Source organism: Dromaius novaehollandiae, chromosome 1, assembly GCF_036370855.1.
Source record: "Dromaius novaehollandiae isolate bDroNov1 chromosome 1, bDroNov1.hap1, whole genome shotgun sequence".
Lineage (NCBI taxonomy): Eukaryota > Metazoa > Chordata > Aves > Casuariiformes > Dromaiidae > Dromaius > Dromaius novaehollandiae.
In genome coordinates, this window is record NC_088098.1 from 118,726,618 (window position 1) to 118,861,255 (window position 134,638).

The window sequence follows — 134,638 nt, forward strand, 5'->3', positions numbered from 1 at the left end:
AAATCTGTGTAGGCCTACTTCTGCATGGGATTTCTGACTGTGTTGGAGGACAAGTTAAATTGGTTGTAGTCCTGCACCATTTTAAGAGCTTGCTGACCCATCCAGCCAGTGACAAGCTGTAGCAGAGCAGAGCTCAAAACTATAATGTCCTGGCCTATGGTGTCACCAACCCCAGGGCTGCAGATCACAAGCCCAGCAAGTGCAAGGAAGGTGGTTTAAAAGTTTTGAGGGCGCTTTGTTGTTCCTTCCCATCACTGGAACTGGCTGTGCCTTACTTTCAGATTTTCATCTGCAAACATGGGGCTTGGAGAGAAAGCCTTACTGTTTTTTGTCTCCCTTTTCATCAAAACTCATATTATATGCAAGCATAAGGCAGGGGATCCAGCTGAAAGCTCTGGAGGCAGAGCTATGGTGCAGGGTGGCCAGAGAGTCCCCACAGTGTGGGACGCTGCTGCTGGGAGCAGGAGCCAGGCAGGCTTCAGCCACTGCCAGGCTATAACCAGCTCTTTCTCCACGGCAACCCATCAGCCAGCAGGAAAGCAGTGGTGGGAGCTCTGCTGCAATGTCCCACCCTCCTTGTCAGGGCGAGGTTCCCACAGGGCTGCCCTATACAAGGGGAGACTGTTACCCTCTTCCTTGTGCTAGGAGATGGTGAAGGGGCAGGAAACAACTGCATATAAATCTGTCATTTCGGTAAAAGGCCTGTTAATTCTTAACCAAGAGTCAACAGATGATGCCAGAGTGGTTTGGTCAACTGGGTTTTTCATTGGTTTCCCCTGGTACAGTTTGTGTTCAGGGAAGCCTTAGATCAAAAGGCGTTGTACATAGTAATGTGTTTTTTTAGTAATCAGTTATCAGCACAGAACAAAGGTGTGATTATTAGCTGGTCTTTTAAGGATACAGTAGCTATTGTTTTTATTAAGATGGAAGAATTGCCGTGTGCGTCCTGCCCCACAGCTAGTCAGAGAGGAAGATGAGCGCTGCCCTGGAGCTCTCATGTTAATCTTTTTTTTGTGAAGAAAGAAATCTCTTATCGAGGCCTGAGGTTTAAGGGCAACAGATCAATTATAAAATCCCTGTGTAAAGCTTTTTATGCATTTTATGTACTACAGGCAGACTGCCTACAGTGTCATATCTCCAAAAGCAAACCGGTTGATAGAGAAACTTGACTATTGTTCTGATGTACAACAGAAAGGAGTATGGTTTTGCTATGCTCTTTTATTTGTAGTAACTGATATCTTGGCAAAATAAAACATGGCTGTTCTGATTTAGTAGTGGTTTATATGCAGTTTAAAAGATGTAATCCAACAGTGGAAGATCAAATCTAGTTCTTCATATTTGAAGCACTGTTTGAATCATTAAGTTCTGAAAGCTGTTTGCCCTTCTAATCGGGATGTACAAACTTTTGAACCGAACCCCAGTCCAGACTTTCACAGGGGCACAGATCAGATGATCAAAGTCCTCAGGCAAATTTAATGTTTCTAGATAGTATCCACCATCAAATACAAATCAGTTTCAAAGTATCCCCTATGTTCTATAAAGCTCTTTCTTAAGTCTAACTCAAGAACTGTTTTTTGCATTCAAGCCAAGCAAATTACATGTTTGAAAGTTTTACAAAACATATTTTTCAAATTCTTGTATTGAGCCTTTTCACAGTGCTTGTTCTCTGTTAAATCTTAAGCTGTTTATGGAAAGGGAGAGAAGTGGAAAAGATGATGGCTAAGCAGTTGCCATCAGATTCAGAGGTGTCATATCTCATGGTGCAGTTGACGATAATAGAGACATTTCTTTCTGATATGGACAGAAAGAGGAACAGGGGACAGATCCTTTACACAACCTTTGCAGTTGAATGATGCAGTACTAGAGGAAGGAGAAGCAGCTGTGTGGACGTAACCTCAGCAGCAGGAGATGAGAATAGATGTGTCATAGACTTGAGAAGACACAGAAAATAGTGGCTGTTCACAGGACCAGCCAGGATCAGGAGGGAGCTTATGTGAGAGAAGCAAATCCCCCTGTGATGGTGGTAAGAGGGCTGCGTCCCGGGAACGACACTGGGACTGCACGTGGCACACTTCCAGGGGACGGCTGTTTGCTGAGAGCAGAAGGTAGAGAACAGGCTGTACAGAGTGCATGGCAGGAAGGCTGGATCTCTGGACAGGGCTCGCATTGTTCAGCCATATGGTTTGTTCTGTTTTGTTTTGTTTTTAAAGCTGCCTCCTTGCTCCTCTCCCATGTCCTTTATGTCTGAAGTGTTTCGTTGCTTTCAGATTCTGGCACACTTGCAGAATGGGTATTGTATAAAGTTTAAGGGTTAGAAAAGAGATGAAGTAATAACACTCTGTTCTACTCTGTAAAACCTTTACCACATGATTTAGTGCTTTTCTTTATAGGCAGTGTCACTACCATTTTTACTTTGGAATTTATTAGCCAAAGAAAATGCCTGGCAATGCAGTAACTGTGGTGACATGAGACAATAGAGTAATTGGATTCACAATTGTGAGAACTCAGTGGAGGCCATTTCTCTGGGATGCCATAGCTTGTGCAGGATGTGGTCAGGCATTAGCAGCAAAACTTTGGGAACGGAAGCTGTACCTGCTTCTGCATCATTTGGGTGTAAACAGTGTGCAAGGCCGCTGGGGCTTTTTGTAGGAAAAGTACAGAGGTCTGAGTGTGCTGTTACACAGAGCTTTGCTTTGGAAAGCCAGTGATCAAAAGGTATGAGAGCAAGCAGTAAGGCAACTGGTCTGCTCTAAAACTTCCTTCATTTAAAGTGGATTGGAGCCAGATGATTTCTATCTGGATCCCCTGCTATGCTGACAACCATAGTGCGGATCACGCTTTTGTAGCCATATGATTCCAGCGGATAAGAGTACAGCACACTGTGCAGTGCATTCATTTTTTAAAACTGCACTGCACAAATGCCTACAGGGTCTGAGGTCAACTTAACTAAAATATAAAGAAAATATAGATAAACTGACAACTTTTTTCCTTAAATTTTTTATTTCATTGCTTTCCTACATAAATAATGAAGATGACAAGAACCTTGAGAATTTATTTACATCATAGATAATTTTAACTGAACCCAACACTTACAGTAGTATGACCCAACATACAGGCAGTGTCCTGACTTAATGCTGTGGAGTTCCTCTCACTTTAAAAATGTGTCAAGAAAATTAGATAATATGTGCCACTCAGTATTACTTGAAATATTTAAATGCAGAGTATAATTGAAACTCCAATCTCACATCAGCATAATTTTTTTTTTAGCTTTTATTCTCAAACAATGAAAAAAGAGTAGGAGAAATAATGGTATTTTACAATGGAATTTTTTCAATTTTCCTTTTTATTCTGGAAAGACTTTACTTCATCTTGGAGCTGACAGTAAATGAAACTGCCAGCTGGACAAAATTCTAGTCTTGGAGGCCAATTTTTGTTGTCTACAAATGACTTCACAAGGTTAGCTATTCATAGCACATATATCTGAATGAATAGTACCCAAATGAAACTTCACATTTCCCACTTTAGAATTTTGTTATCTTTTGTCTGGACCCCGGCTCACTGGTCTTGATTAGAGTAGTGGTTACTCAGCACTCTTAAAATCTTATCCTGGCTATTTTCAGGTAGGTACCTACATATGCAGACACCCTGAACCAAGTGGTGGGCATCATCTGTTTTGTTTTCATGGAGTTATACAGGATTTAGGGGATGTATAGCAGTAGTGGCTTTGGTTTTATTTATATATGCATTGGTTTAGACTCTTGATGGAGATAAAATACAGAAAGCAAGCAACTTGTTAAACATCCCTCAGTAAATAATATCAATGCTGTACAGTTTCATGGTAGAAATTTAACATTGGAAATCAGAAGGGATATTTCTAAAAAAATCTGACAAGTGATATACCATTGTAGTACATAAAATAGACTTTTCCAGTATGAAACAAACACATTTATATCAACATCACATGACAGGTGATGTGAACGTTCATTAGACTGTAATGTAGCCAGGCCATCTCCGGAGGTAACTGTGTAAATAAATCTACTACCTGATCCAGTTCCAAGGGCCAGGACGCCCTTGTAATCCTGGCAGTGCTGCAATGGTGCATGTAACAAACACGGTTACTTTCCTGATACGAAGTCCTGAATGTTTAGTATGATACCTATGCTTTGAATTAGCCAAAAAAACCCAACATTCTGAGTTATTTTTTAAATGATTTATCAAGCAGCAGGTTCATGAGCACCAGAGCTAAGCAAGTTGATTGGTCTGGAGGTTGACTGGTTTGGGTGCATGTTTTGAACAGCACTTACCAACAGTTTGAGCACTTCTGTGGTCTCTCCCAGCAGGAGAGTCTCCAGTGCTAACGTGATGCTGCCACTGTTCCCTCAGTGGGATACTAGTAGCATCTGTCTCTTCTACCTGACTACCTATTTCTTTGAAATTCTAGAAGACCTCCATCACGTTGTAAAATTGGCAAATGGGTTGAAAAGTCAGGTGGAAATCATAACGAGATGAATATAGTTATGCATCCATATACAACTGGTGCAGTCAAATAATAAAAACTTTGCAAGAGAAAAAGAACTTTTAAAAAGAGAGCAAACCCTCAGAAGTTAACTACAAAATATCTTAAGCAACATGCTATATTTTAGGACATGCACATCATTTGTTAAAGACACTATCAAGAATCTGAGTTCTTTGCTCTTTTTGGAAGTTACACATAACTAAAATTAGAAATTGAAACTTAAATTGATGACATTGCAGTTTAAAAATATAAGCTAAGGTCATGCCCATGGTACCGAATATATTTACTTTCATGTCTAAACAAGGGGAAACACTATACTTAAGTGTTCAGCATGTGTTGCATTAGAACGGAGCCCCAGCTGAAACTTAAGACCCTAATTGCATCTATGCTCTAATTCCACCCCATTTATGAAGATGCAGCTTTGACTTTTAAGACTAAGACAGATATTTAAATAATGTTGTAAACCACTGCAATATGTTTTCATATATTGTCACACAAATTCCACACATCACACACATTTCTCTGGGGTTATGCAATGTTTCATGTGTGCATGCTGACCTCAGGCAGACACTGACTTCCCAAATGGATGGAACGTGCAATAGCCACACGGGCTATATAAAATTTTGTGAATAATTGCTAGGATTTTATAGTAAGGTAACATTTGGTGAAGCTAGGCCAGTACAGGGGTTTTTTTGATACCTGTTCCAGCTCTGGAGTGACAGGGATATACACAACTGGAGGGTGAAAGGACATGTGGAAGCCTTCTTGGCTTCACATCTTGTTTCCATTTTTCTGAGGTGTCCATGAGGCAGCCTGACTAACTGTCATTAACAGTAGCTTTTATTTGCTAGAAGAACAACATGACAAATGATACTACTAAAATCTGGCTAGGAAGGAAAAAGACAGGTGATCTCAAGAAAATAAGAGAGTATATTAACATAAAATTTATCAGAGATCATTGCTGAAACAGTATCCATTGTAACTTCAAAAGCCACATTCTATGCTCTCATCTTGACTAACCAGACAGGTGGATTTTCTTTGACTTTTTCAGCCACCTTGAACTACCAGAGCCGCCTATGAGCAACAAAAAAAGGAAATTAAAAAGCTGAGGTTATGTAAATTAATAGGCCTCTGTACTTCAAGACATACTTTGTGTTTCCACAGTATAGAAATTCTTGTCTGGCAAGATAAGATATTTTACTTTTTCATGGGTATTTTGCTAGTTTCTTTTCCCCCATGAGAGTACTAAAAGTTTAACATATCGTTAACTTTCTTTTAAGCCTTTACAAAAGAAAATTGAGGGCTTCTTATGTTTGATTTGAGCATTTTTTAAATTTGACAAGTGAAACTATGCGAAAGGTGTGTCTACACAATTTTTAGACTAATTTGTCAGTCACAAAATTCGTCAATTGCAAAGTACTTCTTGCCTAAAACCAACTGGAATGAAAGGAAAATAGTTAAATATGCCTTCACCAACTTCAGTATAATGGAAATACAAAAATAGGCTTTGCCAGGATGAGCAGAAAAGAACGGCCTTGTTTCCCACTTAGGCACAAGGATGCACAGAAATGCGGTTGTGGTAGAAACAGGAGGTCTCGGAAGCATTAGTGCTATCAGGAATGGCAATAGCACTTAGGGGGTCATGACAGAGCAGGCTCATCGCCAAACCCTGCCAACGTTAATCCACATATTGCTGCTGATTCCTCCTGGCAGTGTGTCGTTTTCAAACTGGCTTTATCATAGCAACTTCGGAAACTCTACGGAGGTGCTACTGAGGTGCGAGCTAAGACCGAGGTTCCCCACAGGAGCAGTAAGGAGCGAAGCGGCTTCCCCAGCACGTGGTTGGGATGCTGTGAAGTGTCGCCTGGCGCAAGGCGGGGCCCGCGAGGGTCCAGATGCCCCAGTCACCCCCCGGCCCATGGCGGAGGCCGCCCGGGCTGGCTGGGCCGGGGCGGAGCGCGGTGCCACCACGGGTCTCTGCGGCCGGGGGCTCCCGCACTGACACCCCGCAGCGCCGAGACAAGACAGCCTGCGCGGGCCTGGGCTTCGCATCGCCTCGGCGGGCGGCACAAGCACCGGGAGGGCGGAAGGCGGAAGCCCGGTCCCCGCGCGCCGCCGCCGCCAGGGAGCGCTCCGCGCCTGGCCAAGCCGTTGGGCTGTACCATCGCCTCGCGGGGCGTCGGGGATAACCCCCTGCGGGCTGCAGCGCTCACCGGCGCGGGCAGCTCTCCTCCGCGCCTCGGCAGCGGAGGAAGACGGCAGGGGCCGCCGTAGCGCGGGAACGCCCGCCGCCATCCTCCGTTGTGGGCTAGGCTCTCCCCCCCCCGCCCGTCCTATGCCAATGGTATCGCCCGGCCGCCGACTGCGGCGCGGCGCTGGCGGAGCGGGAGGGGCGTCCTGCGCCCTCCTGTTGCCATAGCGACTGCGGGGAGCCGTCCACCCCGCCCCGCCCGGCGCCGGGACACGTCGCCGCGGAGCCGCCGCCGGTGCCGCGCCCGCACCGCTGAGGAGCTGCCGCGGGAGGTCGGCGGGGCCCTTCCCAGGTATGCGGGTGGCGGGGAGGGGACTGTGCTGCCGGGCGCGGGCGGCGAGGGCACGCGCAGACATCTGGGGCGTCACCCGCCTGCGGTCGTTACCCGCCTGCGGCCGTTGGGGGCCCCCCGCGAAGGGCGGGGGGGGGGGATTGCAGGGGCCGCGCCGGCGCCGCTGGGGAGACCCGTGTTGTCGCCGCCGCCCCGTGCTGCAGGTGAGCCTGGAGGGGGGCTGTGACAGAGCCGTGGCGGGGCCTCGGCGTGAGGCGGCTAGTGCGGGGCAGCTCCCGGGGCGGGGGGCATACGCGCAGCCGTCGCCTGTCTGCGGGCTCCGGCGAGAGCAGCAGCAACCGGCGGCAGGGACCCGGGGTTACCTGCGAAAGGCGTAGCGGCAGAGGACGGCGACATCTCTCCTGATCGGCAGCCAGACATCCGTCCCTCGCTAACACGGCCTCAGGCACTGCTGAAAGTTGATGTGTGACTATTAATGTCTGCATTTACTAACGAAGTTTGTGACCTAGGTGTTGGAAGAGGCTTCTGAAGGTCACTGGCAAATGCCTATTTTTTTTTAACCCTGCCTTTGTGTATAGGCACAAATATGATCTGTTAACTGTATTTTAATTACTAGATTTTTTTTGAAACTTGCTGACATCTAGCCGCATAACGTTTATTGATGTTCATGTACCTAAACCATTAAAATCCATCACAGCTCTTCTGGATGAGAAACCACTCTTCACCCATCTTTTCACAGCAAAGTCTAAAGGAAGTGTCTTAAGCATCTTAAGAACTGAATCAACCAAACTGTTTTCTTTCAATTGAAATTTTGTTAGATTTTGTTTTCTTGAATGGTACATTCTTCTTTTGTTTTGTTTTCTTGCAACAGCAAAAAAAAAAAAAAAACCAGGGGATGTATTTCTCAGATAAAGAAAATTTATCCTCAGGAATCTAATTAGATTTTACTTAAGCAGATCAGGTTTTAATGCCACAAGAATGCTTTAGGATATAATTTTCAAACAATATTTAAAGCATCTAGCTGCTGTTGGTAGTTTGATTGTTTCCTGTTTAAGTGGATTCACACAGATATACTTCATTTACAAATTGAAAAGTTTGTTGTGCTCTGTTAGCAAAGCACCTAACTGAGTGTAAATGATCTAGACAAATCTCTTAAGAAAGTGATAACACTCCTGACCTGGCAGAGAGCTATTAGGATACTTCCTAGCTCATGCATTCATCTAAGGCAAATAAATACAATCAAATAGTCCAATGACTGAGGTCCTGATGTGAGAGGAGGGAAATAGAGTTCAGTTTCTTGTTCTGCCTGCTTCAGGGCAATATTTATGTTGGATTGCTAGTTATTTTGCTGACAGTGTATTGCAAGTTTGCCGCTTCATTAAGCAAACAGGAGGGTTGGCTTTTTTAAGTTTACTGGACCAAGCATATATATATCTCAGATGAATGGTCTATTCTGCAAGCTAGTGGCTTTTTTTTTTTTTTTTTAATCTTTCTGCTTTGAGGTACTGCATACATCTTGCTGAGAACAGAAGGTTTTGAAATATTTACTGTGGCACCAAAAAAAAAAAAAAAAAAACCCTCAATACATACAATGCCATCAGGGCTAGGCTGCTTTTTTTAATCAATGCGCTTTTCATCATAGAGTAGATATAGGCTGGACAACATTCAGTGGTTATATCAGTAATGACTGAATCCTGCAATCAGGGAATGCAGAAATGGCTTAAAGCTGCCTTTAAATTTGTTCCCCTTTTTTGGCTGCATCCAGCATTTTTCTGTCTCTGATAATTTTCTACTAAAATCTTGTCTTGATGTAATTATTGTTGTTTATTAAAGTTGATGGAGGATATACAATTATTCAGTTGATTTTTTTTTTTTAGTAACTATGAGTGATGAGCTCCTTTTAAAAATACTTCTTTATATGAATATAAGGAAGAATGCTTAGACTGATTTTTGTGTCCTAACGGTAGGAAACAAAATGCAAAAACAGATCTCTTCTAGAAACATTATAAAATGTTAATGTTATAGGAGAACTGGAGTTCATAAACCTGTGCATCTGTCTAGAAGAATATTCTGATATTAACTCAAGGGATAACTAGTGTCATAGTTAGCACAGGAGTGCAAGCATGATTTCCAGTACTTAAAACACAACCAGGCCTGTTTCCTATTGCTCTGAAACAATTTCAACGCTAGGTGTTCTTTTTTTATTCAAATGCGTTGCAGACTATGGGAAAATCAGGTCTGTAAAACTTGGGTTTGCCTATGTACTGTACTTTTGGTGAAATAAAGGAAGAAAACAATTCAAGCATCTGCTTGATAAGTAGAGATGCTGACTTCTGAGAGCTCCTTCTGCTATGGGCTGAGAGGCCCTTTAATGGGATTTCTCTGTAAAGTCATGCTTTGATATGAAATGTTTCAAATTCTACTGTTATAGATAAGTTTTCATCTGTACAGTGTTTTGAAAGGTTATGAAAAGTATTTGCTTCTCCTCCTTAAGTCCTTGTCAGCCTTTGACTGTTGATGAGACCTTACAGTTTCCTTTCCCCTGTCACTGTGTGTGAGATCCACATGCATGGAAGAAAAAGCATGTTTCATAAATAGGAGAATGTGACTACCAAACCACAAAAACAGGCAGTATGGAGTCGGAGTCATGCCTGTAAAACTATTTTTAACTTCAGTTTTGAAATTCGATCAAATGACTTGTTTATTGTGATCCCTTAGTGTTTCTTCACGTATCTCGCAATCTTATTATAATTTAGGTATGTCAGAACTTAAATATACATTATCTCTTCATAACTGTGTGCGTGTCTTAGTTTACCAGGAAATTTCACCTTTCTATGAGAACCTAAGATGGATCCAGAAGAGCAGGAGTTATCTGGTGATTACAGATACAGAAATTATTCTTCAGCAATTGAGAAAGCTTTGAGAAACTTCGAATCATCAAGTGAATGGGCAGATCTTATATCTTCCCTTGGCAAACTCAATAAGGTACTGTATCAAAGAAATATATTTTCATTTGTTTATTTTTGTGTTTTTATTAACTTTTCTGTAAATTGAAGTACTTGGCACAGGTGAAAAATCACCCCAGTAGTATAGAAGAGAAAAATACCAGCTAGCAAAGGAAGTCTAAGGAAGTAGCTAAATCAGTGCCTTTTATATGAATGTGACAAATTCTGGTAAAACCAATAGAACTTTTCTTCAGATGGTGTTTTTTTCCTTTATACAGGCTAAATCTGACTTTTATTTTTTTAAGAAACAAAAACATCAGGTTGCTAGTTAAACTCAGTCTAAAGCAGCTAAATAAGTCTTTATAAAGAAAAAAAAGTCACAAGTTTTAATACAGTATCCGAGTCAAAATTTGTATTAAAAGCCTACGTTTACTTGACCGTGCCCTTGTATTTGGGGAAATAAGTGATTTGCTGATGGCAGTGTATTTTGTATTCCACGGCAGCTCTTGCCCATACAGAATACAGATGATTACACCTACGTTATAAATGTGTGCATTATGGTTCCATCAGCCAGGGCTGCGATAGGCGTTTTCCTGGATAAGTCTTTTTCTTTCTAGTAAGTGTGTCCTTTCCTCTTGCTCAAGAAACAGGGTGTACATTGTTTGTCTCCCATTCAGTCTCTTTTAATTTAAAGCTCTTTCTGAGTGTATACGGGGCAAGAGTAGTTACAGTCATCTGGGAAATAGGATGGGAGGAAAGAACTCTTAGAGGATTCATAAGAAAATACCTGTTGTCACCGAATAGACATCTTGCATGCCTTTGGTGTGGTTGCTAAACCTTAATTCTTCAGAGTTTTCCATGGGAAGGAGAATGCAAACTGAGGTTTTTTTCTAAGGACTGCCATGTTTTGTCCTCTTCAAAGGAGAGAAGCTGGATATTGCTCTGGCAGTAGGATTTAACAAGTTTCTGTCTTCATTGTTTCTCCCTGGTTCCTGCTGATAGGCACATATTGAGGGCCATAAGGATAATTTGAGGCCTTCAGAATGCTGCTTTAATTATTTTTTATTTTTCCATTGGAGAGTGAGATGATACTCTCCTATGGCAAGTAGGCTTTTATTTTATTAATTTTTTTTAATCTTGACCTAGATGTATGCACTGTGACTGATTAATGTCTATCTGAAACTCTCATTCAGATATGGAACTGCCAAAATATGTAACAGCATAGTAGAAACAAAGCAAGAAAGCTTTTAGCTGTTACATCAGTCCATCTGTTGTGGTATTTTATGGACTTAATCTTCTTAGAAGCATAAGAATTGGTAGAACAAATCATCCCCTGTGTTCATCAGCTTCTGTCTGTTATCTGAAAATAAGGGCAATACCACATAATTCAGAGGAATATTCCACGAACAAGAAGATTGTGAATTAAGTTGGCAATAGCTAGACTCTTAACTCCTCTGATTACCTGGTCTCTTACACCCTAAAATATAAAATTGTTGTTGAGTTCTGTTTGTTTCTAGTATTTTGCTAACATGAGCCTAATTTCTGCTACAGTAAGTTTTTGTAATCTGAGGATAGATGAAAGAGCGGGGAGAGAATGGGTAGGAGGGAGGAGATCAACAATATCTCAGTGATAAAATATGTTGTTTAGGACGTATTTTTAACATCACACACAATTATATTCAGAAAGGTGAGTGTCAGTAACTGGTGTGTAATGATGCCTGTTACTAAGCAAGTGTGAAAATAATGAAAAAGGAAGAGAGAGAAGAGGAAGAGAAAGCCGAGGAGTTTGGGATGGACTTTTCATGTTTCTGGAGTAGCAGCAAAGAAGCCTAGAAGATATCTCTAAAGCATATGCCTCTTCAGGATTTATGTACTGTTCTGTTTAATTGTGGGTGTTCTTGCTTATATATTTGTAGCACTTTCTCAGGCTTTTGCTCTTACAGGCAGGCTTCGCCAATACTTTGCAATACTGAGTCTCACAAGTTAACACATGCATATAAACCTATTTCCATAGAAATTTACTGGACCCTTTCAATACAAGGACTGGAAGAAACAGTATGGGTGCTCCCTGTTTATAGGTATGGGGAAAAAGAATATAGGGAGCCAATCTCGATCCAGGCTTCAGGTTTTTGGCTACTGTGAGGCAACACAACCCTTTAGCCTTAGCTGATACAAGTGGTTTTAGATCTCTTACAGCTCTTACTTCTGGGGAAAAGAGACAGCTCTGCTGTGTCTTTCCATTACTACTCAGCCAGAAAGGTTAAACTGAAGGATCTGTTTTCCTAGTTCCTCTGTTGCTTCCATAGTTCTAAAAGCCACGGTAAAACAAAGTAAACATCTGTTTCATTGTGACTTTTAGAACCACACAAGCAGCAGAGAAACTGTTTAATTTTATTCTGAATGATTAGACAAACTGTGGTCAGTTTGTAGATCTAAAAAGATTGCTTCGTCACTTAAGCGAGATGAGTCTTACCTAACTTCAGATGTCTTCAGTGTAGGCAGCTTCAACTTCAATCCCTTCTAGGCAGAGAAAGAGACAAGAAGAGTTTTTTTTGTGACTCCCCTTATCCTAGAGCAGGCGTTTAAAGTGGATCAGATGAATCCTGTCCAAAGTTGCGTATGTCCCTCACTGACTTCATAGGGAGCCTGAGGTGAGACAGTACAGTTGGCCCATGTTTTCAGCTGAGCTAGACCTCTAAGATTAGGTGAGATGACTCTCCTTTGTAGTATCCTGAATAGACTTGTTAGAAAAAGCAGCATCTCTCTGTTCTTCACTCATGCTCACACTTGGTTCCTGCAAAAGCTAAAGTCAACAAAAGTTGCTAACTTATGCTACAATATGCTAATTTGTGTTGTGTGTGTGTGTTATGCATCATCACAGTGATGGAGAAACAGTAGAAAGCAATGTTTATAAATGGTTTTAGGTGAGAGAAGGATATAAATGGACATATGGGAACAAGTGGCCTTAAAAAGAAGATAAATATGGATATTAATGTTTAAAGAGGAGTTTCAGCTTTGCTATGAAACTTACTCATATTCCAGTTGTGAATCTCTTTCTTTCCTTGGCTTCTGTTGAGTCTTAGTGCTAGTTAGTGTAAACTATTCATTTGGTAGCTGCAGCCTGCTTAGGCTGCTCTATGCTTCAAGAAATAGGATTATTCACTTCTTAATACTGTCTAGATACAGCTTTAAAGTGTTTTTTTTTTGTTTTTTTGTTTTTTTCTCCCCCACAAACCTGCATTTATTCACTGTTTGGAGAATACTGTGTTGTGCCTAAGGTTTTCAGATGTTCAGTACAGATTGCTGCATCCAAAATTCGGTAATCCTTTTCAGTAGTCTTTGTGCCCAAATGTGATTGTGCTATTGCAGATTTTGCTGCCTTGTTTTAATGTTGGAATAGAATACAACTCTGCAGTCACTTGTGATAAAAGAAATAGCTGATTTTTTTTTCCTACTTTTTAAACTGAGAAATAGGTGGTGATTCAGCATATGTGGGCTTGTCAGTGAAATAGATGCTTTCAACATAGCTTTCGCATCCAAAAGCTTCTAGCTCTTTTATTCAGAGTACAAATTCAGACTACGTAAAATGCGTCTAAAAGCATTCATGGGGGGGGGGAACTTAAGAATATTTTGCAAGCCTCTTAATTGCTTGAAGTTATAAAAATCCAATTGCATGGTTTGTCTGTGTTCTTTTAATCCAAATCGTAGGCATATATTTTTCTAGGCATTTTAAATGTCCGGGTACAAGCGAACAATAGGTAAATGCCACTGTTCGCCAAAGGGCGTGCTGAGCAGTAGTAAACACTGGATTCGAGAGCCTCCTTTTGTAAGGAAGCTACCAAAGGAGATTTTCAAAACAGTCTCTAAAACTTACTAATTTACATAAGAGCACAAAATCTTACTGGGTTTTGGAGAGTGAGTGTTTAAATTCTCCTGTTTGCACAATTAATCCACGTATATCAAGAAAACTGCATCTGTTTGACAAGAATAAGACAGAATTTTGTCATGAATATTGACAGAAATACCTACATAAACTATTTTTAACAGTTGTCACGTATCATTGGCATGGAGCTTCCACAGAAGCTTCAGTAATGACTATTACCTTGAGATCTGCTGGCAAAGCAGACCAATGCTTCTTTTCCAAGCAGGATGTTCACTTATCATTACTGTTCACTGTGAAAACAAAATCTTATGAGCTTTGAAAATTAGTTACTGAGCTTTGAAAATTAGTTACTATAGAAGGATTTGTTTCATGCTTACAGCATAGCTGACTGTTGCTCAACAATGGTAGCAACATTTGCTCTAAAAAAGCACATTTACATTGCTTTTGGTCCTTGGATAAAACACAAGCATGTAAATGGACAATATCTCATTCCTTGCAATACTGATTTTTAGTCTTCAGTCTGCAATTTCAAGGCATTTTTTTTTATTTGACTTTCAGTAGAAAATAAGAATGTTACTTTTTTATTTCCATAGGCTTTTCTTCCATCAAAAGCTTGAAGTTTAATATAATGTCAACCAAACACTTAGCCTGTTTGGAGGGGAAGGGTTAAGAAACCAAAAAAACTGTTGCAGCTATGTTATTTCAATAGTAACACTTAATATTACAATGTGTCTGTTCTTCAGGGGAGAGAAGAGGAGGAGTCTTCCTAAAATATGGATTTTTATGAGCATAGCTATTAATTACACCAGTTATTTCATATGAGCTACTGACTGCCATGTCTTTGTGAAGACTGATTGCTGAGTTACAAACAAAAGCACCACTTGCCATCTGTTGGAGACAAGCTTTATATCTTTGAGAAGGGCAGCTTTGCCTTCTAATTGCTTTATGGAACATCACCACACCCAATGCATGAATGCAGTGTGCGGAACTGGAGACATGTTACAATGATAAAACCAGGAGTGGCTCTGTTTCTATACATAACTCATGCTTCAGTAGTTTCAGCTGTTAGCTTTAATATAACTCCAGCTCCAGTTTAGTTTCCTCACCACCATATTTGAACTTCATGCTGCTGGTTTTATGGAAGCTGAAGATTTCTTTCATACTTGTTCCTCAGAGGAAAATGAGTTGTAGGCTCTCCTTCTCCCCTCTCTTGTTTTAGACAACAGTGGTTGTGGGGTGAATTACAGTAATTCCTAATTGAAAGTAATTTTATAAATCAATGGAGACACTGCATTTTTTCTGGAATTCTGATTATGTAAATACAACTATTTACTTGATTTGCCTTTTTTTAATCTTTGCAAATTGATCAAACTGATTTCTGATGACACTATAAAGCAGTGTAGACTTTCTTAAAGTTTAATTCAGTACTTGTTCAGAATGTTGTTTTCAAGCATGAAGGAAGAGGTATGCCTTGCCTATACACTATTCTTCTATTATTTGTAAAAGAAAAATGTTTATTTTACAGACAATGCCTTGTGTTTGAGAAGCAGAACAATGTATTCCTTAATTTTCTTTTTTTTAAAGCAAGCTGATCACTAAATATAACTATCTAAACTTACACATAAGTGTGTCTAACTTTGCCCACTAAATATAGGAGGTTCTACTAGTTCTCAGGATTAAGTAAGTCTAGGCTGTTTGTAGACTTGTGGCTGTAGTGGTAAAGCATGCGTTTTCTGTGTGTGTTGCCCTACCGACAGAGTTAGGTGAAAAGGGCTTCTGGTCAGTGAAGTTGAGAAGAATGAGCTTCTCATTAGCTAGGTATGATTTTCAAACCTGCTACATTGTAAAATCATTCAGTATCTGTCCCTCTCTTAAAGTTTAACGGTAAGTAACTTTTAAGCTATTGTTGCAGGGAGGGAAAATTTCTTAGGAAAGTCAGCAATGGATAAATTGTAATAGAAAACAAATATTTGGATATCTCCTTGAAGAACATGAAGGAAACTCTTTCTGGTGAAACTTAATTGAAATCTTTGGGTAAAGACCATAATACTATTTTTCTTCAGTTTGTTTCAGGTGTTTTCATTTGCATTTTTGTGTATATAGCTTTTATGTATGCAATCCCTTTTGTTGTTTGGATTTACTGTTAGCATTTTGCTACAGTTAATCATACTGTGTGTATTTAGTCTTTTGAGAAATCTATGCAAAAAGTTCAGATTATAAACTGCTAGCTGTGGAAACACAAATATTCCTTTGTGTATGCATGCTTGCTTGTTTTTTGGTTTGAGCCACATGTATATATTGCCATACACAGTCTTCCCTTTCTACCATTTATAAGTTATGCTCAAAGAAACTGTGAGCATGCTTGTACATCAGAGAATGTTTAGCATGTATAATGTATTCTGTAGTCAGCAATGAAGAAAAAACACTTACTAAAAAGTTGGTAACTGGATATGCATGTGGACACGAGGCATTATTTTGCATGTCTCTCTTTTTTTCCTAACTTAATGATTAAAGTCTTCATTGTAAAAGCCAATAATACTTTTTGGCTCTGTAGGATTGTTGGTCTTTCACTGATCTGAGAACTAGATGCTGTGGTGATACCTTAAGCATAGAGCACTTACTGGCAGTTCAGACTTCTCAAGCCAACTCTTACTAGCTGTTCCTGTGTCATTTAACATTTCTGTCATCATAACTGTTCATGTGGAAAACAGCTGGGGGGGAGGAGAAAAAGTAGATCATGGGTGGGCTTTCAGCCCATATGTAACTGAAAACAGAGTCAAAGTAAGCTCCCCCAAATCAAAAGAACAGGTGAATAATACAGATTCCTAAACCTGTGAGGAGAAGTGTTCATCTGCTCCCATTAGCACTGGATTCTGAGTGGGGAAGCAATTGTTTGGGATGAGGTCTTTGTCTTCGTACAGCACCAAAGATACCAGGCTTGCTATCACAAAATTTGACTGCCTACAACAGTTAAAATTATAATGGCATTTCGGCAATCCTAGATGTCACAGACAGAATTAATTGTGTTTTGAGTTGTAGGAGCTCAAAATGTGTAAAAATCAAGTTTTTAAGTTTTCCTGTCTGCTCACGGAAGTTGATTAACATGTTGAAGTATGTATATTATCATATGTCACTCTTATTTTAATAAACAGTTCTAGATCTATGAAATAATTAATGTCTTTTGCTTTCAGTTTTTAAAGAATTAAATCTGAGCCCAGCAGTTCTGGGGAAGCTATTAAGAATCTGAACCTTTCAGTGAAGTGCAAGTCACATCCCTTCTTTGATGGAATGGCTATTGGTGCAACCACGTTATTCTAGTATTTTGCAGTGTGTTTTGAAATCTTTTGCATCTGCCAGAAGATCAGAGAAAGTTGTTAAGCAGGAATCTGCTCCTGAGAAGAGTTATAGCTTCTGTCTGTCTGGGCCTTTCCTCAACCCAAGTCAAAGATCATGTGATAGGTGCTTTTGGAAAGGTAGTTTCATTTCAGAATCCTTCTGATGGATGAGCTGGAACAGGTGAAACTATCCTTATTTTATGTATGAGAATCACGATAAATCTCTTCAAATCTTACTTATTGTACAGAGATGTCTTCTGATTCTTTAGGAGAAGTAGTGTAGTTGGCATATACATGTAAATGTGGTCTTTTTCTAGTTTATTTTTATTCTCTGACATTCGGACATGTGCAGCTTTCAGTGTTACCCAGGAGAAATACTTAACACTGAGTTATCCCTGAATATCCACTATTCAACTCTTGAAGCAGCTGTTGGGGGGGGGGGGGGGGGTTTGCTTCCTGCCCTGCCCCCTTCTTCTGACTAGATGTTTCGCATATCTATCCCTGATGTTTGGGGAAGGAGAGTTCTCATTTGCTGGTCAAAATTTGCATTACATCCTTAGGAAGTGAAATAGGTCAAGTGAGACACTTCATATGAGATGATGTTATTTCTGTAATAGACCAGATTGTTCTTTGTGTAATAAACAGTGAATGTTTTTGTTTTCCAGCTAGTTGATATTTAAAGTTTAACTGATAGAATATTAAGATGATATTTGCTTGATCTTAAGATCCAGGAAAAAATATTTACAGCTGGCATGTTTTTGTATATATACCAAGGGTGTAGATAAATATATACCAACCAACATAAACAGAATGTTTCAAAGTCCAGCTTTCAAGCAGTCTTCAAAGTACTGTAGACTTTGTAAATCTCTCAAAGATAACTCCATAAATGTAACCTGCTTTAGTTTCATATGTGGAATGCCGTGTTCTTGGATTCAATTATTTTAACACCTTTTAAAATACAGATCTCATGCTTGTAGTGAGAATGCGGGGAAGGAAGGGAAATTCATTGGTTCTAAATGGCATCTCTGCTTCTATAGTATTTCAGAATGGTGTGACATTTCTATTCACTGTTGTTATGAACTTGCAGACTTTTTCTTCTTGAGTGAAGTTTATTTACTAAAACTTCTTTACTAAAAGCTGGTCACTGAGCTTAAACAGAGCAGCAAATAGGAGTAGCATGCAATGGTAGTCTCCCAGATTCAAGCTTCTCATGCCCACAGACTGAAAAGACGAGCTGCACACACCTTTGAATTGTGATGATTCTTATCTCTTGACAAGAGTATTTAGGATTCAGTATCTAACTGAATGCTATGATCATTGCTGTGGTTGTTTTATCTTTTTTATTGGAACAGAGCAGTGATGGGCTTAGTTAACTTTTTCGCTGCTTTTCCATGTTGTGCCCTTGTGAAGGCATAGTAGTTTCTTGATTTTTACAGATGATTGAGAGCTTAAACCTTTTTCAGGCATAAGAGAAGAAACTTCCAGTTCAGAAGTATTATGTAGAATAAAAACATTTTTTTATTCTACATATTTACAGAACATATTTAATCTTTGAGGGAGGCAAGAATTTGCCTAATCCTGAAAACATCCCAGATGTGAATCTACTGTGAAACACTTGTTTGCAGTGATTAAAGCAGACAGTGATTAAAGAATGAAGTGGCATTTACTTGCAACCTCTTTCTTTAATAGTCTGTTTCTGAACTGAAGAGAAATATTTAACTGCCCTGCTGAACTGCATGAGTAGTTCTAAGGAAAAGGCTGTACAATTTGTTTTTCCAGGGAGTTGGCCTACCTGCAATACTTAATTACTTCCTGTTCTAAAGATCTTATACATCAATACAGTGGCCATAGTTAATAAGGCTTATTGAATGTAGCCACACAGAATTACAAATAACTTCTAAGATATCATTGTCCTATCTAATCACGTCTGCTTTGGAGGAGAAAGTTATTTGTTTACTTCAGCTGTATGTAAAATAAAAATTTACAGGGAAAGTGAGTGATTAAATTCTTTCTTTATTTCTAGTCCTTAAAAGCAAAGACATTCTTCTTGTCCCTTCCTGGCTTCCCTTATAAATAGGATAGAGATATCTTGTACTTGTCCTATGCACCCTCCTTTGACTTTCATTTCCAGCCCCTAAGGAAAGTAAAACTTGACTCTTCCAAGTTGTTCATGAATGATTTGATATGAAAACTCAAATGCAGATCTGTGCTCTGTTAATATAACAAAATGCACTTATGAGAGAAAATTATTGAATGCATTATTTAGTTCCTCTCAGTTTGCTAGTAGGAAACTTTTGAAATGCAGGCATATTTTACATCATTTCTTATGTTGCAGCTGTTCAGTCTAACTTCCTTTCTTTGCTTAGGCTCTTCAGAGTAACCTGAAGTATTCGCTATTGCCAAGACGTCTGATCATCAGTAAAAGATTATCTCAGTGTTTGCATCCAGCGCTGCCTAGTGGAGTACATTTAAAGGCACTAGAAACCTACGAAATAATCTTTAAAATTATTGGGACAAAATGGCTTGCCAAGGACTTATTCTTGTACAGGTAAACTTCTCTTTAAAAGCTTATTGAGTTTCACAATGTATTTTAATTAGCTAAATGATTTCTTTTTCTTTTTTTATTAAAAAAAAAAAAAAAAAAAAGCTCTGGTTTATTTCCTCTGCTGGCAAATGCAGCCATGTCAGTGAGGCCTGTTCTCCTTGGTCTGTATGAGAAATACTTTCTTCCTCTCCAAAAGTCTCTCCTACCTGGTCTTCAAGCCTTTGTAATTGGGCTGCTGCCTGGATTGGAAGAAGGATCAGAAATTTATGACAGGTGAGAACTAATGTTAATTTAAAAGCAGTATACAATGTATCTTTCTTTTACTCTTCCAGGAAATTCTCAAGAAATTTCTGTTGGCCGTCTGTGTAAAGAGAGGGATTCATAAAGGGCTTCTATGGGTGGAAGGATGATGAATTCCTGAAAGGTGCAAGGAATAATGTTAAAGTAGAAAACCCCCCTTCCCCGTTCTGTCTTCATTTCCAAAGGAGAAGAGGGGAGAAGAGGAAAAAGTTTAAAAATAAATGTGTTGAGAGAAGAGAGTGAAAAAATATGTTTAGAAGCTCCTCTATACTCCCAAATGACTACCCTTACTCCTCAAACCACTGCTCTGTTGACAAATTATTTAAATATTATAATACAAAAGAGAACAGCTGAATTCTATCATCTTTCTAGTCATTCCATAACAGCTGATTACCCTCAGGTTCTGGAAACTGGCAAGAGGCAACCCTTCCAACATCTTTGTGGAAAAAGTATCTTGCTTTTGGGTGCACATGACAGTGATGAGAATGGTATTCAGTATGATATAGTTGTGATCAGGAAGTGTGCTGGGAAGAGCAGCTCAGCACCCAGTTGTGTAATGATTTTTACTTCGTTAACCAGGACTGTTTTGTAAGATCTTGTAAAACTAAACCACTGTAGGTTTGACCAAGATATTTCTTTGCTTAAAACAGTTGCTGAACGCTACATTCATAATGCGCTTACTTCTCTGTTTCCAGTCTGGATGTGTTGGCTCTTCTCTGCATTTATTGAGTCTTGTTTGTACTCTTTAAAAAAAAAAAAAAAAAGGACACTAAGCTACATAGATCACTGTAAATAAACAGAATAGTTTTACATATAGTGCTTCCTTAAAAAAGGAGGGGAGGGCATTAAATTTAAGACTTGTATCAGTTGCTGGAGTGGCTAGGAATAGACTGTAGATGTTCTCAGATTGATGAATTGCTTTCAGTTGCTGATTCCAAGACACTGGATCTATGGACAAGTGTGCACCTCTTATACATCTGCAGTAGAAAGATGAATTTTAGTGTGTGCTTTCTGTCAGGCAGACTTGTTTTTAAAAATAAAAACTGCTTGTGTATAGTTTTTTCTTTTTACTGTTTGTTTGTCTGTTTTTTCTTTGGATCTAAAAGGCTTCAGTGAGATGGGAAATTTAAGGCAATCCGGCTTATTTTGAAAACAGCTAAATTTGAAGTAATGAATTAATGGTAACTGCAGATTGTGGCCAACCAAAATCCTCTACCTATTTTTGGCTTTGTGACTTTTTTTTTTTTTCTCTCTACTTCCCCTTTAACAAATAGGATCTCAGACAGGAACTGACCGTATAAAAATCTTTCATGATGGAATACTAAAATCGTTTGAATGTTGTTTTGTGAAATACACATAAAATGAGAAAGTCTTTCCTTAGTTTCTTCATTGCAATTCTTTGATTCAAGAAAGGTGGACCAATATGTTGTCAGAAGATGTTTTAGACTGTTTTATTTCACTCTGCTCCATAGAAGACTCTCAAAGGAGAGCTTTCAGAATCTCTGATGTTTTGGACTAGCCCTGATGCATCCCCACTGTCCCTAGAAATAGCAGAAGTACTAGTTCAGATCATGCTCCAGCCTAGACACTCTTTCCTTCTAATGCTTAAACACATATATGCACAAAAAATTGAAGCAGAAAAAAGGGCTTGATGGCTACTTTATAAGGAGATGGGAAAAGAACATCAGTCTTGTTTTCCTCCCACCCTTTACTGAACTTCCCCAGTCTTCTCCTACTTCTCCATTCCTCATATGAGGTTTCAATTACTATGCATAGTGAAATACCAGAGTACTGACAGAACTGCCAAAGCAGAGAATGTGCCCCCATTCCTCTAATGTGATTGCCTTTAAACCAATTTCAGTGTACCAGTCCCATGTGCAAGAACTCTGACAAAGTGTCATTTTTATCTCATGTTTTTATTCACTCAGTGACTTAAAAATTGAACCTATTAGTTTGTAAATTTGAATATGTAGAGTATCTTCCAGTTTTCAGACTGTAAATTGGCTTTAAAAGTCTGCAGTCAGCTTAAATTATTTCCAATTCAGGAACACGCTGTATCTCAACTTTATTTTAGTGAGTGTGCACAATGACAAAGAATTGAGGGGGCTTTGTACAATCAAGTGCTAGCCATCTTCATGTGACAAGGGCAATACTGATCATGTAAAGAGGAGGAAATTAACTAATTCTGTGACTTACAATACTAATTTTCTCTATAATGGCCATTTTATAATAAAAAATTGAATTAACAAAAATGCATTTTCTCATGTTAAATGTATTTCCATACAGAACAGATGCTTTGCTTGTGAAGCTCTCCTTATTAATGGGCAAGGAAGTGTTCTATGGAGCACTTTGGGGCAGTGTTCTGGTCAGCCCATCCATCAGGCTGCCTGCTTCTCTCTTTGTTGTTGGTCATATCAACAGAGAGCTGTCTGGAAAACAACAGAAGTACATGCTCGGCACTGATTATAAGCTCACAGTAAGTTCATTACGCTTCTAGTGGGATAGTCTTACCTAGCATAATGCCAGCATGCTAGCAAGTTGTGCCTTCTCTCTATTAAATTAGAATGACATGCTTTTACACTTACTTCAGAGTAAGAGTAAGAGAGGCTGTGAAATGTCCACACTTCAGAACAGCTTAATATGGCTACTTCGTGGGAGCATTTTACCTGAAGTATAGCAGCAGGTCTCCCGTATGGATTTTGATCAGCCTGCAGAATGTCAATCTTCTGAAATGTCTGTAGTTTTTGGTAGTCAGTACTGTGCAAACCCTTAAAGGACTGGCTGGCTCTGTTGTAAATCAGAGAATAAACCTAACTTCTTTACCTATTCTGTTTTTGCATTTAAGATATTTCTTGAAATGTTTTTTTCCCCACTACAGGCGCCTTCTGACATTATTTCAAAACAATATTTGGAGGCTTTGTTTACTATGATTTTAGCATATTTTTGTAATCCTACATGAGAATCCTGAAACTTAGTATCTTTTCCCCCCTACCTGATCTTCCCCCCCACCCCCCACCCCCACCCCAGTCAAATGGAAAACTTCAGTAGGTAGTAGTTTATGTTTAATTCCAGTGATGGAATAACTGTAATGCTGGTATACATATTTAATATCTGCATTTCACAAGACTTCACATTCTGTCTGATAGCTAGTGATATAACATTGTGACATTCTGTATTGTTACAAAACCAAGTGTTTTGTAAGTATGAACGAAACTTTAACAGTATTCCACACAAACAATTTTTTAAAATTTGTTTTTAAGGGGAGAGGTAAGTGTGTGAGTGATTATACTCTTTTCTTAACAAAAAAGATATTATTCACATGTAATCAAGTTTGTTTTCTCTCCTGCTCCTCATGGTTATTTACAATGATCATATGTTAATATTAAGTAAGACACCATTGTGCTTTCTACTCCTTTTACAGATAAAGTCTTTGTGTGTATCAGTATTGGATTCAAATGTCCTTGTGCAAAGAAACACTCTGGAAGTGATTCTGTTCTTCTTCCCATTTTATACAGCCATGGTAAGAGGACTATTTTAGTATTGTCACAAGTGTACTTTGTGTGGAAAGGTGTCTTTTGTGAACCCAGTCCAGCTCCCACTTCTATTATTGCCAAATATCAGAATCTTGTATCTCCAAAACCAATAAATGGGTTTGGGGGTTTTTTGTTCCCCGTCAGTTTTAGTAGCAGCAGAGACTGTTTCTGAAACTCTTTACAGCTAACCTGGTTACATCCTCAGAATATATCCTCAGAATGTTTCAAATGCAGCTGTGCTTTGACAGTGCATGTTTCATGATATCTGGAATGTGCTTGTATTCAGGCCTGAGAAACTGCACATGGAAAAAATACTTTTTTTTTTTTTTTTAAGTAGGATGTGAGCATTTGGTGATGTCTGCACTGAACTACAGTATTTTCATAAAAAGCTAGGAAAACTAATACTGCTTGAAACATGAGCTCTTCCCCATAGTTTCCAAATTACCTTGTAGTATAGTTGATATTTTGAAGGTACCAAGTAATTTTTAAGTCTTCAGGTATAGCATAATGAAGTCGTCAGTTTTTTTAGCTTAATTGTGGCTCTGCACTGTGAATGTGAATATAATCGCATAGCTGTATCAGATTCCCTTTCTTGAGATTTTAGTATACAAAAGTTTGTTGTTGGTGGTTTCCTGCCTTTTTTTCTTTCAAAACACTAATAATCCAGTTTTATAAGCTCCTCATCAATTTGACTTGTTTCACTGCTTGTAAAACAGCTAAGTTATCTTTGATCTTCATCCTAGGACTGCAACGAAAGCACTATCCTATTGCACAGGACTGATTTAGTCTATATTCTCTCATCAGCTACACAGACACTGTTGAGGAGAGACATGTCACTCAACAGAAGATTGTATGCATGGTTGCTAGGTACTGTACAGTTTACAGTGACATTCAATGTACTAAATAGCTTAGAAAAACTCAGTGCTCAAAAATGCAATGTGCTTTTTCAGTAGTTGATGAATGATGATAAAATAGAAAGCTTTGTTTAGTTGCCATTTATGAAGTACGGGTTTAATAAAATTACACATTCATTTGGCAAACAGGTCTCCTCTTCAGAGGTTAAATTCATTCCACTGTCCTGAATCACAGGGTGTCTGATGATTTCTTGTCTCCGCTGTGCTTCATTCTGAAGTGGTTCACTGGTCTAATGGAGTGGGCAGCTATTTTATCCTAACTCTTCAAAAAGTAGTAGTCTATTAAAGATTCCCAGGTGGGTTTAATTGTCAAGGAGGGGCTATGAGGGAGCTATAGCTTCTCTCTATCTGCCTTCCTTTAGGAGTACCAGAAGAGATGATAAGTGACATGACGAGTTGCAGCCATGTAGTTGCATGAAGGCTGCCTTTGTCACTTTTAACCTTTGGAATTTTAACCTATATGGATTTAAAATATTTTGTTTTAATGCTTTCCTTGAAACTAACTCACATACTGCCCAGACAGAGCCTACATAGAACAGTTTGAGACATCTAGATATACTATCCTGAAGATAAATTGAAACCAAGCTCAGATCCAGCCATAGTGTGAGCCATGTGCAGTGTGACTTCAATATTTGTATAATTGATATTGTATTGTGCTCTATAAATGTGGTGTTTCTCTGCAGTCATGATGCCTTTATTTAATTTGTAGGCTCTGATATTAAAGGGGGTACTTTTGCTCCAGACGCTACAACTTCTGAAGACCATGCTATTTATTTTTTTGGAAAATACTCCAAAGATCTTTTAGTTGAGGTCAGTGTTCATTTTTTATGGTTATAGTTATGATCCTTTTAAACTTTGGAGCAGACTGTGCCTGATTGTTCACTGTACACTGTGCTTGGTTTGTCCTTCAGAGCTTTCTTTCCCTAAAGATATCACTGTTTTGCTGGTTATATTTTTATCTATCCAAATGCATTCTGTGCTGCATCTGTCCCATTATTATATGTGCTTTCAATATAAATGGAATCTAATGAAACTAAAGAGTAGCATCTTTGAGGGACAACCTGAATTATTTAAAAATGTTTTTCTGAATAAGATCCACTCTTGCATGTATCATAGGAGAGGTCATTGATTTGTCTGACAAGTATGGATAATTGAAGTTTCCTTGTAGCTGGTACTAAGCAAAAGAATCAAGCTCAGAAGCACTTCAGCTGTTAACAAAATGGCAGTATTTCTTCTTCGTGTAACATTTAGATGTTTTCTTTTTAACAGAGTTTGATTGAAATATTACATCAGAAATTCTCAGAGTCTGATATGGAGGAACAGCATCAAGCTTATCTGAAACCTTTCCGCATCCTGATCAGTCTCCTTGACAAACCTGAAATAGGTAACATTATTTGTCACTTCTGTTGTGACTACTAAAGACTGTTATAATGATGACTTGGTGTTCATGACCTTTGGAAGCAGCCCTCGGACAACTCCATGCAGAGTTCTTCCTAATTCTGAATGTGTGTGTGTGGTATATCACTGTGCGGGGGGGCTGTTTGCCTTCCTGTCAGTCCAAAAGAAGTGACACCAGTTCAGAGCAGCGTCCCGCCTGAGCTGTGCAGATGAGTTGACTCTGTAGCTAGCATCCTGCAGGTTAGCTCTGGCTTTTCTGCAGAGCACTGCACTGTGTAGCATGGACATATCCCAGTGTGGATGACTCTTCTGTGCCCAGAACTGCAGCTGGGGGGTCCAGTTAGAACCACTTCTGCTCTAGCCTCAATATTCTGCTCAATTCATTCTTTGGAGCGGAGCCTGATCTCTAATATCCTGTCAGGCTTCCCCACCCCCCCCCACCCCCACCCCCCTTGTCTTGAAAGGAGGCTTCTATCAGGAAAACTACCTGTGCTTTCTTGGGTTTGTTTCCAGCTCTTGGCTGTGCTTGCAAGCATTCCTCTGCACTTGCATAAGACTCTCACAACCATGTTGCTTTTCCAGACACTGTAGTCACACAGGCAGCTTATGGTGTTACTGCTGCCAAAATGGGCAGAGCCATTTACCTGCAGTTGCTCCAGCAGGAAATAACCTGTTATGATTGTGAGGAGGTGGGAGCACTTCTGTCAGTGGCACTGCAGGCCTGTGCTGTCCTGATGCTGCTATGGGAGCTATAGTTTGAGACTCCATGACTGAGCAGTGAAGAATTTCCTCCTCTTTCCCTGGCTGTCACATGTCTGTCCTGTTGTGTACATGAAGTCCTTAGCTCCACAAGGGTGAAGTCCTGCCAGCTGTTCTTTTAAAGGGCAAGTTCTCCTTTTTATGTTATGTTTTAAAAACAACAACAACAAAAGGCCAAAGTGACTTGACAAATTTTCAGGATTTAACGGTATTCTGTAAGAACCTTATACAGATAGGGGTCTTTTAAAACTGTTTTATATGACCCTGACAAGTATGAGAAGCATGTTAACTGGTAGTTGTTAGAAGCTAATACAGTCTGACTGACTGTACCCCAAGGCTTAGCTCAAGTTATTATCCTTAGTCAATTTACCATTGACTAAGCCAGTAGTCTATAGCATGAATAAAAATCATGTAATTGATACTAAATGCTCTAGTGGCAGCTGGTTTTGCAGGCTCCATGTCTGACAAGACTATTTTCTTTCATGGATCAGGAAAGTCCTTCTAAGTACATCTCCTGTTAAAGGATTATCAAAGCACTGCCAGGAAGAATGAGGATTCAATTTTACTTATCTAACAAATGAATGCTACCTTGGCAGAAGCAGTCAAAGCAGTTGTTAGTCTGTTTCTAAGACAGTGGTACTAATGTCTCCTTCAGCTGTTAGATCTAGCATGAAAGGACACACATAGTAGCAAGACTCTAGAGACAAGAAGTCAGCTTCAAGAACGCTACTTGTTTTTTAGAAACATCTAAAAATAGTCACAATTAAAGCTTTTTTATTTCCTGACAAAAATGCTGGAGGAACAGTTGACAAAGGTTGTTAGATTAATCAAATAATTTATAGCCTAATTTACAAAGTAGATGGCAGATACTATCTTTGTTTTATTTTGCTAATAATCAGTGTTAATCTGAACTACAAACAAGGAGTATTTAGCTGAATTACACCATAAAGCTTATTTCTTCTGTTCCATCTAGCACAAAAAATGCAAATTCTTTATCCCTAAGCCAATATGACTTTCACTTCCTTTTAAAATGAGTTTAGCAAAAGGTCTCTCTCTCTCTCTCTCTCTCTCTCTCTCTCTCTCTCTCTCTCTCTCTTCCTCTCTTTCTCTCTCCTTTGTTTTTTTTTTCTTTTATTGCAAACTAGAACATAAACAAGAATTTCTGACCTTTACTGCTACTTTTAGTTACTTCTATTTTTAGAAGCAGAATGCTTCATACACTTTTAATGGTTCCATGTTTGGGGTATTTTACACATTCATTGCTCACCTTCTTTATACACAATTGCAGATAAAAACAAGTAGTGCTGACGCTTGAAAATTAATTGTACATTAATATGTATTTATAATATATTTAGACACCCAAACTTCCTTAATCACTGACTGTTCCAGCTTCTGTCTCTCAAAAAATTTCATCAGGCTAGTATGTTAAATGCATATTGTGAAATCTTCTGCTTGTTTTCTTCCTGGATCCAGACATGGTGATTATTTTTGGCATGTCAGCTGCAGGTTTACCACGTGATTATGCCCATTTATAAATGACTGCAGTGACTAAGAACAATGTAGGTCTTAAGTGTAACGCAGAATCACTGCTGTTGCTCTCCAAATAATGCCTTAGAGTTATAAAATGAACAATTACAAACTTTAAAGTTGTAAAGTTTTATTTAACTAAGTATTTAACTAGGATGTCTTTAAAAATCTGGCATTAAAAAAAATGTAAACATTCTCTCCATACTTGAGTATTCATGGGATTTCATTTTAGTTATCCCTAATTTAAATCTATATAAAGTTATCACTGAACAGCCTTGCAATCACTTTGGTGTAATTACTGGTTTTTTTTCCTTCAACTGTAGGGCCACAGGTTGTTGGGGATTTGTTCCTTGAAGTGATTAGAGCCTTTTATTCCTACTGCAAAGAGGCACTTGGTTCTGATCTCAAACTTAGCCACAATCAAAGTGGCAACATCCTTACAAGGTATAACTACAAGTTTTCAACTGCTAACTGAAACTGTATCATTTTTAATAAAGCATAACTTAATAAAATCTAACCAGTTTAAGGGAAGTCAAGCTTTTTTAGCAAGCTTGACTTCTTTCTGTATAGAATTCTGTTTCCTATGACTTTCCTAGCATCTTTCCTCGCACACACTTGATATCTGCCTTTGTTTGGCAGAGAAGAGCATGAAGTATGCTGCATATCATTGATGCTGATAAATCCAATCATATTGGCAAAGAATCAGTCCAGTAGCAGAACTCTTAGCTTTCTGATGTTAAAGCTTATGCTTCTTTTGTCTTGGAGAAAGACGCTCAAAATTTAGCAACTCCAAATGGTTTAGTCCTTGAATTAAAACAATTCTATGTCCTTTATCCTGTAGAGAGAGAGTAAAAAAGTTTTTAAAGTGGGACAGATAATACTGTAATGTCCATACTTTTGGAATCTTTGTTGACTTGTGTTTTCTCCTCTCACAGTGCAATTAAAGAGAATAAAAATGCTTCAGAAATTGTGAAAACAGTCAATTTGTTGATCACCTCCTTGAGCACAGATTTTCTTTGGGATTACATGACCAGATGTTTTGAAGATTGTTTCAGGTGACTGTGTTATCAAATGATAGTGCACAAAAAAGTGTTGCCTAAGAGCTATCTGTGTAAGATAATAGAGAAACTTTTCTGAGGGATTTAAATACTAGTAGGGCCGTGATATGTGTTAGATATGTATGTTGCATCCTAAAATAATTCAAGAATGCAAACAAGTAAACAATTGCGTAAGAACTAGCAAACCGAGGAAAAAATTACTTTCAGAATGGTGGTTGAAGGGGAGAAGGGTTTAGGAGGGGAGGTGGAAAAGGAAGGCATTTTTTTTTCTTCCTCGGAAAAACAAATGTTTTTGAGGAAAAGTAAAAAGATGTCTCTTTGTCTCTTTTTAAATATCAGAGAGAAGATTATACTTCTAAGTAGTAAGATTGTCTATAGAAAATCAAGTGGAAAATGACAAGCCCTTTAGCATCCCACATACAAGCTGTAATTTAGGTGGTTTTGACAGAATGTTTTACCCCACTGTATTAGGAACCCATTTTACTTTGCTTCAGAGGTCCTAGCTGTTCAGTGTTCTGTGCTGATTTGGCTGAAGTTGTTTCATTGTAACAACAATTTGACAGGAAAAAAGCTTACAAAATGTTTCTCTCAATGCCAGAAACAAATCTGCGAAGATGAGATATCCTCTTGAAAACCTTAGCACTCCTCCTACAGTTTCAGAGCTCTGCACACTGTTGATGTTTCTGCTTGATGTGATTCCTTTGGTAAGACAACCTGAAGTTAACTGCTTCAAAGTTATTAGATACTTAAAAACAAATAATTCGTATCATGACTACCTAAAATGGAAATAAGTAAACTGTCATAAATGCACATGTGCATGGTATGTTCTGCAGACTTCATGTGCTTACTTGTATATGGCTACCCTTGCGGTTGCCTAGCAAAATAAAAATTGTTTGTCTTTTAAAATATGGTGATTTTATAAAGGAACCTTAGGTTTGCCTCCTTAGGTAAATAATTTCCTGGGAGTATTTTGTCTTTTAGTAGCTGGCTGACTATTGCAGGATTTTTACAATGTTCTTCAGGTAGAATGAAGAAAGAAGGAATAATGTTGAAGCAAGTTTGTATAATTTAACCATTGACAAACTGGTTTTTCACTCCTTAATCAATATCGCTAGGCAGCTGAATAATAATGAAATTTCTGATAAGCTACTTAACTATTTTTTAAAATGCTTATTTATTTTAGGAACTCTACTCTGAAGTGCAGACTCAGTATCTTCCACAGATGCTCAGTTATATGGTACAGTCTCTCCTGGAAAACACGGAAATACTAGGTTTACCAGAACTCACTCATGCCTTAAAGACTTGCTTTAAGGTGCTGAGCAAAGTGCAAATGCCACCTTCCTATTTGGACATTGAGACAGGCAGTGGAAATGGGGTAGGTGTTTCTCATATACTTACAGATGTTTAAAATTGTTAGTGACATATTTTATTTTAAATTGCCAAGTCTCCTGTTCTAGATTACACCTAGGTGACAACTGCAACAATAAACAGTTTTTCAAAACTTATCTTTTGTAGCCCCTTCCAGAGCTCTTTTGCACCTTGTAAATCTTACTGTATCCAATTCTATACTCCTTCACTGTCACAACAATTCAAGTAAGTTAGTCTCGTCCAAAACTAGGACTATAATCCTACCTCTTGGAAAGAGTGTGATCTTTTTGGTGTTGAAAAGGCACTCTGCAGCAGGTAGTTGCAAAAGATTCAAGTACCCAGATCAAGCCCAGCTTTACAGCTATTGAGGTCTATGAGGCTTCCAGTCATATGAACATTTAATACAGTGTGGTGTTATTTGGGTGCAGAAGACCATGATAGGGAATGAGAAATAGATGGCATAAAGGTGTTACACAAACACAGCCTTCCCAAAGCTTTCAGTAGAATAAATGAATGCATCTGATTAGAAATAATCAAACATAAACAATATTGTCCTAGCGATGGACTGGTTTTAAGGAAGCGCATTCATTTGCTACATATCTGTTGATACAGGTCTATTGGTGTTTGAGTCAAGGTGCGAGGACTATACAAACATATATTAGTTTTAAATACAATTGTACTGCTTATCAATAACCATATGTCATTTTGTAAAAGTAATCTGGATCCAGAAATTACCAATATTGCAGGGTTTTCTTTCATTGTTGTTCCCCTCTGCCTGCTACAGTTTTACGTACTTTAAAATGACCTTTGCAGTGCCATATTAACTAAAAGTTAACGTTTCTGTTCCAGAGCCCTGTGAAAAAGGAAAATGGGGACATAACCTTGGAGACTAAGTCTGTATTGCAGGAAGAGGATGAGACTCTGTTCCCTCCCTTGAAGTCAGAAGACAGTGGCATTGGTCTAAGTGCCTCTTCCCCAGAGCTCTCTCAGCACTTGGGGCTGCCAACTGTGACACTTGAGAGAGATGATGTCTGGAAAAAAGAGGGGAGCATTCAGAAGACTTTGCATTGTGTCCAAGAGCTGGTTGCCAAGTTTTCCAGTAAATACATTTTTGGGGTGCAGTTGCAAGAAGCAAGTACTGAAAGCATCTCTGCAATGCATCTGGGTGGAAGAGAGAAAAAAGAGAATGGCTACAGATTACCTGAAAGTGCTAGCAAGAAAAAGAGCCCATGGGAAGCCAGGCAAATCGCTGTACCTCAGTTTAAACAAATGCTTTCAGACTTGTTCTCAGTTCGAGGATCACCGTTCAGGCACAAGAGTTCAAATCCCATTTCTTCCAATCGCAACCCTGCAAGTCAAAAGGGAAAGGAGGAAGAAGAATGGGACATGGAGCAAGCGATGCTTGTTCTGGGGCCCCTTAGAGGAGACTGCAAGGAAGCTTTTGCTGCGGCTTGTCACCTTTTGCTGGATTGTACCACATTCCCGGTCTATCTTTCAGAAGAGGAGATGGAACAGTTGTATATCTCTCTATTTCAGATTCCTGGTAAGAAAAGATTCCTTCACTGGACAACTTGAGGATGCAAATAGCAATATGAGCTCAGTCACTTACAAGACGTGTGGCTAGCGCCAACAGTAGTGCCTTTAGGGCTGCAGGCAAGCTGCATGTGAATTCAAAACTTACCTGCATCAGCATATGTGGGTTGTTTGTTTTTTGTCCTTGCGCTGATGGAAGATTTTTCACAAGACTAAATTCACTTTCTTTTGAAAGCTTTTACTACAAAACTTGTAGCTGAAGGGGTGAAAAGGCTTTCTGGCCTTTCTTTCCTCCTTTCTCGCCTGCAGAGGAGCTTGTGGTAAGGTTCAGGAGTTTCGGGAAATATAAGAAAAAAGGGGATGTGACAGAGGGAGAAGGGTGGTAGATGGAGAGCTGGAGCGCTAAACAATAACAGAAGCAAAACAACTCTTTCAACTCTGAGGGTTAGGAAAGGAATTTGGTGTAAGTTGACATACAAGAATAATCTGTATAATTGGAGGGCCCATTTGTTCTGGGAATTCAAGTTCATTAGCTTTAGCAGGAGCAGTTATTGGCCTTGAAGGCTGGTTGACAGGATAGGTTTGCAGTGAATGGAGAAGTGGGAAACTAGAAACTTGGACTCTCCTTCTGACCTCCCTATGGATTTCTGCTGTCTTCATTAGTGAAGTAATGATATGCTTATCAGCTGCATAGGTGAGTGGTCTGCTTGATATTGATACTTTCTGCGTATTTGCAGTGCCTTCTGTGTGGTCAGTAATGGAGCTATATTTGCTTTCATAATTTTGTGAGTTTTTGGAATATCATCTTAAGATCTATAGAAGTTTATTTTCAGAATTATTTTCTACTGCACAGCCCCCAAAGGGTGGTAAGGTTTGAAGCCAAAGGAGAGAACCTCTGATAATGAAGGACTGGTTTGAATATGTTTGAACAATACAGAAGGTGTCTGCTGTGGAGAATGAAGAGTGCTCAGTCTGTTGCAGTAGTAAAGCAGTTAAAACATTTGGCTTTGAAGCCAGAGGTATGAACTCATACTTGGGAATGTCTCCAGTCAGGCATTAATAAAACTGTATCCAGTTATTCAGTCGGGAAAGGCAGCAGTGGCTTGACTTGATGCTAGCCATATCAGTTCCTCAAGTGCTTCTTGGTTATTGAAATGGTATGCCTCAGTGCTACCCCAAAGAGCCTCTTTAGCTCAGCAGACCTTTCTCATTTTTTTTGATAATGACAGCTGAAGAATAGCAGCTGTAAAAACTAGTTGTGAATAAACAAACTTAAAGTAGGAATCCAGTAATTATTGTAATACTGAGGTCCTGCAAGAGCTTTCTGCTAGGAGTAATAGGGTAAAAAGTATAACTCGCTTTGAAGAGAGTCCTTCTGAAGTAAGGGATTTTTATGATAAAATCATAGTGGGATTCAGGCACTTCATTCTGTCTTTTGGTCCTGTGAGATTGCTTGAAGAAATTTTGGAAATATGACCATAACCTTTAGATTATTCCAAAATGTTTTTTCTCACTTATCTTCTGAGGTGGTGATGCCAGCTTCCCTCTTTGGCTGAAGTCCTTAATGACAATTTGCTGCTGTGTAAATGACTGCTATGTTCAAAATGTGTCCATCTCCACACTGTTGGAGGTGATCAACCATTCCCAGTCCCTGGCGCTTGTGATAGAAGACAGAATGAAGAGGTACAAAGTCTCTGGCCACAACCCCTTCTTTGGAAAGCTGCAGATGGTCACCATTCCTCCTATTGCTCCTGGAGTTCTAAAGCTCATCTCGGAGAAAACAGATTTCTACCAGGTGTCAAGTCTTTTTTGTTGTTGTTTTGTTTTTACTGTCCATGTACATTTTATTTTTGGGGGGAGGGGGGAGGGAAGCAAACATTACTAGCATAAATGTTTGGGGAGTGTCTATTTTACAATGATGTTCTGCCTTTGCTGTTTTTTCTTCCACAAACACTAAAGAGCAGTTGTATTCTTATTCATTGTGCTTTACAGTAGGATGTTCAAAAGTGACTAGTAGTTTTCAAACTGCTAGTTGGTTTTGTGCTCAAATTCTTGGCGGGAGGGAGTTGATTCCTGACATGAAGGGTTAGGTTTCATCAGCTTGAAAGCTTCACTTTGGAAAACTTTGATACCCCTTTAAGGTTTCAGATGAGAGAAATCATTAATGGGTGAAAGATCCTGAAAGCATTCCCTCCTTCTTGTTTTAATTTTATCTACTTCAAAGATGCTTTCCTTCTCCTGACCATTTATTGAGGTTAGGGTTGGTGTGAGGGTGGGTCCCAGGTTTGGTTTGGCTTCCGTGCTTCCAGCTACACATGTATCATCTGTTAAGTTTTGACCCAGAAAATAGGAGCAGAAATGCTTTCCTCAATTTTTGGTGCATGCACACCTGAATTACCTGTAATTCTAGGGTAGGAAAGCTGCATTCTTTAGGTCTGAGTTTATGACCTGAATTCTTGCTCTTTGCTAAACTAAGAAGATTTGGAAATTTCTTTCAGCACTTATGTAATGGACAGCTTTTAGGTCAGTGGAGAAATGGCGCATTTGACTGTTATGTTATTTGTTGTTGTTATTGTTCCCTAGAGAATAGCATGTGTGCTCTGGAATCAGCTGAACAAAGAGACACGGGAGCATCATATTGCCTGTGTGGAGCTGTTCTACAAGCTGCACTGCTTGGCACCATCAGCAAATATCTGTGAAGACATTATCTGCCATGCACTTTTGGATCATGATAAAGTAAGTCCTATATTCTCCAAAGCTCTTTCATCACTGTAGAGTTGTTCCAGTGCTCCCCAGACTGCCCCCAGCTGTCTTCTCAGAGTCCTACACTCTGTCCTCCCCATTACAGTTCCCTGGGACTGATTCATCATGGGACTACTGCTCAATTTAGTCACTGGATACAGTTACGTCAAACTAGAGCATTTTCAGTTTTGGCCTAAATCTTATAGTATCTAAAAGCTTGCAGTCTTTTGTTGATGTTTTCCAAACCAACCCAGCTCTACCAATAACTCTAAGAGCATTTTGCTTTGTGTTAATTTTTCTAGACTTCATATTCCAGCAAAACATTTTGTTACCATGTATGTGTATGTCGGCGTAATTTTGACTCTGTCTGCTATAGTATTTAGTAGTTCTTATAATGACTAAGTTGTATTTAAAGGGAGCAAGTTCTTAATTGTTTTACTTCCCCAGTTTAATGACAGAACAATTCTTTCATAATTTATGTTTTACTTGTAAGAAACACCTTGCACAATAAAATTCATAACAGTATTCTTCAGTCTTATGTATTCATACCTTTGCCCTTGTAATTTTGAAACTTCAAAAAAATTTGGAAATCTGTTCAAACTTTTCAGGCAAAATTATCGATAAATACTGCCTGATGTAGCAGTCTCTTCCCATTGGTCATCTAACTTTTAAGCCTCCTTAACTCCAAACCACGAATAAAATGTTTATACACAAGAGTGCTGAAATACATTTTTGGAATACCGATAAATCTTTTTCTGCTTGTAAAAGCATTGTGACTGATAGGTTTTGGTTTTGCATTCATGGATATGTGGCATTTTGTTGTTTTAGTCTGTTGCAAAATAGAGAAGTGTTCTCAGGCTACACAAGAGGGATTGCTAGTCACCTACACAATGACTTGTTCTATTAGAGGTTTTAAAAATCACTAAAACTTGATTCAGCGATAAATGCTGCAGAAAATAAATATTTGTCTTGTTTTCATGCAAAGGGGACAAGGCTGGAAGCACTGTTCAGATTCTCTGTCATGTGGCATCTGACCAGAGAGATCCAAGGCAGCAGAGTGACTTCTCACAATCGATCCTTTGATAGGTATTTTCCATCTCCATTTGCATAGGCTTGTGTGTATGTATTTCATCATGTTATGCTTGGCTCTGTTGTTCTTTTTCTGGGAAGGGAAAAACTTGTCTGCAGAGCCAGATGAGCAAAATGAAGATCTTCAAATTCCTTGATTTACTGACTTTGACTGCTCTGTGTTCATGGCACGCTTAATAATGCCTTATTTCTTGTCTGAAGGAAGTTCCTGTAAGAATAGAAACAACTTCATATATGAACAGTAGTTTGTATACTGACGGTAGTTTGTATAATGACTGCATAGTAGGTGTTTTTTCTCTTGATGAATTAGGTTAGATTTTTCCAAAGAACACAAAACCTAGAACCAGCTATTTGCACCAAAAAACAATTCTATATTTTAGTCTTGAATGACTTCCTAGTTGCAAGATCGTAACTTTTGTATAAAATGGGGCAAAAGCAGTAAAGTTCTTTCTAAATATGTGGAAAAACTTTTAAAACATGCTCTTGTTCTAGATTGTGAATATAGGTATGGCCTTGCTTCTGCAAATGCATGCATACTTGAATTCAGCTCAGGAAAACGCTGGGCATAATCAAGTTATTGTTAGCAGAGATGAGCCATTGTCCAGTGCTTGCTTGAACACGCACTAAAAGAGCATTGTTATAACATGCACCTGTGTCTGTTCCCTGCCACTATTTTGTTGTTTGCATTAACCTTTTTAGGACTTTCAATTGTACTTCTTCGTTCTGATCTCTCCATTCAGGTCTCTGTTTGTGGTATTGGACAGTCTCAATTGTTCAGATGGCGCAATTGGTGCCGCAGCACAGGGCTGGCTGATCCGTGCTCTTTCACTTAATGATGTTGCACGGATTCTTGAACCAGTCCTGCTGCTGCTGCTTCATCCAAAGACACAGCGCACCTCCATCCACTACATCAAACAGAAAAATTCAGCAGGTAAAATTGTTCTTAGACTGAAACTATGAGTGCTGTTGTAGCATGACATACTCATGAGCACTCCCTAAAGGTAGTCTCTGAACTGTGAAGGCATTCCAATAAAGTGAGTTGTTGTCTTGCAGCAGTTCCATAGATTTCTTTTCATCCAAGTACCTTTAGTGATGCTTCAAACGGAGTTCAGGAGTAAGTCATGCTAGTTAAAGGCCTAAGAACCATTTCTGTCACAGTGGCTGCACCTACACTGTTGGTTTGGACTGCCCCCTGCTTTGCTCTGGGATCTTGTCCCATATTCCTACTCATCCCCATCCCCAGATGATCCACACTGCATGTGTGTTCACTGTTCACATGATCCCTTCTCCAAAAACTAGGTCTCCAAATAAACAAAATCCAGGAGCAGTTTAATGGCTATGTCAGTCCAGGAACTGGACTGTCAAGTAGACAGATTGGACAGGCAAATCTTACATTCTCTGCACTGTCTTATCCCAGCAAACCATGCACCCTTGTGCCAGATTTCTTTATTCAGTGTATGCCTCTTAGTGTGATAGCGAGGAAATCATTTACAAAAATAATTGGAGAGGCTGTGAGGTACATCTTGCAGTTTTGGGCACACTCCACAAAAATCTAATTTTGTTAACTTCTGAAAATTAAACATCTTTATCCAAAGGAGATCCATGTTGAATCAAGAGGAGAGCTGAGTCATTGTGGCATGTGACTTGAGGTATCCCAGAGCTAGAATGTAGAAGCAAGGGGAGAGGTTTGCAGTTGAAAGTGACCTCCATCCACCTATAGGAATGTGGTAGGGTGTATTTGCCCTGAGGGGCTAAATTTGGCAGGTGGAAGGTAGATGTCTATTTTAAGACACACAGTGAGAACCCTTATGAGCCACATATGAGGCACATATGGAACAGACAAGTGGTGTGACAGAGGCCTGTGGAGGAGTAGCCAAAGAAAACTGGGATACATATGGAGCCAGGGTTTACTCTGAGTGCAAGGTCCTGTGAAGACTGGTAGCCCATTCAGGTTGGGGATTGCTGGAAGTGATGTGGATATGGGACACCCTGCACCAGTTTATCCAAAGAACCAAGGTTGTTTCCCGGAGCAGATCATGAAGACGGCATAGAAGTGGCCAGTAGTTTTGTGTAAAAGAAACTTCTGTGCCACCTGTCTCTCTCATTACTGTTAACCTAACCGTCTGCTTGCATAATTGTTTTTCTGTTTTGATTGGCAAATAATTAGATGGCAGATAATTCCAGTATCCAAAAAGAGCTGTTTATTCAATGCTATACAAACATGGAGCTAATATATTCCTTCTTTGTTATGCTGCATGTAATTAGAGAGAAAAAAAATAAGTGAGTGTTTTGGGGATTTGTTTGTTTTTGGGGTTTTTTAGAGCTAATCACCCTCATCACTTCCTTACTGATCTCAACAAACTTTCTATGTTCAGGAAACATAAAAAACATTGTTACATCTACGTCATCATAGTACAAGAGAAACAACACGTATTTTGTGTTTTGATCCTGTTCTATTACAATTAGAGTAGGTTAGTATTGTTCCGCTACTTAATTTTTTTTTTTTTAGGAAATATTTTTTCCCCCTATTCATTACCGTTAATAGCAAAATAGGGCAGATCTGCTGCTTGATCACTGTTATTCTTTCTCTTAAACTGGTTTATTTAGTATAGAGCATGTTGTGTGTAATGGCCAGTTATGCATTTTTTGAATATGTTGGGTTTTTTGTTTTTGTTTTCTTCCAGAAGATATACATGATTGGCTTCGCAAGAAAAAGGTCTCTTTGAAAGAGTCCGTTGGCACATCTGAGAGCAGTTCTGAGGAAAACCTTCCACTGAGCCAGTTTACTACTGTGGATAGAGAAGCTATTTGGGCAGAAGTGGAAAAAGATCCAGAGAAGCCCCAGTTAAAAACTGAGGAATCCGAAAATGATACCTCTTGTAATCCAGTAGCTTCATGTGAGGCAGATGGTGACCAAGATAATAGTGACCACACAGAATCAGCTGACACCAGCACAGGCCATGATAGTGAAAATACATCCTCTTTTTCTCCTTCTCTGGAGCTGCAAGAAGTGAGCAATGAGGAAAATGATAGTGCTGCAATGAATTGCAAAGAGAACACAAAGCATGCAAGTTCCCTCAATGCATTCCTCCCTGAAAGCTCCAAATCCAGCGTAGCACTGAATCTTGTGCGTGCTGACTCTGAGAGGACTCAGGCATCAGAATCTTTGTCGAGTGATGAAGAGGTGGACTTGGAGCTCCAGGAAATTACCAATTCTAGGTTGCTCAAGCAGCAGAAGGAAAAGCAGGAGATGATTGAGGCTTTGTTCAAACACATGCTGTTATATTTGCAGCCTTACGATTCAAAGAGGGTATTGTATGCTTTTTCTATTCTGGAGGCAGTACTCAAAACAAACCCTAAAGAATTTATTGAAGCTGTAGCTAGTACTAGCATGGATACTAGCTCCACAGCACATTTGAATCTTATTTACAATCTTCTAGCTCGCCATCAGGAAGCTCTTGTAGGACAAAGTTTTTATGGCAAGCTTCAGACTCAGTCCCCAACCATGTGTCCCCATTCTCTTCTAATAGAATTGCTTACTTATCTCTGTCTGAGTTTTCTGCGCTCATATTATCCATGCTACTTGAAGGTCACGCACAGAGATGTGCTTGGCAACAGAGACGTTCAGGTAAAAAGTGTGGAAGTCCTAATTAGAATGATGACCCAACTGGCTACCATGGCAAAGTCAGCAGAGAATAAGAATCTAGAGTTCATACACAATTTGCTAGGAAGATGCAAAATTCAAGAGTTTGTTCTTCTTTCTTTATCTGCATCTATGTACACAAGTCAGAAACGGTATGAACTACTTACGGCAGATACAGTTGTTAATGTTCCTGAAGAAGATCTCTTTGAAGAGAGCCTAATCAACTTTGGGCATGATCAAATATGGAGCGAACACCCGCTCCAGATTGAGTTGCTGAAGCTTTTGCAGGTATTGATTGTCTTGGAGCACCATCTTGGGCAGACTCACGAGGAGCAGGAGAATCAGCCAGACCTCTCTAAGGAATGGCAGCAGGCCCTTAATTTCCAGCAGGCCATTGGTGCAATGCAGTATGTCTATCCGCATCCAATAACTTCACAGGGATTATTTGTCTCTGCTGTTGTTAGAGGCTTGCAACCAGAGTATGGCCATGGGATGCATCCCACTTGGGTAGGCTTAGTTACATGTTCCCTGCCGTATTTTGGGAAGTCCTTAGGCTGGACTGTGGCACCATTTGTTGTACAGATATGTAAAAACCTGGATGAGCTTGTCAAACAGTATGAAAATGAAACTGTGAAGGCATCTGTGAAAACATCAGCAAGGTAAGAGTCTGCAGTGTGGGGTTTGTTACGCTGAAACCTTTATTATTTATTTATTTTTATTTCCCCTTATTACAGAGTAGTACACATTAACTTATTCTGTTTAGCGCCATGGCTCCCAGAGTTTGATCCTCAAACCCTGTTGCTTACACAGGTGTCTATCCCTTGCCCCAGGCTGAGGTGGAGGGAGTGTTTTTGCAGTAAGACTCATTGCAGTTGGATGAGGGAGGAAAGGGGATCAGCAGCAAGAATGCTGTGATACTTCCTGCCCCCTTCTGCCTGCCATCCGGGTGAAAAGAAGTTCCTGGTTTTGAAAAGGCTTGGTGTTTTGGAGGACCTACTGGGGAGAGAGACCCTGGAGAAGAAAAATACAGCATTACTCTCTAGGACAGGCAGTAAGAAAAAGGAGTATGGAAAAAATACGTGGATGTTGAAGATTTCTGGCGGCATGGAGAATAATATTTTAAAAGATCTAGACAAGGAAATGAGGTTATCCAAGCATAGTTTCTGAATCCTCTGTTTTGGTATTACTGTCTGGTCTTTCCAATATTCCTTTAACTGTTGAATAGAAATAGATCTCTATTGGAGATGATAACCTCCTGGCCTGTTAAGCTTTTTTTTTCTTATTCTCTAAAGCTTAACTTCTAAAAGAGAAAATGTTACACCTGATTACCCATTAACCCTTTTGGAAGGTCTGACAACCATTGGTCACTTCTGCCTTCTGGATCACCCTAATCAAACTAAAAAGGTAACTGCTTAATGCCCACCACTCACTCAGCAACTTTGCACAAGTTCATCAAAGTGTGCATGCATGTATTGCTCAGAGGTGGATATAAGTAGTGAGGGGGAGTTTGTACAAGAAAGGTAGCCCTAGAGAAGCCTAATTGCATACCAAAAGAAGAGAACTAAGTGAATGTATAAGAGAATGGGACTGAACTTCATTTTTGACTTGAAGCAAGCAAGGTTAGTTTTAAGCATAAGAAGTTTAAGATGATCTCAGTTATGCAAATATTAACCTTGTGCAGCTTCTTTACAGTTGGTCTGTCAATAACTGTCTTCTGTTTCCTTTTGAGTCAGGCATATGTTGATAACATGCTTTCTCTACTTTTTTTTTTTTTTTTTTTTTTTTTGGAGGGGGGGTCCCAGTAGCATAAGAAGGGGATATTATCCTAATACACAATTTCTCAGCAAAGTGATTCTCTCTATGCCAAAATAGTGATCAGAAAACTCTTATAGTAGCAGTATAATTCAGAAATAGAACAGTTGAATTAATTATTTTTAAAGCTGCCATTATGAAAGATTCTCCTAATTACAGAAAAGGAACAATGATTCTGCAGTGCATTATATAAAGTATTTTAATATTCATACTTTTGTTTTTGTAGTCATCCTGTGTAGCTGAACCCGCAAACCTGAGAAACGCGAGGAACGCCATTTTGGAAGAATTGCCTCGTATCATTAACACCATGTCTCTTCTTTGGAGCATTATAAAGAGGGAAGACTCTCAAAAAAGGCCAACTGACTTCTTTGGAACAACTAAAGGCTCTTCTTCAGTCTACTTTAAAGCAACCAAAGTAGGAGTTATTTTAAACTGCTGTGTGTCTCGTCTTCCTTACCATCCCTTCCCTCACCCGGGCATTTTACGTGGAGTTCACAGGAATAGTTTTGCCATCCTCAAAACAATATTATGGCATAAAGAGTTTTTGAGGAACTCTTAGAAGCTACAGAGTTGTGCAGTACCTGCCTACAAAAGCAGGTTTGCCTTGTTCCTTCTACCTGTCTGGACCCCTAGCTGACCTGTTTGGCTTCACTATTTCTGAGAGCTTCCATTAACAGCTGCTGTAGAGGCAGCCTCTCCTGAGTTGTCTGCACCTTCAACAAGCAGTAAAGCACAACTGAGCAGAACTGTGGTCCCCACATATGAAAGTTCTGCTTTTTGTGAATGATATTGCCATATAATACCGACTTCTTGATTTTTCTTGGTAATTTTATTTCATGGAATTTAATCTCTTCATTTAAAGTCAGTGGAGAGAAAATCATGGTGTTAATGAACAACTGCAGTTGTTTACATTTAGATTAGTATGTATAATAGTAGTTCAGTTCTGTGTTTTTTTCCTTTTCTAATGATTCCTAATAAAATCATAAAATTAGTTTTCCATAAACAAGTTGTCTCAGAGCCATTAAGCATCTGAGTAATAGTCCGTGTCTGAAAACATCCAGTTTGGTCTTTAATTTACAAATTTTAATTCTTACAAAAGGCATCAAAATGTATTGAAATACATAGTAAATTGTAAAAGGAAGGATGTTTCAATCATTTTATAAACATAGTTTCCTAAAGAAGAGTTAAGATTCTTAATTTCTCTTAGATCATTGAGACTCTATTCTAAGCTCCCATCTTTTACATCCTTCAAATCCTTTTCCTTCTTTGAGATTTTTTTTAACTTTCTGTTCATTACTGAACAGCTTTCTTTGCTCATTTAAGTAGTCTGCATATTATTCTATCTAAATATTAAATATATAAACACCTGATGGAATAAAAATACTAGATTATTCCTTCTTTCCATTAGATGTTGGTAAGTTGTAATAGTGAAAAATACTTGGAGGAGAAGAGATAATATACCACAACAAGAAGTTAGTTTTGCTGTTTGCAGTTTGTTTTCCAAGGGGTATAAGGAAGGACACTAACTCATGAGCAAATTATCAAAAGTAGCCTGACTACCAAGCATATAAAGAGATTCTTTTGCTGTAGTTGTCTTTTCTGAATATCTTTAGAAAAGGAAAAATAATTTAAAAAAATTATGACTCAGCTTTTGCCTTACAAGGTTTAGCAATGACAAATCATTTTTTCCTCCCCTCTGTAGACATTAAAAACTAAAATATTGGACTTCCTGAATCCACTGACAGCACAACTTGGAATCCAGTTGATGGCAGCAATTGCAACAGTATGGAACAGCAAGAAACCTCATAGGAATCAAAGTAAAATAAAGGTGACACTAAAGAAGAAATGCACACTTAACATTTGCTTTTAAATTGAAAAACTAAATTTATATGACCATTTCTAAACTCTGGTCTTGTTCTTAACTTCTTTAGAATCTTCAGTGGCTTGCCTTTGTCACTTGTAAAGTGTTCTTATTAATACGTAATTCTACAAAGTATCAGGACTACAAATAAACCAAAAGAAGTAATCAAATAAAAAGGACAGTGTGGCAGTTCAAGTCCAACACTAATAGCCACTTTTTCTTCAATATTGGATTATAATCTTAGGACTATGATTTGCCAGTTTTACTGTAAAGATTTTGGATCAGCTCCACTTCCACAGAAAGATTTAAGACATAGTATTCCCTGGAACCGAGCGTAGTTTCTGAGTAGGACACTTTCTCTCGTGCTTTCACTTGGGCACGCTGAAATTGCTTTGATGAAGGTGTTGGAGAAGGTCCTGATATGGAAAATCGTTGCATGGTTGATTTAACTTGTCTAACTTAAGTTTTGCATATGTGTTGATATCTGATTAGTCGCACAAAAAGCTGTTTTTCAACTTCATGTTTTGCCTGGTACAGTAATGTATCTGACTGAGGGTATGGGTGGGTTTTTTGTGTTTCTTTTTTTTGTTAGATTGTTCCTGCAGCTAGTGCATCTCAGCTTGTTCTTGTGGACTTGATATGTGCACTTAACACATTGAAAACTGACACTATATTACAGCTAGTCAAAGAAGTAGTCAAGAAGCCATCACAAATCAAAGGCGAAGAGGTAACTGCCAAGATAACAATTCAATTTTCTTAATGTATTCTATTCTTGTTCTATTTCAATGCATCTTTTAAATACTGTTAGAAGGAAAGGTATTTTTTAAAAAGTGTGCATCACTTCTGTTCCTCAATAAGTTATGTTTTCCAGACTGTAGGTTTCTGTGTTCAGATCCATTCAAAGTAAGTAGGTTCTTCAGAATATTTTGCTAGAGAAGTTGCTGCTAATGAAAAGCTGTGGAGTCCTCCAGTACTGAAGATGATCGCAAAGTTTCATAAAGCTACTGCGAATATAAAGCTCCGTGACGCCATTCTGTCTCCTTGCCCTTAGCTGAACTGTTAGAAATTTTTCCACGTTGACTCTGCTATTTTCTGACTGGCTTTCACAGAAGACAGTTTTGCTGCCATGCATGCCCTTGTAGGAGCTCCTTCAGCTCTGGAAAACTGTACTGGACATTCAGAAGTAATGTGACTGCTTCTGTACTAGGGTCCTCTGTTTAAAAGCTCTGTACTCCCTCATACTGCTGTATAGGTGGTTGTATCATAGTTGGTCACCTGTTGCGAGTACAAATGGCATCTAAGAAAGCATCTAGCCTTCTCCATCTAACACAAGTACTCAACAACTTGGTCTTTTATTTGAGGGTGAATAATTGCATTCATGCTTTTATCTTTCAGAAGTCTTCTCTTGTAGATATTCCGGCGCTGCAGTTCAGTTATGCTTTCATTCAAAGGTAATTCAGTCATTATAGAAAAGGATTTTCTGTTTTACTCTAAATGTTAGGGTAACAGTTAGTGTTACTGTTTTAGTTTTACTTTGATCTTCGTGGTGCTATGGCACAGAACACCTTTATGCTGGAAGTGGTCATTGCCACTTCATTACTAAGTGACAGATACTCACAAAATAACTGGGTTGTGTCATTATGTTCTATTGATCTATTGATAATGCCAGTCTGAAAGTCTTATTTCACACTAATAGTGAGCAGCATACTTCAAGCAGTTCATCTCATCAGCAAGACACTTGTGTAGGTTCTTACAATATTTCTCTCCCCTTATCCACTCTGTTGCCGGAGGAATGGATAGAGAATGCTAAATCTTACTTCCAGTCTTTTCAGAAAGATACAATAGAATTGGTATGAATGCAGTGTGCGCTGGAAACGTAAGGAGTTGGATGGCTTAGGGGCAATAGTCCTTTGATCAAAACTTCTCTTCATGTAATTGGCTTTTCTCATATGGCAGCCTTGGAATACAGGAGGCTATACAATATATGGTATGCGACTTCCAGAGAGAGAAAAAGTAAGCTCGCGTGCAATGGAGGGGTTAGCTAAGCTTTATTCCTTTTATTCCCCTTGAAGACTCGCCCGTTTTACAGTGCCAGTTGGCATATTGCACATGCTGCTAGCATGTACTGATGTATGCATAGTGCCTGTGCTGCCAGATATTTGCCACACTGTTGGATCAGTTAGGAAGGGACAGGATTAAAAGACTAGCCTTGGTGGAAGCTTTTAGGGTCACCGAGTTATGTGTGTGGGTTGTGGGTCTTCTGCATTTTGTGTGTGTGTGTTTGGGGTGAGGAAGAGGTCCCTGAATCCTAGCTTCAGACTTGGTTGGTTTTTTTGGTGTTTGCAGACTGCCTGTCTCAGCCTTGCAGGATAACTTCCAGTCCCTATTAGGACTTCTGAAGGAGTCTGCGCAGTTGAACTTGGCTCCTCCTGGACACTTTTTGCTTCTCAGGTACAACATAAGAGAGAATAAGGTTTATAGGTGCATTCAGTAGACCTGTCCAGTTACTAACTTGGAGTGAATTATTTTCCCACAGTATTCTGAATGACTTTGTGACTAGAACACCTACTCTAGAAAACAAAAAAGACCAAAAAGACTTACAGGTACAGTGTATACATGTATACCTCTTTCTTTCAGTTCATTAATCTAGTACTGTACATCTAAGTAAAAGTGGAGATGGCGTGATCCGTACTTTGTATCTGAATTCACCTGTGCTTTGAGAACATGTGAATGTGCATCCAAATGTTGTGGCTTAGGCCTGATAAATATGAGAGACTCAAATACAAGAGACTTGATGCACAGAATGTCTCTAACAAAATTTTGCCAAAAATATATGAAATCAGTGGTAGCTATGGAGTGTTCAAAGCTGTTTTCTCTGGGTATTTTTATGATTTTTCTCAGTTTAAATTATAATGCAAATGTGAGAAGTACATATATGTGTAAGTACTGAAACCTCAAAACTGTCTAGGGAAATTAGTAGCATAGTTATCCTTAAAGCTCATAGCTGAGCTTGGCCATGTAAATGACTATCAGCTCACCTTTTATGTAAAGAAGGGGTGGAGAATAGGATTCTCTTACTGATCATGCTTTCACCAGAACAGCTTAAGCACTACCCACATGTGTGCAGTATTGGCTCAGAGCTGACATAATGCTATGAGGTGAGACAGTGTTTTGGTTATGGTACTTTTGTATGCCAACAGAGAAAACAGATCTCCACTTCTGCTTCAGAGACTGGCCAGTAAAATGACAATGACAATAAAAAGACTGTTTTGCCATCTTACGGCCTCTTCACAATGACCTCTGCTTTTAGCTGGATACTTGGGACTTCCTTTCCTTAAAGTGACCAGTTTTTTATTTCACTGAGAATGCAATGTGTTGAAATATGAAGTACTGCATATAGTTTGATGCTATGACTTGCTTAACACTGGTAGAAAGGCTGAAATATGGTCAAATGGATTCCCAGAAAATAAAACTGAGCGTTCTATCTGACTTAATGGTCCCCAAGGATAAAAGGAAGAAAAAGGAGGATAGCTGCATTTTCTGAAAACAAACAGTGTTCAAAACAATACAGGCATTGGTATGCCATTTCTGAAGGGCTGAACAAGTCAGATGATGTCTTGGACAGGTGACAGCTAATGTATATACAGTGTAATGGGACAGATGCTGAATAGATACTATATTAGTGGTAATGGCTTGTGTGCAAAATCATGACTAAAATCTCCATAGTAATCTAACCTAATGTTTTTCCTGCTTTCTGTTTTCTTGTCCACTTTTATTTGAAGTGAGCAGTAGTTTGTTATCTTGAGAGCACAGATCAGAGATGTATTTATGTTTCTAAGGTATGGATAAAAGTGCCTACTTTTGAACATCCTGCCAAGTTCCATGTAAAAGTGACTTTATTGGATTGACCAGGTGATGACAGCTTTCTTCTGATGCCAGATTGTCTGCTTATGTTATAGGAGGTTACCCAAAAAATCTTGGAGGCTGTAGGGACCATTGCTGGTTCTTCTCTGGAACAGACTAGCTGGCTGAGCCGGAATTTAGAAGTGAAAGCTCAACCTCAGATTTCACCAGATGAGTTCAACATTGAAGATGTGAATGGTAACATGGTTTTGTCTGATTTTCTGCTACTTTCTATGTGCCACTTTAAGTTCACTGAAAAGTATAAGGTGTTTATATATAAAAGTATATATAAAAATATAAGTATATAAAGTATAAGTATATTAAAAAGTTATATTTAAAAAGTTATATAAAAAAGATATATAAAGTATAAGTATAAAAGTATATATAAAAGTATAAGGTGTGTAGTCTTTGTGAGAAGGAAGTAATTCAGACAAAAAGTAAAGTGGAAAATAGGCATTGTCTTCCACTAACAGTGCCAGCCTAAGCAGGGTTAATAAATATCTGCAAATTGTGTATAATACAGAAGAAAACTCGCTGCAGATGCATGCAATACATGGGAAAGAACAGCATGGGGTGTGAGGTATGTCATCCTGGCAAGATCCCCAGAAGCACTTCATTGTAATATGGATATGCAAATAACAGTTCTATTTAGGAAGAAAACTAGCAAACAGCAAAGTTTAAACATGCTTTGTCTGAAGTGCGAACTAAATGATTTTGCCTCTTATAGATACATCAGTGACACCATCTTCAATGGTTTCTGCCTCTGCTCCTTCAATATACAGTGTCCAAGCTCTTTCACTCCTTGCAGAAGTAAGTAGGAACCAGTTTTGTAGTTGCTGCTCTCATCTATGGGGTGGTTATTGATTCTATTGTTGAGCAGGGAAATACATTAGATTTTCCCATTAGATTAAATGGGAGCTTAAATCTTTAGTGAGATGTCCTCTGATGATGAATATCTATTCTGAAATATAGCATGCTCTGCCCTTTTGTCAGAAATACCTACTGTAGGTTTAATGAAACATTCTTTTCATTTTTAAGGTTCTTGCTTCTCTCTTGGACATGGTTTACCGGAGCGATGAGAAGGAGAAAGCTGTGCCATTGATTTCACGTTTGCTTTATTATGTATTTCCTTATCTACGCAACCACAGGTGATTTCTCTCTCGTGATTTTTCTTAAATCTGATTTTTGAGCACACCGTAAGACTTGGCTTTGCTATCTTTTCCTTCCGTTCAGGAGTGTTTAACAGTTAAGGGGAACTGTTAGGGTTGGAGACTGGAGATACAAAACCTCATGTAAATAATTTTCTAATTTAATCATTAACTGTATGAGACAGAAAAGCATATTTTCCCCTTCCTATATCATAAAGATGACCTTTTGCTCTAGAAAAAAATTTCAGTAGTTTCATTATCAAATGTAAGTTTTCCCCAAGAAAGGGAAACTTCCTTTATGAGCCTTAGCCCTGTAATCTCTTGTGCCCAAAGGAAACTGCTGAATCACACTCCAGAAGAGTTTTTCTCTCCACTCACTGTCAAAGGTCTAGGGAACTAGACACAGTAGGCTAAAATAAACCTCTGGGATTACTCTTCTCCCTCTCCTTGCTGCCTACAAACATACACCTCCCAACTGAAGGAGCACAGGTAATGAGAACTCCTTGCTGGTAAGAGTTTGTAATAAATATTTTGAAAAGCTACTCAGATGTGAAGTCACTGAGACTGTCAGCTGTTCTAAGCTGTATTCTCTGTGCCTTAGTTGTCTGGTGATCTTGCATCTTGAATGATGAGTCATTCTCCACAGTGGGATAATAGAAACCTTTCCTTTTGGGAATGTTCTAGCATATCCAGGAAGTTAATGCTAATAATGCCAGAACTCTTTTCAGCATAGACAGCTAAGAGCAATCTCTCAACTCTGCCCTACTGAACATTTGCAGAACAACTGCCCTGAAAGACAGTTGAGCTCCTAAATCACGATTTGTGTCTAGAGAATTGTCAGTGCTGCAGCTCCCAGTGAGAGGGCTGACTGTCCACTTTGAATCTGCATTCTGCTGAAGAGACAGAGCTGTTGGAGGTCAGGAGAGTCATAGGAATATTGCTGTGTTTTGAAATGAGTCGTGTTTTTATGCTTTTAGAGTGGTTTTCCTGACTGTTCTGTCTCCTATAATGGATGACCAGAATTCAGGATAATACTTGATGATTGTGTTTACATTAATGATCTGTCAGAGCAGTAATGTGATTTTGAAGTGAATCCCCTGAATTGTCTCCATTTATGAAAAGTTGATTCAGTTCTCCAAGCAGTTTTGTTGCTCAGACTAAAATCCTTTTGGAGAAAACTAAGACAGAAGCTCCTCTACAAACGTGACCAAAGAGAGCTTACTAGTTCCTGACCATGCTGCCATGAGGATGTCTAGAGTGTACCTACCTCACATGGGCCAATAGAAGGCACTCAAACCTGGGGCATCCTGAAGCTGTTCTTGTGCTGTGGGCCAAATAAGCTTGTCTTCCACTGTAGGCTCTCAGTTCTTCCTTGCAATTGATAACTGTCTGCTTCTCCTTCCTCATCCTTCCACACTTCTGACATGTAAACACTCCCAACTTCACCAGCCCTGTTGCTTTTCCCCTCTGCTTAATACTATAGCTTTCATTGCCCTTCACTATCATTGCTTTTCAATTTTTGTCATTTTGACACCTGCCTTTTCTGCCTCTTGGGAAAGAAGGGCAACAAGGAAACAAAGCTACTGTGAAAGTAGCCAAGAGTTTGATGGTAGTCTGGATGAAGACCAGGACAGCAATCAGAGATGAGCAGCACAGCAGATATGTGCCTATTACAGAGAGCTAGAAGAAATCTTCAAATAGGAGCACAGAGGCAAGCCTCTAGCCTGTTTCAGCTCAAGTCTGAGGGTCACTGTGCAGTAGTATCTAGAGGAGTGCATGTTGTCCCTGGAGTCCACAGGAAGATCTGAGCAAGGGCACATCTAGGGACACTTTTTATCCATGGACCCCTTTCTATCCCAGAGCTGGCCTGAGCACAGCTGTCAGTTAAAACCCAGGTATGTGTACAGCTTCTCTACACTCATTTTCATGGTAGCTTTGCTAGCAAATTAATTCTGTTATTTAATGAATGCCTTAATTTCATCAGAAATTGTGGCATTTTGTTCAAAGCAGCAGAGAACCACATACCTCACAGCTTTGACCACAAGGGCTGCTTTGTCTTTAAAAGTAGTTGCCCTGGGACTGTGATATGTGAGAGAAATCTTCCATGTATCAATCACTTGTGTCAGAAACTGCACATCCTGTCTGTGTGGATGTCTCGGGCCAGGCATTGGGTCAACTGTGTGCACAACACATTGTCATAATAAAACTCCCTCCTGGGCTTCTGTAGTAAGAGCCTACTGCCAGTCCCTTTCCCTCCCCAAATCAGGCAGTTACAGACTGATAGCCCGGTCATGGCAGCAATGCTCCAGTCCTGTCCCTGCCTTGCAGCCACAATAAAGAGTTGTTTATTCTGAACACAAAGCAGTTGGTAATTGGGGAGCTACTGAGGACTGAGAGTTCATGGTGAAGCTCATTTCCCCTTTACATACAAATAAGCTCAAGTTTCCCAACTTCACCAGCTATTTGCAGTGAGCAGCAGTAATACAATCTTGCCCATGAGACACTGGTTTGACAGTGCACAAGGTGCAGCACTGCCCTCATTCCTGATTGTGGCAGACAGCTGGCTGCAGGCAGTCACTTGGGGCCACATGTCTCTCAGGGCTGGAGGGGTCAAAGGGATACTGTCACATTTGCTGACATGCTGTTGCTGCTAACAGAGCATTGAACCCATGACATGCCCAGCCTTATCCAGCAGACTTCTGTGTTAGCAGGCATCCTGGGTATTGACTGCAGGTGGAAAGGCAGCCCATGGTGTTGTGTGCACCCCCTTGAAGCACAGGCCTTCAGTCTGGGCACAGCCTGGAGCACGTTCAGAGTACACTGACAGGCGACCCTCTTGTGCTCAAAGGCCTTTTCCTGTGCTCCTTGAAGAAAACTGGAAGCTAGGAGGGGGAGGGCCACAGGCAAGAGACAACCATGTATCTTCAGACACTTGGGAACTGATGGGTTCTTCTCCATAGAGTCCTCTGAGGAGGGAGTTGCAGTGGATGTCCCTCCATCTTGTTCCCACACAGCTGTGGGCAGGAGGCAATATGCACACCAAGGGGCTATCTTGGAGCACCCAAAGGCCAAAACAGCGCTGCAGAGGGAGGAAGAAATAGAAACATGGTAGAAAGTCTCCTACAGGATACTCAGCAGGGCTGACATGGCCCACTTGATACCAGGCCAGCAACACTCAGGAGCAGGAGGTTCTGAAGAGGTGGGAGTGGCAGCCCCCACAGAAGGTCTGGCCTGTGGGTATTCCCTGGCTGTAATTACTAGGCAACTTGCTGGAGGAAGAAGCTGTGCCTGCTACTGAGGGCTGACCTCAGCACTCTTTCATGGCTGGTGTGTGGGCAGTCAGTACCCACATGCACCAGTCAGGTTGGAAGGGTGAGGTGCAGCAAGAGGCTCTGTCGACATGGAAGCTGTAAGGGCCTCTCCTCCCTTCTTCTCTCCCACAAGTGTGCTAGTTGGGCCACATTAGCCAAATTTGTAAAATTGTCTTCCTATAGGCTCCACTGGCCCACAAGAGAACATAATTAGTGTTGTCCTTCCTCTCCCCTGCTTTCCCATTCCATATAAGGTATGAGCCATGTTTTGCCCAGACACTGAAGCATTTTGCTGTTTGATCTATGTGCTGGTCAGTTCCTGTATAGCTACAGGTGTTCCTCCTCTCTAGGTTTTTGGCCTTTCCTTAAAGCTCCCCTTTGTCTTTATGTTGGGCAATGGGGCTAGGCTGTGGGATGTGACAGCAAGGCACTGGGGAGGTCATCATGAGATGGGAAGGTTGCAGTCTGTCTCAAAACCCTGCCTAGTTTTTCAGCTAGAAGCATAGGAGTAGGAGAGATGAGTGATATCCTCTGACAGCTGTACAGTATAGCACTTTTCTTATAGTGGCAGGAGGAAGGAGAGGAAAAAGTTTCCTTGCATGGAGGTTTCCTTTCCAGTCTCCAGGACCTTGACAGTTGGTCCTGCCTCATGTTTCCCTCCCCTTCATTCTCCCAGCTGCTGCTTACAGATATCCTAGAAACCAAGTCCTCCTTTCTCTAGCAGCTCTCTGCTGCGTGGCAGCAAGCAACCCACCCCGTTCCTTGCCAGTCCTATTTTCCTGAGTTGCAGCTACTGCTGTGGTAGCCGTTATTAAGTTTCCCCTTCTCCTGGCTGCTATGTTTTCCTGAACAGATGAGTTTATACTAAGGTTTGGGAGAGCATCAACCACAGCTCAGGAAAAAAGGGGTAGGGGGATTGTCCCAACAGTTATTTAGGTATCAGTCAAAACCACTAGCCAGTATGCTATAAAGAGCTAAAAAGGGCATAGAGGGTCAAGGAGCCATAATCAGAGTAACCAAGGATGCCTAAAAAGTATGAGGGGTGGTGCATCACTGGGGAGTGAGCAAGTAAAGCCAGCATGCCTCAGGGTGTATCAGGCTATGACATTCCACGCTCTCAAGAGTGGCGGATCAAAAACAGTACAGAGAAATTCTGGGAAGCTGTTCCTTTCTAATTGTCATGTTGGTGCATTTTCCATTGAAGCTACTACAATGTTTTCAGCCTGCTTCCCCCCTCCCCAAGTCAGTCAGCTCCTTCATGTATGGTATGTTTGTCACCCTTGTTGACTGGGGCATACACCATGCCAGGCATGCATTCAGTGTGCCCAGCATTTGCAGCAGGCATGGTGAACCCTGCACACAGCCACCACTGAATTGGTTCCTGGAAGTGCTGACATCTTGCTGCTGTGCTGGGCCTGCCAGCTTGCAATGGCTGCAAGCCACTCATTCCATCTTTGCCTCAAGTGTGGAAATGGCATGATTAAAACTGTCATGGGCACCATTGCTGTCAAGATGTGGCCTTGTGAACTGGTGCAGGGGATAAGTGGCAGCTTCTGCGATGTAAATGGAAATTCAAACAGCTTAGTTTTTCTTGCAAAGAAGATACTAACATCCCTTTCAACCTGAGACTGTTCAGAAGAAATGGACAGCAGGAGTCCCGATTAAGTTGCTGAGATGCCTACAGTTCTCCCTTGATGGTTCTCCAGTGTCGCCCTGGCAAGGCCAGCAGTCCTTGCAATTTATGCAGCCATAACCACTGTAGGATGGGCATTGAATGGGAGTGTGGGGTCCACATCAGTGATTCCCCCACAGATGGCCTAAATGATTCTGTAGATGTCACTCGCACATGCTGCTCAGCAGTTAGAAAATAACCTTCAAGACCATCTGCATGCCTCTGCCCTTCCCAGATTCGCAGGAGTTGAGTTGCAGAGCTCAAAAAAAAGGCAGTAGCTTTCCTCTTGAATGTGTAGGGACTGCTGAAATCTTGTGTGAGGGCGTGGTGCCAGCTCGTGACAACCTCAACAGCACCCCTTCTCATCCAAATTTATGCACCCACTGGCTATTCTTCCCATGTCTTAAGGACAACACATTCCTGCTAGTCTGAGCTCTTACCCCAGGCCTGAAACCTCTGTTCAGCCATGGACGAAGCAGTCATTGTAGCGAGGATTCCCAGGAAGCTGTTTGGCTCTGTGTCCTTGTGGAAACCAAAGTGTCAGAAGACGGGCATCAGTTCATGCTGGGTCCTTCTCACCTTGCTCCTGCTGCTTTAGGCGTAAGCCCCGCACTGCTCCCCAGCTGTGCTTCACAGAGCACGTTGTCCAAATTCAGAGTGGGATAGGGCACAGAGCAGCAACACTAGAGCTTATGTGTGAGACTTCATACACACGAGTGTCATCTGAGTGACAGACAAATCTACAGTGTGGCGCCTTATAGAGGGGCATGCTGACAAAGATGCAAAAGCCTGTAGGAAAATTCCTTTTCAGAAAGTTTTGAACTGTATCTATAGGGGAGACAGGCAGTGCTGTGCTGCAATATATTTAATCTGAAATTAATTCTGCAAATGAGGTACACTGGAAATGGGAGGAGCTTCTCACAAACTGCTTTAATCTACTGATTTCTTACTGCACTGAGTTATGAGCTAACATAGACATAGCCTATTACTGAGAGAATTCGTCCTGAATTTCTGGGAAACCCAGTTTACTTTCTGGCTACATATGTTTAATTAAAAAAAAAATACATATTTTTATCATTATTGTTCTTTTCCCCAGTGCCTACAACATTCCCAGCTTTCGTGCTGGTGCTCAGTTGCTAAGCTCATTGAGTGGATATGCCTATACCAAGCGAGCCTGGAAAAAAGAAGTTCTTGAGCTATATATGGATCCAGCTTTTTTCCAAATGGACACTTCATGCACTCAGTAAGGCATGAGATTGTAGTACTCTGTGATTTTGTTCTGAATTTACAAAGAAAGGCTTTAAAAGAGAATGAACTAACATTGAAAAAAGTCTGTTTTGTACTTTACTACAGAATGTAATAATGTTAAAAATAGGACCCAACAACTAATTCTACTAAATATCTTAGAAGTACTTACATTTGCATTATTGTGCAGAAGAATAAACTTGTTTTATGCTGATTTCCCCTTAGTAATTTGGGAATTGCATACAATAGAGCCAAAGAGCATAGAATGTAGTATGTGTTCAAACCACTTAAAAGTCTGCATATTGAATATGGTTTGGAAACTGTTTCCTTGTATGAAATGTTTGACCAGAATCTTTTCCACAATGAATCCATCTGCGATGAATCTGTCTGATTATCTGATTATCTGATTCCTTTTATATGTTATTCAGTTGGAGATCCATTATTGATCATCTTCTAACACATGAGAAAACTATGTTTAAGGATTTGATGAGTGAGTATCAGCTGCTGATAACTTAATTCTACGTTAATTTGAAATTCATTTCCTTTTGAGCTATTAGGTGCATTTTTAATATACTAAGTTATCAGTAAACTGCAGACTATGCCACATCTGTAATTATGTTGCCAAATTTATTCATAGCTAAAGCCTATGCTAAATTAACTCTCTGTAATATTTCAGTAAGTATTTTCTCTCCGTAAGTGTTCATGTTGAGCTTCTATAAGTATATTTTGCCATAATTTTAAATTGCTCTAGCATGCATGACCTTGTCAGACAGCTAGGAGACTGACTGGCTTTACACCTGCCTGTATAATGGCACAGAGCTGTAGGAATGTAGTGCACCAGCACAGCAGACCTTTGAGCAAGGTGTTTTGACCTCCTATTCAGGCTTGAGAGTGTAGAAGAATAACCTCTGGGGAAGGGGCAGACTAAGACCATTAAGTTTGCCTGGAGGTCTGAAAGAAAGAGTATGCTTCAGTCTCTCATTCAGATCTTATAAAAGAATGGCTGAAGGGATACAAAGCCGGACTAATTCTTACATTTTTTTCTTTTTTAATAACTGTATGTGTTTTTTAAACTTGCCAGCTATCTCAGTGTTTTCTCAGCAAGTCTTAGAGCTTTGACATTACTCCTTTGTGGATTTACATGACTGAAAAGAGTGAGATTTGCACACACAAGGGTGGAAACAGGGGCTTAAAATACTGGACAGCCTCATTGGAGTTGCAGTGCTTCTTTCACCTTATTTGCCTGCTAGTCTGAGCAGATCTGGATCAACACCGATTTTACTGTTCTATGTGGTAGACCTTAATAGAGTTTTTCTTTTAAAAAGACTTCAAAGCATAATAATTATTTCTTACGTACCACAGATAAGGACTACTTGTTAATTGTGATGAAAATAATTCCTATCTGTTATAGATATGCAGAGCAGCGCCTTAAAACTGTACCCAAGCTCTGAGCAAAAAGCAATGTTGTTAAAGCGACAGGCTTTTGCTGTTTTTAGTGGAGAGATTGATCAGTATCATCTCTATCTTCCCTTAATACAAGGTAAGTTTTTTTTTTTATCTGCCTTCTTTATGTATCTGTAACAAATGCATACATTGCATAGGAAAAGAATGTCACCTATTTTCCAACAGGTACTTCAATTTTTCACAATTTTCACCAAAAGTTATGATGCCAGATTGTGTTAGAATTCAGACATTCACATGCATAATGTCATTAAGAGAGAGAGGAATCTGGGTTCCAGAGCCTTTGGGCTAGAACTTTACTTGGAAACATGATTATTTGTGGCAAGCTTCCAACCACTCTTAGACTGTTGTTGCTCTCCTGGAATGTCACTTTTGACGAAATAACAAAAATGTGTCCAATATATAACCACTAACTCTTCAGGTTTTTTATCTGAAAGAAAAATTGTTTTAGTAGAATGGAAGGGACTGAAGCCAAAACTAATGATAAAACACAAATTTTATTCTGCCATCTTCTACATTTTTGATTTCCCAAAATAATGCACGTTCAGGAAAACAATACTTTTTTTTTTTAATCTTTGTTTCAGAACGACTGACTGAGAACCTTCGTGTTGGGCAGACTTCTATAGTTGCTGCACAGATGTTTCTCTTCTTCAGAGTTCTTTTGTTAAGGATTTCTCCTCAGCATCTAACCTCATTGTGGCCAATTATGGTAACTGAACTGGTAAGAAATAAGTAACTTGAAACTAGTTAACGTTTCTTTTTTCCCCATTCCCCTTTGCCTTTCTCCCAAGTACACCCTATTTGAAAAAGGAAGTGTTTTCGTAGCTCTACATTAGTTTGATAATTTGGGAAAAGAATTAATGTTGTCATTAAGAAATATCTTTTTTGATTGATTTTTGTTGTTATTGCTAACATAGTTTCTTGCATGACTTCTTAGCTTGCTGCAAGTCATAGAGTAAACTAAGTCTGATTCCTCATACCATATGAAACATGTTTTTGTGCCTGAGTTGTATGAACATTTTAATGTTCCCATAAATTATTTATTTATTTAAAGATTCAGACGTTTCTACAGCTGGAAGAAGATTTAAATGAGGAAGATGAACCATCAAAGTAAGAATTGCCATTTATCTGATAAAGAACTTGTGAAAGCTAGTATTGATTGTGCTTTTTCTCTTGCTGCAATGTTTGCGTTTTCTGGGATAGGGGAGAGATGACAACTTTTGCTAATTGTGCTTGCGTATTTCTGGCACTGATGAATCTTAGTTCAGGGATTCTTTTCAGCAGCTAAAATAATGATATGTTCTAACATGGAAGCTTACTAGTTGCATACAAAAAATAGAAAAAATGCTAAATCAGCATTTGAATATTTTACAGTGTTTTGTTTTTTCCTTTTTTTTAGATATGTTTCTGCTAATAGCCTTTTATATTAATCTCAGTGCTAATAGAATGAAAATAAAGCTTTCAATGTGTGTGCACAGGTACATTCCCCTTTTGTTGAATGAAAACCATTTAGTGGACAGTAGACTGTTTAGCCTGGAGAAGAGAAAATTGAGGGAGAATCTTATCAGTGCATATAAATGTCTGAAGGGAGAGCGTAAAGAAGATGGAACCAGACTCTTCTCAGTGGTGCCCCATGACAGGGTGAGAGGCAGTGGTCACAAACTGAAACATGGGAAGTTCCATCTGAACATGAGGAAAAGCTTTTTCACTGTGAGGGTGGTTGAACAGTGGAACAGGTGGCCCAGAGACGTTGTGGAGTCTCCATCCTTGGAGGTACTCAAAAGCCATCTGGATGCAGTCCTGGGCAGCCTGCTCTAGTTGACCCTGCTTAAGCAGGGGGGGTTAGACTCCATCTCCAGAAATCCCTTCCAACCTCGACAATTCTGTGATTTGTATGTTTTAATAATGCATTTCTTAACTGTAACACAGGAGCAACAGCAAAATAAGCAGACAGAAAGTATCGGGTGATGGCAGTGGTTCCTTACTTTCTGACATACAGCAGAATGAGCTGTCCTTGTATTTATCGGCTTGTAAATTTTTGGATACAGCACTTTCATTTCCATCCGACAGGATGCAGTTATTTCAGATGTAAGTCCTCTAATTGCCTGTCTGTTCTGGAGTTTGTTGCTGTCCTTATTCTTTAAAGTAATTCCATATATATTTTGTTCTATAAAAAATTTTGCCATGCGTTCTTTCTACAAGTACAGATGTTAGGACAAATGCAATTTGGGTATTTGAAAAACAATTCTGTCTTGTTAATGTAAGAAGATTTCACTAGCCTCACTAGGAGTTTCTCCTCTCACTTGGGAGAACTGGGAGAAGGACACAGGCACGCTGTTCTTTGTTTTCCTTACACACACACCTGGGAATATTTGGAGTCAATTGCATTTCAGTGCTGAGATGAGAGTAACTTCCCTGATAATTAAGTTCAGCTCTGGTAGCAGCATGAAATAAGTTATGACAGCTGGTTACTGTAAACAAACTAGTGCTCTACTATACTATGTATGATCCAAGAAACAAATTCTTCTGTCTGTATTCTTAACAGTGTAATCCATTTGTTTCAGGTACAAATGGGCATTTGTCCCAGAGATTGACACAGAGGCATGTACGGTGAATTCTCATCTGATAGAAAATAATCAAGAATGCAGACCACACATTATAAGAATCATGGATCTGCTAAAGAAGAAATATGGGGTAAAGAAAGAACACTACTCTTAAATCATATTTTATTTGTATGGAATCCGTTAACTTAAAATCTTGTCACTTGCTTAGAAAAGTAAGGTAGGTAAGAGGTTTTTAGATATAATAAAAGATTCCTCAGGCTTTTAAAAATGATCTGCCTGCTTTCACACATGTATCTTGTAGATGCCAAATTGCTTTTGGATGTGGAGTGGTAGTTTCCTGTTGCTTCCTTAAATCTGCCCATAACCACCAAGTGAGAAACTATTTGTCTCAGACGATACAGGTATCTCTAAAAAGAGCATGCTGTTCTTTAGCAGAGTAAACCATATAGCATTTTAAATTACCATTAAGGTTTAGCATTAATACTTCTAGAAAAAAAGAACAGAGGCATTAGGATTTCTCAGGGATACTGTTACAAGCTATCTGTAATCTCCATATTCTGTTGTTGTTGGATGTCTCATTCTGATTTTGAAGGCTAGTCCGAATTTGCAGTCTTCTGAACTTGTAAGACTTTCTTTTAAAGGCAACTCAAATCTGAATATAGAAATAACTTGGTATACCAATTATACAATTGATGTCATGGTGGAATTGTACGCTATGGGTCTCTCAGTATGAAAACAAGTGTCTAGTACAGGGTTCAAATGAACTATACGCGGTAGAAGAACATGCTGTCTTAATGCAAAACCCTAAGTAAATCTTGATTTGTGTGCTTACAGGAAACCAACAGTACTAATGAGAGAATTTCCCAAAGGCACAAGTTTCCTCTTTTGGACTTCCACTCTATATCTAGCATCACCCAACTTGTACCCTTCTTCAAGACTCTATGTTATGCATTTACAGCAAAGGGGAGTGAGTCCCAGAATTCTCACACTTCTGCATCTCTCTCTGTGGACTACCTTGGCAGTAATGGCATAAAGATCTTGCAACAGCTTGAAGAGAGTGTTGAATGTGACTTTCTTGAAAACATGGAAAGTTAAGTCTCGTGGCAGATGTTTCACTTGTGATGAATAAATAGTGAAACAAAGGTAAAACATTACTCAAGGCGGTGAAACTCCTGCAGTTCTTCACCGCCCCCCAGTTTTGAAACTTCATTTTGGGGTTCTCTTCCTGCCGTCATGGAGTGAGCTTCAATAATCCAGGCTTCCCAGTGGTGATAAAAAGCAACAATTTTTTTGTTCAGCTCCTGTGGGAGGAAAAAAGAATACAGTTTAGTGGTAATTTATCATAGTTACTGTATTCTTTTACTTGCTTTTAATGTGAATGATTAAAGAGGTTTTTTTGTAAATAAAGGAAGAATATTTTTGACTTGGTGAAAGTAGAAACTGTACTGTTTGTTCAGTAGCTTCTCATGTGAGTATTTTAAACTGCTTTTGGAACTGTTCTGAAAGTAAAATTAAGATAAAGCTAATATTGCATGTCACTGTACTATCAGTTTGCAGATAAGCCATTTTCTGACATTAAAGCCCAATTCTACTTCTCCTCTCTTTAATGTGTTCCAAAACTTATGAACTTAACTTCTAAACAAGTCATTTAAATTTCAAACACATATTTTATAAGTTTTAGCATTGTGCAATAACCGCAGACTTACCATATTTGTAATCTCAATTCTGCATTATAGTAGTGTCTTTCAAGATTAGTGATTCCTAAATAAAACAGACACATGCATAAAAGACAAACCTATGCAGTAACATTTTGTAACCTGTACCACTTAACGTTTTTTAATAATTGACTAAAAATATTCTAATTCATTTTTTTAAATGAAAGAACTTTGTTCTTTCAGTAACTAGGGTCATTTTGCACTTCAGAAATGCAAGCTAAATGAAGATAATCCTGTAAATTTATAAATTGCTGTACACAAACAGCCCAATTCAAATTAAAAGAAAATTGCATTTTTTTTAAAGAACACTTTTTTTTTTTAATATACAAAAGAATATATTTGGCTGCTCCTAGGTGTCACAAGAGTTAGATCATTCGCAGTCCTATGACTACAACAAGGTTCAAGGTGCAACTTCTTCGGAACTGCACTGCTACCACCATCCAGGACATAGAAGACTGTGATTAGCTCTTTTGGTAAACAGCATAGTTGCATGTCTGAAGGGTAATACCTTCAGTAGAATGTTTTTTTTATCTGTGGAAGTGAACTCCCTTGAATTTTCATATTTAGTGGATTATCTGATTGAATTAGCTATGCTGATTTGTCTCAGGGGAAGCTTATCATGTTTTTTAATGGTGAAGAGCTTTGCTTTTCTGTTAAACACCTGTCTGCTCCTTTATTTAAACACCTTTGCTCCTAGAGACATGGGTTTTGTGTGAAATACCTGCAGACTAGTGCCTGCTGCTTGTGTTACTTGAAACATCAGAACTGATGTGCTGAGTATTGGATTTCATCCCTCTTGTTTTTTCAAACTTAGAAAAGGGACATATAAAATGAATGGTTTAATGTCACTAGGCAGTGAAGTCAGGGGATTTTTTCCAGAACTCATGCAAGAAACATGGAAGGCAACTATACTCTGCAGTGTTTTAGCCTACAGGTTTGTGGAAGTTTTCAACTTTGAACTGTAAACTAAAATGATGAAACATTAACAACATGCTTTACTGTCATAATATTGTATTGCTGACTAGTGAATTGTCACTTATAGATTTATGCTGAACTTAAATAGTGTGCATTTATACAATTAAGCCAAGTGATAGACTGAGGTGTAATATTGTTTAGTCATTAGGAATGTGTATTGTTTGCATTTCTTAATGTAATTTATTAACAATCTCCAATGCTGTTGGAATAAGCACAAGTGCTAAATTATCCCTTTTAAGCGTCATTTAAAAACTGGAGCAGGATACTATTAAAATAATCATGTTTGTTACTTATGTAAACTCAGTCATTTTTAAAGAGAATATTTAATACTCAGGATGATTTCGTAGTTTTACTTTCAACCCTCCAGTGGTTGCATCCCATATTTAGGGACTTCTCTTAAAATCCTGATGAGATGCTGTCAAGTGGGCTGTTAAAATCTAAGACAATGTTTTGCCACCAAACATTTCATTTTACCTCATTCCATAAACTATAAACCTGTGTCTTCACTTAACTTCCTCAGTAGCTAAAGCTGGTAAACCAGTATCTTATATTGAGGATTTTGTCCCCTTTCCATTTGAAAGGGAATGTCCTGTTCAGACTGCCTGTGCCTCCAATGTGAGAATCAGACATCAGTCACCTACTTTTTACTTTTTCCCTCTAGCCCTGATGGTGAACTTTAAAAAGAGAATCTGTGACTTACAAGTTAGAGCTCTACAGACAAAAGATGATCTTGCCTTCTACAAAAATACCACTTGCTTCTAAATCTCCTATCTTCTGTACATACTTCTGCCTCTGTTCTGTGGTTCTGTAGATCATTGCTTTAAATGGCATCAGATACTTGTGACCTGCAGAATCATTTCACTGAAGCAGTGAGTGTTAAGTTCTTTAAAAATTAGTCTATAAGCAGATCTTTAATCAATATAAAAAGAGGGAGGGAACAAGGAGGAAAGGGCTCTAACTAAAATATTCCTTACTTGGGGGAGACGGCGAGGAGGGGGCAGTTACACAGGCTTAAAGGTATCTCTACCAGTATAACTTTATTCTTTTTCTGTATAGGACTAACGATAACCATTTTAATTCTTACACTGCTGTTAAACCCATATGAAGGAGGCAGGTTGTACTGCTCTAACATTGGTACTACTAAAGCAGTATAACTTAACTGTAGATAAATCTGAAAAATTTAGCATAGAACTCAGTATCAAAACCTGGAGAGAAAATACTGTGCTTTGTTGTGTCATTTATTGCTTGTTTTCAGAATAACCCAGCTCAGCTTTCTTTATGGGATACTACAGCTTTGGGATAGCATAGCAACATAGCATGATACATAGAGGGAGAAGTAGCTAAACATTCAAAAGAGTTTCATTTTCCTGAAGCAAAAAAATTACAATAGATGCAAATAAGATAACTGCCAAAGAACAGCAGAACTTGAAATGCAGCGCATTAAATAATGGTTATGTGTATTCAATGTTATATTTGAATGTAATTCTTCTAATATTAAATTTTATTTTGAAATACCTCTTCAAATGCAACTGTCGTTTTTCAGACTGCCTTTACTGCTGACAGAACAACTTTATCTGATTTTGTAAATGCTCTCTAATTCAATTGCAATATATGAGGACTCATGCAGAACTTAGTTTTGATGCCAGCAACAGTGACTCTGTGTTAGGCCATACCCTCTTCTAGGAAACAATTGCACCACCACCTCCCTACTCCTCTCAACACAAGCCCAGCCTCCTCTGCCTCACATCTTTCATATTTCCAGGCTTTCCACCCTGGGATCCCACTCCTGGGCTCTCAGGACAAGTTTCCAGGAACTGAGTGGAGCAGATGAAGGAAGCTGCTCCTGCAGCATCAGGAGCTTATTGATTGACTGACAGCGACTGCCTGTTTGGAGGCAAATGCACAGCACAGAGAGACAGTGTCTCTCCCCAGGAAATCAGGGGCTGCTGTTTTGTAATGCTTCCTCTGAGCACCAGAGATTTCTAAACTTCAGTCTGTATACTTTTATATGTTCAGGGTAAATGCCCTCAAAGTACTGTCTTTTCCTTTGGAAGGCAGAAAACTGTTTTCCACACAACAGAACTTTCAAATATAAGGCTAGAGGAGGATAGTTCCATTAACTTGGTGTGAAAACTGCTTTTCGGATTCCATCCTTTCTCTGCTGTGCACATCTTTATAATATTGTGCAGCACACCTTCCACCTCAGAAGTTGCTAATGTTTGGTTACACTGTGTATTTTTAAAATATTTTGAAAATCAGCTAGAGGTGCTGCCTATGCTGGGAAATATTGTAGCATACCTGCAGGTAATTAAAAAAAAAAAAGAAAAAAGGCACTGAATGCCTCTTGAGGACCTGCTTAATCAAATGAAAAACAGTAGAGTGGGCCAAAAACAGTTCTTTGTTAAAGAGAGCAGGGGAAGAGATTCATTTTGCCCAAGGTGTGTTGAAGGCTGCTCGTCAGGTATGAGTAAATGGCCTGTACGCTTTCAGTCACCCTGAATTACTGTAACTCAGGCTTATCTTTTAGTTTGAACCTTTTCTCTTGCCAAGCATATCTGTATCTCTTTTTTTTCTATCTGTCCACCATCAGAATAGTAGCTGCCTTTGAGATTATATAATGAAAAATGCTAAAATAATTATATGAGACAAAATGAAATGGAGAGTTGACATACAGCTTACTTGCTGTCATGGACAGCAGAGATGTTCCCAACTATAAATGCATGTCAAGCTGCTGGTTTTTTAAGTTCTCCAGGAAGAAAATTAGTAGTCTGGACTTATGGTAAGTAACCATCATGCACTGCTCACAATATGTGCAAATAACCGAACCATAGTAATTTTAATTAAACACCAGAGGAATTTCGTTCAGTGAGTAAACAGGATATGAAACATGATTTCAGGCCTCTCTTCCTCATGCATTTTACAGAATAAGACTATATATTATTTGTATGCAACTTGACAGAACACAGTGCTCAGCCTTCACATGAATAAAACTCTTGTTACTTGTATTGAGTAGGTTCCTATTTCACCCATCTTTTTCTTCATTGTGCAACTCAGGGTGAAAACTGGTAACCTGTTGCAAATAATGGCAGTGGAATTTGACCTCATACTGTCTTCGACAAACACTGGACAGATCCAGGGGAAAAGGCGGAAGGGAATGGTGCAACCTTATGATGATAACATATTATGCAAGTGTATGTGACATGGCAGCTGAGGTTAACAAGGAGAATCAAAACCATCTGATTAAACTTTTAGTTCTTATCTTGCAGTCTGGGTCTTGTGGCTGAGCTTGTTTTGCCAGACTTAGGCAAACATCTGCAGGTAGCAACACACTTCAACATTACTCTGTGCTGATTATTCATGTAAAAAGCATGCTGATTTGCTTTTTAGTATGTATCCAGCCTTATTCCTGAAGTCCAGCTACTGAAAATGAAAGGACAGGAAGCTAAACCTTGTCCTGGGCTTAATTCCATTTGACTCATTTCTAACACATGCACTGAACAACCAAAAAGGAGAGAAATGTTGACAGACCAGTAGTTAGTCTACAATGTAGCATAAGTCCAGCTGTGGAGCAGAACAAGTGTGACATCTGCATCAAAATCTTTTGCTTTCAGAAAGTTAGTAATATAAGAGATGAACGCAACTATTGAGGGCTTGTCAGGCACCGTCCTCAGGACTACGGCAAATGCCCTGCTTTCCAGCAATTACAAGTCCCCTGGAAGAGGAAGCCGGTTTGGAAACTGCTCCGGGGGCACACTTGAGGGAAATGGACCGTCCGTGGCTGGTGGTGGTAAACTCAAAACGCCTAAATATTTTCGCCCAAAAGCAAACAAAAAACACCCAAATCCAACATCACAGGAACCCCCCAGGCTTTCCACACACCCGCTTTCCGTATTGTTAAGTGGAAGCTAATGGGACCGGCTCTCCTCCCAGCGGCGCTTCTGCAGAACGGAGGCGGCTGCCGCCCCGGCCCACAGTCAATGGGCCCAGCCCGCGCTTCCGGGGCAAGGAGGCCGCGGCGGGTGCCTGAAAAGCCTCTCCGCCCGGGCCTATGCCTACGCCGCACGACCTCTCCGAGTATCTCAGCCCCGCGCCGTCACACGACGCCTCGCAACCCCCTCCCCCTGCTGCCCGGTAACGGCCACCGGGCAACGGCCGCGCCGCGAGGCGGGAGGGGGCGGGGCCTCCGCGCCAAGGCCTGCCCGGGCCCTGCCTCCCTGCGGGGACGGTTGTGCCTCGCGCCGGAAGCGCGCGGGGAGGGGGCGAGACGGAAGTGTTGGCGGCGGGCGCTGCCCCGCTCTCCCGCCCTGGCTCTCGCTGCGGCACAAAAGATGGCGGCGAAAACACAGGGCGGGATCCGCCTCAGCGCGGTGAGTGGCGGCCGCGGCGCCCCGGCGCGGCTCCTCTCACCGGCCCCGGCGGAGCGGGGGAAGGGCGAGCAAGCAGCAGCTCCCCCGAGCAGGCCGTCGCCCCCCGAGGAGCGCGGAGGGAGGGGGCTGTGCGGGGTCAGCGGTGCCTGGGAGCCCCGGGGCGGGCCGCGGTGGGGGCGGGCGAGGGGAGTGAGACGCCCGGCGGGCGGCTCTGGGGAGGCAGAAGCCGCTCGTGCCGCTCGTCGCTTTTTGGTAATAAAAGCGGGAAGCTGAGGAGGGAGTGAAGTGCGCCCGGGCTGGAGGAGATGCGTCGTCTCTCCAGGAGTTAAAAGTTGTGGGCGAAGTGTTGCAGACATGGGGCTTCGCCTCCCACCGTCAGGATAAACCGGCCCCCTCGTTACCTTGAACTTTCCTCTCCCTTGCGCTGTTCCCTGTGTTTTTCCCGTTAAACTGCTGGCGCGCTGGGTTTCGCTCCGCGCACGGGGGCCCGAGCGCGCCGGCGAGCGCTGTTGGCGGCGCTGCCGCAGGGGCGCTGGGAGCCGCGGGCGGCCTGGGGAGCCCGAGACGGTGGTTGCCGGCTGCGCGCCGGAGCGAGGGGTGGAGGTCGGGGAGCCCTCCCGGATCCGCGGCGGCGTTAGCTCGGGCGGCTGTGCCGGGGGTTGTCTAATTCTGTGCATGGGTGCGTTTTTGGTTTTGGTCTGTGTGTTTTCGAGGGTTTTTTTTTTTTTTTTTTTTTTTTGAGGAAGTTCATGGTCTGTTGCAGTGATGTAATTGTGAACAGAATGACCTCTAGTTGGAAGCTTGTGACTTAAAATCTTAACCTCTTTTTGCAAGAACTCTAATTACATTTTGACAAGGGTGATGAGTATGCCTTAAATTAAATCCATGACTGTATTCTGCCTTTCAGTTTTGGTATTGCTGATTATTGTCCCTATGCTCTAGTTGGTCATTTCCTTATTAATATTAATACAAATGAAGGAGTTGTTAAAACTACTCCTTTTTTAAAAAAAAAAAAAATACATCATTGCTGAAAGAATCTTGATGTTTTTTAAAGGCCTTTTGGGCTTTTGCTGTGTATGTCTCTAAGTCACATTTGTAGTTAATAGCACCCTGGTTCAGAACCATACTATTTATTTTAAAACTTGGAATAGAATAGTGGAAAGAAGCTGGATCATTACAGTAAGCAATTTCTCAAACATCTGAGTGACAAATGTATGCTAGTATGTTTTCAGAACTGCTTAAATTACCTTCATATAACCTGCCATCATCACAGAGGTTAGCTATAAATGTCGTGTACTTTAAAGTTCAAGAATTACACTTTTGTTTGTGGACTGTATTTCTCATAGTTGTGCTAGCTCCAGTTTCTCTGAATTAATGTATTAAGAGAAGTGCTCTCCTCCCTCTCTAGATAATGCAATGCTCTTGGTTTTGTTTTTAATTCATTAGTCTTTAATGCATTAGTAGTTTTCTGGAGGGGAAAAACACGTAAGCATTAATATCTTCATTTGCAAAAAGCTCTGTAACAGCAGTCAGGCCGAAATGTTTAAAACTGATCTCAAGTCGAAATCACTTTGGCAAGCTGACTTCCAACAGATGAGAAATCTAAACTAAACTTGGTGCAATTGATAACTTTATGAATTATTTTTAGGATGCAGTTTGTTTTGTTTTCGGTCAGTAGTCACAGCTGAAAAATTACACTTGGTCTGTTTGCAATCAAAGCTATGCTTTTTGTACATTTCCAATAAAGCAATGAAGCAGCTGATACAGTGTTCTAACAGGTCGTGTTCTACAGTGAAGAAGGCTCTGCTTTCCAGAGAAGAGCAGATACTGATGCCCACAGTCTCTTCTATCAGCAGGTGTTCTTTGGAAATATGTTGGGTTTCACCAAATTATTTCTGTTAGATCAGAAGCATATATGAACAGCACAGGTAGTTTGAACAGGCCTGGTAACTAATTCCCACCCTTACATTCCTTCTGTTGCTTGGGTAAATTTTTGCTCAGTTGCATGAGACAGTTCAGGGAACTGATGCTTGTTAAAAATAAGATTTAAAAAATTATTTTTAATTTGTATCAGCTCCCTGATGTGGTTCAGTACACAGTCATGTAACAGTACTAGCATAACTGGCAGAGAGAAGGAAAGAGGAGTATATCAAGAAACAAGCAGCCATATGGGATCGTCACTGCTTAAGCTGGCACTGTCACTACCACTGAAATAAATTCTGGCAAGACTGTGGCCTAAGAACAGGTCAGAAAGGGTGGAAGGACAAGGACTTTGGCAGGGTTTGGAGGAGAAGGAAGGCAGAGAAAGAAGTAACCAGAGGAGAATGGCAGTGAGACCTTCCCCCCAAGAAGACACAAGCTTCTTTATTCTTAAATATTTGCTGGTTATAATTGTAGGATATGCATCTCTTAGTGTTGCTGAGTCTTTTAATAATATAAAATATACATTTAGTTTGGAGGAAAGGGGAGGTTAGTTGCATACTCAAAAGGGACTTTGCTGGACTTGGTCTCCAGAAGAAAATGAAACTGCTAACCAAGACCCATATACTAATAAAATACACTAGGCCCAGTGAACAAAGCAATTGGATTTGGATTGTCTCAACTACAGTCGTGCTGACATACTAAAAAGGGACCATTCACCCTGGGGTTAACTCTTTCTTACATTATCCATTTTCTTATTGTATCAGTTATGAACTGCACTTGTTCATGAGTTAACTAAAGCATAGTTTGAGGAAATGAAGGGGACAACATTGGCTTAAAAAATTCCTGATGAAATGGAGTTTCCCCTCAGTTGTGCTGACAGCTGCATATGCTCTGAAGCAAACTAGGGAGCTAATGGCCTTAAGCCACTCTTCTCCAGTTTTTAATCTCGCTTGGATGCTGTTTGGTGTCCTTGTTTCACAGCTTTACATTAGCAAGTGGTCCTATGTGCTGTGAGGAAGACTTCTCACTGAACTTTTTGTGGGGGATATTAGCTTTTTGCTGAGGGAGGTATTAGAGCCAAGAATCAATTTCTTACAATTCCCCTGTTCCAATATATAACTTCTAGTTTCATATAACTATTCCCAAGTTCCCACAGCTCTATGCACCACCTTTCAGCCTTTTCAGAACCTTACCATTTGAAACATGGATCCAGAAAGATCAACGTAATTCTCATGTTTGTTTGTAGGAGAGGGTGTTTCTTTAAGATATCGTTCCTTTCAATGTTAGTCACTAGTATGCAGCAATGAAATGAAGGATGGAGAAGCATTGGGTTAAGTAGGCAACACATGAAGACATCTGCTTGCTATGCACATATACACTTGGCTTCACAGGAAAAAAAAAAAAAAAAAAAACTTACCCATGATTTTTTCAGTGTTGGTGACACTGAGGTTTTTTCCTTCACCAGCATTGCTTGATCAGAGAAGGTTCACATTTTTATGAATCCACGTCTTTTCAAAACTACACTCAAGACTCTTTCCTAAGTCCATATTGCTAAGATTGCAGTGGCATTAGTAACTCCAGAGTGCGCAGTCTATCTTTTGTACAACTGAAGACTTTCACCATTTTAGCAGTGGGTTGAGCAGGTGTTGAATGCTTGAATGTCTATCTTTTTTTTCCCCTTAAGTGTTAGTACTCTGTTAAGATGAGGCTGGATTTTGGATGGGAAAAAAATCCAGTCATTTCTTGCAAATTTGATCATCAGGCTTAGAAAGCAAAGGAGCAAATGCCGTCAGCGTTGTGAAAGGTTGAAGTGGAATGAATGGTCCAGTACAGGCAAGATCTTAAGATCTGCTGAACTGTTGTATGGTGGAGGAAGAAATTGAAAGTTCCTTTTAACCATGTGTCATGGTATAGAGTGGTGTGGTTTCCAGTTTGGCTTAATGTCTTTTTCTTCTTGGATTCTGAATTATTTGTAAGTAACTGTTATGAATTTGAAAGGAATGTTGTGACTTGGGCAGATTCAATTTACCAGATTTTATGAACAGCTGTCCTGTGGTCTTACGACCTTAGAATCAGGATGCGTTTTCTGGACAGCTTACACTGATCGAAACTAGGATTGCTGCTGCCTTACTCTCACTGTGATACCTTGCCCACTGCACTTGATTTGCTTGTAACATTATTCCTTTTCTCTGATAAATGGACTCAGAGACATGGAGTGATTGCTTGTTTCTATTTAGACCTTACTATGAAAGCGTTTGTCAGTATCGTTGTTCTGTAAAATTTGATATGTGTGTGTACATGCAGCATTTTTTAGTATTTTCTGATTTTATATACAATATGTATTATGTTTTCTGATATAACTGCACTGCACATGAACTATTTCCAGTACTGCCATGTATTCATAGGTATTGTCTTTTATGCCATCAACGTACCTGTGCTAGCAAGGTTTAAGTATATGTGCGGTGGGTTTGTATTAAAGGCCCTGTAAAAGTATAATTATCGATATACTCCGGGGTAACGCAAATCCAACTATATCAGTTTCAACAAATAGACTTCCCTGGAAGTTGCACTGACAAATCCTTACATTATATGGATGCTTATTTCTGTTTTTCCTAATTTCTTTATTCAGATGAATATATACAAATTCAATATTTCAAAAATTACTTCAGAATGGTTTTGTCACTGGTATCTATAAGATATGTCCCATAAATAGGTATTTTGCATGTTGTCATCTAATCCTAGTAGTGGCTGTGTTCCTCTAGTTACATGTAGTTATCAGTGAGGATAAAATGTATGAGCCTGAATTGCCAAAGGCACAAACTACTAGTTGAGAGAATCTGACAGGTGCCAGTAATGGGTGATTTTGATCAATATGGGCAAAAGGAACCATGATATTAGACAGGAAGTCACTGAGTATATTAGATGCCGTTCACTTTTTCAGATTAAATCCCACACTCATGGTTTGAGATGTAAATTTTTAACATTTGAGAGCTTGTATTTCTGCTACTAGATTTGAACTATGGCTGTGATATCTTTCGGTGATCTCTAGCATTAGTATGTAGCAATAGTTCCTTGTATTTCTGTAAAGATAAAGAAGAGTCTCTTCGATAAGATGACTGTATAACCCATGTTCAGCAAAAAGTATAATACTGGGCTGAGTTCTTTATTGCTCTTTTTGTCTTAAATATCTATAGTAATTTTCCCTGTAAAAGTTGTCAGTATGCCAGTACCTAACAGTAGATTTAATTACAGCCTTTTCATAACTTGGTATAAAGTAGCTTCATTGAATGTTACTTTGTTTAATGAACTGTTTTCTGGCTTGTCATGGTTGAAGAGCACAAACTAATGCTGTTATTTCCGTTTTATTTCAGCTTTGTCCAAAGTTCTTGCACACCAACTCTACCAGTCACACCTGGCCTTTCAGTGCAGTTGCAGAACTTATAGGTATGTAGATCAGTAGTTTGCTTGAGTACTTGATGATAATACTTCTTTTTCTGTTTTAATAATGCTTTTCCTTCAGGTAAGGAAAGGAGTTGATCCTGTTGTTACTATTAAAATTCTTAGGAAATCTTTTTTTTTTTTGATACAATCAAACAGATCGACTTTATTCTTTGTTGACAGCATACATACTTCCTGATACCTGTTGTAGGAGGCTTTCCAGGATTTGCTGGTTTCTTTTTATTGAGTTTATTAAGGATTGCCAAATCCAGAGGACTGTAGGACCAAGTGAATTCCTCCTCTCCTAGTCCACCAGATGGAAGCCCGTTGCTTTGTGCTGTTCCCAGGTCCAGCGAGCATTAAGGCCGAGTGCAAATTCCAAGGATCCAGATGCACTTCTACAAATAATACAGACACGGCTGCCTACAAACAGATTAGCATAGACTGGAAGACAGTAACTTTGCAAGCACCTAAATAAACACAAACAGCTCTCAAAACATGAACAGCCCAAAAGACCTAATCCTGTTCTTGCTTGCTGGCTAATCGGGGTTGAAGTTCACTAGTGGAGCATACGCATACCCTCACTCACTTAACTTGTGTGTGTACTCATCTTTTTGGGTGTTTCACCAAGACTTTGAGTCCTCCAGTACCTGTGCCCAGACCGTGGGGTTTTTTTATCAGTCTCTGGCCTGGACCTTGGATCTTTCCAGATTCTGATTTCCTTTTACTTGCTGTCTGTTCAGACTTGGAGTTTGCTAGCCAAATGAACGCATGCAGACACACATTCAGAATGGAGAACATAACCCACATAGGGAATGCTTAGAAATACAGTTCTATAAGAATATACAAAAAACTGCAGTCGTCAGGCACAGGGCCCAACCATACAAGCATACTGGTCAGCAGCCAGCTTGCACGCTGTTGACCCATGCTATTCCCCCCTCCTTTGTTCTGCACTTCTTCCCCTCACATCCACCTTCACCTCCCCCTTTCCCTCACTTTGATCCTTCCTTAAAACATCCCACAGTAAGTTTTGCACATTGTTGCAATACCCCTCAAACATCCTATTTGCTCTTTCTGTGAGAACTGCCGTTACAATTTGTGATAATCTTCTTTTGTTCTTTCGGGTTACAAAGTTTGTGATTGAACATCTTCAAGGTTATTCTTGAGTCTTTCCTCTCAGTGGTCTCTTAGTGGTCATCAGTGCCTTAACAGTTCTGGCCTTTGTTAATGTCTCTGTCATCTGCTTTTTATTAGGGTTTATTTATCTGTTTAATTTATTACCATGTATTTATTGTCTTGCTTTTTATATTGAATAGTCATTAACTGGATATCCTCACAGAGTTGTCTGTTTTCTGAGTTATGGAATGATTAGTATACTTTCTCTAGCTGATTCTTCAAACTAAGAGTGTGGTTTGGAAAAGCTTCGTTGATACAGAAATGAAGTGGTAACAGAGCAGCAGTATCTCTTTCACCTAAATTTCCTGGTCCTGTGGAATCAAAATTCTGGGTTTTGCAGAACTGTCTGGGATGAGCGTTTTTTTTTGGCTTGCGTTTCTTGATGTTTTTTTAAGAGCGTCTCAAAGTTGATTACCCAAAATAGTATAATATTTCAAATCCAATTTCCCAATTAAAAAGGCTCACAGCAGGCAAGATATTTTTGCAGCTGTATATATGCCATTATCTATACTGTGGACAATAACCTAGCCACTTGAGAGCAGTCAGAAGAGATGTTTGGGTGGCTGTGAGAAAGTGAGTGTTGCAGCAGCCGCTTGGGGGTAAGGAAATGAAAGTACAAACTCCTCTAGGTTTCATTTTCTGTTCTGATGTTTGAATATCACAACCTCAGTTTTTGGCTGTAGATTACTCTCATCTCTAATATCTGGAAAATTTTGTGTTGTTTTTAGCCAAGGTTTGCCTGCTTGTGGTGTAGCTGTTTCATCTTAATGTTTCACTTCAGTGCTGTCAATTATAAAAAGGATAGGATTTTAGGAGACTTATTTTTAGCACATTTATTAAAAACTATGGATTTTTGTGTTTCTGTGCAAAAGCTGACTAATACTCTATGACTAATCGGATAAACTTCTTTCTCTCACAGCACAAAATTTCTCCAGTTAAGTTACATAGCTGATCAAGAAGCTGAAAAATGGCTGCAGTTTTTGAGCTTGATCAGATCACCATGTAACTGTTCCGGGCCAAAGACTGCGCAAGTGCAAAATTGAGAGCTCATGATTAAGAGAACTAGTTAAGCTGCCATGTTTGCTGAAGAAACATATGGGCAAGCATAGCATCATAACAAAGTCAGGAACAACTATTCCATATAGCAGTATAGTCGTGTTGCAAGACTAAAAATAAGTGAATTGATTATCTGTGTGTTCCTGATAGGGGCCTGTTGTGTCCTTCATAGACATTTAAATAACTTTGTAAAATTTGCTATCTGGCATCTTCACTGGAATTAAGCATTTTAAAATAAGTTCACACTTAAACTGCTAAATTTGAGGGGTTTAGTATCCCACTCTTGATTTTTGTTTTTTTTCTTTAGATAATGCGTATGATCCAGATGTGAGCGCTAAACAGATATGGATAGACAAAACAGTGATAAATGACAATATATGCTTGACGTTCACCGATAACGGCAATGGTATGAACTCAGAGAAGCTGCACAAAATGCTAAGGTGGATAACTTTTTTCAATTTTTTTTTTCTTATAAAGGTTCCAGCTTTTAGTTCTGTGTGTTATTGCTCAGCTTATTCCTTTTTCTCTTATGTAATCTACTAATGTTGTTCATAAACTTAGCACTTTTGAAGATGAGTGATGATCCAAATCTGTAACAGGCAGATGCTAGCAAAACTTTGATACAGCTTTGTCAGTATATTTTATCCCCTAATTTCATTTTATCCTTCTTATCAATATTCCCATTTAACTTTCTGTGCAGTGGTTGCACTGTGTAAACTTTCTGTAGTGCCCTTTAGAGGAGCTAAGAAGAATTAATTTTTTTTTCCAGGCTTGCTTTAGTTGAAGTTAGTGAGCCAGCAGTAAAGGGATACTCAGTTCAAACCCTTAGGAGTATTGAAAATAGAAGCTCTTGTGAAAAAGTCAGGGGACTGATCATTTTATTGAAGTGGATTGTCTTTTTACCATTTGAATATTCTAAAGGGTTTGAATTGATCTATATGCAGCTCTTGTTTCTACAGTTAGCTAAGAGGTTGCTGTTGTGTTGCTCGCATCCACATGTGACATGGATTCCTCTGCCTCCAGATAAATCTTTAGGTTTAAACTTGAGCAAGCTTGAATTCGATGTGTTATCTTTTCCTGTAAGATATCATAATTAATAGCTTGCATGCTAAATTCCATGTACAAGTACCTGTTTTACTTTGAATGTAATGTCTAGTTACTAATGGCAAATGTGTAGATCATACATTTTTCAGCAAATGGCAGGAAAGAAGAAAAAGCTAAGGGCCTTTTCTCAGTATTTATTGTGAAGCCTAAGGATAACTATTATAATCCTTTAAGAATGCTTATTGCATAATTCCATACAGATGATATTTCTAATCTATACTTAAAAATTAAAGTAAATATCACTTAACTGTCATGATGTATTTTTAGCAATATTACACTTGTAATTCTCAGGATCTGTCTAACTGTATGTTGTTTAATTGTACAGTAGTCACTGATTTCTAAAAAAGAGATTAATTCCATCTGTTCAGGTCTATTTTGATATCAGTCTTGTGTGCATCTTTTGGTTTTCTGTTCTTATGGAACTTTTTACACTCTTCCAATATTTTCTTATGTTTCAGCTTTGGCTTCAGTGAGAAATCTGTAATGAATGGCCGTGTTCCAGTGGGATTGTATGGAAATGGCTTTAAATCTGGGTCTATGCGCCTTGGAAAAGATGCAATAGTCTTCACTAAGAATGGAGAAACTATGAGTGTGGGCCTGTTGTCTCAGACTTTCCTTGAAGTTACAAAGGCAGAACATGTCATGGTTCCTATAGTGACATTTAGCAACCAGCATATCCTTTTGACAATTTCTGAATGAAAGGTTATGTGTACACGTGTAAAGTTTGGATATTACGATCTTTAAAGGAAATCTCCTTGTCTAGTCTTACAGGTACTCTAGTTATATTGTAAGATGGGAAGAAGACTACAGTTTGTTAAAACCCCTAAGTTTGTAGGAGCTGGGAGAATCCATGAGGAGTACAGGATACTGTTGCAGAATTTACCCATCTTTTGAAAGCTTACTTCGCTAGAAGTTACTCTCTTTAACGTGATGCTTACGACAGATAAGTGATCCAGCAGAATCCAAAAACAGCCTGAAAGCCATCTTAACGCATTCTTTATTTTCTACTGAAGAGAAATTACTGGCAGAGCTAGATGCTATAATGGGGAAAAAGGGAACAAGAATTATCATCTGGAATCTTAGAAGGTAAGATGAAGCCCAGTCTCTCGTATCTCTCATTTAGTTTGTGTTATCTGTTTTGCCTATGCAAATATACAAGATTTTGGTAGAATAATTCCACAAGACTGCAGGGAGCAAGCTGTAACTGGGAAATTACAGATTCAAGCTCATATGATGGTAGGACTGTAATATGGCATGAGAAGTGTTGCTGATCTCTCAAGTAAAACAGTCTAAGGCAAAGGAGCAGGAAGGAGAATGTAAAAGACTTTGCTTTGATAAGATACTGTAACTTTTGCCAAAAGGAAAATTAAAATAGATGAATTAGAAATCAGTTACCTTGGACCTATGTGGAAATTAGGAAGCCAAAATTCAAAAAAAAAATGTTTGTATGTACAATCAAACATGACTGGCTTTTTAACTTTGAGTCAGCTGTATCCTACTAGAGAGACCTGGACCTTTCTAAGTTAGTATCCAACTTCTTAACTGTTTGCCATAAAATAAAGATAACTGCATATATTTTCTCTGATTTCTATTTATCTGCTTGACTCCATGGGATTTTTTCAGGAGTAAAGATCTCCAGCTTTTTTCTGGCTTGGAACTGCTTTCTGCTGGTTGCTATGGCTTTTTTGTTTGATTAGTTGGTTGATGGGGTTTGTTTGTTTGTTTGTTGTTTTTAACAACTGTTGCTGTAACAGTGGCAGCTGCGTGTCCTCATTTCCCATCTACCTTCCCTTCCCTTCCCTCCCCTTCTTGCATGGTTGCCGCTGCCTTGCTAGCAGAACCTGGCTGATGGTCTGCCTGGAAAAGCTTTGGCATGCCTTCAACAGTGATGGAGCTGATTGGTTAGGAACATGTTATCTTGTGGTATGTTCTTAAGTGTTTGGTCTACTGTAGTTTTAAATACCTGAGATAACAAGGTATCCACAGGAAGTAATTTTTAAACTGTTTCATGGCCCAGTAGATTTGTCAGGAAGCTAGCTTGTTTTGGGGGGTCTTTTTTTTTTCCCCTTCTTCTGATGGGCAAGAATAAACCTTTTGCCTGATAAAGCTGAATGAGATTTCTTTTTTCTTGTAACTTTTAATCTATACTCATCCCAGGGTGGTTGTTCTCTCTCATTCATTTCTTTCCAGTATTAGAGGACCAGAATCAAATACTTCTAGCTTAGTAGATTTTAATACAAGATAGCAGAGTGTAATCAGCACTCCGGTATTGCTAATTCTTGTTGTCCCCATGCTACCTACTCCGTAAGAAGAACTTTGCCTCCTTTATACTTCAAAAGCTAATTCACGTTTTCCAGATGACCTTTCATTTATCAATGAGCATTTTAGCAATATGCATTACTTCATTGCACAAGTGAAAGAAAATACATAAAGTCTTTGGATTTGGCAGGATAACTTTGAGGTTCTGAATTCTGATGTGTATTCATAGAAGGTTGTGGGAGAGAATGTTTTTGAGGGTTTTTTTGTTGTTTCTAATATGTTGCAATTGAATCTGCTTTTGGAAACCCAGCAGAACTATTTCAGTTTTAATGACTTTATTTCTGGAATATTTGTGCCAAATGTGATATATCTGAATTTTGTGCAAAGCTGCTGCCAGTATACTGCAAAGTGTACATCAGACAGAGGGACTGCAACTAAATAAAAGAAACCATCTGGTGAGCAGTGCAATAAAAACTTGTGACGTATTTCTGAGTTAGTCGTAGTGTGTGTGGCTTTTACAACAGTAAGAATCTTAGGAGGATAATTTGCCATGTTCAGAAACATTGCATTTAGAAGGAACATATGCACCTTAGGCCATCCAGCTTTTAAAGGTGATACTGACTGCTTTTATTAGTGGACTGTGGCCGATTTAGAATTAAGTTAGAATTTATGAATGTCTTATCTGCTGTCACTTCTCTTGTGTTCCTCGGATATCAGAAAGAAACTAATGAATATGTTGATTTGAATTTTGGCAAATCTGTGAGGAAAAACACAGTATGAGTCAAAGGAATTCCCTTTCTCCTGCATCTTTGATGTCCTTTGGGTGCTCCTCAATATCTTTCTAGGGTTAGTTTTGTAATGTTTTTTAACTTTGCTTCTTAGAGATAAAAATGAAAAAACAGAGTTTGACTTTGACAAGGATAGATATGACATCAGAATTCCAGAAGACTTAGATGAAACAGGAAAAAGAGGATATAAAAAACAAGAGAGAATGGACCAGGTTGTTCCAGAAAGTGACTACTCATTACGAGTATGTATATTTTCAATTTTTATTTTTTTTCTTTTTTTAATGAAGCTGGGAAGTATTTGGTTTTGTTTTAGTATAATGTACTATATAATGGAAGTATTGATGAAGAGAAGAAACTGGAGGGCAAAATTTTCATGTCAGGGCAATATGTCAACACTAATTTTAACGAAAATTGAAGGTGGAATGTATTTGTGGACTCGCATGAACTTTTCATGTCTGTTCATAAGAAAATGAGTGTTTTTATGTCGTCTTGCAAATAACTTTTGCTGTTAAATGTAGACATCACTATCCCCTATGGAGCAAGATGGAAATGCAGTGAATAACTTCAAAAATTAAACAGGTGTGTGTATGATTGTAAAGCAAAGTAAACATTCCATTGTAGTACAGGTATAAATACATATAGTACTGATATTATGCTCATGTGAATCTTTAAAGCAGACAGCTTTTGGCTGGCAAAATGTCCTTTCTAGGTTTTAAAAAGAGATCAAGGAATTGGAAGCAACTGCTTTGAAGATAGGCACACAGAAAAGCCTTGGCCATGTCTGTAGGCTAGTTGTTATGACCATTGTCTTGACTACTGATCCGTAATCATTGAACACTACTTTTGTAAGCAGCTGCTTCTGGAATGACTGGGTGTTTTGGATTATTTTTCTGGATGATATTCAAAAGTATTGTTCTAGTTGAACTAAAATTTGCAATTATCTTAAGACTCATTAGATTCATAAATCTACTTCAAATATTAGAAGCTGTAAATATGATGATAAATGAAATGCAAGTTAAAATTTATAGAATATTTGACACATTTATAAGAAGATTGTGTAGGTTGACAATGCAGTAATTTGCAACAAAGCAAATTACTTTTGCTTTCGGTTCTTGTTTTAAGGTGTGGCTTGGAATTTTTAAGCTCTCAATAGGGGATAAGAAAAGAGAAACTCGTGTATATAAGGGAGAAAATATCTTTTTTTATTTTAAGAAAAGTAATTGAAGGGAGAAAACACAACAAACTTCCCAAAATAAGCTTGCAAGTGTGATTGAGAGCTCTTTTAATGGTAAAACTGCATCTTCAGACACCTGATTAATTTGTTATAGTCATGAAAGTCATCCTTCAATTGCTATTCATTTAATTTATAATATTAGTAAGCTTATGCATGCTTTCATTTCCTGTTTTTACTGGATGCGAGTTGGAAAAAAAATAACTATTTTATAAAATTTTAATTCAAACCTGAGTTTGTCTTCCTAAACGTGTGTATTGTAAACTATTCATATCTTGTTTGTTTGAATAATAGAAATTATTATATATTTTGTAGGCTTACTGCAGTATTTTGTATCTGAAGCCAAGAATGCAGATTATTTTACGAGGACAAAAAGTGAAAACGCAGCTGGTTTCCAAAAGCCTTGCATTCATTGAGCGCGATATATATAGGCCAAAATTTTTGAATGTATCCTTTGCTAATATGTGCATTATTGCACACTGAATTGTATGATGTGACTTTGTATGTAAGCTGTCTGGATTCTGCTGGGTATGTTAAGCCTTGTATGATTTTTAGTAATAAGATACGAAGGGAATTATCTCAGTATAAAAAGCATTCTGAGACACAGGTCAGAGTAAATACATTTTTTGTATTACCTGTGATTAACCAGATTTTTCCTTAACATCTAGAAATAGGCTAAAACAGTAAGAATTACTTTTGGATTTAACTGCAGAAACAAAGACCACTATGGAATAATGATGTACCATAAAAACAGACTCATCAAAGCTTATGAAAGAGTTGGCTGTCAGTTAAAGGTAGGAACTTAAAGCTGAAAAATATATTCACATCTTTAGAAATCATTTTCATTCACATGGTGATTAAAAAAAAAGAAAACTAGGATGTTGATGTTGCTTTTATAAAACCACCTTTTTTCTAGTTTGTGTAACAACTAAAAGTTGCTTTAAATTGTATGGAGTTGTTTAATACTCGGTTTTTGATACCTAGTTTGACGCAGAAAATACAGGCATGAGCATATCTTTTAGGGCAGAAAGAGGGGTGTGGGGTTTGTGATTTTGTTTTCTTCTCCATTTTGGAGGATTTTCTTGAGAGTTTCTTTTTGGAGATGGGAGTTGTAGGCCAGAAGATTGTTTCTATTTAGCGTATATAGTTTGTAATCACTTTTGACAAACTCTTACAGTTTTAGTATGGATTTTACCTTTTTTTTTTCTAATGCATTTTAATTTCTTGCAGGCAAACAACATGGGCGTTGGTGTAGTTGGGATTATTGAATGCAACTTCCTAAAACCAACTCATAACAAACAAGATTTTGATTATACAAATGAATACAGGTGAATGTGTATTTTATATAGACTTCCTATTGAATAGTGTTTCTCACTGTGAAATATCTTGACTCTAAAGTTTTCTTTTTCTTTTGATAAGTAGTAATCATTAATGCTTAACATTCTATCATTAAACTGCATGCCTGCCTTCTCATTAGGCGTAGGATGTTTATATCTGTACTTGTCACACTGCATTCATTGTGCGGCCAGTGAAGTATTGGGGTACGATGCATATCCTTTTAAAGTAGGTGCTTTAGAAGCAGTCAGATTCATTCTGCCTTTCACTGATTGTAGAACGAGCCTGGAATAACTTGCTGAGATGTGGATCTTTGTGTGGCAGATACTAAAGTGTGAGATGAATCCCAAACTTAATTTTTTTCATAAAACTTCTTCATTTTTGATCCAAGTTCTTAGCAAAGCTTTTTTGGACACTTTGGAACACTTTTTTTCACTGTCTCTCCTAACACTGGGCTTGAATGTCCTGAAATCCTCTGCTACCTGATGCAGCATTTAAAATACCAGACAACCTCAAAGCAGCTGAGATTTGGGGCATAGCTTGGTTCTAGTCATTATTTCTAACTTAGTGTTGCTACTTTTTCACATATTTGCACCATCCCATGTCAGTATCTAAAGCAGTATTTTGTGTAGTTACACTGAACCAGATGGAGGATCTATCCTGACTTGAAAAATAATCATAGAAAATTATTTTTAAGCCTGGTGAATCTCAGTCTGTAGCCTGTTTGTGCTCCTCTGCTGTGAATTAGTTGTGCTGGCACTAGGAAGGGAGACGTTTTGGGGAATGAAAGGTTAGAGGGGATGAGTTACCTAAGCAATTTTCAATTGGAGATGTAAAACCTGTTTAGGGAAAATCTGGATGCAGACTTTGAGAATAGTTTCTGGCTGTGTTGTTTATCTCTGTCTCGTGACAGCCACGCTGTTTTCTGTTTTCTCTGCTTTTTGTTTTCAGTGTGGGCTTGTAAATGTTGGGTATTGGCTTGCAAACATAGGTGGGGTAAATTTTGGCAGGAGAGGTCATTACCTCTTTCGAGCTGTATGTTCTGCCCTTCAGCGATGGGTTTTTTTTTTTGCCAAGGATAGCTGTACTGCCTAGGAAGCTTCTTCTAAACTGCTGATTTAAATGCAGCTTTGCATATAAATGTAAGCCAGAAGATGGCATCAGAGTGGTGTAATAAGCAAAGCTGTTAATTGACACAGTCGAGCTGTAGCAGTGTAAGTCTGGTCATTCCTGCCGTTGAAACAGCGGCCCTTGGTTGGAGGAGCAAGCCTCATAGCTAGGAACATAACTGCTGCAGGCCACTGCAGTTCAGTCTGCCTGTATCTTTAAGTAGTACATACACTTCAGAGCTTAGTGTGCACTTCTGTGCAATGGTACTGCCAGCTTTAAGTAGCACCTATGTTTCTGCCACAGTTGTGCTGTCACAGCTGTGAATCAGATAGGGAGTCAGTCTAACTGGAAAATAGTTCTTGTTGCATTATTTTTTCAATGAAAGCGTTCCCTAAGCTATTTCCTGCACGCTGCACTAACAGTGCCCTTGGCAGAGGGTAGGAATGAGGAATGCTGTAGATAGTCATTTGTGTTATCCAGCCTTTAGACTGTGTTCCCACAGGCTGGCACAGTGAGCATTGAATGCTTTATTTGTTTCTTTTTAAAAACTTGTAATGTGGGCATAGAAATACTGTGCCTGAAAGATCTTTTTACAAACGTCCTTCTTCAAAGAACATTGCAGGATTTCAAGATACTTTCCCAGCCCTATACAGAAACATGAACCTACTGCTGTAATTTCATGATCACTTTAAGCTGACCTGCCTCCCTGCCCTCTCCAAAAGAGAGAGGTGATCTAATCCATGCTTTGGTCTTTGTTTCTGCACTTGTTTTACTTCTGTGTTTTGGAACCAAAATTCACGACCTGGGCTGGGAGGTGATCTAGATTAAAACTCTCTCTAGGACAGGTTAGTTCACTACACAAACACTTGTGCTAGTTTGAGGGATGGGGTGGTGTGAGTGTTAGAGTGAGCCAGGAAGGGTAGGACTGACTTTCAGGTTCTGGTTCCACAGCCAATTCACTCTGACGTAACCTCAGCACGTTGACAAGAGGCAGACTTGCTCTTACCTCACCTGTGTTGCTTGTTCTTCTCATACCTCAGTCTCTGTTGTGTGCCAGTTCTCGTATTCATGCAGCTGCATGATGAGCCCTGTTCAGGACACTAATCCAGCTAAAAATTAATCTAGAGGAAGACTGGTCTGCTCCTTTTAGCAGCACGTAGACTTACACTACTTCGGAGTGATCATACGATTGCGACCTTAGTGTAGTATTGCCGTATGTCAGTTTACAGCAGGTATGAGCCTAGAGTTAAAGGATGTACACAGACATCCATTAAATATTCAGTCAGGTACTGGATTGGCAGAGGCTGTTACGAACCTGTTTTCTGTAACTGAACCAGTGAATCAGCTTCAAGGTTTGCACAGTACCTTCACAGTCTTGAGTCAAGCACTCTGGACCTCAGTTTGAAAAACTGTGCACTTGCATGTTACCCAAGTCACATTTCTAGTAACTTCTTTGCTGAAAAAACGTGATTTCCCTACCACCCACAATCCCTACCTTCTAGGGTTTTCTAAAAGCAAAAAGCATACTGTTGTGCAAATATATATATATATTTTTTTTAGACTTACAATAGCAGCACTAGGAGAAAAGCTTAATGATTACTGGAATGAAATGAAAACAAAGAAAAATGAAGAATATCCTTTAGCTTTGCCCGTTGAGGAGATACAGTAAGTATCTTTTTTTTTTTTAAATAAAAGAACAACTTTTTATAGTGTTATTACTATTCTACTAGATCATGAAAATAAGCTTTTCATGTGAAAGTTCTGATATTTTTTCCATTACAGAAAACAACCTGATCAGACGTGGGTGCAATGTGATGCATGTCTGAAATGGCGGAAGCTACCAGATGGAATAGAGCATTTGCCAGAGAAGTGGTACTGCTCATTGAACCCCGACCCACAATTCCGGTAAAATTAGATTTGCATAAATATCTAAATACTGCTTTTAATTTGTATTTGATCACTTGATGTAAGCACATATGTTGTGCTCTTTGTTGCTTTTTTTTTCCTTAAATCAGGAGTTGTAATGTGCCAGAAGAACCTGAAGATGATGACTTAATACATCCTACTTATGAAAAAACTTATAAAAAAAAGTAAGTACTTGAGATTTTCTCGCAGATGTGTCTGCCCTGGAAACTGAACATGAAAATTAAACACTCTTTCCTCTAACCTGTGATAAGGTTGCAGCTCTTCTGGGAATATATGCAGTCACAAAATAGTGCCCTAAAGTCCAGATCTGATCATAGCAGTGAAGAGATGAATAGGATTCTTCTTTTCTCTGTTATTAGCATGTTGACATTCCAGACATCTTTCAAGTTTATAACTAAGGCCCTTTTGCTTTGCTAGATCAATATTAGGAAAGTCCTAGCTAAAGGGGCCTCTGTCATTTAATAACTAGTAAGAACAATGCAAGCAGTTGATGTTCAGGTACAGTTCTCAGAGGGGCAGTATTTCAAACCAGTAAGGGATATGAGGATAGTGTGGGATGTTACAGAGAAGCAAGCTACCAGAGCTGTTAGGAGCCCTTGTCTAGGTAACTTATATTTTCAAGGCCTGCGTGGAAAAAGCTGAATACCTTCAGACATTTATATAAGATTGAGAGGATTCTTAGCTAAGGTATCTGGAACGAGACTGACCTGGACAATTTTACCTAAATGCTGGTTCACGTTAGCACTTTTTTTTTTTTGAATTACAATTTAATGAATCTGAGTCTGTAGTTAAGCTAACTTTAAGCTATACCAACTCATGCGTGGAAATTTTCAGTCAGGAAACCATAATATATTTATTAGAACTTTATTGTCTCTAGGTAAGATGAAGACTACTGTGTTTGCTTTTAGATTTAAGTGAGGTTGGTTACTTTGTACGATGAATTAGCATTTTGAATTTAACCTCCTTTTATTTCTTGCTACTGTGCAGAGACAGGGAAAAACTGAAGAGGCGACTGGAATACAGCCAACAGGTAACTCTCCTGAAGTTGATAGGAAACAGACTTTAGTAGCAGGGTTGTTCTTGCTGACAACAGTACTAGACAGTTTGTTCACATAGTCCAGGCTTTGAGTTACAGTTTTCTTCAGCTAATGGTCAGCTGAGTTGATCCACAGCCTCTTTTGTTTTGACTGCTGTACAGGTTATGCTCACTACTAGTAAACCAAAAACCCCACATCTTTGCTGCCTGATGGTGGAAAATGCACCAGTGCCTCCTATATAGTACTGAAGAAAAAGTGTAAGGGGACCGAAGGCCCCAGAGGAGGCAAAATAGTACTAGAAAAAGTGTTAGTCACTGCTGTCTGTTCTTATGGCATGACATCTTATTGCTGAAGGTGGATTTGTTGTAGAGAGAGATATAAAAATATCCTTGGGGGGGGGGAAAAAAAAAAAGAGAGAGAGAGACTGAGGAGAAGTTTGTAGTAGCTGCACTTTGAGAGCTTGTTTTGCAAGGAGGCCCTCAGAGGCTCCTGAAATAGATGCAAATCAAAATGGTTTAGTTAAGAGAATGCGTGGATTGTAATTCAGAATCAAATTTCCTAAGTGTGATACAGCTTAAGTTGCTCTCAAAATAAATTGCTAACATCAGATCACCCCATTTCTGGAGAAGAGGGTTTGCACATGCTGTTTTAATCTATATACTTCATTCGTATTAATTTTTCTGCCATTAATTTTATAAAAAGTAGAGAAGTCATTTGTAAAAGGTAAGAAGTGTTCATTTGGGACAAACTGAATTAGGTATGAGCAGCTTTGACGAAGAGATGGTTATCCCATATTTTAGGCATGATAGACTTCACAGGCATAGAGATACAGAACAGCTTGAGTAAAGCTCTTCCCCAGGTTCTACATGGTACTTAAAATTATCTAGTTCTGGAGAAAGGCTTGTGAGATCAGAAAGCTGCTTTGTCACAGCAATAAAACTGTATGTGGGGAGGTGTGTGCAGCTGGGGTACAGCACTCTCAGTCTCTGAGAAATCTGCCAGAAGTCAGTAATTATGATACACAATGCTTTCTAATATCTTGTATGAATTTTTGGTGCATGTCTTAAGGCAACAGGGAGAGGATGTATCAAAGAAATAGTTGACACACATCAATAGTCCTTTTTGTGATGATTAAGCTGGTAAGACTGGGTTTGCAACAGGGAGTCCAGTCGGTCCTTTCTTTATCGAAAAAATTTTGAGCCGGAGTTCAGGGTGAGATTGGTATTTGGAGAATCCTCACAGCATACAGCAGAAATGTCAGCCATAATTCTAAGTATTTTCAGATAGTTGGCAGAGCTATTTAAATGTCTTCTGAAGTATTTACTAATATCTATCCTTTTTTTAATTCTTAACTAATTTTGTCTTATAGCTCTGTAATGAAATGTTTTTAAAAACACCTGTTTCTTCAAGTAAAGACTTTAAAACATTCTCAGCTGTGAGTGGAAAGGAAGCTGTTCCAAGATCAGTTTTACCAGAAACATCAAATGCTTCTGTCAAAAGACCTCTACTTGTTTCAAATAGATCAGTATCTTCACCTGATTCTGATAACAGGTTAGTAAACCTGTACAAAATAGACTCCTGTTTATCTCTAGAATTAATAATTTGCTAATGAAAAGTATAGTATTGTATGTAGGCCCATCTTCAGGCTGTAGCTGCCATAATCAAAATGTCACTTTTGGTAGTATGGGAGCACGTCAATTAATGGTATCTAGAAACCCTGTGAAATGCTAAAGTGAATGTAGCAAAAAATACTGCGTACTGCCAAGAAAATTTAACAGGTTTGTCTAAGTTTAGCAACAGACTGTATTGTGTTAACTTCACTCTGTAGTATGTTTTCTTCGATCTCTATTACAGGTAGACTTTTTCTTAGCACAAAGGTTGAGTCTGTTTCAAAATAATGTGTTAAAGTAACAATCTAGTGTGTGGATGTCAGCCACTGTTTTTACAGGAAAGGTATTTACTGTGACTACTGATCTTAAGATATTATGCAGGGAGGCATCCCTTTCTAATTGCTGAGTGTTAGTTTTGAATAGTGATTATAAAAAAAAATAAACATAGTTTGAAACAAATGACTTTACAGTACTTGAGCAAATACAATAATCAGTTTAATATTTTTCTCCTCAGTCTTAAACGGAAGACACAGAGTCGTTTGACATCTGTGTCTTTAAAGACACCTCGGTTAAATGACAAAACATTCAGTAGCCACACTGATGATGATGACGATGATGATGAAGATGTCATCATTTTAGAGGAGAGCAGTACTCCAAAGCCTTCAGCAGATTCTGATGTTCCTGTGGTAAAAGCTGAATGTATTAATCTGGATCAGGAAGGGAAGCAGAAAGAAAACTGCAGTGTCAGAGAACCTTGTAGTGCAACTGCTTCAGAATCAAAAAGTGAACAGTTGACTTCAGCGACACAGACTGAGCTCCCAAAATTAGTTGTTAAAAAGGAAGAGGTGGAAGACAATATGGATATTCAAGTGCCCGGATCAGAAATAGAAACGAAACAGCACAACGTAAAAGATGTTTCTGAGACATCCGCAGATGTTGGAAATGCCTTGAGTGAACTGAAAAATCAGCTGCAATTGGTAAACAAAGAAAAAGAAACATACCAAAACATGTGTGAAGTATTAACCAGTCAAGTGGAAACACTGGAAGAGAGGATATTAGAAATGAGTAACAAGTATGTGAAAAAAGAAATGTGCCATCAGTCAACTGAGACAATTTCTTCATTTGTAGAAGAAAAGGTTCATGAGAGAAGTTTGGCAGAAGTGACCATTCTCTATGAACAGGCCTTAGAAGAAATAGCAAAACTAAAGGAACAATGCAGTACTCTGCAGAGCTTAAAAACTGAATGCACCAAGTGTGCTGATGGTGAAAATAAGAGTGAGGTAGATGAAATTGCTGTGCAGCTGGATGATGTTTTCAGGCAACTGGACAAATGCAGCATTGAGAGAGATGGATATAAAAGTGAGGTATGTTCGTTAAAATAGTGATATGCTTCAAATAAACAAAAATGAAGTTTCTCTTTTGAAATGAATGTTTCATAGCAGTTCTAGTACTTGACGTTCTGTATAGTTAAATTTGGTTCATTAACTAATCAAGGCACCTAACGGGGGGAGGGATTACTAAACTTGCCCAGAAAGTTTTTTTGCTTCCATAGATAGAAATAAGCTAACTTGAGACAGACTTCAACTGATTCAGGCTTAGAGTGAGCACACATACGGTGGTTCAGCTGACAGCTGCTTATTTTAAAGCAGTTTGACTGTGTTGCCGTATCTTAAAGAAAATAGCACGTTGAAAATTTAAGTTAATTATCTTTGTTAATTAAGTTAATTAAAATTAAATGGTTTAAATTTTTATGTCACTTTTATGTTAATTACCATAATTTGATTTGATGTATAAAATCAATTATTTTGATTTACTTGCCAGATTGAACTACTAGAAGTGGAAAAAACTCAACTTGCCTGTCAATGTGAAGAACTCAAAGCAGAAGTTGCACAGTTAAAAGCTTCAATTCCACAAGCGGTAGCACACGCAAATGATTCTACAACCAGTAATATAGAAGACTCAGTAAATTTTTCTGATGGAGAAAGGTATTGCTTTTGTTCTTTCTAAACTATTTCAAGCAAGATTTTGTCTGGCTGATTGTATCTGAAAAACCTTGACAAAGGTCATGTGTGATAATTATATAATAAAATGTGGTGCTTGGAATTCTTTTCTACTGCCTTTTCTGACCCCAACTCAGTAATATGCATGCATCTTTATAAAAGATTTTTTTTTAATCTGCAATCAGGATTGGCCATTACATAATAGAATGCTATACTAGCATTTCTTAGGATATCAGGAATCTTATACAATGATTTTTAGACATGACCTGCAGAACAGGTAGAGAGGAAGGAGGAAGAAAAGAGGGTGATCATTAACTTATTCTGTGTAGATGAACTTCATTTTTTGCATTCTGTTTTTCTTGCTTGACAACTAGTACTCTGTTGAAAAGAGTTCTTTGGTTTTGTAACTGATTTGACCTTTCCTGTCAGCAGTCACAAGTGCTTACCAATCCTTTGAAACTAGGTTATGTTCAGAATTTATCTTTGAACTAAATGAGTGCTTAAACTTAGAAATTGAGAGCTTCTTGCTCCTACTTAATAGAAATATCAAACACAGAAGTACACACACAAGATGGAAGCAGGGGTGGGCTACTGAGGAGGAATATAAAGACACTGCCTGGGCATATAGGATGAAACTGAAAGCCAGAGCTCAGCTGGAGTTAAAACTAGCAAGGGTTGTGAAGGGCCACCAGAAGGGCTTCAGTAAGCACAGCAGAAGCAAAAGCGAAACTAAGAAAAATGTGGTCCTGCTGCTCATTGGACAGGAGGCATAGTGACAAAGGACATGGAAATGACTGAGATACTCATTATCTTCTTTACCGTGCTTTTTACTGGTAATACTTGCTCTCTGGCCTCATAGTTCCTTGAGCCTAGTGGTAGTCTGGGGGAGTGAAGCATTACCTGTAGGAAGACTGAGTTTAGGGACCAGGTAAGCAAACTGGAACACGCACAAGTCCGTGAGACCAGATGAGATTCATCAGAGGCAGCTGGCCAAGTTAGTGGCAAGTTGGCCTTGCAATGACATCTTTTAAAGGTCATGGCAAGCAATTGAGATTGCTGGTACCTGGGAAAAGGCAGCATAATGCCCATATTCAAGAAAAGCAAAAAGGAAGGTCTTACAGGCTGTTCAGTGTAACCTCAGGCCCTGGAAAGACCATGGAGCAAATCCACTTGGCAGCGGTGTCCAGCCACCTGATGGACAAGCAGTATCCAGCCACCTGATGGACAAGCGGGTGACTGGGAACAACCTGCATGGAATCACCAAGGGCAAATTCTGCCTCTCCAGCCTGATTGCCTTCTACAATGAGATGACAGGCTCTGTGGATAAGGGGAGAGCATACCTTCATTTTAACAAAGCCTTCTACATGGTCCGCCATAGTATCCTTGTAGCCAAATTTGTGAGGTATGGTTTGGATAGGTGGGCTGGAAAACTGGATGAACTGCTGAGCATAAATGGCTCTGATCAGTAATATAAAGTCCATCTGGCAGCCAGTTGTTAGTGACACCTGTCAGGGATCAATATTGGGGCCAATACTGGTTAAGACTTTTATAATGACCTAGACAGTGGGGTAAGGTGAACTCAGTAAGTTCATGATACCAAACCGGCAGGAGCTGTCGGTGCGTTGGAGGATAGGGTTGCTATTGAGACAAGCTGGAGAAATGGGCTGAAAGAAACCTCAGGGAAATTAAACAAAGGCACCAACAGAGTTCTGCACCTGGGTTGGAAATATCCCATGCAGCTGTGCAGGCTGGAGGCAGCTCAGCGGACAGCAGCTTTGCAAAAAGAGGGCTTGTGGGTGCTGGTGGACTGGAAATTGAACATGAGTCAGTAGTGCGCTCTCGTGGTGGTGAGGGCCCACTGCGTACTGGGCTGTGTTAACAAGAGTTTAGCCTGCAGTTTTAGGGAAGTGTCGCTTCGCCTCTATTAGGCACTTGTGAGACCAAATATGGAGTAGCATGTCCAGTTTTGGGCTCCCTGATATGAGAAAGACATTGGCCTACTGGAGGAAGTTCAGTGGAGGGCTGCCAAGATGGAGAGGGGGTGGAGCACATGATGTGCAATGGGAAGCTGAGGGAAATACCCTTAGGAAGAGACGGCTGAAAGATCTGAACTCTTATTGCTGGCTTCAGCTACCTGATGGGAGGGTATAGATGGAGCCAGACTTTTCTCATGAGCACAATGGAGATTCTATTTAGATGTAATAGGGGAAAAAGTGTTTGCTGTGAGGGTAGTCAAGCCCTGGAACGGAGGCCCAGAGAGATTGTGGCATCTCCATCCGTGGAAATTTTCAGAACACAACAAGGTTCTAAGCAACCTGATCTATGTTAGTCCTGCTCTGAATGTGTGTTGAGGGGGATGGGAGGAATTGACAGGATGACCTCCAGAGACCGCTTTCAATCTAATTCATTCTGTGATTCAATCTCCCCTTCATCTGCCAGCATTTCATCTTCTCTTTAAGGCTTCTGACACGTGTCCCCTAAAAGAATTGGCAAATGCATCCATTACTTGTGATGGAGGTTACCCACAAATCCTATTGGGATATGATGGCACTGGGAGGATTGGCTGCTGCAGATTATAAGGGAAATGATGGTGGAAGGAAATACTCAAGAAGGGATGGATGATTTAGAAGCAGTTTGACCAGGAAGAGCACAGAGCAATGGAACCAGAAAAGAAAGCAAAAAGAAAAGAAATAGTAGTATTTTCCCTGTCCTGTAACTCCTACCTTACTTGCTCTTTATATTTTCAAGCTTTCAGACAAACTCTTCTTTCCTGCCTTCCAGATAGTCCTTTTTTCTCTTCTTTTGTTCCCATAGATGGTGCTAGTTGTGCTTCTAAATGTGTAAAAGCACCAGTGTTTAACATTGTTTTGAGCAATAGAGGTGATGTGTGGGATAAAGGATTGTGCCAATGCTTGTTTGCTAACTTAAATAGAAGTTTTCAAAAAATATTTCTAATCCATATTGAAGAAAGGAGAATTCAGTTTAGCTCTTAGTATTCGTTTGAAACTAAGGAAATATAAACCTTCAAAATTAAAACCTGAGACGCTCAGCTATGAAAAACTGGTGGATCTTGAAGTTATCTCACAGCAGCTTTAAGTGCATCACTTTTGTTGATTTATGTAAGTCATGTACAGAGCCTTTCCAGTATGAAAAATAAGTCCAACTTTGTAAATAAGCTTTAAATTATTCTGTATTTGAACATAAAACTTCATCTACATCTAAATATACCTAATTATTTCTTTGCAGCCTGAAACTACGCTCCCTTCGAGTGAATGTTGGACAACTTTTGGCTACAATCATGCCTGATCTAGACTTACAGCAAGTAAATTATGATATTGATGTAGTAGATGAAATTTTAGGACAAGTTGTGGAACAAATGCATGAAATTAGTAGTACTTAATCCTTTAAGATATTAGCAGACTCCTACTTGATTTTCCATTATAACCTTAGTGTAGATTCCAAATTGTAAATATTGCCTCTTCACTTTATATATTTGACACCACTTGATCAGTAAGTGTATATATTATATATGTTTAGATGTTTCCACAGATGCAGTGGGTGTTATCTTAACTTCCTCTTAAAGGAACACTGTTAATATTGACTAACCCCTGATGTACTTAATTAAGGCTTTTGCTTTTAAAAATGTATTTGTAATTAAATTTGCAAATATTTTTATTATTAGGAATCTTAATACTTTTCTACAGAAGCTTTTTGGTTGACTTTTGATCTTATATAAGCATTAATACTTTCAATTATTTCCTCCTCCAAAATCTAAGCAGTGGGATATGTTTAAAAAAAAAAAAAAAACTTCCTTGATTTCCTTCTCAGAACAAACCTCAATAGTGTTATCGTAAACTACAATATTGTTTCCTTCCAATGTTGTTGTATGTTGCATTAATGGGATAGAAATATAACTAGTAGATGAAAACTTTGGCCATATTTGTAATATTGTATTGTACTACCAAAAAAAGAAAAATTCTTTAAGGGCTTTATCCTGAGAATTGGTGATCTCCTTTAGAGTTTTTGGAAGTCACAGATGTTTGTTTTCACACAAGAGCATTATTTGTGCATAGTTTTACAGCATAAACAAATTCATGGAATGTGCCTAGGATATTTCAGCCTCTTCAGTGTTGGGAACCACATGTCTGTTTGTCCTGCCCTTGCTGCTTGGTTGTTGTTTTCTTAGGTCTAAGTACCTGCATTTGTATAAGTGCAGTCAGAACAATGTCCAGTTCTACCCTGTAATTCTCGTTTGAACGCAGCATTGCTCGTTCGTGAGTCCAAGTACGTACCTGTACATGGGCTCAATGGTCTGTTTCCACATGCTGTCTTATGGGCTGTTCCCTGCTTTCTTCCAAGGCAATGGCAGCTGGTGAAATGGAAGTATTCCTGGTGGCCCATTGGAGAGAACATGTTGGGGTGACATATCCAAAGCTAGGTAGGATTCCTGGGGGACCTCTGTTCTGCCTTGAAACACCACTTCTCGAGACCTAAAGCCCTTTTTTCAGGAAAGCCTCGTGCTGAACACAGTTGACATAGAGGTTCTGTCATGTGTACAAATGCGTAGGAGGGATTTGTTATGTTCTCCAAAAACAAATTGCTGCAGTATTAAATGCAGTTTGGGGTCTTTCAGGCTGAGATGAGATGGTGCTGAAGTTGGTCTCAGAAACTGACCTTCCCATCAGAATGCACCATGCTGCATATGAATGTCTGAGATTACCAAATTCTGGATTAATTACTTGAGACTTTTTGAAGTATTTTGAAAAGGAGGCATGTTTTCTTATCTGTGGTGTTAATGACTAAGGAGTGAGCTAAAGCTGAAAATGTTCAAATACAACTTGTTTATGCTGTCTTAAAATTTAGACATCTTTTATTATAGGCAAAATAGATGAGTCTATTTTTCCATTGTTTTCCAATCACTTTCACTGCAATTTTTAAGCCACTAGTTGTATGCTCTAATGCTTGTGCAAAAACTTTTTGGAAGAAATGGCACAGAGAGAAAATGTTAAAATGGTGGCAGTATTCTCCTCAGCCAGTTGCATGTTTTTCCTCAGCAGGAATGAGAAGAGGGAGGGCAAAGACAGCAGATCCACCTTTTATCTGTGATGGTATTCGCAAACAGTGATCAAGAAACATGACAAGTGGTTCTTGTTTTTTAAAAACTTTTTTTTAAATCATGAAACAACCTTCAATGAATGTGTTCATTCCTGGGAAGCTTCTTTTTTATATATATAAAATATATATATATATGTGTGTGTGTATGTGTGTGTGTATAATATATATATATATATATATAATGTGTGTGTATATATATATATATATATATATAAAAAAAAGGCAACATTCTGGGCTTTTGCACTGTTACTCTCCTGATTTAATTAGATTGTGTTCCTTTTAGTTGTATTTCATTCAGTTTCTTTCAGTGGAGACTATTTCAATTTTAAGATTCTATCTATTCTAATATTATGCCAATAAGGATAATACAATACTGTTGTACTTTATAATGGCTAAATTGAATGTTTGATTTTGAAGAGGTGGCTGTAATATAACTGTTTGTATGATTTTTAAAAAGTTTATATTTTCCATTTATTGGTGTGTAGTTTTTCAATTTAATATTATTTATTATGTTTCATCAGATTCTGTAGTTGAATTTATTATAGATGACTGGCAAAGTATAGCATATGTCTATATTGAAAATGGAAAATTTACACTGTACATTTACACTTTGAAGAACAGTGGACTAATGGAAATGGTTTTTATTTACTTGTTAAAATGTATTTTTTGTAAAAAAAAATAAAAATTATATAAATCTGAGTTTGCTGGATCAAAACTTGTATGTGATCAAATGCAATGTTTTTGTTTCTAAATAAATGCTATGCAGAATGGCTAGTATTTCTGGTTTATTTTAAATATTCAGCCTCATGAGACATCTGGCTCAGTTTGTTTTTGAGCAGAAAACAAGCAAACCAACCATGCCTTCGGACCAGGTGGTCATTCTTACTTAGCCCCAAATAGCTGCCCGTCTTCTCTGCTACTTTAAACTGTCTGTTTCATATAGGGAATTTTGTTACCCAGTTAAAAGATTGCTGCTGTAATAGGCTTTGGGACAAAGCTGTATTTCAAGGCCTTGTTAGAGAATTGGTTTTGGTGCAAAGGCACTGTGTCAGCTGGATTCCTAAGACAAGATGTCTGAGACTGAGGTGACCTAGCATCTTTCTCGCTGCTGAACATTGTGTCTCCAGTCTTCATCTGACCCCATTCACTCCTCCCCCTGCCCATTGGTAAACCTTTGTGCTAGAGTCTACAGCAGAGAAAGTGACAGGAATGCAGTAATAACACAATACTGTGCTAATACAGCATGGGAGATTGCAAATGCGCAAGGTGGTGTGAAATGGGCTGTGTCTAGTATGGAAGTATTCTGGATATAGAGAAAGTAGTGCTGTTATAATCCAAAGCATGTGTTAACTGAATTTCAGAGATGTTACTGGTTTTAATATATAGGTGTACTTAAAAAATCAGACTTTCTGCAATATGAGTGAAATTTCAAATCAAGCAAAAAGAAGGTTGATAGTGTATCTGTCTCAGAGTGTATTCTTGTACAGTCCTGGCTTTCTAAGCCTCATCATACTTGCATGGAAATCCTCATCTTCCTCCATTTAGAAGTCCTCTTTCTTTATCATAAGAGAAATAAAAATATCCAAGTTGTGTACACAAGAAATCTCAATTTGTTCTCTTTGGCCTTCTCACCTGCTGAGTTAGGCAATATGACAATTGGTGAGGTCCTTCAGGCTTTAAGGTGCTTTTTTTGGGAGGGGGGTAGGAGAGAGCTCACATGGCTTAGATGCTCTTTTGTCTGTAGGTAGTATGAAGAAGGCTAGAAGGATTATAGCTGTAAGCGGTATAGAAAGAAGGAAAAGTAGATGCCAGTTTCTAATTTTCTTTTTTTAATGAAAAGGTTTGCACTTGGAAGAAAGGAATCTTTAGGATTATTTGGCCTTTGAACAGTCTAAATGTAAGAACATCTTAAATAGAGCATTGCCTTTGGGTGGTGGGGGTAGAGGGGGGTTCTTTGTTTGTTTGTTTATGGGAGAGGGGGAGGAAGCAGAGGTATTAGGGTAAACTTAAAAGCCTAAATGAGAGTCAGTTGATTCTCTTGTACTTTCCCAATGGAAATAGAGAAACCATAACTATGAACTCTGTTGCTCAGTATTATCATCTGTAAAGCTTGTTCTAAACCAGAAATGCCAAATGCATTTATTTCCTGCTGCAAATGCATTCCAAAATAATTACTGTTTAAAAACAAAAAGTACTGAATGAAAGGAGTCAGTGTAAATATCCTAGTTGCCACATACTTGTATGTGAAATAGAGATGGGCATTATTTGCTGCTCTTCATATCCTGTAACTTCAAAATGAACCTTTCTTGTGGAATGGTTCCCTCTCAGTGCATATTACTCTCTTAAGTTTGAACTGTACTCGGTCATAACCAGCATAAAATTGAGTGAGAAATATTACTGTTTTGTAATTCTTAAGTATCTTTTAAGATGTACATGAGTTCAGGATTCCCAGGGCTTGGAATCAAATCAGTGTTGTGCTGCTATGATATTGTTTATATGGAGGGCCCAAAGTTGTTTTTTCCATGATACTTTACCAGCTCAATAGAAGAGGAATGTATTATGGATTCTGAGTCAGACATATGCATGCAAAGTGATTTGCTTGAGTAAATTACAGCAGTAGGATCCTAATTCAGGTACTATGAAAATATTGAGAATCAATATAAGAACACCAAGCCAGATAAGTTATGTTGGGATGGAGGTGTCCTTGTGTCACGCACAGAAGAGCTGGTTCTCCTGGGGTCCCACTGTGCACTGCCAGCGCTTACTGCTGCCACCCAAGTGACTGATGGGGGCTGGTAGGGTCTTGGCAGCATAACAGCATCTTGATGTATGTCCTAAAACTATGTATAAACTGAGGTTGTAGTATGTGTGGTTTGGGATCAAATGGTCAGATTTTTTTCTGTATCCTGGGGTGAGGAGAACAACAAAAATGAGATATGAAATCTTGTGCTATTTCATTTGTTGACGTTCTCTGTTCCATTCTCCATGAAAAAGCTGGCACATTTATTCTTAAGACTACAATTTGTGCCAATCTGGGCCCAGGAGAGGGAGAGCTTTGCTGCTGTTTGGGCGGGTGTGTGTGTGTGTGTGTGTGTGTGTGTATGTTTTTAATTGGCAGCCAAGCTAGGGCAGGGCAAATAAACAGTAGGAAAAAGCAGGCAAAAAAATCCTAGTTAAGATGGCAAAACTGTGGAGTTTGTGTATTTTTTTTTCCCTTCCCCCTTGTCCTCTCACTCTTCCAGTTAGGGTAGGCAGGGTTGGCCGGTGCTAGGACCATGCCGCAGTGACCAGACCAAGCCACGGTCCAGTCAGCGAAGGTGGAGCGGGGAGCCTGCGTGCATCCGCTCAGCCGTAGGGCATCTGGGGTAACCACTGGGGCTGGCACTTGTCCCCGAGGGACCACAGGAGATCTGCGTCTTCCTTCCCCATCTTTGGCCATCTGTAATGGAAATAAGCGCTGCTTAGACCGCGTGCTCCCAACTTTTAATATCTTTCTCCAACCTCCATTGTTTAAAAGAAGCCCGGAAGCTTAAAAACAAAACTGGTTGATCGGTTTAATTTGATTTCTGGCATGATCACCACCTTTCTTTTTGTTGTTGTTGTTTTGTGCTCTCAGCCCCCATCGCCCCGGCGGGAGCCGCCTGCCCACTGCCCCCACCCGGGCCCGCAGGAGGCGCCGCGCCCGTGGGCGGAGGTGTGTGTTGGGGGGGAGAGCTATGTGGCGCGCATGCGCGCTGGGGGCGGGAGCGTGGCGGCGCGCGGGCGGGAAAGGGGAGCTCGCGCGGGAAAGGCGAGCCCATGCTGGAGCCCGGCCCGGCCGCGCCGCGCGCTCAGGTAGGGGCTTCGGGCGCCCCCCTCCCCCCGCGTCCGTTAACGGCCGTTAGGGTGGGCGGCGCGGTGCGCGCTCCGCCGCCGGGGGGGGGCTGGGCCGGCGGGGGGGTATGCAGTGATGCGGAGTTAGCCTTGTCGTTTGCAGGGTCGTCCCTGCCCGCCCCTCCTCGGCTCCTGGCCCGCGAGCGCGTTGGGTATGGTGTGGTTAAACCCCTTAAAACTGCGGGCGTCGTCAGTCCCCGCTGATGAGGGGCGAGGGCGGTGTGTGGCCCCCGTTGGCGACGCTGCTGGGCGAGCGGGTCTGCCGCCCAGGGACGGCTCCGGCCTGCCGAGCTCTGCCTGCCTCCTGCCCTCGCCTGGGCGCCTGTTCTTTTCCTTTGCGTTGTCTTCTAAGTGTGGGAGAAGCAGAGGTGGTTGTTATCCGTTCTGGGTCTGCGTACTGTGCGTCTGGGCTTGCTTTGACCCTTGGGCCTCGTTGCCTGTCCTCAGCAGAAGCTGGGGTTGGGCAGAGCACTGTGGGCTGAGAAGAGCAGGATCCAGGCAGCCTTGGGAATGCAGCTGCACGCTGGGAGGTGGAAGGAGAAAAACTAAGAAAAACAAAAATTAAAAAAAAACTACCCCCAGGATTTACTTGAGCCTTGTTCCACTTGGATATTACAACCTTACCCTGTGCTCCTGTTTAATTCGGTTGAGAGGCATGCTTTATTGCCCTTCTCATGGGATGCCCAGACAGTAACTTTAAGGATAAATCATAGCATTTTAAAATTATCTTCCCTAAGTCTGTCATTCTCTCCATTTCTGCAGTGAAACTTTTATGGGATCTGTCTGTGGTGCTTGTGAAACCTGTGCTGACTTTGATTGTCTCGGTTATAAGAAGCACCAATTTATCCAGCATTTGCTTTGTTTTCTTTAGCAAATATGAAGGTCATCACTTGTGAAATAGCATGGCATAATAAGGAGCCCATTTACAGCTTAGACTTTCAACATGGAACTGATGGGAAGATCAATCGACTAGCCTCAGCAGGCGTGGATACCGCTGTTCGCGTAAGTTTCTGCATTTCAAACTTTTTTTTTTTTTTTAGCATATAGAGCATCTAATATCTTATTATGTAAGATGATATGTTATTAACTGGTAATATGATTATTATCCAGTGCAGGATAATAGCAGGGTGATTGTGGGTGTTTGTTTGTTTGTTTGTTTGTGGGGTTCTTTTGCTTGATCACTTTCTCGTTTTCCAAAGCAAGAGTGAAAACTTGTTGATTTAAAATCAATCTTCTGGCTAACCTGTTGTTACTGAATTTCAGCTGGTCTGTGATTAGGTCTTTACATTTAGTGCTTTAGGAATTAGTAGTGAAAACTGTCACCCTGACTGGCCTTGTTGGCAGATGTTTAGGGAAAGAGTATGAGATTGTACAGGTATGTACAGAGTGACTCCTACCCTGGCATACTGTCTTTGACTGCTGCTAAGTATTGAACTGACATTTTCAGAAAATTATCTGCATTGACTGCTGGGTGGCATTCCTGAGTAGTAACTGCTAATTTAGGTCATAGTCTTATGGACTGGTAAGAAACAACTAGCTTTCATTTCTTTGTGTTCATCAATGCTGAATTTCAGCAACTGTTTTATCAGTGATCACTCAGCAATACAAGATCTCATGATCTTCCCTTTTCACTCAGCTTCAGATGCAACAGTCCTACATAATTTTGGATTGGTGTTAGCAAACTTCGTTAATCAGTTGTTCATGCCTTTTGAAAATCATCTACGAAGATGTTGAATAGCACAGGCCCAAAAGGAAGTGACTGAAAGGTTCACCTTTGCAAAATCAAGCCTTTGTTTACTATTTTCTAAATTATTCTTAACGTGAGGAATGTCCCGCTTGTTCAATGGTTGGGCTTTGGGGAAACCTGAGTGTGCTGGGTGAACCATATTCTTTTTATCTGCATGTTTATCAGCTCCTTAAATAAGACTAATGGACTGGTGAAGTACAGTTTTGTTTTCAGAGAAATATATTGACTTTTTTTTTTTTTTTTTTTTTTTTAAACGGTTTCTCTGTACGGAAGTTAGACTTAATGATCAGTTTTTCTAGGTCACCATTAGAACACTTCTTTTTTTTAAAAAAAAAAAACCTGACCCTCTTGTTTTTTCTGGTGCTGAGACTGAAACAGAGTAGGTTACCCATCGCTGTTAGGCTGTTTATTTCATGTTTGAGTTCCTGTATGTCTCTTCAGCAGTAGTATCTGTACCTGGCGATTTGCAGCAAAATTCTTTTTTTCTTCTTTTGTGGCTCGTTTACTAAAATCTCTTCTGCTGCTGTTTCAATTTGAGACAGTTCCTCAAACTAGTCCGGCCATAAAGAAAGGTTCCAACCCAGGAACCTACCTGTACTCCTCAGTAGTGAACTCCAGTGCAAAGAATTCATGTAGGTTTTCTGCTGTGTATGTATATGTATGTACGTATGTATCTGTCTGTGTGTCTTTGCAAGACAATTTTACGTTTTAATTATCAGTCAGCCCTGCTCACATTCTGTCAGGCTTCCATCATCTGATATATTTGAAGAAAAAATCAAAAATGCATTAATGGGGCCTTACTACATGTGCAGTGGTCAGGAAAAGAGAAAGAATAAGCTTCTGCATAACTGATCCACATGGCTGATCTACAGGCCTCCCTATTTTACAGGTGATAAATGGGATAAAGGTGTCATTAAAAATCAGGTTTTTATTCCAGTAGCCTCAGCCAAAACTTTTTCCATCTTCATTGGCAAATTGCCTTCTCACCGGACAGGGTATGCATTTCAGAGATGCTGGCTATATAGAAGTTGCTGAATATATACGTAGGTCATATTTACATATGTTTTAGGGCCAGAAAATGTTCAGTGTTCTTTGACATAAAAATATTCTGCTACTTCTGCTTGTTTCAGAGGACTATTGCATAAGGAAGAAAAGCTGGAAAAAATTACAAAGATCTTTAATCAAGCTGCTCTATTGCTTGGTGGTTCCCTATCAATGCATGTTATTTTCTGAACTGAGTTATGTGCAAGAGCAACTCTGACCTGTCGTATGTTGTGGTTATGATCAATGGATAACTGGAATTGTTCTTAATATTTTAGATCCCATATTTCTTGGTCAAACCCTCTCAAAATCCTTTGACCTTCAGGGTATGCCGTAAAATTCTCCAGCTTGATCAGATTTCTAAAGAGAACTAATAATTTTTTCTGATGTAGAGATCACAGTATGTTTCAGATTGTTTCTATTTGTGGTTGGCCAATTTGTTGACAACATATTGTTATGTCTATAATGTTGGATCACTGTTGCAGACTTGTGAAATTCATCTGAAGCTAGAGATTGTCAATGAAAGGAGGGAAAGCAATGTCATGTGTTTGGTTATCTTTTTATTTATTGGAAATATTCAGTAATATATTTCATCAGAACTAAAGAAATACTGCAATGTAATTACACTTACAGCTTGTAGAGAGGAAACTTGCAGTGCCACTGCAACTTTATCTCTGATAGTTTCAGATAAGTTCAGAATGACAGCTGAAGGAGTAAATTTGTGAATAATTGTAACAGTGCATATATAGTACATCAGCCTATCTTCCATCTTGTGTCTGAAAACTATCAGTAATGCTTTTGTAACTAGATATGGAAAGTGGAAAAAGGACCAGATGGAAAAGCAATTGTGGAATTCTTGTCCAATCTCGTCCGCCATACCAAAGCAGTAAATGTTGTACGCTTCTCTCCCGGTGGTGAGATCCTAGCATCTGGAGGAGATGGTGAGTAATAATACATAATAAAATACATAATGAAGCTAATATAAAGGAGCTATGCTTATGCATCTGGTGGAGAAAAAAAAATGAGTATGGGAATTTGTTCATACCTCTCTCCCACATTTCCAGTTCTGGACTTGTGCATGCACTCTGATTGTCATTAGTAAACGCATGTCATGCAATTCCTAAATAACTTCTTCTCGCTGACTTTGTGTCTGAGAGGCTCTGTTTTCCAGATATGAAAGAATTACTATCCAAATTTCCCAGATGGGGGGATTGAATGGATTACCTAGTGTCATACTGGAAGGCTATGGCAGAGTTTGTAAACTTAGCCCTGTTTCTTGAGTGCTCCAGAGGCTCTTCAGTCACAGTAAGGGCAGCATTAAATAGGGGTGTGCTTCATGAGGCAGAGCTGGGTGTTACCTGTCTCAGTGGAAAATTTTCAAAAGCCCGAAGAGAAACATGTCTAGCTCTAATCAAAAGCAGGTTGAAAGCTAAGTGCTTAACTCTTATCTCACTTCTGGGGATATCGCTCTTTATTAGATCACTTAAAAAATAAAAGACATCTACTTAAAATCAGTAGCTCATGCTGGAGGGGGAAAGCAGTCTAGGATCTGCTCCTCCCCATTCCAAACAAAAATCTGCATTTCATGTATTTTATGTGAGACAATTTTAATGCTAAACCAAATGTAATGCATTAACAAAACAATGAGCAGGAAAGAAAGCTTCATGTTATTTTTTCTATAGATGCTGTGATTTTATTGTGGAAGCTGAATGATAGCAAAGAACCAGAACCATTAGCTTTTCAGGATGAGGATGAAGCTCAGCTCAACAAGGAGAACTGGACAGTTGTTAAAACTTTAAGGTAGCTTCAAGTTTTATGAGTCTGCTTATTTTTTGTTTGTTCGTTTTGATCCCAAACTGCCTTTTATTATCTGGTATGACCTTCTGTTCGGTGTATGTAGAACTTCACTGCTCTCAAAAAATTTACTTCTTCCAATATTCATCTTTGTATGATCTTTAACATTTTCTTTTGATACAGTACCAACCTGTAACTTCTGTGCTAAGGCAGAAGATTTAGCATTTGTGTGAGATAGCTGATATGCTCTGAAATTGGTTCCTGAGGTTAGGAAGCTTAAACTTAGAGCTTTGCACAGACATATATAAAATAAATGTGAAGTTTAGCTTACTGGTTTTATAGTGGAAATTTTGATCAATATTAAAGCAAAAAAGTGCCAGTAGATGAAATGATTTATGTAAGTTTTCCAGACAGTAGCTGTGAAGCTAAGCCTTTTCTTTTTTTTTTTTTTAACTAGTCTCGTTATAGTTGAAAATACAGTATATTATACAGCCTTTGTCTCAAGCTGTACAGTGATAAAATACACACACCATGCCTGCTAAAATTAAATAAATGTTAGTGGGAGTTCATAGTGGCTAAGGCATCAAACCACTGCTGGCAGTTGGAATACAACTGTATGCTCTTCTTGCTCTCAGCAGAAGATTGAAAGAGATTAGTGGTTTTAGAAACTGACATGCATTTGCATTTTTTTGATGGGCAATGTGCATAACTCTGCCCTGCTTTCAGTGTAGTATCTGTGGAAAGTCTGGATCTCTTGTCTGTCTACCCTAGTGAAATCATTAAGAATTTATACTTGTTTACAAGAAATAGGTAACTTTTATCCATAACTGATACATTCCTTGCAACTACTGAGGTTGATGTGAGAACACTTTCAAAAGTTCTAGTGAAACTGCATGAAGTATTAGCATGGCCTGGGGATACAACAAAATTAATATTGCTTTTAAAAAAATCTTCCTTAAATAAAGTGTTGCAGATATTTAACCTACTACACTGTGTGATGAATCTTCAGACTACAAGCAATACAAATTGTTTTTGATGGTATCCTTCTAGGTGATTCTCATTATCTTATAATGTTTGTTTAGACTGTATCTCAATCAACCTTAATTTTCTTTGTTTCATGTGGTTCTATTCAGTATGCACGCTTCTGTTTAATGTTTTTTATGAAGCTCATAAATACACAAAAAGGTTTTCTTGAATAGCTCCCTAATTACCTTAGTGGCGCAGTGTTTTATGTTCTGTCTTGTATGAATCCTAGAAATGTTCGTTTGCAGACCTTTAGAAATAATTTCATAAATTACTTTAAATGCAAGGTTTTCATTGTCTGTGAAAAATGAAGTGTTTAAAAGACAGTGATATTTTGGGTAGAAGCAGGATGTACTTTTCTTTTTCTGCCCCCTTCTGAATATGGAGGGTTTTTTTAAAAAACTGAAAGTCATGGCTTTTTGTTTTGCTTTTATAATACTGTATTTTTCTCGCTTGTGATTTTTTTTTTAACCTAATAGTATGCAGAACTCTTACGTTTACACATATAGCTGTTCATTTTATAATTAATAATTGCTTTCTTTTCTGCTGGCTTCTAGAGGCCACTTAGAAGATGTATATGATATTTGTTGGACCTCAGATGGAAATTACATGGCATCTGCCTCTGTAGATAACACAGCTATAATGTGGGATGTCAATAAAGGTAAATGCTAAGTGTTAAGTTTATCGTCTGTGACTTCAGTCTTGCTGCAAGAGTCTCTTAGTATTTATCAAAATAGTTAAAAGTATCTTTTGATGATTGAACAATCCACTTAATTGCCAGACTTCTGGGATTGTGATGCAGATACCCACATACACAAAGATAACCTCAAGCTGGCAAAATTTATACATAATTAATCTCTTCAACTCAGAGTACTCGGGAAGTAATGTTTGCCCAATTTTTTTTTGCTCAAACTGCTGCACAAGCATGTTGTATATTATTCATTCTCCTGCTTCCCCCCTCATCCCCAAACGAACAAAACTTGACTGATATCAGGTAACTACCTGGGTCAAAAAGCGGAAAGCTAGTATAGGATACAGGCTCCATTTTGCAAGATATGACCATTTTCGGGCTGCATCCAGCAGAACGCTTATGTTTGTGATTACCTGCGGATCAGTGGGATTGCTCATGTCCTCCAAGGAAAGCCCATCTAGAAAAGCTTTGCTGGACCAGTCCACAGTAGTTAGTGCTCTGCAGGTTTCAGCTGTATGTGTACAGATGGTAGTCACCAGATAGGTTAGGTTGCTTTACAGTGGCTTCATGTCTTCCTCATAGCAATGTAGTCATTAATTTCTCTTTTAAGTTAATTTGGAAATACTTAGCTTTCTCTATGGTTAACCTTTAATCTCGCATTTCTAATACTTAGTTTCTAATTAAGAAAAATAAAATATAAAACTTTTTTAGTGCATGCATACACACATGAAAATATGAATGTTCTGCTTACATTTTTGACATTCCTGGTTTGAGGGGTTTTCTGGGTGCTTAATATCTCTCCCATCCTAGCTGCAGACACACATACTTCCTTCCAGGAGTCTTTACCATAAGTACATGAATGTTCCATCAAGTGTGTGCATTTTCAGAGCAGAAGTATGTTAACAGGCATCGTGACCAAGTATGTTTTGCATCTTGGACTGCTTGTAACAGCTTCAGGTGGACATACCTGTTAGAACTACTACTAAAAATACTGCATGCCCTCTTTATATTAGTATAAGCTTTTTATCTGTAATGTCTTTTATTATCACTGCTTTCTTTTAGCATGGAATTAATGCCATGGAGCAGTTTTGTGTCTTCTGTGCAGACACACATATAATAAGTTGGAAATAAGAAGCCATTACTGAAAAATGTATGCTTTCTGGTTGAAGTTGTAGGTACATATAGATGTTTCATGTCTAGATTCTCATAATGAACAAAGCTAAACACTTGCATGGTTTTAAAAAATGGCTGGAAGAAAGTTAATAGTAAAAGTTCATAGGGCTGTTTGGCACAAAGATGGCATCACTGGTGTAAGATATCCTTAAGGTGGGAAGCATTAGCAACTGGGAGGGTATTCTGGAGAAATATCATTATGTACTTGCTCTGTTCTTGTATGCTTCCCTAGGCATCTACTGTTGGCCACTGTCTGAGACAGGATATGAGTCCGGAAGGACTTCTGGTGTGATGCTGCATGGCCTCAACTCTCTTTGTGTAGTCTTTCACAAGAGCTATTGTCTTTGAAACTTGCCAGCTCATAAATTATTTCTTTGCAATAAAACAACACTATACTATTAGAAGGACATCTGTCACTGGTATTTAAAGCAAAACGTTTCATGAGAATTACCTGTAATTTTACTTAACCACAATACTTTGGATTTGTAACATTTGTTCATGAACTTCAGAACATCGGTGGGGTCAGAAAGCTTGTGTCTTTGACAGATCTTTCTGATAAGAGTAAGCTGTGGAAGAACATGAGTTAGCACTGCTACGGAATTATTTATGAAAGCTGTCCTTGTGTAAGCCATCAGTCAGTATGTGCGGAGTATATTTTTTAGTGCGTGCTCAACAGAGTAGATGAGTTTATACAACCATAGATAGACAGCCTGGCTATCTAGCCCCCGCTGAAAGTTATGTTTTAATGCTGGAATTTCTGGCTCAGTATCCAGCCAAATCCAGTTAGTTGTTGAACAGTATTCCAGACCTGTATGAACATTTTTTTTCTAAATCAGAAAGGTTTGGAAATACTTCTGGTTTTGAAATATACTCATCTTGTTCATTTAACACCTGAGCCAAGTTGTTTATCTAAGTCAGTTTGTAGGGAATAAGTCTTAAATTGACATGTCCAAATTTACTGTACTTACAGTGGTTCTAAAAACAAAGCAACTATTTCCAATGCTGTTGTCAGGTACCACCAAGTTACCAGTTTGTATGCTTAAAACAATGCTTTATGTATGTTCTGAAACACTTTGCCTTTTTTTTATTTCTGAAATGAAAAATTGTTTTAAAACACATTGAATTTAGAATTTGGAAACTGTTTGTAATTTCAGGACAAAAGGTTTCAATATTAAATGAACACAAGAGTTATGTCCAAGGAATATCCTGGGATCCTCTAGGCCAGTACATTGCAACTCTGAGTTGTGATAGGTGAGCTGTTGGTCTGTGTTTTGTCTTAGTGTTCTTTCTTGAGGATGAACTAAGAAAAAGTGTATGGAGTGAATGTGATTTTTTTTTTCTTTTAATTGTATTCAGTTTGTTCTGCAAAAGGGCTGGTGTGAAAGTAAAATGATAATTTAGTTAACCTTGTGGTAAATGATTGACTCTGAGTGTCTCTCTAAGCAAGAAATAAGTTTATGCAACCTTTTGCATGAATTTTTCTTCAGGAAATGAGTTTTCATGGTATTGTCATTAGAGCTGTCAGGCATATCTTAAGAGAATGCTGCATCAACTGGTTGTTGGTGAGCTAATAAGGTCATCCTTGTGAATATGTTTTATAGAAAGAAAAAAATAAACAGGTTATGAAATCAGTTAAAATGTTTTTTTCCATTGATATCTTTTTTTTGCCCTCTTGCTCCTTCCATCCCCAGCAGTTTTATAAGTGATGTCATTGGGAAAGCAAACACACACTTCATAAACTTGGCCCTTGTCAGAACTTTGCAGTTCAGCTTAAACTGTTTAGGGCATGTGTGCTGCCCTGAAGGGGTTCGCAGCTCGCTAATAAATGCGTGTCATCTGGCACCCTTTGCAGAGAAAATTGCTGTAATAGTGGAAAAATAGTTTTGATTTAAGATTTGCAATAGGCTCAGAAAAAGAATAAGTGAATGGCTGCTAGGTCATTATGAGCCTCTGTCTTCTGATAATCAGTTATGTGAAATTGACAGATACACAAGTCTTCCTTGGAGTGAAGTTACGAGCTAGGGTACAAACTAATCTGAAGAGGGGAAGTTTTCCCACTCACACATCTTGCAAACACTTTTCTGCAAGATTAGCAGATAGCAGCAGCTCAACAGGAGTCCAACAGGAGTCAAGGCCAGAGCCAGGAGTGGGCACTCAACAGTCCAGAGGAGGAGCAGACCCCTTCACCTTTTTGGCAGATCAGCTTAGCTGTGACACGTGGCTTCATCTGGAACCTGTCGTTCTGTGAAAGCCTCAAACTGACTGCTGTTTGCCACAGTTTCAGCTTGTACATTCTCCTTCTGGGTCTGTCCAGGACTCTCTGTGGAGTTGGTTCAGTACATTAAATCAGCAGAAAGCTCTGTTTTTTGTGTTAGGTTAGTTTTCTGCCAGCCTAACAAAGCAGCATAATTTAGTGAAGGGTTTGATGAGTTTAAGAGCTGTTAGAAAGGAGGGGATGGTTGGACCAGCAGTTGGATTGGCTTAGGCTACCTGCTGATGAAGTCAGGGAAGTTCAAACATTCTCTACTGAATTATACTCCAGTTTTCATTTATTTTGAAGGAAACTGCCCCGATGAAGCCTAGAAATACAGTTAATTGTCTTTGGGGTGAGTTCACACTCTGTAGGAACAGATACAGCCACTATACTACAATTGGGAATGACATGGCCATACACTGTCCATTAATTCCTTCATTCCTCCATGAATGTATATACTGGTACTTCACAAACTTTCTTGAGTCAAATCATTACCAATGATTCATTCGTTATTTAGTCATGAAGGCATGTCCTCCCTGGTGGTCTTTGATGAACAGAGTTATAATAAATGTGTGATCATCATTTATATGTGGCAGTCACAACTGAGGAGAGAGGTATTGTAACTCTGTGTGAAACTTGGGGTGAAAGCAAGCTGTTCATAGCTAACTGTTCTCCACCATGTAGGGTCCTGCGTGTATACAACTCACAAACCAAACGTGTAGCATTTAACGTTACCAAGATGCCTTCTGGGGCAGGAGTTGAAGGAGAGGTACGTTGTTCTGCTACTGATGGTATTGGAGAATGTGCTGGGTGCTGTTTTATGAGGGTTGCTCTATTCTGTGAAACTATGGGGCAAATATTTTCAGTTCAAGTACTCTGTATATCAAATAGTTTTGTGTTTGTCTCTATCTCATATCTGTGTTTGCGTAAATAGAGACCTTCTGTTTGGGTTTCCTCTGACACTATGGAAGTGATTAACAAAGAACGCTGCCTACTGCTATTGATCTCTTGCAAGTTCATCTGGATAGCACAATATGTCTTTGGTTATAAATGTTTTTTTAAAAGTGTGCAAATTAGTATGGATAGTGAATTTTTAATGGAAAGACTTCAAACATATCTGTCAGGCAATAGCTGTAAGATTATCTGTGGATTTGATATAGCATTTATATTGCATTAGTATTTTAATTGATCAACCTGAAATCTCCAAAAAGGTAGTATCATTTTTAGGAAAAATATGAAATAGTGAAAACTTAGAAAATTCTTTTTAATCCTAAGAGAGCAGGTGAAGAGCTTTCTTCCCAAAGTAACTCTAAATGATAGATAAAAATAAGATTTCCAAAACTAGCTATAACTCTTTTTTTGTTTGGGGGGGGGGGGCGGTGAAAACATTTTTACATAGACTAAAGAACAGGCCTGAGAGCTGGGAGAGCTCTTTGCCATTATACAAGTATCTCTCTTAAATCTGTAATACTAGAGTTAAAATTAAATACCCAAGGAACAGACTTTTAGACTGACTGTTAAATAATGTTGTTCTCTAGGTTATTACTACTTTTTCATTACTGCTTTAATGTGAGTGGCCTTGGAGTGTTTTGATTAGTAGCTGAAGAGGGATCAAGGGCTATTTTTCTTAGCTGTAGAGAATTTATAGCACAGAGAAAAAGTGAGTGTGAAGGAGTCATGGCTTTTAAAATACTTATCTTTTACTTTAGAAGTTTTGTTCAGGTTGGATTGTACAACCAGATGATTTTTCTCACTTGAACTCCAACTGACACATTCATGGCACTTCTCACAATCATATTTTCAATGTTACAGGCTAGAAGCTATCGGATATTTCATGATGACAGCATGAAGTCATTTTTCCGCAGGTTGAGTTTTACTCCTGATGGCTCCTTTTTACTCACTCCAGGTATGTGGAAAGAACATGTACTATAACTTGTCTTTAGTCTATTGCATCCTGCTTTGAATGTGCATCAGGATTGCCTTCAAAACTGCTAGGGTGTTCCTGTTTATCTGAATCATGCCATTCATTCATCATGTTCTTACTGAGGAAAGGAAAGAGACTCCACAGTACTCTTTCATTAACAGTCCAGAACCTCAACTTTCTTCTGTGATAAAAATTGCCTATGGCATTTTTCTTAACCGAAATATATAAAAATTGCAACAATATAGCTCTATTAAAATAGAATTGAAGAATAATGAGTGGTTTCTTTTGACTTGTCTGGTTTCTCTTCATTTGTATCTCCGTTCTGAAAAACATTCTGCAGTCCTAGTAAAAATAACATTGCAAGGAGGGGATCAGCTTGCCCATATAAGCACTGCTTTTATAGGTGTCTGGCAACATCAAAAAGAAGCTTTGAGGGGGAAATCTATAAGGGAAACACAAACAGCACTAAATAAATATTTGGGATGCTTTTTTGTGTTCAGATCACACAGCCATTGCCCAAATAATACAAGCCTAATTCCTGAGAAATAAAATGTTTATGAACATAAAGTGTATACTCAGTACTTTTTTGAGTTGATGAATAATGTTTTAACCTTTATTTTCTCAGCTGGCTGTGTTGAATCAGGAGAAAATGTGACAAACACCACATATGTTTTCTCCAGAAATAATCTTAAAAGGTAGAGTTTAATAAGATCAAAATATCTTTTTATTTAAAAAAAAAAATCAAAAGTTTTCTGAAATACTGTTTCTTTCATAAAAGACCCATGGGTCACCTGCCCTGTCCTGGAAAGGCAACTCTTGCTGTTCGCTGCTGCCCAGTATACTTTGAGTTGAGACGAGCCCTTAATAAAGGTACTGTAAATCCTTCAGGGGATATACTTTTAGAGCAAATATGTGAAAAGGACAATCTGTCTGTTTAGTTGCAGGTCATACTGTTTTATGCCCTAGCCTTTTTACATTAAGATAGTGTTGTACCACATCTTGGAAACTGTTTTCTAATTTTAAGACCCTGAATTCACCTTAAGAACTGCGTGAGTAGCTTTTGATATAGAGGATAAATGTTCTTGTTTGGCCTCTTAGGCTACAGAAAACATTGCTTAGTATTTAACTTTTAACCATTTTGTGTGAATAAAAGAAAATAACCTGGCTTAGCACTAAAGGAGCAACCTAGTGAAATTTTTTCTTCTAGATTCAACTACTCACATTACAGAAGCACCACAGAGTTGGTGTAGTTTGCAACAACCATTGGTGTTTATTCAAGGAGGCCAAACTGGTGTTACTGTCCAGAACAGGAGTTCTGAGAAGGAAAGGATTGTTTGAAGTTGTGTTGAGACCTTACCTGGAGACTGAAATCCAGCCCTATTGTGAGCCCAGTGGGGCCAGGAGTTTGTATATGTTTTTTTTAAAAGAAGACTGATCTTACTCTGGTGCAGAGACAGAGCTTTGCTCATTTCCAGCTGGAGTGCAATAGAGGCTCTTTCTTTAAAGGATAATCGGTGGTATTCCTTAGAGGATTTAGAAATTATCTGTTCTGTATGTGTTCTGTATTTCCATCATAATCTTTAGATCTGTTGCCATGCTGTGTTGCAAGGTAAGGAGATGAGTGTCCTTTCTTTGTCTCTGTAGCTCCTCTGAATGGTGTGTTTAGGTTCTGCAACACATTCCCAGAAAAGTGAAAATCTGTGAGAGTCCAGAAATCTATAGAGATTTGTGGTACCTTACATGAACATTATGCGGGTATCTTCTGTAATCATCATGGAGTGAATAGGAGCTCTGTATAGTAGTAATTTCTGAAAGCAGCTAGCTAGCAGTCAGCTTCTGATGGAAGTTGGAAAAACCTGCCCTTGCAAAGACCTACTCTTGGGATCAAAGACTAACCAGTAGCTCAGATATCACAAAAGTGAGTTAAAGCTATTGTTTTGAACAGGTTGTGCAGAATATAATGTGACAGTATAAATTTATGGGGACTTTGATTTAAAGTATATCCTGAGATTTGTCTGTTCAGACTTTGGTTATATAAAAAGTGCATATAAATATGTTGAAAAAATAAACTGGAAAATATATGACAAATATGTAACAAAAGAATAGCAACCTAAATGGATAAAACTTCTGCTAACTTTTAGTCTCTTAAGCTAAGACTAAACAGAACAAACTTCAGTCAACAGAAATATTAGTGCCTGACATTACACTTCACATTTTATACAACTGCTATCGTCTCAGCCATTGTCTCGATACTGATTAATAATGAAGGCTTTATTTAGGTTCATGATTAAGCTGCTGCAGTTACTACCCTGCAATGAATACAAGAGAGAATCATCAGGCTATTTTGTTTCTTTGCATTCTAGATAAAATCAGTCAGAAATCAGCCCCTGCTCTGTTTAATCTGCCTTATCGATTGGTGTTTGCTGTTGCTTCAGAAGATTCTGTGCTTTTTTATGATACTCAGCAGTCATTTCCGTTTGGTTATGTTTCTAACATACATTACCACACCCTGAGTGACATTTCATGGTAGGTAATTGGTAGATTCTTAAGATTTGCTGAAGGTTTGCTGCTGAGGGGGGAATGTCCTCTTTACATGTTGAAGCTCTGTTCTTATTTCTTGCTATTTTTCTGTTTCACTATGACACAGGCTTGGTCACTGTCATCACAGTGTCTAAACAGCAAGCCACTTCTTGTTGCTGTTGGACAATTGCAGGGTTTTTTATCAGCTGGGGAACAAGGCACAGGGACCCTAAGGACAAGCAGCAGTTTTGCACACAAATGTGAAATTTGTATGAAATCTAATATGGCATATGGTGCCCATGAGAAGTACTTATTGTCCAGGCTGTGTTACTGGTAATAAAGTTACCTGGAGGTCTTGAAGGTCACCCCTTTGAGTTCAGGTGTCTGTATCCTGGCCAATTCCTGCTTTATATGCACAATTCTGCTTGGTCCTTCTTTGTATCTGAGAGTAAGTAATCAGTCTGGTTTGAAGTGGAGAATCAGAAATGGAGCTGAAAATTGGACCCAAGTCTTGCAGTCAGGATACAATCCCTCCACTGGACTAGGCTTCCTCTTTTAAGCCTTCCTAGCCAGTTACCTAAGCTGAGGGTCATATGGAGGTCTGCATTCCAGAAGTTACAATTGATGCTCAGATACTTTGAAGACCATTGTTTGTCAGGAGGAAGGGAGCAGAAGAGAGTAGAAAATCATGTGTTTTAAATCAGTGATCACCATTACTTGGTGAAGTGAGCAGCAAGGGCTCATTCATATAAGCACTACAGTGATTCTGAACATTGCCTCTACTCAGCCCAAGGAGCACAGCCAAAGAGCTTGAACTGCCCTTTTGAATCTGAATGAACAGAGTTCAGCGCTATTTCAGAAACTAACGGAAGATTTGCAATTGAACCATGCTTTGTGCCAGCTCACATGCATGCAGGTGATGGCAGCATATTATAGCTGATCACAGGCAAGGCCAGAGATTAAATCAAACGTGAAGGCCAGACTTGAGTATCTTTTGTTCATTTGAACTGGATGTTTTTCAGCTGCCTGCATCTTATTTAGACTTAGTTGGGGAAGGGAGGAGGAGAAGACAGATACAGCTTGTGTTATAGATGGCAAGCAGGGTTGAGGAGAACAGTTATCTCCTTTCCTCTTAATGGAAAACAAAATCTCAAATAGGTCCAGCGATGGAGCCTTTCTTGCTATTTCTTCCACGGATGGATACTGTTCATTTGTTACCTTTGAGAAGGATGAACTGGGAATACCACTGAAGGAGAAACCACAGATAAGTATGAGGACTTCCAGTACAACAGAGAAGAAAGTGAAGAAGAGCCAGTCACACAAAGTCATTTCCCCAGGCTCTAGGCTGACAGAGGGGACTCCTCCTAGCAGGACCACTGATCCCAGCACTCCCACTCTTCAAACTAGAACACCCACAGCTGCCAGTAAGGACCTGCCTTCCACACCTGTTGGCATAAAAAATGTTCCAGCTTCATCCTCAGACAAGAGGAAAACCAGCCAGCCAGCCAGCCAGAGTACTAAAGTAAACCAGCCCAGGAGGATTACTCTCAACACTTTACAAGCGTGGAGCAAGACGCCAAGGTGAGATTTATATTGCCGTTTACAGTCATAAATATGAAGGCCAAGACAAGCTGTGCTTGTGCTACATTTAAAGGGTTGAGGTTTAGACGTAAATTCCCTGCCTTGTGTCTTAGTGGTAGCTGTCTTGACATGGAACTTTGTGTTCTAGCTGTACTACAACTGAAAGGTCAGAATGTTTCCTGGATCCTAAATGTACAGCTCTTGTGCTACTGCCTCACATTTTAGACAGAAATGCAGTTAACTTGACTTTTATGTCATGTGCAGAGGGCAGCAACAGGTATCTACGTTCAGGTCACATTTCCTGTATAAAGATGGTGCCTGTAGACTTCAACATTCTGACAAGAAACGTTTTAAGTAGTGAAGCGTGCAAGGCTGCACAGGCCCTCCATGCGCATAGTCATGGATATGGGACTTAATACATTGATTGATGTTGTTTCCTAAGGTGAAGATCTAGGTGTTTTTAGAAACTGTCTGTAATGCACATATTGGCAGTCACACAACCTGTGATATAAGATCCTGAGCCAGTTTGCAACAGTGAGGAGACAGCCATGCAATTCGAGATCTGTATGTGACCTTTTCAGCAAAACAAGGCTATTTTATAATTGAAGGAGTTTATTCGTCTTTCTCGTAGGAATATATTAATAGGTGGCTAGGTAAGTGATGAACAAGAAAGAAGGATACTGCATCTCATCAGCAACTGTGAAGAAGATTCTTGGAGAAGATAGTTACAGGATGATGGTTTTCTGCGTACCTCTGTTTCATCTGTACTGAAACTAACACGTCAAAGGGTCATAGCTAGTTGGAAGTGACAGTCAGTTGGGGGAAGGGGGTGACTGATGGAACTAATGCATTTGGGGGTTTTTTGAGAGCATGTGACAGTGAGAACGCACCCTCGCAAGACAGGGACAGAGAGAGACAGAGACAGGGAATCCCATGGAGGCAGAAGAGAACAAACTTTTAACATGAGCTAAGGTGGCTGGCTACCACTTTTGAAAACTCCAAGATTTTTACAGAAGTGTAGACTACCAGGCCCACCTCACTGAACCTGCACAGATGGCTTATATCCTTGGCAGGGCTGTAATCATTTTAATATCGTTAGATTTTGGTTTTCCTCTAAATAAATAACATTTTGCTTTAAAAAGACTCTTTGGTCACCATATTAACATTGGTTATTACTGTTGGAGAGAACAGCACTGAATGAGCTGAGTACAAGTCAGATGTGCTGGAATAGTCATGATTAGCATGAGGTATTGCAGCCTCAGTTATGGTCTGAGATTAAGAAAATGATGATGTTTTTACCCTGAGACATGCAAGTGTGCTGAGTATACAGACTGCATAGAGGAATTGCTCCAGAATGATTAGGAGGAGTTAGCTTGTGGCGCTTCTTCCAAATCTGGTCAAAGAGAAGCTAAAAATTTGTCTCAAGTTTTGCAGGGCTACAGATAGAGTACATTAAAAATCTACTTTTTGACCTGTTTGTGTTCTAGAATCAAGAAACTATATTCAGTCATGTCAACTAATTATGCCGTGAGTGTCATCTTGTAGTACATAAAATGCTTCCTGTAAGGGGGGTGGGGAGGTGGGCATTCTTTTTTGTTGTTTTTTTTTTTAATAACTCTGCTACTTTGATGGTTTATTTTTAAATGCCATTCATAAGAGATTTAGCAGAAAAAAATAGCAGATATGACATAAAGAACTTTTTTCCCCCCCTCCCTTCCCTCCCCCCACCCATAATTGTTAGTCAACTTCAGTGAGTGAAATAATTCCCTAGAGACTCATAAATCTACAGCTTTAAGGTGGACAGGGCCAGCAGAGGGGGAGAGCAGGCTCTTGAGTGGGACTCGAGGCTGTACCAGGTGCCAAGAAGCAACGTAAAAGCCTTGCCTCTGCAACCAATCTTAACTTTCAAAAAGTTTGACCAATGTAATATGCTCAGAAAGTGAATATCGGGCATTGTGTTTTACATATCACATATTCAAAAATACTTTCTAGTGAAAAAGATGAATAGTGTATTTGAAGTACTTTCAAAAATACCCTATTCAAAATGTAGCAAGAGGAAAAGAATGCATAGTAAAACCACATGTAAATTTAAAAGATTATAATATAAAGAAAGTTCCAGATAAAGTATTTGTGGATGTGGTGTCTTTAAAGCACTTGACCTGTTTCTGCTTTTTTAAAGGAGAGTAAACTTGATCCCAGTGAAGACAGATACTCCAACCTTGACATACACAGATACAGTTTCGATACCTCCTTCCTCAGAACAGGAACACGGTAAGCTTTTGTGACTGTTAGTATCAGCAAAGTTTTTTGCCAATCGCTTTTTTTCCGTTTTAGACTTCTGGTACAATCTATTATGAATTTTAGTGTAATCTGATAAATATAAAACTCTTGAATCAAGCACAAACTCAAGGCTGTAAAGCTTCCCCACCCTCTGGCTGTGTATGAAAGGTGCTTTAGACAATGTGCAGTGTGTTGCTGTTCTCACTGCAGTTGCTTGTGGGCAGCTGCTCATGTGATAGTATATCAATACAGTTTTACACTAATGGGTGTGTAGCTGACACTTGAAACAATAGAAAATAAATTTGCTTGGAGGTAATGTCTTCTAGGTCACACAAGTAGGTTTTAAAGGCACTTTCTGCCATTGTACTTGCAGCACACCGTTGTTTCAGGTGCCAGACTCTCTCAAACCAGTTTCTTTTGTGAGTGAATTCTTTGTGAATTTAGCAAACAAATTTACTTTTTTAAATCTGGCTTCACTTAGCTTAAATGATTTTTCATATCTGCCTGTTTCAGAGAGGCCTTTACCATCTGATGACAGTCTTCAAAATCCCCCAGCATCTAAACGCCCTAGAACTGAAGAAATGTCTCTTTCTATATCTCCTGAAGATCAAATGAGCTGCGATTCAAACAAATAAAAGCTGAACATTTAGTAGACTCTTCGCAGTCTGAAGGCAGTGCAGCTATATCAGAGAGTGCATTTCTTCTTGCGAATGTTAAATCCTCAATTCCTGATGGAAGTACCATACGTGTATTTGACACAGTATTGTGAAGAAAGAAGCTGGCAATAGAAGACAAAGACTTCGGGGAATGTAGCTTTGCAGAAGAGGGAATAGTCGAAAAGGGACTTTAAGTGCAGTTCTTGAAGACAGCGTTATTATTAAAGAAATGCCACAGCTTAAGGAAATAGGTTAAATCTGGGTATTGAAAAGCTGTACAGTAACATAAGCATCTCCATCAAAGTCACTAAATTGCTGTTTTTAAACATTATGTCTTCCAGGAACCTGTCTGGCAAAAGATTAGAGTTTCTAAGGACTTCAATGCATTCATGATGATTTCTTGTGGTTGAAGACAAAAGGAAAAAAAAAACCCTTTCTTTCAGGCAGCTTGGCTTATACATTTAGCAATGTGCAAAATAATTCATGCCCTCCAATACATGTGGAATGAAAGCTGATGTTCAAATGCTCTGAACACAGCAGATGCAATATCACTGTTATCACTGAAATAGAAATCAAAAAATACAACTGCAAGAAACAGGGAAGCAAAAGGAAGAGACCCCTTGAAGACCTGTTGCAAGCATTAAACGGTGGAAAGTAATTTTTAGTTGTTTAGTCTCCATATAAAAAAATGCACACGACTTTTTTTTTTTTTTTGAGGCAGCAAAATCTGAGTATATACATTAAAAGTACTGGTTTCCTTTCTTCCTCTTTTGTCCAAATCTAACTCCCTTAGCCAATAAAATATAATACAAATCCAGTGTATACTACACTTTTAAGAGTTCATTTATTTTAGCATTTAATGCTTGCTATGTAATTAAACTGAGACTTGCAGCTTGAAAATAATGAGACCAAAATGTTTGAAAACCACAGTTGATTTTTTTTATGGTGCGTGGCCTATGACTCCAGAAGTAGAATGTGCAGCCACAATATTCTAAACTCCTCCGATTCATTATTTTTGTTTACCATCATGTACTTTTTAAGAAAAGTAGGATAGCTGTTAAAATGTGAATAGTTGTTCTAGCCAATGATGACATATAAAAGTTTTAAATGGCGTTTTCTCTTGTGATGAAGCATATACTTAGGAACTTCAAATGATATAAGTATGCAGGAGAGAAAAGTTGCAATTTGTATTAAAGCTCTTTACCTTACATTCTTCCCTGGATCTGGTTGTTTTAAAAGTGTGTAATTTACTTACTGTTTTTTTTCTGTTGGTTTCTAACAAACTGAACTAATACTTTAGAAAAAGAAGTGTTTCAGAAGTAAAAATTGTAAAAAATTTCACAAGGAAAAGAAGTATTAACAAATACCTATGTCAGAAAGACTGTATCAAACAGTTGAAGCCTACAATCAAATTTCAACAAAAATTAATAAACAAAGAATTATAGGAAACTAATTACATCTTTGCTTTAAGCCATTGAGATAAGGATGGAGCTGAGCTTTATTGGATTTGCCCAAACCTGGGTTTTCTTACAGTAAGAACTATAAAGAATTTATTACCAAGCAAAGCCACAGCTAAAACCATTTTTTTCCCCAAAAAAGTTTATAGAGATACTTGAATTGATAACTAATGCAGATATTTGTAGCTAACATACGCATTGCTGGTCATGCCATTTTACTTTTTGTTCAGCTTGAGCTATAAGGATATTGATATTTCATCTTTCTGTGGGATGGTGACCCACTTGGTACTGCAGTGTCTGGTTTTGTGCCCTGCAAATGGTCCTTTGAATTCAAACTTGCAGTTCTAAACGCTAATTGCAAATGTTTTCTTGATGTTTAAAAATTATATATATATATTTTTTAATGCTGTATTTCAGCATAAACTAACCTTTCTGTTGAAAGCTACAAGGTTGGGTGTATTATGTTACTGTTAATGGCATATCTGGTCTGTGTGGTCTTCAGGTACAATTAATTACCACGGCATTCATCTTTATTTCATACCGTACTTACTCAGGTGACATCCACTTGTGTTTATACTGTTTTTCCCTCTTCCCCCTAGTCTAATGGGAGCTCTTAGCTTAATGTGGCCTTCGTTGCTTCCAGCTGGAGATTTTTTTTTTTTTTTCCCCTCACATCACAATCTTTGTCAGGAAACTTTACTTGGTATTTCATCTTCCCTGCTAGGACTTTTTTTTTATTTGTCCTAATTGTCTCATGTATACCAATATGATTTCTTACTTCTCTTTTCTGTTAATTCTGTTACTTACATGCTGTTGGCAAATGTACATGGAACTAGTTATTTAACCTTTTTTCATAAATGGATACTTGTGAGTTTTTTTTGTTTTGTTTTTCTCTGTGAGAAGCAGTCATTCATATATAAATTAATGTCTTTAATGCTTTGAAAGTCAGAACTGAATTTTCTGGTTTTGGTGATTCCCCTTTTAATCTCCAAGGGGACAATCCCCACATACATTTACCCATAAGACATCGAAAACTTTATCCTCACTCTGTTTGTAGAAAGTGTGTTCATGTTCTGTTCTCAGTCGTGCACAGGGCTCTGTTCTAAGACAGAACATGCCTACTGCTATTTCAATCTTTCTTCACTGCCTGGTGAGGTGATGTATTGCAGAGCCATAATTTTTTCAAGGGTGCTTATTCAGATTTGACTCAAATGTCATTTTTAATGGGCCAGCTGAATTGCTATTAATTCAAATGGACCGTGAGCTCATATTCAAGCTGTGAACAGGGTGTAGACATTTTCTGCCTAGGTCACATTTTGCTCAGTGTCTTCTGCGAGGATTGTGTCCACTCCAAGAACCATCACTCTGCTTGTACTATCTTGATGTGGTAACGTTACCTCCTTTCAACCCTGCAGCAGTAAGAAGAAGGAGTTAAAAACTTGGAAATAACTCCCAGAAGAGGCAGCAGTATCATTGTTCAGCTCCAGGAACTATGGAACTCTTTATTTGGGGTGTGCAAACCCTGCCCCCGTCAAAGTATTTGGTACCAGTGCATGTCAGTATCCTATAGACCAGTACCTGAAAGATCAAAAAGCAAAGGGAAATATGTTAGTAAATGGATGGAGACTTGAGGGCGTCTTACCTGTTCTCATCTTGCCACAGGCTCTGAGGCCAACTCTTGATATCAGCTGTTCCAGTTGGTGCTGGAGTAGCCACAACAGTGTGTGAACATCTCCAGGCTGAACCACTCACTTTAATGGCTCATGAAATACCTCTCTAGAGCCCTCCTCTCACAGACTTGTATAGGATTGATAACTTGCCTGTTTTTCAGAGGAGAGACAAATGCTACTGGAACACAAGGCAAAAACACAAATTGCTGTTGCTTTGGTCCCTGCTTTGGTACCATCCTCAGTGCTACTTCTTGGCACTGATTCAGCCTTCCTGTTATCAGAAGCTTCAGTTTCTGATTCAGTGATGAGCTCCCAGAGGGATTCCAAGGAGTCGTGCATCATGAGGAGAACCCCCACACATGCACAACCTCATGTTCTTCAGTCTTCTTGCTTTTTAATTGTAGAATTATCTTCACCCCATTGCAAGTAAAAGCTTCTTTTGCCTCCCTTTTCTCTGTGAAATCAGGAAAGGATTTTATGGCTCTTTTCAGAGGCATGGTTTACTGCCAGACTCCCCAAGGGTGGGGGGGAAGTGTCCAGAACACTGGTTTCTGCCATCTCAGTCAGAGACCTTCCCCATAGCAGTGTTTTCCATCTCAGAGGGGGATACATATTGTATTCATGTTGTGACTTCAGAGCTATTCTGGGACCTCAAGTACTTACCAGTCACTTCTCAAAAGCCTTTTGACCTTTTTCTTTAAAGCTCTAGTTAAAGGAATCCGTCACTGACTAGCAGCCCAGGCTCATGCCAGAGAGATCACTTACAAAGAGCACCAGCGTTTCCACTGACCTAAAGCGCCTTCAGACCATGGAGCCACCTTTGGGACATTCTTCTTCAGGCAAAAGCCTTGTGGGTGTAGTCATGAACCTCAGACAACCTCCTCTGTTGTTGCCTCACTCTTGCTTTTCTTGTACTGTATAAGGGTAGCTACTTTTCTATCATTGAACTTCCTAGCTATTAACTGCAGGCTTTGGGGTTCTCAATAGCTCAGTCACTTGTTATGTCTTGCAGTCCTTTCAACCTGCCCTTCTTGGGAGATCCTTCTTGCAAGAGTTTGCTAGGACTCTTGGCATGCACATTTCACTGAAACTGAGAAATGAACTTCCCCCTCAGTTGGGGGGAATTGCCCTTCATGCTTCTGGGGCTTAGGATATCATTCATGTTTTCAGCATGAGGAAGTCATAACAAGAGCCTTCAGGTTGTCAACAAAGTTGTGTCAAGACCTGACATCAAAAAGAATGGCCAGGAAAACTGGAGAATGAACACATCCACTACAGCTACTGCACAGGTAAAAAGTCTTCTGCCTTGACTGATAGTGTGAATATATATATATATATGGATTATACATCTCAGAGTTCAAGTTACAGGCAAGTGATATTTCTCCTTTTTCAGATTGGTTGTCTTATATTTATAGGTATTTACTTATCTGTCTTGATAGTAGATCTTTTACAAGGTCACCTTTATGTTCCAGTTCTGCATACTTTTTCAATTTAAATGTCTGCATCTGTAATGTGTGTAACCATTTACTCTTGTCAGAAACACAGTTTGCCTGCTACTTTAACCCAGTGCCTGTTTTCGTTTTGTTGGTGAATGATCATTCAGCTGCAAAAAGTTCAATGAATGGTTGAACAAGTACAGGCTGCAGAAGCCCAAAGCATGAGACTTCTGTGTAAAAAGAAAGTGCAGACTGACCGCTGGATGTCACTGTTCTATAGGATTCCTCCTCTTGGGGCTATGGGGAAAGAGCTGCAGGCAACAGTGAAGATAACAAAAACACAATGTTCTTTTTAAGAGCAAGTTGTAAATAAATCTATATAACAAACGTATGCTGTCACCAAACAAAATTGGTTTTGTTGCTCCCACAAGCTTCCTTCTAAGTAGATGGGGTTCATTTTCTTATAAATGACATTTTATAATTGGCTAAGGAAAGCAAGTCTATAACATGATATTTTTTCTCTGTTGGGAAATGTAAAGTGATCAACCTGTAAGGCCGCATCCAGCCCTGACCTTTCCAAGAATGTCATAAGCACCATTTCTGTGGAAAAACTCTTTGAAGAGGGAATAGGAAGGATCTGGAAGGCATCAGGACCATCGGGTTAGTACACACTCCAGCTTTAGCCAGCTCTTGATTGTCTAGCAGGAATTCCCAAGTTGTAATACACATATCACTAGTGGTACACAGGAATTGCTGCTGCTTCTACCAGTGGTAGCACCTATTGTTGTGGGTGAGACCTGGCAAACAAAGGAAGAGAATAATGTTTGCGTGCACCGCTCATAAGGCAAAAAAACAGTTAACCACATATGTGTCCATATAACGATATCAGATTATCTGTCCTAATCCCATTTAAAAGGCTGTCCTGCCATGCTATTTATCTTCCCACTAGTAAAAAGGAAATGACGATGATGAGGGTCACACAAAGTTGCTGGCCCCTAAGGAACAGTGGCCATGGAGGGTGACAGGTGTGAGGGGAGCATGCAAGGAATCTTCATGCATGAAATGTGTTCTGTCTGCAAGAACAAGGAAATGTACAACTCCCTGGTTAAGTTTTTTATTGCTGCCTGGAAGTGTACTTTTTGCTGGTTCCACTGTATGTCACCATCATGCCAGGCTGGTGCTGCCCAGTCAATGACATTTCTTTTTTTCATTGTTGAGCTGTTGTTAGCTAGAATCATAAGAAGCCTTTGCTCCTAAACAAAAGTGTATGCAGCTATATCAACTTCAAAACCCCAATACCTCTGTGAGCCACTGAACTAATGAGGCCTTGTTTCATATACCTCATATGGCTAATAGCACTAGTGTTTTCAAATATATTTTGCAACTTTTTAGATATAGGGGACAGCATTCACAACTGTCTTTTTCCTGGGAAGACTTTCTGGTGTGTAATAATGGTTAATTCTTAGGCAGCTAGACATCATGCTTCCTGTACTGTTGATACTGTTTTTTTCCCCTGTCCAGCTGTCTATATTAACAAATCTTACTTAATCACTGCTTTTTTGTCAAAATGTGGTTGATATTTGCCTGTGGATTCCAAATGGAATCTATATTGTGTGCACACATGCCATACGCTTACATTAACTTCATTTCTTCTGAAGGAAAACAGGCTTAACATCATAACTGTTGTACTTGTGTTTCTCTGCTGTAGGAGTTGATAATAAATGGTGAATGAGGAAGAAGAGACAGGCTAGAGTTACGTGTTAACATACTAAACAGAATTTGCTATATTAAACCTTTCTGCTTTTCACACCACTCATTTTTCTTCCTGCTACTATAAATGATTTGTCTGTTGCAGTTCAAATGCTCTAGATCATTGCTACATGACAATAGCAAATTTCATTGTGGAATTTCTGTAGATAAATCAGTATTACAAACATATTTGAAACTGGAGAGAGGCCATTCCCAAACGTAACATAGAAGGGCCAGATTTTCAGAAGTGCTAAGAGCTCATAAATGGAGGTGGAGGACTAATGTGCTCAGCATTAATATTTTGTCAGCATCTAAAAGCTTCTACAAACTAAAAAACATTGCTTTTTAATGTGAAGAATGATAGGGAAATGGGCTGTTCTGCCAGTTCACTTCTACATCACCTCATAGATCAGTCACTGTCTGCCAAAAATGGAAAGTTCCTTAATTCCTGATCCTATCATAATTTTTATTAACGTACACGTATGTCTGGGCAAATATAGGAGACATCCTACTTCAAATCTCATTTAACAAAAGAGGAACACCGCTGGGTGTCTTCCCCTAACTTTACACTCCTATTTGGATAAAGGGGAAATAACCATAGAGATTTAAGGCTGCTGACTGCACTCTTGTCCCTTTGCATTTCTGTAGGAAGAAGACAAAGCTCTTAAATGAACAGGCAGAATGAATAGGCAGAAAGATATTTTGTAGCAGACCCAAATCGCTCTGTGCTCCCTGTGCACCTTTGAGTACAAAAAGGAAATCATGATCATGGAAACCTGAGACAGTGCTCCTCCCCAGTGGTACTTCCAGATTTTCTCTTTGCCCCATGTGAGCTTCGAAAGAGCCCTCCTTGTTGAAGAGCAGAGGAGTGTAAGTAGAAATAGAGATGGCTGGGGGAGGAAAAGTCACAGGTGTGGATTAAGCTTTTTGAGCTGGGATGTGGAGATATATTTGAGGGTTGTTAACTGAAGGAGAACAAAACTGGCATTTGGAAAAAAGAGGGAGACGAATGGGAAGCTGAAAGTGCAAAAAGCCTTGTTAGCGGTAGGTGGCAGAGAGAGAGTTTTCCGTTTTGGGGGGTTCTTGTGGGCAACTCGCAGCCCTATGAGGGTCCTTGTTCCCCAGGGCACGTATTTTCTGAGATGGGTTATAGCTGCATTAATGCTCTTTTTCGCTGGAGTGTGAAGGCTCCTTTAAAACACCACAACTCTTAAGTTTTGTGGCCTCCTGCCAGCAGGCAAGAACATTCAGGGAATTAGCTGCTTATCAAAGTAAGCAGGACCTCACCTTTGCTCAAAGTAGCAGGCATTTCTCATGTTCTTTGTATCGTTTTTTTGGTTTTTCTTATAAGTTACTATTTTTGGTTCCCTTCCACCTGGTGAACGAGGCAACTGGAGAATAGGCTCCTGCAGGAAACTGTGCTTTCAGGAGGAAGATACTGCAGGCTCACCAAAAGGCCTCCGCCATGCTGCCTGCATTGGCAGGGCGTCAGGCCAGTCTGGAGCCCTGTCTGACAGGAGCTGGCATTGCAGGCTCCCCAGGCAATCCACCCTTGCTTAGCCAGTGTCCGGGATCAAGGCAAAATGTGTCCCCGAGCTGCAGCAGCACGAAGGGCTTGGATCTATGGAGTTCCAGCAGAACCTCTCTTTTTGGGAAGCAACCAGCCGGAGGCCCTGGCAGTTTTCCTGGAGACACCGAGGTGAATTTCAGTACTGAGGAAAGGCTACCAGAAAAAGAACATCCAAGGCGCAGGACCCCACTACTTTAATGCGGTATTTTTGCCTCCTCTCATCCCAGCCAGGCCTGCCCAAGGGTTCAGTCAGCCCCTCCGTGGCGGCCCTTCAGCTGCTAGTAAGCTCTGAAGCAAAGCCGCACATTTGGTACCAATTACTGTTCTCTCTGACTAGCCCACAGCCCCACACAGCAGGTCTGTTCTTCCTCGCACATGGGGGTTTTTGGGGCGCTGCTGTTTGCTTCATGCTTTTTCCTCAGGGGGTTGGCTGAGCTACTTACCGCGGAGAGGCAGCTTGTGGGTGCCAAGGCTCCCCTGCCCTGGCGTGCTCAGGCCCATCCTTGGCCACTGCTCCCGCCAGAGGAGGTGTGAGAGCATGAACAAACCTTTTCTTTGCCGTGGAGCAAAGATCCTGCTGCAATCTGCGGAGCTTTCCTTCCCTCAGAGCAGCCTAGGCCAGGCTGCCTTTCCAACTTGCGTGCTCCAGCGCCTGGAGCGCAGGTGCTCCGGCACCATTTGAAGAGCTGGAATTTGCTAGCAGGGAGTCGTTTAGTTTTCTCCCTGCCAGCTCCCTCTCACGTGCGTGCCAAAGCAGCGTACGGCGCTGTTTTTCTTGAGCCTGACAGCCACTTGCATCCAAGTGGTATTGCTGAGAGTCCATCTGCTTGTCCCCTGAGCTGAGAAAACCAAAAGCCGCGGACAGCCCTGAGGCCTCCTGCCCTGCAACCTGAGAGGTTTTGCCTCTTATAGCATGAATAATTAAAAAGGTTCCCAGATTTCTTTCTGTCTGGAAACTGTTCATAAATCTGGGCTTGTCCAGGGATTGTGAAAACCTGATCCTGGTGCTCTCGAAAGGAGAAGAACCTGTTTTTGTCTTTTAACAGGGTAGCTCTTGGTATCTCTTCTGCATGGGCTATGGATTGGTGTTAGCCTTAGCTCCCCAAAGTCTAAGTGTTTGCAGTTTCTTTGCACTCTCCATTTATATAAAATTGGCTGACTGCTCAGATGCCAGATTCATCCTATGCTTCAAGTTGGCACACACACTCTTGCCTATACGGATGTCCTTGTTTAATAATTTCCGTTAAATATGTTTTCCTTGCTCTGAGTTAGAAAATCTTAATTTTGAGCGGCCTTATTTCTCTGACATTCTTGTGTAGTTTCTTCTTCCGCTTGATGTGATTCTTAGGCACAACAACGATGGTGATAAACACTGTCAGGTTTTGTCCAGGTGTAAACTTCTGCTGTGTACTTAATGAGCAAAAATAAATTAAAAAGATGGGTACATGTTCTTGCTTTGACTTTAGCAAAATTGGAATAAGCCATCCTTAACCTTGTTTGCTAATGGCAATGGAAATAAGCCAGACTGAAATGGAAATGGCTATCTGTATGATCATCTTAGCATGGTTAATTGGACTATTTAAAAATTATACTTTGAGCTAAATCTCTGTGTGCAGCCTCCTACACACTGGGAGCTGCAGCAGCCTCATGGATGTTTTTATTTTCCCTTTTCCTGGCACCATTGGGACTGCACCAGCTGGATATACTTACAGATAAATAGTGGAGCAGGAAAGAAGGTATGGATTTAGTCTGCAAACAGACAAAAGAGAGAGAGAGTATATTGGCTCTCTGCTCCAACACTTTAAACTTGAGTTTTGACCCTATGAAAATATTGTATCTCTTCTGTATGATAAATTATTACAAGAAGGTAATGTGTGGAGCCAGCAACAATCTAAATCAGTGTTTCTTGCATATGCAGTAATGATATCAGTCTCATGCAGCAGTATTTTGTCTGGATACAAATGTCAGTAATTTAGGGCAGACAGTACAGTAATCAAAGATGAGTTACTGATATTGCAATACATCTTTTAGCATGGTGAATTATCTGTATTGGAAGAGTGTATATGTATCAAAACAATTACACTTTATACCTTGATATTGTTCTTCAACCAAGAAAATCAGAGTACTTTGCAAACGCCTAGTAAATATTAGAGGCTGGAATAGGTGCTGGTAGTAAATAGAGCATTGTTTCTATGTCACTTGTCAGATTCCCAGAAATAGGAAAGCAGTTTTCAAAATGGCATCATAAGTTTGCAGGAATTTGGGAGAATTGTCAAGTGTGTTCATGCTTTCTATTCTTACAAAAATTGCAAGTCTGAGCCATGGTGTTCTTATTAATTCCTGTCAGGAGCCGACAGGATTCAGCCTACTTTTTGGTAGCTATAGTATAATTTTTTATTCTTTTTAATATTTCTGCATCACTAACAAAACCCAACTCTCCTGATACAGGCTGTGAAAGTCCCTTTGCTTGTACTTTTTTTAGTCAGTGCAGAAGAGCTTGTTGCGCTGGTGCAGCGAACGGGGTGGGATGTGCTCCGCGAGCCCTGTCTTTCGCCTGTGGAACTGAGTCTTGCCGCACCGCGAGGGTGGTGGGACTGCGAGAGAGCCTCTCCCCAGGAGAGTTCTGCATACCCAAACACCCGCTCTGAATAGCCCCCTGAAAGACTCTGTCTTTGCTCACGGTAGACTGTTAGATCTTGTTTTTCTGAATAAACTTTTCTCTCCACCTTTCCTGAAATGGACACGCTTAAAATTGTGCAGGCTTCGTACTGAAAATAAATGGTCGTAGCAGGTATAAGGTAAGGTAATTTGGCAGTTTGGATGCTAAAACTTTATTTACAAGCCATTTCAAACACAGAAGGGCTGCTAAGATGACTGCTTGTCCTTTTTTCTCCCTTACTGCTTTCTGCAGTAAGAGATGATTTTCACTAATTTTTTACAGGTTCTGATTGGGTGATTTGAGGTTAGTTTTGGAGTGAATTGTTAAATATCAGCTATAAATCCCTGAGGATAAGGGTCACAATCAAAGGTGTAATATAACCTTATCTATTGTACACACGTTCTTTCTGCACAAATCATTACTATAACAAAGAGATACTTATATTCTATAATAGTTATAAACAACCTTAAGAAATATTGTTTCTTAATTTTAACAGCAGAATTCAGAAGATGCGATCAGCTTCCTGGCACTTATTAAATTCAAGATGGTGCCTGAGCATTTACTCATAGTAGCCACATGATGGCAATATTGCTAATCTTTAACTTTGTTAGTTTAAAAAACTTGCTAGCTCTGTTTTTGATTCAGAATAAGGTATGTAATTCTACTTGAATACTGAAGTTCTCTATTTTGTAGAGGAAATCTTTCTTTCATGATATTGGACTTTATATACATGATACTTGCTGTATATTTGGCCCATGTTGACATCCCTGACTTCAGGAAAAAAGTGAACAGCAATACTACTTGATCCGTGACACTGCATAATCATAAATGTGCTATACCACACATGCAATGATGCTGAGGCTTTGGAAACATGCATTAGACATAAAATGGGAGAATAACAAAAAGATAAAAAGGATATTTTCTGTGTAACTGAGGACATGGACTTTTTTACAAACCATCATTTCTGATAAGCCCTATGGAGCAAATACCTTCATGTACTGTGTCATAAATGTATTTTTGTTCTCTGAGTTAAAGAACGTAGAAGGTTTGGTATCTGCCCCATCAGCTGCCTGGCCTGGGGGGAGACTTCTGCAACCCTGCATAGCCCACTGCAGGATAAGGGCTTGCTTTCAACCAAACAACTGTCAAGCAAAAGAGCTTTTAGGGTCCCCAGCAGAAATGAGAGTAGTGTAGGAAGGCTTTTGACAGAGGCTTCTGGGAAAAAAGACAGGAGAAGACACCTGTGGCCAGGAAAAGAGAGATTGTTCCATGACTGAAAAAATGCCCAAGAAAAGGTCCGCACAAACAGCTGGTGACAGAAGAGAGAGGGACAGAGAAAGACACAGTGAAGGACTAGTGGTAGCAGTGGAGTGACAGCACCAGGGATGTGTGAAGTGGAGGTGACCTTGGCTCTGTAGTGAGAACCATGACACTGAAATGAGATCCCTTTATGAGGCACTCTTAAGGGTTTCAGCTCAACACAAGCAGAGTTTTAGCAGGCAGGAGGAGAAAATGCTACTTTCCTTTTTTTTTTCCCCCCTTCTTTTTCCCCTTTTATGAGCTGCAGTGGAACCTGTAAAAGGATTGTCTCTAGTGAGAACCAAGTAATTTCTGAAATGGTACAGCTATAAAATAGGAGAACAGGATCTGGCACCAGTGAAGGAGCTCAGCCGAGTTTAAGCAAGATCTTCACTAATGGCCTCAGATTCTAGATGCGATAAATACAGGCCAGTTTTGGTGGAGACTGGAGGAAAAATGTGTTCTTTTAGCCAAAGTAACTATCATCTTGACAAACATTTTGCTGGATTGTTATTTGAATGAATATTTAATGGAAAACATGCAACCTGCTCTAATAAGAGCACATTCATAATTTCTAGCACACTAGTCCTGTCCAAAATTCACTTGGCTTTGCTCTGGGTAAGGGATACCTTAAGAAGGAAATGTTGGACTGCAGCTACACTTGGCTGAAGCACACAGTACAACATGAACAGCTGTGGAAGCCAGATTTACTGCAATAAGTGAAGCCGCTAAAATCCTGACATTACTTTGATTTTTTTTTTAATGAAAAAGTCCAATATAGAGTTTATGACTTTTCATACAGTTATTTATTTTAGGAATAAGAGATCTGCCAAACACAGCAGGTAGTTAATATGCAATTCAGACTGCATTTAAATAGGAAAGGAGCTATGGGCTATATCCTTTGGGATTCTGTGATTAACCTACAGGGAGCTGTAGGTGGCTTTTTCCACATGCATGCAGATGAAACATGAGTTGGAGTTGGCTGCCATTGAATATTTTGAAGTTTAGCAGCAGATGCAGCAGATAATCCAGCCCATCCTCTGCCGAAATACTCTTTTTCGTAGGGGACGGAGGATAGGCCTCAGTAGATGGCAGCAAGCTGGGACACAGATTCAGTCCCTGCCTCCGTCCCAGACATGGCTGGGTTACCTGGACTCAGAAATACGGGCTGTGGTGGTCTGCCACCATCTGATGCCTGAGATGCACGCAGGTGGCTTGTGGCACCTACAGCTTTTGAGCATCGTACTTGCAAAAGTGTGTCCCATTTCAGGCAGCAGTTGACTGTGCTCAGTTCCCGAGGTCCTGTGTGGGGCCCTGCTGTTGACAGGCAACTCTGGGGTCTCAGGCTGAGTTGGCTGATGATACGGCTCAAACCCCCTTCAGTCACAAACCTGCTGCCTCCTGCATTGCAAGGGGTTGGAGATCAGTGTCATCCGCTAGTGCTGAACAGGGCGGTCACTTTTGAAAACCTCTCTAGTGAACTTGCCAGTGTTCATCTAACTGCCCCCACCTTGCTCACTACTCACTATTAAAAAAAAAAAAAGAAAAAAAGAAGCAGGGATAACAATCCTTGCATCCCTCCTGAGGGTGCTGTGCAGCTAAATCCATTAGTGCTTGTGAGACTGCCAGTGATGTGGGCCACATAAATATCTCAGTAGATACCACAGGACAGGATAATATTTTCCATACTCTAGGTATGTCATAGGATTTCCCGGAGGTATGAATTAAATGCTGATAGTGCAGAGATTGTATACAGATGTAGCAGCCATTAGGCATTTATTAATATAATACAATAGACATCCCAGCCTGGATGCTAAAGCCTCTTGTTCAGTAGGACATTGGAGCTATTCACTACCGATGTGACAATCCACTCAACAGGGCTTCTAAGGGGTTTGTCTAATCTAAGATCACCATTCACAGAAGCTCATTATTTTGTTTCTACTCAGTTAGATCCAATCAGCAATATTTTTATTCCTCCTTTATCTATTATAAGAGTAGTTATAATTTTTGGAGAGATGGACTTTGCATTTGGCAAAATTTTATGTCCCTTGGCGCACAGAAGTGTTTGGAAGCCCACAGACAAATCCAGATGTGAGGGTGCGGTGCCAGTAAATTAGAGACATATTACCAAGAAGTTTAAGATGTGTTCTGTATTTTGCAGGTGTTTGTTTGTAAGACAAGGGAGAGCTATCCATGGTGTAAAAAGTGCTGTGATTGTTAAATTGAGCCTCTTTGTGTTGAAGCACCAGAAAAGAGGATATTTGGAAAGAAAGCACAGGACAATCTTCTTACCCAGGTTTCCTTTAGTAATTTCAGTTCTGCTTAGGCTGAGTTTTGCTCTTAAAGAAAAGCTGAGGTATCTCTGCTTCACTCTTCAGCAGCTGAACTAAATCGCCAGATTAGTCAATCGCAGTTTGCAGAAAACAGGTTAATTTTATGTGTACTGACTTCTGCAGAAGAAATGGTTGAAAATGCCAGCTGTATCAATTTCTATTAGCCACCCATTAGCCCGTGGTAGATGTGTATAACATATTAATAGTTTAATGACAATGATGACTTTCCTTCCTCTTCCTCCATCAACTGTACAGTTTACTAATGTAGAAGAAAAGGAGCCAGAGGAGCCAGCTGCAAACCTCTGCTTGAAGGAAAGTGTAGTTCTATTTTCCAAAGTGGAAAGACAAGTCAAAAATTCTGTTAAAATGCAGCACTGGTTAATCCATAATTTTTCAATGATGTTTTCTGACAAAAAGCACCCTCGGCACCTGACTTCAAATGTTTCTTCTTTCAAACTTCTTTTTATTTGATTGACTGCAAAATGCACAGCTGCTGTTGATGCCAGGAAAAAGAAAGTTACAGTGCTTGTGAATAGCATGTACAACACATGTACAGTAGGTGCTTCAGTGGCAAAAAAAGCTAAATATCAATGCAAAAAAGCAAATAAATGCATGAATTTTTCATCTTTAAAGAATTTGTCATGTAATTAATGATGTGATAATCATAACGAACCATTGCATGGGAAGACAAGAACAAATTGTCTAGTGAATGGAGAATGAGGATACCGAATGAACCTGGAGCTTCACAGTCTATTTTTCTTAGAATTTTCTGGTATTTGCTAATGTTTTAAATGCAGTAGCAAGTACTTGCAAGCATGGAACTCAACCACACGATTTCTTCTAGGTCATACATTTTCAAAAATTTTACTTTAATATCCAAGTGTCAGTCATAAATAAAGTAACAAATATTCACATTAACCCTGGGTCAATTTGTATATCTTTACTTTCAACATGCATTGTTTTACACCTACTGACTATCAAGTTTTATTAAAAAATTGTGACTGTACCCTGAGAAATCTTTTATCAGATCAGAAACCGAACTGGGAATGCTTGGAGTGACAGCTATTCTTTCGCTTTGAGTTTGCAGATAGTTCTTCTGTGTCTTCACATAGATTGGTGTGTTTGGACTGAGTATGTAAGTCCCGTATTTGACTTGCATCTGATTGCTAAAGATGGATCAAAAATAGTAATAATCAGTATGGAAAATGAGTTTGCAGACAGTATGTTAAAACACTCTGCAAACAGCATCAGTCTTTTTGAAATGAGCACTTAAACCTATCCATCATGCCAAATCAGAGCAAGAATGTGCAGAGGAGCTAGGGAAGTCAGAAGGGAATGAATTACAAAACTGACTTTTAGAACCCATTTTCTTGTGCTTGTCTTCTGCGACCTATGTTACTTGATTAAAAGTTTAGATGGTAAAATTAGTAGTTTTTCATGCTCTCTTTAGTAGCTAATGATACCTCCGGTTGTTTGAAAGATGCAGAAACATGAGCTCACATCTTGATGTCTGAACAGTGTGAGATCACCCTATAATATCCTAGAGACTCTACAGGTCAAAATTTAGTTAGTTATTTGGACAGAATGAGCAATTTACTTCAGAAACGCAGCTTAGCCATGGAGTTTTGGGAACTCTGACTGTACAATTTATAGGCTGACATTCAGTAGTTAGAGTATACTTGTTACTATGGATATATCTCTATCATGAACCGCATTGAACATGTATTCATCTTGCTTACAAAGCATCCAAAGCATACCTGCCATGCTAGAGGTGGCTGCAGAATGGCTAACTACTGCAACTGAAATTTGGCAAACTGAGGTGCTGCCTGGGACTGAAAAGGGCCGCTTTTTCCATACCTCTCAGGAGGTGATGAAACTTGCTAAAGAGAAAACCAAAAATCCAGGTGGCCAAAACATGGTTTCAAATATGTCTTGCAGAAGGAATGGACAAAACTTTAGACAGGAGAAGGGAAAAGAGAAGAAGACATTCTGGCAGATCAGGTCAAAAGAAGTTGTCAGAGGACTGGCCAAGCTGAGAGAAAGCCTAAGCTGTGTGCCTAGAGACTATAAGCCCTCCAGGAGAAGAGAGGGCTAATGAGAAAGGTCTCGTGTTTGTGAAGGGTGAGCTTCTCTAATGACCGATATTCTCCTGTTTTGGCTTTTGAAGCAATGATACCGTCAGAAATTCTATTCAAAACCCATTTCTAATGTGTCAACTTGCTTATATCTGCCATATAACTTCTGCAATGAAGTAGCAAGCTAAAAGCCATAAGACTTCTGATTTCTTTGGGTTTCTAGTAGAGGGTGAGTTTAAAATGTGGGAGAAATCTGAGGAGTCATTACTGGACTCCAGAGACTGGTAGTTGCATTGTGTCGTCCAGTGCTTCAGTTGTGTTACTGGACACAGGAGCTGCATTGCAGTTAAGTGCCGAGTGATCCCAAATGAGGGGCCGTGCCTGGATTCGGTCCAGACTCCAGAGGCCAAATGGCCTGAGAATGGCAAAGATTGCTTGATCAAATAGTTTCACCATGCAGCTAGGGTGAACAGCATTTTTGATGGGACATTTGTCAGCCAACGAGGCCAAGAGTTATGCATGAACATGAATGAGGGAACACAGCATTTGTTATACGTTCAGGTTACCAAATGAGCTCCTTGATATTACTGGGGATGGAAATGCCTTTTCCCCACTCCCAGCTTTCTGCCACTGGCAACTTCTATAGCTATAGCTACAAAGTGGTGATATTCCCTCATTGTAGAGGGAATAAATAACAATTCCGTAAAACTGCAGGAAATTTTAACTGTTGTGAAACAGATTCCAAGCTCTTTCTTCTCAACTTGCTTCCAAGAGTGAGAGGACTTAACTGATCGTAACTTCACATGCATGATGTAACCCAAATCTAATATAATTTTATCTGATCTTAACTGCAGTAGAATTGATTCTGTGAGCAAAATATTGAAATAATGAAATTTTTATGAGTCTTCTATTTAAAAATGCATATTAAAGATAGCAGCCTGATGATGTTAAAGTACATCTCCCTCCTCTTTCAAACAACCAAAACAAATTTAAGCAACTTAAACTTAAGCTTTTGATTAACGACCAATACAAGTGAGTGCTCTTTCTTGCTTTCTTGGAGATTGCTTCAGTGTTTGTAATATTATCTTTTGGTGATACATCTACAAAGAGAATAGGCAAGTGTCTGTGCCATTGAAGATTTACATGAATCCATATAGTACTTCCATTCTTTAAAGTGCTTGTAATCACAATATCCTTAAAATTTCTTACTGAAAGCAGACTGTTCAGATTAACTATATGCAAAGATTACAAGGTTGCTTTTTTGAAATATTTTTGACTGTGGTAAGGCAAAGAATGGTGATGCTTCTTTCAGAAACACAGATTTGAATTAGGAATTTGGATATCACATCACAAAAGTTTGAAGAAAGGAAAGGAACTTGATATTACATTCCAACAACCACTTTTTGGTCTCCTCTTTCTTTTGGTACCGAAACTCTTTCTATTTGGTTTCAGCCGTGTTGGCTAAGTAAATGGAAGTTTCCACAGCTTCATTGAATTTCTTTTCTAACTTTTTTTCTTGTGTGGTCCCATTCTTCTGTTAACTAGATCAAGCCAAAGTTTCACCAAACCCATGGCAATGTTTTTTGCCAATAATCTGTCAAATACCTCCTTCTATGGCTTCTGCAAATTTGCTTTGTCTCTGTTGAATTTGTTACTGTGCAATGTGTGCTATGTTTGTGCCAAGTTCTTCCCATGCTCAATAAACATTTCAACATACTTATGGTAGTTAGATGCAAATACGATGTCAGCTAGTCAGTTATGGTTACAAGAAAATATTTGAGCTGCTCTGCTGTAAATTAGGACTAGAAGACTGAATAATTTGCATGTTGGTATTTAAAACAATAATGTTACATCTTTGCAAAGGATGTTTAGAATGATGTGTCTGACTAGTTGTTTCAGCTTTTTCATTGCATTTTCCCAGTTTTGAGCAGATGACAAAAGATCTTCTAGCATTCTTTCTCTCTACATTTTCAGTGGTATCTCAGATAACTGATAATTTTTTTGCCATTTTCTTTCCAGATGTAGATTAGTAGTAGCATTCCGCAGCAGTTGACATGGCGGGTGGGGAGTGAAGGGGTAACTCCTGCACTCACTTATGAGTTTTTTTGGCTATTTGTATGTTTAATTACCCATTTTATATTGATGGCAACATTGATTCTTCTAGATCTCATTTAGTTGTTTTTTTCTTCCTCCATCTTTAATTTCTTCTAGGCATAGTATGTGATAAACAGAATTCATATACTGATTAGCAGCTTTCATACTTGTTGCAATTGAAGTGGGAAGAAACAGCTACTGAACTCAGCACTGTGAAGCACGGACACAAGTCTAGCCGCTACTCAATAAAACTATTCTCCTGTGCTCGGCCCACCTTTGGTTTATAGCAGACTAATTTCCATCTACATGTCCTACTCCCTACTGCTCATTTAGCATCCCATTGCCTATCAATTCAATTCAGTAGTCATAACCTTCTGTCAAATCACTCCTGGCACGATCCATTCCCTAAGAAAAAACTTTTCTTCCTTGTTTGGAAAGTTTTTTGATACTCCTTTGAGTTCTGTATTTAAAACCTTCACTGTCAGATGAGGAGATATGAAGGACTCTTCTGGTTCTTTTAGTCCAGCTCCTTGTTGTCCAAGGGAGCCACATGCCATTGTCCCTTTCATTAACTGACCACACACTGTTTTAATAGCCACTTGATTGCTCACCCCCACTACTCATATCATAAGACTGTTCCAGGTATTCATTCTCTGATGGCTGGAAACATCATTTTAATTTTAAGTGAGATTTTTTTTCCAGATGGTTTATTCTTCTGCAGACGTTGTTTCTCTACCTCTTTGCAAGGAAAACCTCACCTTGTTTTATCTTTGATTATCCATGATTAAAAAACAAAAGTTTTCAATTATTTGTTATGCTTATGTAAATAATCTAGAATGATACAAACACTGAAAAATTGATGCAAAATGTTAAACCCAATAAAATATGGTAACTGACTTTTTCCACCAAATCACTTTTGCATTGGTTTTGATACTGGGGGGGGTGGGGGGGGAGAGGGTCAGAGTT

At 39.4% G+C, this 134,638-nt stretch overlaps 3 protein-coding genes and 1 long non-coding RNA gene across 7 annotated transcripts; 3 read left to right on the top strand and 1 right to left on the bottom strand.

Moving 5' to 3' along the window:
* Positions 1-6,835: 6,835 nt before the first annotated feature.
* DOP1B (DOP1 leucine zipper like protein B) lies at positions 6,836-62,810 on the top strand. 3 transcript variants are annotated; one of them, XM_026121534.2, is made up of 38 exons: positions 6,836-7,059; positions 9,870-10,044; positions 19,589-19,770; positions 19,870-20,040; positions 22,354-22,543; positions 23,489-23,587; positions 24,344-24,467; positions 25,224-25,324; positions 25,784-25,898; positions 28,522-28,642; positions 29,134-29,253; positions 29,855-29,960; positions 30,440-30,631; positions 31,474-32,167; positions 33,684-33,952; positions 34,741-34,893; positions 35,885-35,985; positions 36,729-36,919; positions 38,673-40,290; positions 40,924-41,035; positions 41,670-41,858; positions 43,146-43,271; positions 43,897-44,031; positions 44,700-44,755; positions 45,651-45,755; positions 45,841-45,907; positions 47,264-47,405; positions 47,935-48,017; positions 48,246-48,355; positions 54,435-54,581; positions 55,012-55,073; positions 55,995-56,123; positions 56,629-56,765; positions 57,099-57,154; positions 57,974-58,132; positions 58,609-58,738; positions 58,910-59,009; positions 59,443-59,557. In XM_026121534.2, the coding sequence occupies exons 2-37, from the start codon at positions 9,907-9,909 to the stop codon at positions 58,958-58,960; spliced, it is 6,681 nt and encodes a 2,226-aa protein (XP_025977319.2). In that variant the 5' UTR covers positions 6,836-7,059; positions 9,870-9,906; the 3' UTR covers positions 58,961-59,009; positions 59,443-59,557. The 3 variants fall into 3 exon arrangements, with proteins under 3 accessions (XP_025977319.2, XP_025977317.2, XP_025977318.2); XM_026121532.2 differs by lacking the exon at positions 58,910-59,009 and having other exon boundaries at positions 6,837-7,059; positions 59,443-62,810; XM_026121533.2 differs by lacking the exons at positions 19,870-20,040; positions 58,910-59,009 and having other exon boundaries at positions 6,837-7,059; positions 59,443-62,810.
* On the bottom strand, positions 56,523-66,372 carry LOC135330624 (uncharacterized). The gene is made up of 3 exons (XR_010392600.1): positions 66,067-66,372; positions 60,315-60,369; positions 56,523-59,909 (listed from the first exon to the last, which is right to left on the bottom strand). It is a non-coding gene; the product is annotated as an uncharacterized LOC135330624 (long non-coding RNA).
* Positions 65,483-93,541, top strand: MORC3 (MORC family CW-type zinc finger 3). The gene is made up of 17 exons (XM_064524754.1): positions 65,483-65,665; positions 70,960-71,032; positions 73,566-73,698; positions 74,821-75,034; positions 75,300-75,448; positions 77,504-77,651; positions 78,956-79,087; positions 79,315-79,434; positions 79,871-79,968; positions 82,646-82,750; positions 82,868-82,990; positions 83,101-83,175; positions 83,999-84,041; positions 85,418-85,599; positions 86,173-87,022; positions 87,480-87,643; positions 90,905-93,541. Exons 1-17 carry the CDS (start codon positions 65,627-65,629, stop codon positions 91,056-91,058), a joined length of 2,802 nt encoding a protein of 933 aa, XP_064380824.1. The 5' UTR covers positions 65,483-65,626; the 3' UTR covers positions 91,059-93,541.
* Positions 93,542-96,475: 2,934 nt separating this feature from the next.
* CHAF1B (chromatin assembly factor 1 subunit B) lies at positions 96,476-116,538 on the top strand. 2 transcript variants are annotated; one of them, XM_026121538.2, is made up of 14 exons: positions 96,476-96,607; positions 97,518-97,648; positions 100,243-100,375; positions 101,117-101,234; positions 102,809-102,912; positions 105,270-105,366; positions 107,054-107,138; positions 108,182-108,275; positions 108,919-108,988; positions 109,072-109,163; positions 110,657-110,819; positions 111,972-112,394; positions 114,574-114,665; positions 115,188-116,538. In XM_026121538.2, the coding sequence occupies exons 1-14, from the start codon at positions 96,490-96,492 to the stop codon at positions 115,307-115,309; spliced, it is 1,842 nt and encodes a 613-aa protein (XP_025977323.2). In that variant the 5' UTR covers positions 96,476-96,489; the 3' UTR covers positions 115,310-116,538. The 2 variants fall into 2 exon arrangements, with proteins under 2 accessions (XP_025977323.2, XP_025977324.2); XM_026121539.2 differs by having other exon boundaries at positions 115,672-116,538.
* The last annotated feature ends 18,100 nt before the right edge of the window (positions 116,539-134,638 follow it).

Coding starts and splice junctions, on each gene's coding strand:
- DOP1B (XM_026121532.2), top strand. CDS start 9,907: ATGGATCCAGAAGAGCAGGAGTTATCTGGTGATTACAGATACAGAAAT. Junction 29,961..30,439: donor TGCTTGATGTGATTCCTTTG/GTAAGACAACCT, acceptor TATTTATTTTAG/GAACTCTACTCTGAAGTGCA. Junction 57,155..57,973: donor GAGGAAGATGAACCATCAAA/GTAAGAATTGCC, acceptor ACTGTAACACAG/GAGCAACAGCAAAATAAGCA.
- MORC3 (XM_064524754.1), top strand. CDS start 65,627: ATGGCGGCGAAAACACAGGGCGGGATCCGCCTCAGCGCG. Junction 73,699..74,820: donor AAGCTGCACAAAATGCTAAG/GTGGATAACTTT, acceptor CTTATGTTTCAG/CTTTGGCTTCAGTGAGAAAT. Junction 84,042..85,417: donor GACTGGAATACAGCCAACAG/GTAACTCTCCTG, acceptor TTTGTCTTATAG/CTCTGTAATGAAATGTTTTT.
- CHAF1B (XM_026121538.2), top strand. CDS start 96,490: ATGTGGCGCGCATGCGCGCTGGGGGCGGGAGCGTGGCGGCGCGCGGGC. Junction 96,608..97,517: donor CGGCCGCGCCGCGCGCTCAG/GTAGGGGCTTCG, acceptor TGTTTTCTTTAG/CAAATATGAAGGTCATCACT. Junction 112,395..114,573: donor GCGTGGAGCAAGACGCCAAG/GTGAGATTTATA, acceptor GCTTTTTTAAAG/GAGAGTAAACTTGATCCCAG.